The sequence below is a fragment of the Miniopterus natalensis genome, chromosome 9, assembly GCF_054644295.1.
Source record: "Miniopterus natalensis isolate mMinNat1 chromosome 9, mMinNat1.hap1, whole genome shotgun sequence".
Taxonomy (NCBI): Eukaryota; Metazoa; Chordata; class Mammalia; order Chiroptera; family Miniopteridae; genus Miniopterus; species Miniopterus natalensis.
Window position 1 is genome coordinate 57,627,385 of NC_142089.1, and position 142,854 is coordinate 57,770,238.

Sequence of the window (142,854 nt, forward strand, 5' to 3'; positions counted from 1 at the left end):
GATCAATGCAGAAAAAAAGAAGAAAAGAAAACAATAACTTTACTGTTTGTGTAGTTTCTAAAGGGTAGAAGCCATCTACTATCATACGGAAGTACTTCAGGCAAAATGCTAATGTCAGCTGAAGGTTAATTCTTTTAAAAAATAAAAACATTTATAGCTACAATATATAATGTGTGAGTGCTGGTTTATGCACATTTTTCTAAATCACAATACTATGAGGTTTGGCTTTTGTTTTGTTTTGCTGAAGTATGTAGGGATTTTTAAGGCATATGTTAGTTTAGGGTAAGGTTTCCAAATTGAAATGTGAAAATAAGCAAAACAAAGATTGCTCTTTTGAATCATCTGCTTTTTTTATGTTAAGACAAAACTCTATAGTGTCTAAGTGCCTCTCAAGCAACATAAAAAAACAAAACAAAAACAACAGTTGATGCATGAGAATTATAAAGGTAATTTACACAGTTGGTGAAGAAAACAACTTCTACTGAAAGGCAATTAAACAAGAGCTGTATCACCATATTATATTTAAAAAGGAAAATATATGTGCATAAAACCAAGTAATCATCATTACTCTTATAGTTGTCTTCCAGAATGGATTGTCTTAAAATTCTGATACTGCCCCCTCCTCCCCTCCCCTCCCCTCCCCTCCCCTCCCCTCCCCTCCCCTCCCCTCCCCTCCCCTCCCCTCCCCTCCCCTCCCCTCCCCTCCCCTCCCCTCCCCTCCCCTCCCCTTTCCTTTCCACTGTAAACAAGGCTTCTTGCACTTGAATGTGCACAGTGACCTGGAATCTTGTTAAAATTCCAGTTCTGACTCAGAAGGTCTAGAGTGAGGCCTGAGACCTAACCAACTCCCAGGAGTTTCCCATGTTATTGGTATTTGTTACTGGTATTTGAATCAGACTTGATTAGCAAGGAGCCAGAAGTTGAAATGTCAAGGAGCAAGAAGTGTCAGTGTTTTCCTGTTTGTCCCAGTAACTAACCAAAACCCACACTGAAATTCTTAGCTTACTTACTTAGCTTAATTCTAAGCTTAGTTTACTTCCCTTTGCCCTAACTTCCTCTTCACTGTGACTTCTCTATTTCTGCAAAAGCAAAGGTTCTTACATACAGACACAAGTTATTATCTAGGATGCCATGGGCAAATGTTACCCATGTAAGGCCTGGGGTCCTCAAAGACTGGTTCCCTGCTGTGCCTGATGGAGAGGCGGGGTGTTTCCCAGCACTGGGGTCATGATAAAGAGACCCTCTGCCTGACTCTACTATGGTATAAATTGTGCTAAAACCTGCGTGAATAATTCAGCAGACATTTCTATTTGGCTTTAGAGTATCTTATAATAGAATTTGCAGAAGATTTATTTTCTAATTACATTTTATTTAAGGTAATATTAAAATAGATTTGTATGCTCTGACCATAAACCAACTAAGAATGTTGGTGAGGAGAGGAAGGGGATGAGGGCATCCATCTGGAAGCATGATGCAGGAGAAAGGTCTAAGATAAAAATTTGAAAGTCAACAGTTCATTTGTCAAGTCCTATGAAACTTAGTGCAACTCAAACATGACAAATAACTATTGTATTACTTCATCACTAATGCCTTAAAGTGCTGTCAAGAACACTTTTTTTTAATTACAAAAAACTACCAGTTATTGAGCACATACTATACATCAGCCCCTAAACTAAGAGAGCTTCCTATGCAGTGGCTTATTAAATTCTCACTCCATACCTATGAGGTAGATGCCATTATGCTAACATTGCTAACATTGCAGGTGAGAAAAATACAGCCTATTAAGGATCTTTTTAATTGAAAAAGACTTTTGAAAAAATTTAACCCTACCAATATTTTTGTAAAAATCTCTCTTGTATGGTTCATTTTATATGAATAAATAAATCCAATATATTTAAAACATAACTTACAAAATAGGAGGCCTTAGACTTATTCTTAGCCTCATCAAAAGAATGCTCCTTTAACCCTGGCCAATTTTTCTCAGTGGTTAGAGCGTCGGTCTGTGGACTGAAGGGTCACAGGTTCGATACCTTGGTTGCAGATTCAATCCCTGGCTTTGGTTGGGGCTCCTGTGGGAGGCATCAACATTTCTTTCTCTCCTTCCCTTCCACTCTCTCTAAAAATCAATGGAAAAAATATCCTAGGGTGGGGATTTAATAAAAAAGAAAACTCCTTTAGGTCATCAGTATATAAAGCAGGGTTCTCAGTTACATATATTTAATATACACATAACTTCCCAGGTAGACATGTGCACAAAGTAGGGTACGTCTATTATAGCACTGTCAATTTGCCATTTATTTTGGTTACTTAGGAAGTGAACCCATTATCTACAGAAGTGTTTCCAAAATCGGCCTGATCATAATGACCTGGAGTGTTTGCTAACCTATAGAATTGCCAGTCCTCTCCACTTGGAATTTCCGAATCAGTAGCTCTGAGGTGAGGTCTAGGAATTTGCATAGTTAATATTTTATCCATATATTTCTTATGATCGGGCAAGTTTGGGAAACATTAATCTGCTGAGTAAAGCTCGGGGTTTTACCTTAGCATCTAAAATCCTCCACAGCCTGGCCTTAAGGTAGATTTCAAACATCTCCTACAACATTAACCTGTGTTTAAATGATCTGTTATTCACTGTTGCCCAAACAGATACTTTTCTCCCTTAGAGCTTTGCTCAAACTGTTCCCTCTGCCTACAATGTCCTTGACTCATATATTTGTCCATCAAAATCTTTCTTATTCATCCTTCAAGGCTCACCTCAAATTTGAACTTCTCTATAACGGCTTTCCTGACCCCAGGGTAAGGATTACATTCTCTCTCCTATGAGCTCCCACAGCTCTTCAAACCTCTATTGCAGTGATTCCCAAAATGTGATCCCTGGACCAGCAGTACCAGCATCACCTGGGGACTTGTTAGAAAGGCAAATTTGGGGCTCCCCTCCAGACATACTGAGTCAGAAACTCTGGATATGGTGCCCAACAGTCTGCCCTCTATGATTCCAATGTACCCTGCAGCTTGAGAACCACCTCTCTAATGTATTCTATATTTCATTATTGCTTTATTATATGTCTAGTTTCTCTACCAGAATGTGAAGCTCCATAAGAGCAAACACCATGCTTTCATCATCTGCATCCTTTGCAGGCCCAAGCACAGTGCTTTCACTTAGCAGATCACAGTAAGTCTGTTTAATTAAATGGCTATTTCTTTAGTGTCAAAATCTATGTATGCAAGATGAGCAGACTGTAGTGCCCCAATTTTTCATTTTAATGGTGTTTAATAACCTTTAAAGGTTGTAGCATGACTGATTCAGATGCAGAAACATACCAATTGTAAAGATGACTAAAATAAAGGAACTAGTTGCCCTTATTTTTCAACACAGAGACAAGACCTCTTAGTTCTAAGTTCTTCTCTATGCTTAGTACATATGCTGCCTAATAAATGTTTAATAATAGTAACAATAACAATCTCTCTTGTCTCTCGGGCTTTTATGCTTAAAGAAAATTTTCTAAAATTTCTTAACTGGGCTTCAACTTCACACTGTATCTATAAATAAATTAGATAATAACTATTGCTTAGTGTGCCTATCAACTACTTATCAATACATAAAATTGAAATATAATTCATTGGAAAATAATGAGAAGTAGCTTTTGCTATAGTAAAGGACAACAAAGTTTTATGGTTCACTAATTGAAAAACAAGCTAAAAGACAATTATCTATATTGACTAATGTTTCATTTATTCCTTGAAGTTATATAAATAACAACAGGTTCAGACAACCAGTGGATTCTTAAAAATCTTTAGTAAGACAAAACACTATTGGTGAATAATTCATACAACAGAGTCACTAACTAGCATTATTTTGCTTTAACAGAATGCCTTTCTTCTTGAGAAAATATAAAAATAAAATTTTAAACTGGTTCTTGTCAAAATCCAAAATATCCAATTAATAACCAAATAATTATCTGTAAGTACAATTTAATTATCAGCTTACTAAAACAATGCCACTGTAAAAGTACTTTTCACAAAGTTACAATGTAAAAGGAAAATAAATAAGTCCAGATCTTTTTTGTGTGAAAATGTCAACAAAACTGATCCAATGCAATAGAAATAAACCTGAACAATTATTACATACTTTTAAAAATATAAAAGCATGCTTTGTAATTAGGTGTCTTTGTAATTTGTCTTATTAATATAAGGAGCACTTTTTTGTTTTTGTTTTTAGAAAATACCATCAAATATTCCCAGAAACGACTTTATTTCATCAGCTTCATCATCAGGATGGTACCTGCTGAGGGAAAAAAAAGCAAATGTAAATATAACTATTATTGTAACACAATTTACTTTCAAATACACAATAATGTAATAAATATAAAGTGGATAAACTTGAAGATTGCTGAGAGGCTAATATATCAAATAAACTTCAATATGCATAACCTTGTGGGAAGTCTGTGGGGGAAAATTAAACTTTATAAATTATACGGTAGGGACCAAGTCTCTGAGATATATCTTTAAATTTATTGGATGTCATTTAATCAATATGTCTATGAACTTGACCATTCAAGAGGTGGGGGAAACTGCTACAGAGTTACTCATTAAAAATGACCAGAGGTGGGGCATTTATTATCGACTTAATCTAGTTCATGTAGAATTCTGAAAGAACTGGTTGGCTAAAATAGAACTTGAACTTTTGAAATATTAGCTGATCTCATTTGGATTCCTTTTTATGTATTTATTTTAGTCACAATATTATTGATCATATTCCCTATGCTGGACTTTGCATCGATCTGCACAACTATTCTATAATTACCAATTTGTACTTCTTAATCCCTTCACCTCTTTCACCCATCCCCCCAACCCCCGCCCATCTGGCAACCATCAAAATGTTTTCTGTATCAATGAGTCTGTTTCTGTTCTGCTTGTTTATTTTGTTTTTTGGATTCAATTGTTGATAGATATGTATTTATTGCCATTTTATTATTCATATTTTTTATCTTTTTTTTCCTTCTTTTTCTTAAAGAAGACTCTTTACCATTCCTTGAAATGCTAGTTTGGTGGTGATGAACTCCTTTAGCTTGTCTGGCAAGCTCTTTATCTGTCCCCTTCGATTCTAAATGATGGCTTTGCTGGGTAATCTTGGTTGTAGGTCCTTGCTTTTCATTACTTTGAATATTTCTTGCCAATTCCTTCTGGCCTGAAAGTTTCTGTTGAGAAATCAGCTGACAGTCTTATGGGAGCTCCCTTGTAGGTAGCTAACTGCTTTTCTTTTATTAAAAATGTATCTTTATTGTTAAAAGTATTACAGGTGTCCCCATTTTTTCCCCCACTGACCTCCTCCACCCCACTCCCGCCACCTCCTCAGGACTTCCCTGCACTACTGTCTGTCCATGGGCTATGCATATATGTATATAAGTTCACTGGTTAATCTCTTCCCACCCCCAACCCCCGAAATACATCAGTCACTAACTGCTTTTCCCTTGCTGCTTTTAAGAGTCTCTCTTTGTCTTTAATCTCTGGAATTTTAATTATGATGTGTCTTGGTGTGGGTCTCTTTGGGTTCATCTTGTTTGGGAATCTCTAGGATTCCTGGACTTGTATGTCTATTTCCTTCACCAGGTTAGGAAAGTTTTCTGTCATTATTTTTCACATAGGTTTTCAATTCCTTGCTGTCTCTCTTTTCCTTCTTGCACCCCCATGATGTGAAGGCTGGTATGCTTGAAAATATCCCAGAGGCTCCTTATACTAATCTCATTTTTTAAAAATTCATTTTTTCTTTTTGCTGTTTTGATTGGGTATTTTCTGCTTCCTTATCTTCCAAGTCCCTGATTTGGTCCTCTGTTTCATCTACTCCACTGTTGATTCCCTATAATGGATTCTTCATTTCAGTTAATGTATTCTTCATTTCTGACTGGTTCTTTTTTATGTCTTCTAGTTTTGCTTTATGTTTCCTATCTTTTTGTTTAAGTTCTCATTAAATTCATCTACTCTTCCTCTAAGTTCATTGAGCACCCTTATAACCAGTGTTTTGAACTCTGCATTTGGTAGATTGCTTGTCTTCATTTTATATGGTTCTTTTTCTGGAGTTTTGTTCTGTTCTTTCATTTGGGACATGTTTCTTTGTCTCTTCATTTTGGCAGCCTTCCTGTGCTTGTTTCTATGCATTCAGTAGAGCTGCCATGTCTCCCAGGCTTGGTAGAATTCCATTATGCAGTAGGTGTTCTATAGGGTCCAACAGCACAGTCTCCCTGTTCACCCAAGCTGGGCACTCCAGGTCTGCCCTCTGCCCCCCATATGGGCTGTGTACACCCTCCTGTTGTAGTTGAGTCCTGATTGCTGTTGGCACATCAACTGGAGGGACTGAGCCCCAGCTCTCCCCTCCCCCCCCAATTGATCAACAACAAGGACTGGCTGTGACCACCATGGAGAATCAGCTGTATATGGGTCCACCCGACAGAACAAGACTTACTTCAGTCACAGTCTGGTATCCAGTGAGTTTGCCCCTTGAGTGTTTCACTTGTGGAGGTTGTTGGCTGGTGCTTTGATGTGGTCTAAAGCTACCCACTGGGTGCCCTGGCTCTGGGGCCTCCTGGGAGGTGCAGGCCAAGATCAGCCACCACCTGTATTCTGCCCAAGGCCACCTGGCATAAGCTACAAAGTGATATGCAAATGGCTGCTACCTGTGCTGGGCTTGGAGGTGCCAGGAGAGGCCAAGCTGCAAACCAAGGCCAGTTGCTGCTAGTGCCAGACCTGCGTCCACTTAGTGAGAGGTACGGAGCATGCTGAGGCCAGATGCTGCTTGGCTGAGAGATTTTAGGGAAGTGTGAAACAGGAGCCAAGACAGGTGTTTTGAATGGAAAAGCCACTGGAAATGGCTTGGGTGGGCCCACAAGTTGGGTGGGGTGGGATCTCAGGGAGTCACTAGGGTGGGTCTAATAGTGTTAGCCAGGTTGATGGAGACACCAATATGGTGCCAGACTACCAGCTCAGAAAAGGAACAGTGGCCTCTGCCAGCATTTCTGTCTGAGAGAAAGTTGACCTTCCAGCTCTTGCCCTGATGCCAGACACTTCAGTTCCTTCCTGTATGTCCCTGGTGCCTTTCAAGCTGCTGCCCCAACACTGGAGTTCAGAGGTAGTGAGTCAGAGTAGATACATGCATGGGTCCTTTAAGAGGAAGACCTGGGACTCCAGCAGCCCTCTGTCTCACTCAGCCACAGTCTCCACTGGTTTTCACAGCCAGAAGTTATGGGAACTTCTCTTTCAGGCACTGGAACACTGGGCTAGGGAGCCTGGTGTTGGGGACATCCACAGTGGAGATATCCCTCCCAATTTTTATCTGCCACACATGGGTACTGGACTGGCTAGTGTGTGTCTCCACCCCTTCTACCAGTCTCAATGTGGCTTCTTCTTTACATCCTTGGTTGTAGGACTTCTGTTCAGCTAGATTTCAGGTGGTTCTGAATGATGGTTCTTCTGTGACTTAGTTGTAATTCTGATGTGGTTGTGGGAGGATGCAAGTACCATTATTTACCTAACCCATCATCTTGACTGAAACTATTTTTTTCCTTATTTGGGTTTCTTAAATGACTGTACATATTATATTATCAACATACTGCATTCAAATCAGTAAAAAAGTTTATCATCACAATATAATGTTTTAATTAATAGTATCAAACATGTTCTCAAAAATTGAGATACCTGCTATCATAAATTATCATGAGGAGGTCAGCTCACCAGGGGTCTACAATTTCAATGTTTTATGTAAATAAAATGTTTAGGTTCTGATCTTTAAAATAACCAAGGGAAAAGAATGCTGAATTTCTCTGTAAAAAACTGTTATTGGTATTTCTTGAAATGTCTTTAAAGTGTTCTTACCTGAAATCAATTTTGTTTTCACATTCACTGTTTCTAACAAAGAAATCCACTTTCTTGACAAAATTTGAAGAATTTGATCTTTTTTCAGAGTGAGGAAAGCATAGCCTTTCAATCACTGGTGACAGACTTTGTTGTTTTCCTTTTTGTAAATGGGCCTATATTTTCAGTTAAAAACAAAAAAAGCAGCCATCATTGACCGTTTAACTATTTGAGCAGAATTTAAAAGAAAAAAATAGTGCTTCTTACAATATTTGTATTTTCATCTTGTTCAGGAAATGTTGTCATGGAGGATGCACCAAACTTGGACATAGCAGAATTTGATAAATAAATATCTGGCTCCTCGTGCGACGAAACAAAACTAAAAATCAAAAGCAATTATTTGTAAATATGGCAAATAAGATAAACCATTCTAATTTAGATCAACAGTGATTCTTTAGGGAATATGATTGAAGTTTACCATATTTGTCACCATAAAAACTGATGCTGTTTCTTAGACTCATGGAGAACTTGGTTTATCTCCTTTCCTTTGGACAAAACAACAACTTCTATATACCAAATTAGATAAGAATACTATTTTAAAGGGCCTACAGAAATAATCACTCAACAGTTTTCTTTCAAATTGGGTCTTATGCTTAATTGTCTTTCATCTAGCAGTCTGTAAATCTTTTGTAGATCTCATTTTTAATTCCTTTCCCTATTCTGGTCTCAGTGTAGACAGACATCTCTAGTTATCTTCCTATGTATAACTTTACACTAGAATTCACCTTTAATCTTCTGTATTAAATTCATTCATTATAAAACATTTATATTCCCTTCCATATGTCATATATTGTACTAGGATCTGGGTATAAAGTGATAAATCCTCAGGGAGTTACAGTCTAGTAGTGGAGCAGGCAATAAGTAAAAAATAAATATACATAATTATAGACCTTAAAGTGATATGAAGAAAATTAACTGAGTAATATTATAGGAAATAACAGTGCAGAGGTATAAACCCACTTTAAAATTATGGTCATCAATGCCTCTCTGAGGAGGTGACAATTCAAACGGAACATTATAAGCTACAATGTGACAGCCATGCACGGAGCAAAAGCAGTGGGTAGGAGAGTGGGGGAATCACATATATTGACAGGATTATATCTTTTTGTCTTTGGTTAATGGCAAGGAATTAAAATAGTAAAAAGGATATAAAAGGAAAACCATGTCTCCTTTCCACCCACATCCTTAGGCCTGCAGGCCTTTTTCCTAGCAACTTCTGGCACCAGTTTCTCAGGGACTTCTCAATAGGACTCCTTAAACCCACTAATCTCCTGTTGGTCACTTTTAAACTCTCCCCAAATTATCTGTAGTTTTCTAAAAGTGTGGCACACAAAACTGTTTATGTGCGTTGTTATCTTCCTACCTGTATGCTCCTAATTCCTACCTATTCTTTGCTTCTCTACATCTGCAGCTTTGTTCCACTTTGATGCTTCTAATCTGTTTATTTGATATGAATCAGAGTGAGAACCAATGAATAAATAATAAATATTTTAGGCAAATATTTTAAAAGCTTTTGAATGGTATAGGAGATCCAAACATGGAATAAGCATTTGGGAGTGAATGAGCTCCTGTTCACTGGAGTGGTCCTGATGGAGATGGCATGATTACTTGTCAGTGATACTGGAAGGTGATTCAAGGACCCAGTGGTGGGGAAATTAAATAACACTTATATTAAGCCTCCTTCAGCGCTAGAATTCTCTGATATCTATAATTCTTTGATGTTGAAGATCAATAAAATAATAGCAAATAAATAATAGCAAACATACCAAAAGGTACCACAAATTTAATACTTTTAACAAAGGAGAAATAAACAATCCTTAAGTAAACTGGCCCCTGAATAAAAAGTTGCTAGTATTACTTCTCTTTGGAAAAATTTTGGCTGTGGCTATTTCTCTCCCTTGACTTCTAATTAAATCCAATATCCAAATGCACTTTGCATTTTGTAAAAATGTCAAGTTGAACATTTCTAAAATTATTTTCTTTTCCAAATGTTTATATATCTTATATTCTGATAACATCTCTATCTACCCACTTGCCATTTATTCTTCCTTCTTCCTCAGTTATGTTACGCTATCACTTGCTAAATCTAATTTGTGTTATCTATAAAATATTTCAAAAAATCCAAATCTATCTCTCAGTTTCTATCACCTCTGCCCTAGTTTAGGCCTCCTCCTCATAGGCTGCCTTTCTCAAATAGGCCACCATGTCTCTGGTGGTCCCACCCTCTATAATTCATTCTAATTATCATATCATATCACTACATATCATTCTGAAAATCACTAGAATGATTTTTTTCTGACCAAACTGTTTATCTTGGGCTAATAATCTTGGACGATTCCTCACTGCCTACCCTGGAGGTAAAAAACTAGAGGCCCCTTAAGCGACATCTAGCCTACAGACATTATAAGTATTATTTTTGGAGGAGGGCACTATAGATTGTCACATTTTAAAAAATTAGTTGTCAAAATTTAAAAGTCAGGAGATATCACATAAAATTTTAGATTCCTAACTTTAAAAAAAAAAAAAAATAGAATATTTGACAACACTAAACACTCATTTCCTGCACAGCAACAACTCGTTGCAGCTGAGTAGTGGTTTCTCTCTTTAGATGGGACACTATAGTTGGCTTTGGCTCACTAAGCCCTGAAGTCAGGTTGAGTCTGTGACCTACTGGATATAGTACAAGTGTAAAAAGATGGCATTTAAGGTTCTTTACAATCAGACCTTAGCGATCTCAGCCTTAATGCTGTGGCCACACACTTTACTGACCCTTGGAGAAGCCTTACCCTTTTACATATGCTGCTTCTACTTGGAATGCCCTACTGAACTCCTATTCAGCTTTCAAGTCTTGTGAAAAATGAAGATTCCTGGGGCCCAGCCACAGAGACCATGATTCAGTAAGTTCAGTGTGGGGCCCAGAAATGTGCATTTTAAATATATTACCCTGTAGGTGATTCTGATGCAGGTGGTCTGACAACAGCACTTTGAAAAACACAGCTCTAAGATTAAGAGGGTTTAGTTTGGCTAATACCTTACATCTTCTCTGACATCTTAAGACTTGATGCCTATCTCCAATTACATGTCAGGAGAATATAAAGTTGTAAAAGTTGTATAAAGTTGTATTCCAAACCCAAGTTCTAAAACTTGCCTGTTTGACAGTTCTCTTTGGAATTTGCTCTTTGACTCTTGGAAGGATAGTTTACTTCCCCTGGTAGCTGAACTCAAAGTGCTTCCAAATCCTATATAAAGAGATAACATTTTGAAATAAAATGCCAGGAAACAGCTGAATGGAGCTTTTCACAAGATCTATAAGGGCTCACTTTATCCAACAGATATAGCCTGGTTAAGGAAGGAATGGGTAATTCTTCTCAATAACCAAATTTCATTTGCATAGAGAAATAATGGCACAAAGGTAAGAGAGAAAAACCAAAAATTACGTAGGTTAGCTTATTAGTCACTGTCTTAAAAGGTCCCCAAATCACTATTATCTATTTACTTATTTTTAATTCATGTAAATGAACAAATTAAATTTCATTTAATATTTTCAATGGTCTACAAGTAATTAAGTTCATTAAATGTGCTCTATACTTGCGGGGACATTTATTGTGATTGATTTTTCCAGTGTCATGCCCTCACAGGATTAGGCTACCTTGAAGGATCAGTATAAATTGTCTCTTAACTTGCAATACACAATGACTTTTAATTTTGAGGCAGGCACCAGTTGTTGCCCAGTAATATAGGAAATTGTGCCTACTGATCCCATGTTGGAGATTTTTCTGGCCTATTTTGTGAAGGTGGTCAAATCCTATTCCTTCTAGAAGGAGTATTAGCTCTTTAGGTAATTCTTAGAACCCTGAAATAATATTTCAACTTCTACTTGCTACCTTTAGAAAGCCTTTTTAAAAAGAGGACTGGAGTGGATACATTAAGAGGCAACTATAATTCTAAGGGAATAATTTCCTTCTCACAGCTGTCATGGGAGAGAATACCTCCATCTCGCTATCAAGTCATACACAAGATTTTCGCTTCTCTGTCTTAGTGAATAGGAGTAAATCTACCAGTAACTCAAAGAACTAAGTCTCATTACTTTTGGACAGTATATAATATAAATACAATATCTAATACAGGAGAAACGAATCCTTTCCTATTTACTTATACCTGAAAGTTAATATTTCTACTAGAAATAAAAGTTATCTTTTATTTTCTTTGCTAGTAAATGAATACTTTTAGAAAGGAAATATTTTTGTCCTTCACAAACATTAGCAGACCATATATGATCTTAGAATGCAGAGCTGGATAATCTGTTTTATGAGAAAAAATTGAATAAATAATCTGAATTTGAATAAGGTCTTTGACAAGATAGGGGGACAACAGAATAGAAAAAGCTCATATGGTATACTATCCTCATGGAATGATCTTGACTTCTGTCCTTGGGAGAAGGAAATGCTATCTGTGGAAGGGTCAAATTTTCAGTTTTGCTCAAAATTATAATCTTAACAAACCAAAGCTAATTAAGCAAGCACATAAAACAAAACAAAAAAATTAGTCCCAGAAGCTGAACTGAAAAATATTCAAAAAATTTCTCATAAAATTATTTCATGCTAACATACAATTTTACCTGATGCTTTTGTCTTCTTATTATCAGCTGAAAAGCTAGGAACTTCTATTAAGTCTTCATCATCAAAATCATCCCAAACTTCATTTCCCAATTCTGAAAATGGAGAGTTGTTTTTATCCACATCTGTCAAATTCTGGTTTCCAGATGCATTAAGATTTCTGTTAAACAGCACTGCTTGAGGGGCTTTCTCATTTGAAGTTGCAGAATAGATCCAGCTAGAAAAATCTGTCATGAGTATGTACAAGAGAGTATAGGTACTTTTTAAACCATAAGCATTATTATCTATTGATATATCAACACATCTTTCAACTACTAAACAGAGGTCTTGAATAGTAGTTTTTAAGCATTGGGTCAAGCATTGTTGAATACTGTGTTCAACCAATTCTAATCACCGAATTACATATACTGATAGTTGAACTAAATTTAATTTTCAATGGATTCTTTTAGACTGAATAAATTTTCCAACTTAATTCCTATATGAGAATAACCCTACTCCAAGGTTAGCTTGGAAAATGGTCTTTCTCCCTCCAGCTATTCTCCCTACAAGTTAATTTTGAGTATTTTTACAAATATATCTGTCCAAAATATATCTTAATTTTATTCTTGCTAAAAAATCCTTAGTGTTATACATTGTTTTAAGCCTGGGCTTAGAATCAGACTGCCTGGGTGAAAATTCCACCTCCCTCATTTACTAGTTGCATGATCTTAGACAAGAAATTTAAACTCTCTGAGCCTAGTTTTCTCCTCTGTGAAATGGAATGATAGTAATACCTACAAGGTAAGATTGTTATGGGGACTGACTTCTCATGTGCAGTTTTCCATAAAGGTGTGCTAATAAATATTTAGGAACTGCTTCTCAAAAATAGTATGCATGTATATACATACATATTTTTATTATATGTATTATATGTATTTATTATAAGTAAAGGATATGAAGCACACAATTACAAATAATAAAATATACAGCATGACTTATAATAAGTTCCATATATCTGATTCTCACTGTTTTTATCTCAATGTTTTTATTGAATTTTGCCAAACCCTTACATCTATGGTTGCAACTGACAAGCGAATGTAGTTCTCACATGAATGATGTTTTATATTTTTGTTGACTTTAACCAGTAGGATGAAAGTTAAATAACAAAGACATATGTTGGGACTTCACCCATTCATCCACTGACTTGCGCTACTTCTTTGCTGAATTAGGTAACAGCTCTCAAATACTAGAACAGTCCCTCAGGTTTTTATGTGTGCGAGTCACAATATGATGGCCACAGACATGATACACTGTTAAATTTAATCTGTACTATTAACATTTTCTTCATCACCTTTTACAGTCTAAACAAACAAAAAATAAGTAAAGCCTTGATTTGCAGTGTTTACTGGTTTCCATGGTATAAATACTTCCAACTAGGGTTGATTTTAAGCTATCAGCATGACATCACTGAATGCAAAGTTGAGAAGAAATGCATAATAGCACCCCACTGTATAGTATTTCCACTACATAAATGCAAATATAGATGCAAATAATCTCAAGAACACACATAATAAATGTAGCAGAATAAATAGGAAGTGATTCATTTTGAACATTTATAGCCTTTTTCATATTTTATTTAATTGAAAGTTTATATAATTAAACTTTTAATAATAGTTGAAAGATTCCCAAAATTTAATAATAATCTCTCATGAGCCAGTACAAGCTTGCTCCAATCGTTGCTAAGTTTCCTTCACTTTAAGTATCCTTTATCCTCTTCTTCACCTGTCCAAGTCTTACTTTATCCTTCAATTGCACCTACACCCACAGTTCGCATTATTCTACTTTTGCACAATGATATACATCCACAACATAATGTGTACTAAAAATAGAAGGTACAAAGTATAAAGGGAATACAAGGGAACAGGACCTAAACCTACAACAGAAGTCAGAGTAAAACACCTTTCAGATGGTAACGTGGTAAGATGTTAACACTGGAATTTGAGCTTAATAGAACTGTGTGATTGTGGAGCAGGGCAAGAAAGGTCAAGATACTCCCCGAAGGGAGAAGAACATGTGAAAGGCACAGCAGTATGAAGGACGAGAGAATGTTTGGAGAACTGTAGGTTTTCAGGATTTCTGGAACACAAAGTAGAAGGAGAAGGCAGGGCCCACTGAGACTGCACATGAAGTTAAGTGCGGATTGTGTTGAAGTTTGTTTGACATGTTAAGAAATTCATGCTATTAAAGGTAATGAATAACTATTAAAAAGATTTTAATAAGAGGCTTACCTGAACAGGTATGCCTGTTAGATCACTTGGAATAATTATGTATTAGAGGATAATGAGACTGGAAGCAAAAAAAAAAACAAAGTAAGAAAGCCACTGCAATAAGTGAGACAATGAATGCCTAAGCTACAGTATCAGCAGAAGAAATAGAGAGGAAAGAATAGATATAGAGATGTTTAGGTGGTAAAATACATAGGACTTGGTGATTAATTACATGTGAAGTAAGATAGTTAGGCTGACTCTTTTCTGCCTTTAGCAGCTTGGAAAAAAAAAGAGTTCTGTCACTTACCTAAGGGAAACAAAAAGAAGCAGAGTGAGGCAGAGAGAAAACAGAAAGAAAGAGCTGAGATGCTGACATGTTAACTTTTAGGTGGATATGTCCAGAGAGGTAATTGTATAGATGGGTCAGGGGTAGACAGAAAGATCTAGATAGGAGTATAGACTTAGAAACCATCCAAATATAGTCAGGAATTGAAGGCATGGACTTAGGTGACATTGTTTAAGAAAAGTGTGAAAAGTGAAAAGAATAAAGAAACAAAAAAAGAATTCTTTTGCAACATCAACAGGAAGAAAAGCCCAAACAGTTCAACAAGTAGTAGGAGACCCAACTGAGGAGTTTAATTGAAACCAACAGTATGGAAGGACCTGGAGAATATTATGCTAAGAGAAATAAGCCAGGCAGCGAAAGACAAACATCACATGATCTCACTAATATGTAGAATCTAAAGAACTTAATAAACTGATGAACAGAAATGATTCAATGATATGGAAACATGGATCAGACCGACGAATCTCAGATGGATGGAAGGGGGGAGTGGAGAGGGAGAGATTAACCAAAGAACTTATATGCATATATGCACAACCCAAGTACACGGACAATGGTGTGGGGAGGGACTGGGGAGGGGGTAGGAAGGGAAGGAATGGGTCACTGGGGAGAAAAAGGGACATCTGTAATATTTTGAACAAACAAAAAAAGAAAGAAACCAAAGGAGAGATTTCCAAAAGGAAGGACAAGACAGGTGTGTCAAATACCACAAAGCTGAAAGAAAATAAAAGTTGAAAGTTCACTGAATTCAGCACCTGGGGGGTCACTAAATGCTCTGAGCAAAAGCAGTTTCAAAGGAATGATGGAGAACCCAAGTTTTAGTAAATGAAGAGATGAGAAGGTAAGGAAGTGAACACAGTGAGTATAAATTGCTCTTTTAAGAACTTTTGTTTCAATGGGAAAGCAAGAGATAGAGTGTATAAAGACTAGTGACTATTTTTTATCTGCCTGGTATGCTTTTCCTTCTTTTAGTGGGAGTATATTTCTTGTCCTTTGAGTAAACTGCCACCCACATTCCACGTGATCCTGGTGAGGACGTCATTCACAGTACTGGGGTTTCCCCAGAGCACAGGTGGAACACATGACTCAGTCCCCAGGGTACAGGGATTGCTAAGGAGGTCAGTCAGAATGAACTCACGTCTGCCAAAGCTAACAGGGAAGACTGCATTTTTCTAGTGAAGCTGTTAAACTGGGAAAATGTGAGTTGGAGGCATACTGCCATGTAAGAAATCCTGTTTAAAAAAGAAAGCCTATTAGTAACTAGGATATCTAAATAAATGAGAGAAAATCAGGGACATGGCAAGATCATCTGAATGCCTGGATCTAGCAAGATTAAAGCCAGATACCTGTCTGGACTTTTCAGCTTACATGAGACAATCGGTTTCCCTTTTTTGTGCTTAAGTCACTTTGAGTAGAATTTCTGTCACTTACAATAAAAAAGGCCATAACTAGTTAGAGGGCACATGGAGCTGAAGAAGAAAGAGACTTAAGCATATTTATATGCTGAAGAAAAAGAGACAATGGGGAGGAGAGCTTGAAAAAAAATGGGGAAAAGGAGAGGGATAAATGGTCTCTAAGTGCCAGGGAAGACAGGGTTGGAAAGATTAAGATTGCAGGTGGAGAGAGAAACCTTGAGTAGAAGAAAAGATCATTCTTTTAAGACAAATATAAAGTTCATGACGAGTGCAGAGACAGAGGAATATAGACTTGTGGGATGGAAAGTTGAAAGAGTTCATATATTATTGGTTCAATTTTCAATTCTCCACTGATAACTAAAAGTCAATTTCATTTTATAGAAATGGCATTGGACTGGGAATCAAGAGATATGTACTCTATTTCTGGTTCTGCCATTAATTAGATATGTGATTTTGGGCAAGTCATTTAATCTCTCAAAGTCTTGGCTTCTTTCACGGTAAAATGAGAAATTGAACAAAGGTCCCTTACAATTAAAATTTTATGATTCAACATACTTTGTCATATAATTTCTGACATTTTCCTTCTTCCCTTCTTGAAATTAGAATACAGATCATAAAACTTGCTATGTTTTTCTAAAAACATTCTCAAGAGTAGTATCTGAATACATTATAGTATGTTTTTTCACCAAAAATAAAACTATAAGATACACAATTACTACTACTAATAGTACCAAATACTATGCTAAGAGTTTTACATACATTATCTCATTTAATCCCTAAGATCCCTAAAATCCTAAGATCCCTAAAATATAACCAGATGAGGGTATCAAGACAAAATGGGAAGTATACTATGAAAGGTTACACAACTACTAAATGGCAGCGCTAGAATATACTATACAGATCCTTCTTTCCAAAAAGCGGGGGGTGGGGGAATTAAACAAAACAGGGATACCATTATCATTGGGGGTTAAAGGATCATGATGAGACTTTTATAACATAAATAAATTGGATTTCAAATATTGGTTAGAAAAGAATAAAAGTAGAAAAACTCTGTCAAAACACCATGAAAGTAAATAGAGGGAAGGATAAACTCGGGTATGCAGAGGGGCAGTGTAGAGCCAGCAGCACAAGAAATAAGTTAGAGGGCTGTAGATTGAAGGGAGATAAAAATAAGAGGGTTGACAATCTTATACCTTCTATGTAGGTTGTAACGACATTCAGGCTTTGAACAAGTTGGATAAACGTTCTGATCTCCTAGGTGAGATTAGAGGACTTTTCGTGATCTTATATTGTGTCTAATGTCTACCATGGTGACTAAGAAGTGGTGGGTACTCCAGCCTTTACCTACTTAAGATCTTAAATTACGGCTAGGAGAAGCATAAAGTGACAGCTTAAAGAGTGGCAATAGATGCCAAGTCCACACACATGAAATTACTTTCAGAAAACCCCAAGCTTACCATTTCTACATACAGCTAATTGAACAAACAACTCTATGGCCAGTATTATTTCTCACACATTTTAACAGACTGCTTATTAATAACGTGACCCAGAGGAATGATGCTATCAATGACAGGATCCAGGCCAATGATGAACCAGGCACAATGTTGAAAAATGTATATGCATTATCTCATTAATTTAATGACAGACACAGATAAAAGACAAAACTAGGTTACACACCAGCTATAACTACAAACTAGGTTATATTCTTATGTATCATAGAAATTATAAGAATCACCGGTTTTAAAGATCACCCAATTTAATCCCTTAATTTTAAAGGTAGGGCCCAAAGAAATTTTTAAAAATTTCCCAAGGTCACATGGAAGTTTTGTAAAATTGGACTAATTTTATAAACACAAAATTATTTTAAATAATTCTGAAGATATGTAAAAGTAATGGTTTAGCATTTTAGTACATTTTGTACCCAATGATCCTTTATTTTCTCAGCTTTTCCTCATATTATCTTTAAATAAAAATAGTCAACACTATATAGGGAAGATATATATTTTTAAAATCTACGACATAGTAAAACATCTGAAATAAAAGACTCAAAGAATTTGAAATTGGTTTAATAACCCAAGAGAAAAATGCTGCCAAATTTATAATCATAATGATTTCAGATGTTGATTTTTCCAATAACATTATTTGTCAATCCAAAATCATGATAAATCATAATCTCTCTCAAGTCAGTATCAATGGTAATTTACCTTTGTCTTGATATTCAGATGGTTCTTGTTGAACATTTGCACAGATTTCATACTGATCCCTCTGCTCCATTATAGATAATTCCGCTATATTTAAATATTCTGACCTTTATAAAGATAAATAAAACCATAAAAATTCTAAAGAAAATAATAAAGTTAATCTGACTTTGAAAACTACTTACTTATATAAATTTACAAAAAAGGTATGGTTCATTCACTCAACACTTCTATGATAAACTGTACCAGCCTGGGTAGTAAAGGGTAAAAAATAGGTTTTAACAGAAGCAACAGATACTTAGTCATCTTTACGTGCCCCCAATATGTAGATATCTGCTATCTGTGCATAGCCTTAAAAATCTATTGTTAATGCTACTTTCCATTAGATAACAAAAACTAGGTTCTCTTGAAGTAGTGTTGGAATCTGTTCTGATTGGTCAGTGGCTGTTCTGTATGAGTTAAGTATATTAAATGTAACCCCTGCATATAAAATTCCCTTATCTGGAAGGGAAATGACATATACTATCATCTTCTAGGCAGCATAATATATATGTAAAGTATGCTGACTTATTATAACTAGAAATATGAGCTTCACTTATTTCATCTATAAAGTGGGATAAAAATACCTCAGGTTGTTAAGGGCAAAACACATAATATATAAAAGTAAAAAAAATTTAATTATAAAGTATTTTATAAATCTGAGGTATTATTAACATAGAGTGGGCCTCTAAATGGAAAAGATTCGACTTTGTACATCAACATGAATTCTCTTTCTAAAGTATACTCTTGTTACCTGTTAAGTTTAGAAGGCAAAGAGAGCCTGATGAAATGACATACAGGATGGGTCGTTTCCCAGGGAAGAGGTTATTCAATGAATGTTAAAGTATTCTCTAACTATAGAGTCAGTTCTAGGTAAGTTTAGGGTATGAAAGATAATGAAACTCTTATGATGTCATTACCTCATTATGGAACCAAATGATTTGAAGGTAGCTAGTGACCACCTTTCTCTGAATAAATGACTATTTGGAGGAACAGAGAGTTTATGATGAAAATTTTACCTTAGATATTAACATTATATCTGTACCTTGATATACTAGGAAGAGAAGCTTTTGGAGTAAAACCAAACTCCTTAAGGTCCACACTTTGAGATTTATTCATTTGCATCTATTAATGAAAAAAAAAACCAAAAACAAGTTCAGCTACCAATTTCACATCAATACCTTTTAACAAATGAGCCAAACAGCAAAATTCCTGCTGGTACATAAAGTCCAAAAACCAATGAATTATGAAAAACTCAGGCTAGTTCTCAACTCAAATTTCCTCCTCAGGCTCTTCTTAAATGTAGATATTCTTCAAGGCTCTTTACTAGGCCTTCTTCTCACTCTACACATTCTCAATCAAAGATTTCATCTACTCCCATAGCTTCAGTGATCACCTCCTCCTGATTTTCAAGCAATTATATCCAGCTGTCTGTAAAACAACTTCAGCTAGACAACTTGCAGGCCTCTAAATTCAGTATTTCCCAAAGTGAACTTATTATCTTTCTACACCTCCACGCTTGCTTTTCCTTTAGAGTTCCTACCCCAGTGAGGCCCTACATTTTCCCCAGTTGCTTGAGTCAGAAAGCTGGGCATCATCTTTAACTACTCCTTCTCTGTCACCCCTCATTACCATTTAAGTACCAAGCTAGTTGATTCTATCTATGGAAAATATTTTAAACTTCTCTCCATTGCTACTGGCACTATACTAGACTAGGCCATCATTTTGCTTGCATTACTGCAAAACCCACCTAATAAGTCCTTGCGTTCCTTTTGTATCATTCTCTACATTGCATACATAATGCATTTTACCAAATGAAATTTTGATCTGTCACTGATTAAAGCCCTTCAGTGACTTCTCAATATTTTCAGAATAAAGTGCCAATCCTTAAAACAGCAAACAGATGTTCATGATCTAGCTTCTACTTATTTTTCCAGCTTCATCCCTCTCCACTCCCCTGCACTTGTAACTGAAGTCCAGAAATACTGTATTACTTCAGCTTTTTAACTGAAGAGATCTCTATCTCTTTCTCAACTCTGGAACACTGCATATTCTCTATGTCCAGAATACTTTCCTATCCCTCTCTACTACCACTCTGGCGCCTACCTCTTCATAGCTGGCTTATGCCTATATATTCTTTAAGTCTCAATTATGTTTATTAGGAATCTTTTCCTGGCATATCAAATGTGGAGTATACTTTCTATCTAAGTTCAAGTTATCTTACACTCTGTCACAGAATCACTCATCACATGGAAAAGCCTATTTGCTTACTTGGAACCTTTACTCAACTATAATCTCTATGAGAATTGGGACTAAAACTGTCTATTCATCACTGTATTTTAGCACCTTTTATAGTGCTTGGCATACTCTTGGTGCTCAATGACTATGGAAAGAAAAAGAACTAATATGGAATAAATATGGAAGAAAGGAAGGAAAAACTTGAGTAGCTAAAAAATAATCTCAGATGGTAGTCATTTCACACTGCATGCCTCTCCCTGTTTCCCAATATTCCTCTTGTTTTAGCCTCATGACTTAGAATCATCATTCTTATACAAGCCCTAGAAAAGAAATAGCCATTCTCCCATTTTCTGGACATTGTTCTGTGGCCTGACCCATTATTTTACCCTGGATATGATAAGCTTAGAATACGTCTCTTAGTGAGTAGCCTATCAAACAGTAGGAACTCCCATTTCTTCATTTCTTGGAAAGGAGGTTCTTGCTCAGTACTCATCTAGGTGCATGAATCAAAATCAACTTCAGACTTCCCAGCCCAGTTCAGCACAGACTGAGCAAGAAAAGGGCAAGAGTGACTAGTTTCAATTGCTGAACCAAGCCAACCTAAATATCCCTCACCATTTCCCTCTTTTCTTGGGGGGAAGGGAAGCAAATGAGGGAAGGAGCTGTAAATATGTCCCAAAAGTGGATTTACAGATTGATTATTAAGAACTATAATACCTTTTCCTTAAGAAACAATGTTATGAACAATGGTCATACTCCTATGTACACTAGGTAGCACTCAAGTACACTGTGGCTACCTACCTAATTGAAACACAGAGTAAGGGAATATTCATGTACATTTAATTACAGAACAAGGGATAAATGTTATTAAAACTAACCTTGAGACGTTTAGCTGGAGGAAGAGATGAAACAGCATTTCTGTTTCTTAAATCAGATAAATATGAAGAAATTGTTGACTCTTTCATTTCTGACTTCTGTGCAACTCCAGTTTTACCTATGAAAAGAAATTGTACAGTTTTTTAGGTTAAACTTTAGGTACTGTTACTATAAAGCCAAACTTTTTAAAATTTCTAATCTAATGTTTACTTTTTTCATATTTCCCACAAGAGAAAGAAAAGTATATGTGTTACAAACTGCATAATATAACTATCACACATAGATAATTAGCATGTAATTACTATTTATCAAAGACCTTTCAATTTTTAAAACCTAAAATAAACTTGGTTTATGGAACTCACAACAGTCATGTCCACAAGTCTGTTTATTTTTACAGTGATGATTACATTCTCGGTTCCCAGGTTTTTTGCAGGTAGTCATTCCTAAATTAATGTAAGATAAACAAACCTATTTTTACTACATCTATTATAATAAATTTAATATAATACATTTATATCCAGTCTCTTTCCTTTCAGACAGTACAAAAAGATTATGATTTTTCAGATTTCCACCAATATTAACCAATTTAATGTGCAATTTTTTAAAAAGATAGTTCTGATAACAGGTAGTCCCTGCCCCACTATTAGCTGCAACTCAGCTTTTCCCAAGGAGCACTGAGCCACTTTTGTTAACATCCCTGATATAAACAGAATAACTCAGTACTTCTTGTTCTGAAGAAGGTAAGAATAAGGGTGGAGTTTTGAAACTTTATACTTAAGCCTGAAGAATCAGGAAAGAAGCAAACCTCATAGCATTTTGATGGCATCACTGATAGCTGTCTGGAGATAGGACACAGCACATATTTAATAAATGTTAGAAATAGGTGCTTTAGGGGTATAAGAAATCTATATAAATTCATAGAAAGGAGAGATTGCTCCCAACTTGATCCCCAAAACTAGAATTAATATATTTGAATATGTAATTTATTCATTTATAATACTTTAAATAGGTTTTTTCTTGATCTTGGCTCTCACTAGTAACAAGGATGAAGGGAGAAACACTTGAACTGGTCCTTGAAGGACAGACAGGATCTGGACATGAGAGGGACCAGGGGAAAATGTTCCAGGTTAAGGACATATTATTTAAAAGCAGCAAACTACAGACGGTAGGAATGAAAATCAGTTTATTTTTACTGGAGCATAAATTTTAAGTGAACTAGAAATGTAGATACTGAACAGCTTTGAAAACCTTTATGGCCTTTCTTGGTTTTTACTCTTCATTTTCAGTGCTGTTGCTCCATCAGCCTTTTTCAAGGCACAGCACATCTAGACAATAATAACGCTGTTTACATATAGCACCCTGGGGTAAATGGATAATCTGCTCACCATATGAGGAAACTGGCTAAATGCCTTGAGGGCTAAGCAGATCAATGTATTGGGTACTAATTAAGTAATAAAACATCCCTGGCAACTGGAAGCTAACAGCTGAAGAATAGTATTCCCAACTGAACATAAACAATACTCAGATAAGGCCACTCTGTGACTAGAGAAGACAAAGATAAGACTACGTTGCCATTATTTCTGAAACTAGAGATAAGGTCACTCAGGAACCACAAAAATAACTAAACATCCCCCTCTTCTGGCTAACGCAAATGACTACTATTTCTTTAATCCATCTCTAAGATAAAATATATCAAAATATCTAACACTCCACTTTCTGAGAACAACCAATGCAGAACTGACCTCTGCTTTCTCTAAACCCTCCTAAGAATCACCCAGCAAGAGCTGAAATCCTCAAACAAGATCCTCCTAACTCTCTGAGATGACTCACAATGCTGCCAGTGCTGTGCTCTCCAACACCCAACTTGCCTCAAATATAAGTGTGCTCCCAGCAGTCTTTGGCTGAAAGGTTTTGACATTATACTTTACAAGGTGGGCCAGGACTTGCAAAGTTTTGCCCCAGTTCATGACCTCATCTCTCACTTAGTTATCTGATTTCCTTGAATCCAGCCCTACAATGCTACAATTTATTCTATAATCTGTTGCTTAATGAATCCTCCTAAAGTTCAACTCTAATCAGATCATTTGCCCTCTTAGAAACATTACTTCCTGCTGCTAACAACATTAATTCCTATGGAAGGTCCTCCATAATATAACTCTAGCCTCCCTTTCCAGCACCCATACTAACCTTACATTCATCAAAACACATTCACTTGCCATTATTGAAACAGTCCCAAGACTTTCTAGGATTGTACTTACCTCATCTTAGAAGACCTTCACTTCTTTGTCTATCAGAACCCTACCAACTTTCAAGGCCAACTCAAATGGCACCTATATCATGAAGATTACCCATCTGGAAGTGATTTCTCCTTCCTTTGAGCTCCTATGGCATTTTCTTTATCCCTCTCTGGTTACTGTATGCTGCCTTATATTTAATGTATTTACATGAATAACAGAGTGGAAAAGTATAGGGCACCCTAAATTACAGTAAGAGAACATGAGTTCTAATATGGGCTTTTATCTGTAAAAAGCAGAGATTAAAATACCTTTTTTGTTTACCTCACAGGGATGAAAAGATAAAATTAAGTATGTGAAAGCATTTTAAAATTAAATGATAAACTACCCTGGCCAGTGTAGTTCAGTTGGTTGGGTGTTGTCCCATGCACAGAAAAGTTGCCAGTTCAATCCCTGGTCAGGGCACATACCTGGGTTGCAAGCTCAGCCCCCAGTAGGGAGTGTGCAGGAGGCAGCTGATCGATGTTATGCTCTCACACGTTGATGTTTCTCTCTCTCCCTCTCCCTTCCTCTCTCTCTAAAAAACCAATAAAATTCTTTTAAAAATATTAAGTGACAAACTAATATATTAGTGTATACATTATCACTACTATTACATTAATTAAAGATTATATGGTAATTGTAAAATTAAAATTGTTCTGTGTGCTATGAAGGAGAAGGGTACAATGCTATTTGGTAACAAGGGGACCTGTCCTGGTCAGTTCCCTAAGGAAGTGACATTTGGGTTGAGGAGTAAGAATGGGAGTTAAGGCAAAGAGATAGGAGAAAGTATTTCCGGCAGAGGGAATAACATATGCAAAAGCTCTATGAGAAGGGAAAGCATGAGAAACTGAAAGAAAGTCAGTGTGGCTGACGCTCAGCAAGTAAGAGAGTGCATGAGATGAGACTGTAGTGGTAGAAAGGTCAGCCAGTGTTTGTAGGGAAATAGCTCCACCATGGCACCCTGGCAATTGCATGTCTCCACATAGGCCACATAGGCAAGGCTCAACTATTTACAGAATGCCCTCTGATTCTGCCTGGAACAGGTCAAGATACTCGGTCTTGGGAGGAGAAGTTAAAGGCCATTTCTCATCTGACTTGCAGGAGGCTCCCTATCTTGCACGTGGCTGCCATGAGACAGTTTCTCATCTGCCTCTTGGTTCCAGTAAGGCATAGGACTTTTCACCTTGCCCCTTTCTGGTACAGCTGCAGTCTATAAAACCTGCTCAGCTGCAACCTGGAGTTGACTCCTCAAAAACAAAGCAACCTACCATTCTTATCATCTGGCCCCTCGGGCAAGCAGTTGAGACCATGCTGATCTTGTTTTGCTGTCTGTGTAAGTAATAAACTATCTAAATCCATTTGGGTCTCTTGTGCCCTTAAATGGCAACTCTATGGAGGTGAGGCAAGACTACATAGCAGCTGCCACCCCACTGCTACTTAGGGACTGACTGACCACGTGGCAGTATGGGACCTGTTAAGGATTTGGATCTCCTATTCTAAAAGCTATGGGGAGCCATTGTGAAGTGTTTTAACTAAAGAAGGAACATACTTGTAATTGAATCTGCGTTTTGAAAGAAAAGAAAAAAATCAATCTATAGAGTATAAGGAGAATGGATTTGAGAGAGAACAGAATGGATGCAAGAAAACTGGTTAACGTATATGTGGAATCTAAAGAACAAAATAAACAAAATAGAAATAGATTCATAAATACAGAGAATAGGCTGATGGTTGACAGAAGGGAGGGTTGGGGGGCTGAGTGAAAAAGATGAAGGGATTAAGAAGTGCAAATTGGTAGTTACAGAACAGTCATAGAGATGTGAATTACAGCATAGGGAATATAGTCAGTATCGTAATAACTATAGATGGAGACAGGTGGGTACTTGAAATATCAGAGGGACTACTCTGTAAAGTACATAACTGTCTAACTACTATACTGTACATCTGAAACTAATATAGAATAAAATTTAACATAAACTGTAATTTAAAATATAATAAATAAATAAATACAAGAAAACTGGTTAAGAAGCTACTGCAGTCATTGAAGCAAGAAAATGAAAGTAACTCAGTGTAGGTGGTGAGAGTAGAGTTAAAGAGAATGGACTGATTTGAGAGAGATATAGAAGGTACAACTGTATTTTATGGCAAATCAAGTGGAGTGCTTTTCTTTCTTGAGCACCATATTGTTGTCCCATAAGTTTTATTGCCTTCCTTTTAGTCCAGCAATATCTACCTTAAGTTTAAACTCATTTGATATTTCAAAGATAAAAACAAATATATGGAAACACTGTACCCATTCACTCTCCCTTCAGAGATACTTCCTATCTAGAGCCCGCCATCTTTCTCCTAGTGCAATCTAGGCCTGTCCTATAGTTGTTATCCTGGAACTTCCTTTCATTAAGCCCCTGCGATGAATCCACTATTCCTGGATTCTTTGACTTTTCTTGGTTAACAGCTTTCTTTTGTTGTGCTCATCCCCAAACTGTCTGTGAAAGGATATGTGACAGTTAAACTTTCTGAATCCTTGAATGTATTAAGTTGTCTCTATTTTACTTTCACACTTAATTAATAGTTTTGCTGGGTATAGAACACAGGGTTGAAAATCATTTCCCCCTGGATTTTTAAATCCATTGTCTTCTAGCATCCAGTGTCGCTGATAAAAAAAACTAACACAATTTTGATTTTTGTAACTTGGAAACATTTATGATTTTCTCTTTATCCATGATGTTCTGAAATGTTACAATTTAGCCTTCTTTGTATATCTTCTTTCATTCATTCTAACTAGCACTAAGTCTTTTTGATGTGCAGATTTGTTTTACTTCAAGTCTACAAAATTTTCACAAATTATGTCTTCTGATTGGTTTCTTCCCTCTCTATGGAAAATTTATTAGTCAACTATCAGACTACTAGATTGCACCTTTGTCTTTTATTTTCTGTCTCCTTGTCTTTTTGCTTTCATTTATATTGTACTGACTTTATCTTCTCATCCTCCAGCTACTTTTTTTCAATCACAGTTTTTATTTCCTTGTATTCACTCTTGTTAATTGCTTTTTTTCATGGTATCCTATTCTGTTTTATGGTTGCAATTTAATCTTTAATTTCTCAGAGGTTACTAATTAGTTTATGTTACATTTTATTGCATTCCTGAAATATCCTGTTGCTCTTTAATCCAATTTTTGTTTCCTTATTTTGGGCTTTCTTTCATATGTTCCAGGTTTTCCTCAAATGTCTGTCTCTTCATCCTTGGATGTCTGTCTATAAGACAGTTCTATTCTAGCTCCATTTTACATATGAGGAAATTAATTCATACAGAGGTTAAGTAACACATTGAAGACTATGCAGATAATAAATAGCAAATTTGAGATTCTAATTCAGGTAGTTTAATTCCAGAGCCTTATTGCTCAACCACCCTGCTTCCCTAGCTATATTGCTGCCTTAGTTCTCCACAGGAAATGCATTTAACTTATTTAGGAAAAGAATCTACTGTCTTGGGGGTGGGAAGACTAGGAGGGAATGCCTTGCAGGTTATTTTACACTAAAGGATAAGGATTTGCTTCATCCCTTAATCCAAGGACTCCTAATAGGTGTATTTCTAAACATTACCACAAGATGGTGCACAATGACTACACACGTTTGTTCCCAGTGGTGAAAACTAACTAGGACCTGAGAATCGAATTCTAAAGTCTGGGGACTCCTAAAAATTTCAAGGCAGAGTTAGCAAGTCTTGTTGGGAATTAAGACTATATACAAGTGTTTTTATAGAACACTAGCATATGGATATTACAAGTGACAAAAACATTTTACTATATAGGGTGTCCTAAAAATATGTATACGCACTTTGAATAATTAATTCCAATGGGTTAAATCTGAAAAGAAACATCAATTGAGCTATCAAAAAATGTATGTATATACATTTGGGGGGACACTCTATATTGGTTAGAAATGGCAGTTAGGAAATATAAGTGCTCCTCTGCCTGCACCACACTCCCTATATCCCGCAAATTGTCTGGATTTGTCTTAATAACAAACAAAAGCTTACAGAGATTGATAATTGGAAAAATAAGGTTCTCAAAAATAACTGACCTAAGCTGTACTTTTAGGTATACTGTAAAGAGAGTGCATATTCCATCACTATCATAATCTGAAATTCATACATTTTTATAGTTTTGTCATATATTATATAAATTTACATATAATTAATGTATGTTCTTAAAGCCCCCAGTTCCAAGTACTTAAAGTAAAATAAATTTATTAACGTCAACTAGAAATGTATTTAAGGAAAATATTTAAAATTACTTTAACATGGTCAATTATGGCTGCTGGAGCAAGGGTGAGTTGCTTAAAAAAAATTCAGAAAAAGAAATAGAAAATAGTGGGCATCCATGACACACTTAGCCTCACATTCTAATTTTAAATTCAAATAATGTGGTCTGTGCATAGGCTACTGGAGTTAATATTGCTGAGTTTCAACTAGATTTTTGCAGTTACTGATTTATGTTAAACTCTTTGCTGGCCAGTCATGAGATAACTCGTGTCTGCACTTATATTAATTTAAGTAATTTTAAACACCTTGCTGACTGGTCACAACGGAAAAGTAGCTGGCTGCTCAAAATAGCTGGTCAGCAAGATGTTTTAATCATAGATTTATGCACGGTATCATTTTACTTTTTAAATGAGAACACCTCCTTTTACTATTTTTTGTCAAATATTATACTATAATTTTGTTATTTATTTATCAAGAAAAAGATCACATTATTGAATTGGAATTCTTAATTTTGCACATATACACTAAAGAGTATAAAGAAAAGCTGACTACTTTTTGACTAGTATTTAAATTGCACACTTCCAAAGTGCCTGAGCACTGTTTTCATCCTTGCATTCTTCAAGGACATTAAATTTTCATACTCCAAATGGCATAGGAAATACAAATGAATTTATTAATGTCAAATCAATTTTCTTCAAGTTAAACAAAGCCCATACTTCTTATTGAGAATGCATTTAAAGAATAAGAAGGTTAAATGCCTAAAGTTCACATATTAAGAAATGGCCTGAAAAAAATATTAAAAATTTTTACAACTAAAAAACTATTTTTTACATTGCCAAAATATTTGCAAAAATATTTTTCTAAATTCTACAAAAATTTTTATCTCTTGAACTATTACTATATATGAAGAACTACTGCTGAAAGAATATTTTCGAAGGGTTGTAGAAAGCATAAAAAAACTTTTAATTATATTATGTACACTTAGGTGCATACTTTTGTTTTTATATATGGTCCTGTAATTTGATAACATATATTAAGATATTTGTTGAACTTGCAAGCACATTTGGAAATAACCACTTAGCAATTATATTCTCTGAGCTAAGTATCAGTTTGTATCACTTAATAATATGGTCTGACAAGAAGTCAGAAAAACTGAAATTTGGTTTTGAGAAAGCCCAAATTTTGTTTTCACAACTTAAGTAGGGTAAATTTGACCCTTCATTGTGCCAGTTATTGAGAAAGACAATGCAGATTGTGTACGTATGTTATGCTTAAAGGTATAAACTGTGTTTCTTTATTTGGGGATATATTAATTTGCATAAAAGAACTGAATTATACAATCAGGATGTTCACAAGATTTGGGATGGTTGTATATATGAAGGGTGTGTGTGTGCGTGCGTGTGTGTGCGTGTAATAAAACAGTCGTCTGACAGGAAGTATCTTTTATCTGTTTTCCACAGGTATGTGCTGAATATGTGGGGAACTTTTGCCCTTATAAAAGGTCCATGCTACTAGCAAGCATAATAAATTGTCATACTTTTTACTACAGTAGCAAGTAACAGAAACTATTCACACTATTTTTAAAAACAGGTGGTAGGTGAGGTTTTGGAATGTATTACACGAACACAGATATCTCACAGAATTCAGAAGCAATGTAACTAAGCATCAGGAGGGACTGAAACCAAGAAGGGGAAAGTCATCAGAACCCTGGCTGTGGCCTTCTCACCTTTGCTTCTCTCTGTACCTCTGCTTTACTCTGCTCATCCATAGTCTAGTTATCTAGGATTCTTTCTGCACGTGGTAAAGGATGGCTATCTCACAGTTCTGAGTTTACATTATCTTAAGCAATCCTAATTCTAAATTGTCTTGCTTAAACTGAAGTACCTTCTTCCTTCTGGGAATTTGAACTTGGGACAGATTAAAAGCAGCTCACTTTGGTTCCTGATATTTTTGCTGTCAGGAAAATAGTGGCCAGAATGGAGATCTGAGGAAAATGTAGTATAAATACGGCAAACATGACTGACTTCTGTGATGTTGTAAGTTCTAAGAAAAAGGGGGTCAATGAAAGGTAGGAAGAAATCCTTCTTCCTTTTTTATTTCCAAACATATACCCCATGAGTTTTTTCCCTTCAGGAAAAAAAAAGGGGAAAGTACTTCCTTCTAAAAGACAGTGTAACATCAACAATGGTAACATTTAGGAAACACTTCATTAGTTTATAAAACATTTTCATCTACACTTTTTTCATCTGCTTATTAACATAACCATGTAGATAGGTATTCCTCCAATTTCATTCAACAGATACTTATTGAGAACATATAATGTACCACTTTCAAGATATATTTTGAAGACAATGCTATAATATGCTGGCATACTGGATATGGGACAAGAGAAAGAAAATAATCAAGAATGATTCCTAGGTTACAGTCTTGAGCAACTTGGTAGATGAACAGGTGGTAGAACCACTAACTGAAATAAAGACTGGGAGAGGAGTAGGTACAGAAGATGTAGGATGGAAAAGGGAGAGGAGATCACAAGTTCAGATCTGTTCAGTTTTACTGGTCAGCTGCTGAACACTGCTAAGAGATACTGTTATTCTCATTTTAAAGATTTGGAAGCAAAAGATCAGAGAAGTTATAATTTGCAAAGACCGCAACAGGCAGTATATATCAGAGCCAAGATCAGAACCCACATTTCTAACTCAGATTTTTTTGTCGTAAATTTTTATTTAACTATACATAAAAAACTAACTTCTGCTTTTTGTCTAACTTTTTATTTAAGTATAGGTAAATATGGAAAAGTACCTATGTAGTAAATGTACAGCACAATGAATTCTCGCATACTGAACAGTCCCGTGTAACCAACACCTAGGTTATGCAACAGAGTACTATCAGCACCCCTAAAAGCCAATCTTATGCCCCTTTTCAGTCACCTCTGCCAAGTGTATCCTTTATCCTGACTTTTAATAGCATAGATTAGTATGTTGGATTTCCAGGGCTGCCATAACGAAGTACCACAAACTGGGTGGTTTAAAACAACAGAAATAACAATATTACCTGTTTTTGTAACTTATATAAGTGGAATCACACAATATTACCCATTTTTGTGTCTGGCTCCTTAGGCTCCTTATGTTAGAGAAATCCATTCATATTTTTGTGTAGTTGTAGATCATTTATACCCATTTGCCAGTGTATTAATTTGCTTAGGCTGCTGTAACAAAGTACCACAAAGTGGCTTAAACAACATAAATTTCTCACAATTCTGGAGGCTACAATTCCAAGATCCAGGTGTCAACAGGGTTGGTTTCTTCTGAGGCACCTTTCCTTGGCTTACAGATAGTTATCTCTCCCTGTGTCTTCACATGGTCTTCCCTCTGTATGTGTTTGTGTCCTAATTTCCTCTTCTTAAAGGATACCAGTCATATTGGATTAGGGCCCACCTAATTATCTCATTTTAACTTGATTACCTCTTTATAGACTCTCTATTCAAATAAGGTCAAATTCTGAGGTACTGGAGGTTAGGGCTTCAACATACAAATTTTGGGTTGACACATTCAGCCCATAACAGCTAGGTATATATAGTGCGTCCTTTCTCCACTGCATGATAGTCCCTTCTGTCATGATACTGATTTTGTTATAAATCAGTAACTGTATATCTGTAGGTCCATTTCTGGACTCTAATCTATTCCATTGGTTAATGTATCTATCCTATGCCTATGTTACACTCTCTTATTATCTATTGTTTAATAACAGGTCCTGCTATCTAGTAAATTAAGTTGTCCAGTTATGTTTTTTTCTTCAAGTTTATGTGGACTATTCTTGTTCTTTTGAATTTTTGTATGAATTTTATAATGAGTGTGTTGTTTCAGGAAAAACCTGCTGGTGTTGGGACTGTACTGAACCCAATGATGAATTTGGAGACAACTGACATCTTTATAATATTGAATCTTTTAATCCTTAAAATGGTATAGCAGTCAATTACATTTTCCTTAATTTCTTTACAATAATTTTTGTTTTCATGTAGTGGTCTTGAATATATTTTGCTACTGTATTACTAGGAATTTGAGATTTCTGATGCAATTTTTAATGGTAGTTTTTAAATTATGATTTCTATCTCTCTTTTGTCCAGCTGGTATATAATAATAATATAAGTGATTTTTAAATTGAAATATAATTCATACCATAAAATCCATCCCTTTAAGTATACAATTCAGTGTGTTTCAGTATACTCCCAAGGTTGTGCAACTATCACCACACTTTTAATTCCAGAACACAGCCATCACCACAAAAAGAAATCATGCACCTATTAGTAGCGGCTCATTTTTTCCTATCCCTGGTCCCTACTAATCTACACACACATTCCTCTGTAGCCATATCTTTGCTTTAACGCAAAACAGGAACATATATATAGCTATTTACCTTTTTTGGGTTCCACTACAGTAGATCTATCTGAATGTTTAGAATCAGAAATCTCTATTTCTGATTTTTTTCGTATAATTATTTGATTTCCAAACCTCTTGGGTCCTAAGTAAAAGGCTTTAAATTTCTGCTGAATATCAAGTCCAACTGCAAAAAGGAAAAAAGCATATAAATGCTTATTTAAATCATAGAAATCCATAAATGAGACCACTTATTTGTTTTTATATCTCTTATACTTTTATACCTTTTGAACTAAAATGGCTAATAAGCCCAGGAAATAAAAATGCAAAGAAAAAAGTTTAAAAATGAAAATATATGCATCAGCATAAAAATAAAAACAATGTTCCCACAATAATTGATATTTACCTATCTTGGAAAATAAAATGTGTATAAAATAAAGAGATAAAATTTTAATTTTGTTATCTTAGCCCATGCCATCCTTTACATATCTAAATACATAAAATTTCCTTTAAAATGACATATTGTTTAAATCAATTATTTTTATACAATATCATTTATGCATTTTGTTTTGTTTCAGCATAAAGGAAATAATTTTTAAATGATAGCGTATTCTTTACATTCATGTCTTCATTACTTCAATGAACTTACCATATTCAGAACTAATTAGATTTATGCTAAGCTCTTCAGATTCAAGAGCTCTCTTCACATCAATCTTTTTAGTCCAATTTCCAGCTTTTAGCAAAACAGAATCCCTGAAAAAGAGTAATTTAATTAATGCATCATTTAATGAATGATCTGACCACTAAATGAAATAATAGGTTAATCTTCAAGAGCTGATTGATCCTAAGATACCTCCTATCTGGTGGTAAACTGAAGTCAGAACTGAAAGTTACTTTCCCCAGAATCTTGGAAGATGAAATGAAGTGTCAATGGAACTACCATGACATAATACTCTTAACTACACATTGACCCAACAGCTAATTCCAAGTTTCATTGACTCATTCCAGGCCCACCTAAATATATATAGTTGCTATCAATAACCCATGAGTTTGCCCCTTAGTCACTATCACTTTAAAATAGCTATACATAAATTACATGACTTTGCGAGAACTTCTATAGTGAAACTGATATAAAATAGTTTGTATCTAATAACATCACAAACAAATCAACAATCAATTTTGTGAATGAACTTATTTTAGTCTCATATAATGAAGGCTGTCATTAGATTTCATCGTCACAGAGAATAAAGATTTGTATAATGATATATTCTCTATAAGTGTGCCATGGCTAGTTGCAGGAAAGTAGTTCCCAGTGAAAGGGATATCCTATCAGTTACTGCAGTCCTTTTAGGAACCTTACATGGGACATTTTAGGAAGGTATCTTGCAGTATACTGGCAACAATTAGGAGATTCCGATTTCAGAATCACTGCCATTCCTGAACTTACGAGTACATAGAATAATATGATGAGGAGCATAGACTCTGGAGTCAGAATGCTTGGGTTCAAATGTAAACTTTAAACTACCTGTATGACCTTGAACAAATTAATTAAACTCTCTTGGTCTCAATTTCCTCTATAAAATGTAAATAACAATAGCACTTATCTACTACAAAGATTAAAAATTAAATACCTGGAACCTACTAAGTGCTCAAAAAATAATAGCTATCGCTGTAACTGATATCCTTAGAGTTTGTTTATGACATCTTGGAAAAAAATAATAGTATTAGAAAAAATGGCTCAAGTAAAAATTATAGAATGGCATGCTAGAAAACTAGGCATAAGGGAAGTACCTCCTTTGCATATAGGATCTGGTTGAATGGATCCTACAATGGATCTACAGTAGTTTGTTAGACTCAAATTTGGAAACAGAAGATATATTTTGAAGTGAGTAGTAAGGTCATGAATAGAGAAAAGCAACAAAATAAGAAAGTTCAGCAACAGTGGACTACAGATACTCCTAACGGTTATCTATTCACTTGTTTCAAACCATGGTAATAGATTTTATACTTTGTTCATTAGAGTACTAAATATAATAATCTAAAACAACAGACCCAGTGTTCATATCTTCTTTAATAGACAAAAAGAGAACCTACCCCATATAGCGTCAGGAAAATATAATTTAATCACATAGTGATTGTATTACTTTTTCTACTCAAAGGAATTTTTCTTTTATACTATATGCTTAGAAAGAAAACCAAAAAGAAATTTTTACACTTACATAATTTTGTGCTTAAAAACCAGTTGATTATCTGCATCACCTATGATTAAGGTAACATAGTGAAAATCTGGTGCTGTTCTTTTTGTTTGTAGCTGTTCAAAGTTTCTTAATATAATGGTCACTAATATTTCCGCCATGGTATCACTGTATCTTGCAATCTTTAAAAAAGGACAGGCATAAAAAATGTTAAAATAACCTTACTACTCACACTCACTCCAAGTCAACTCTGGGTAGCATTATTTCTGATAAGACTATCAAAATATCTAGAAAACAAAATATACCTGTTCCACTTCAAGTTCATATTTTGGAAGATACATCACTGTTTCTTTTATCTGAGTTCCAAAAGGGGGATGCCTATTTAAAATCTAAAAACATTTATATAATTATATTCTTACCACAACACTAAAAATTCTTTTAGTAAAATACTTTATATAGCCAATAGGTTTTTTTTGTTTCTTTGTTTCTTGTTAATCCTTACCTGAGGATATTTTTTCCATTGATTTTAGAGAGAGTGGAAGGGAGGGAGGGAGGGAGGGAGGGAGGGAGGGAGGGAGGGAGGGAAGGAGGGAGGGAGAGGGAGAGAGAGAGAGAGAGAGAGAGAGAGAGAGAAACATCTCTCAGGTATGTGCCCTTGATTGGAAATCGAACCTGAGACCTTTCAGTACATGGGCCAACTCTCTAACCACTGACTCACACTGGCCAGGGCTAGCCGATAGTTTTAGTAATGCTTATTACTTAAAACCTTAAGTTAAAATACTTATGACTATAAGAAGGAAAATCATTTTTAATAGAAATAAATATACAGTATAAAAATAAAGAGTTAGAATTCACACAGAATAAAGGTAACATTAGGAATAAGTGAATATTAAATACCAGTTCAAGTTTCCTTGCATCTGTTTCTTCTATTTTTTTAAAGGAAGTCAAACCTGCATTAACCATTGCATTTGACAATGTTATACCTGTGGAAAATTAATCAAATAGCAGTTTTAAACAATCCATTTTAAACTAAATCTGTATTTAAATATTTAACTACATTAGTAAAAAAATTATTACAGATCCAAACTAATAACTAATTTTTTAAAGTTTTAAAAAAATTAGTTGGGCAGTGACATTATTTAGTTGCTCATATTTTCTTTTTCAAACTGAAATAAAACATACATTTGCTTGCTTTACAAAAGAAAGAGGAACTTTTTGGTTCACATGATGACTCAGCCCTTAGTTTTATCATGTCATCCATAGAGCAAGTACCAAGAGACACCTATTAGTATATTCATGTTTGAAAAAGGCAACATGGTTCAGGGATAAGAATATCGCTTTATGAAACTATGGCATTCTGAGCATTTCTGTCTTAGAGTTCTCTGTCTGTATCTAAGTAATGTAATTTTACTCTTCTACCTAAAATTTCCAGTTCCTTTCCATTGCATTTAGAACAAAGTGACAATTTCCTTACTATGGCCAAACTCCCTTCCTATATGACTTGACCACAGCCTACCTCTCCCATCTAATTTTCTACCATTCTCTTGCTGAATATTGTCTAGCCACAGTACTTTACTTTTTGTTCCTTAAGTATGTATCAAGTTCACTTCCATCTTTGGACCTTTTCTTTTTCTTTATGCTTTAAGAAACTAAAATTTAAAATTCTTACACTCATGAATGAATTTAACCAAATCCCCCGATAGAAGATACTGTCAAAAATATAAAACTCCAAAATATTACCACTCTGTCTAAGGCACATATATTACTTGTGATGGTATGACACTCATATTTCCTTATTCACATCTTTATTCTGTCTAGGGAATTTAAGGCACAACTCCTAGTATTCATAATTCCTTAATGTTCATTTCCATTTTCCCTCAAAACTTCTAATTTTAGTTTAGTTTATAAACACTGCTGAAAATCAATGTATATTCTTTATTTCTTTCCTGATATTCTATTAAGAACTTAGATTTGCTTTTTTGTTTGGACTCTCTTTTCTATGATTAAATGTGAAAAAATGTCAGTGTTTGACAATTTGGAAGGTACAGAATTCAACCAATACCAAGGGACAATATTCTAAAGTCAGAAAGGATGGCTTTTTCAAGTACAATAAAACTTTTATTAGTAATCATATAATCTAATTTCAAATTTTTCTGTAAATTGCTACTTCCTAAATGTTGTATGAAACCTCCTTCACAATTTGGAACTCTTGTCTTTGTGGGATGGGTGTGGCATTTGGCTTGCGAGGACTTCTGTAGGAAGGTGACCCTTTACATCAGGAATGTCTCCTCGAATTTGACCTTACTTTCCCAAGCCAATCCCCACCTTCACCCCAGCTCCCACTTCCAGGACTGGTCAGCCCTCTGCCACCAACTGATTTCAAACTTCAAGGAAATAAAAAGTAGGAGGATCTTTGTTCTAAGGAATAATAAAAGGATCCCTAATCACCCCTTACATGATTTTTAATGTCCCCAAGATACATATAAAATTATAAAGCTAACTAGACTCTCAATCATGGGCTAACAACTCTCCTTCTAAGGAAGAGTAGGGTCACAAAGCCAAACTGGAAAACTCCAGAGTGCGTTAGTCATATCCCAGTCTTTGTAAATGGCACCCTCTAGAGTTCTACAGTTCACACCCTGAACTAGATTCCAATAGACAGGAAATAATCAGGCATAATCCTCTGCCTGCAGAATCTCTATAAAAATCAGTACTAATATCATACTATTATTAAAAAAATAAAGTTAAGATATCACTAAGTGGCATAATTTTCTGTAATGAATTAGGAATGGCCTGGACTGTTAGCTCTGCACTTTGTCACTGAGATCAAAACAAAATAGTCATAAAAGTGGAAGAGAGAGCAACACATAGTTACCTAGTTACTAAAACAAAATTTCACTCTTGGTTTGAAAACAAATTAAAAAATAAGAGCAGTAATTTTTATTAGGTTTCCCAATTGATTTCAAATGGAATCCTTTAAGCCCAAGTAAATAAAAATCAGATTTTCAAGACAAGTACAGTACCTCATTTAGGCCTACAAATACGGTCTTTCCTTTATAGGTCTATAATCATCATAGAATAATTTTCCTAATAGCAAAAAACAAAATAAATTGCAGACACTGGCAAACTGCCTGCCTTTATTCGGTACCTACCAATTTTTTCCAGCTGTTTGGATACATGCAGTGAATTTTCCCAAAGTTTACATCTAAAACATTTAGCTAAAATCAAACTGTTCAACAGTACAGCATACTTCTTTTCTTGAAGAGCCACAAACTCTGACAACCCTAAAAAAAAGTTTCCAATATTAAATCTAGTGTACCAGTTAACTGAAAAAAATATTGAAAATACATTAATCCTGTAACATACATCTTGTAATTCGTGAGCCACTTCTGAAAATCTTCGAAGTATCTTGTGTCAATGCAAAGTCTTGTATGGGAATGCATCCTAACTGAGCCTGAATAAGACTAGGGGGCGGGGAGGAGAGATTTCATTATTTCCTTTTAAAAATTATTATCTCAAAGTATTTGACATCACTGACTGGAGTATCTCTTCTTAAAGTTCCTCTCTGTCTTGATTTTTGTGACACTACATGATCTATATCTTATATCATTATTGTTGCAAGCATTGTTGACTTCCTTTTCCTAATCTCTAAAAGTTCAGTTCTCACTTCCCTACTCTTCTTTATTCACCTCTTTCTCTCAAAAATCTCATTTCTTCTCAAGACTTTCATCGTCATCTCTAGATTGATACATTCCCAGTGTTACAGGGTACTCTCTCACTTAGACTGTTTCTTTAATCTCAACACATCTAAACCTTTTGTCATTTCTCCTCCAATACAGTTCTGTCTTTGGGTTTTATTATATGTAAGTATTATAGAAAAAATATACAATCTGTATAATGAACAAACATTTATTAAATGCCTATGAGTAACAAGCATAATGTTAGGTGCTGAGGATACTGTTCAATATATGAATGTTGGTAGCATATTAGTTAAATATTAGAAATCAGCAGCTGCTTGGCAACAAAATTTGAGGGCTGTGTATTAAAAGGGGAGAAAAAGAGCTACTATCCACTTTGCCTACTATATCCCAAGTTCTTTGCTACCTGTTTCACCTGTTTACTTATCTAACCAGACATTGATATACAAATAACTCTATGGATCAACTAAAATTATTAGACTCCCTTAGGAGATACTTCCTAGAAAATAAGAAAAAATAAATGGAGCAAATATACAATTAAAAAGAGGAAAGTAGAAGGAAGAAAATAAAGACAAAATCAGAAATTAATTACATAGAAAATAAAAGAAAGCAAAAGATAAAAAACCTAAAATGAATAGAGCTATTAAATATGGTCAATACATAAAAATAAATGGTTTTAAAAGATTACAATATAGAAAACCTCCTGCAGGCCTGATTAAGAAAAAGAAAAGATGAGACAAATAATATTGGAAACTAGAAAGGAGACATTATATATTTAATTATTTTTACCAATTTACTTTCATTTCTCTTGTTTTAATTCTTCCCTCCATTGGAAATCTGTAAATAAAAATGCAAGGCAAAACTTTTATTATTATTATTTAACTAAAAAAAAACCTTTAACAATTATTTTAAATATATTTAATTTCTGTACCTGATAGTTATTCGATTTGGACTTTTGTTCAAAGTATTCAAAGTTTTCTTTTCATTTATCCTTAATTGTACATCTAGAAATTCCTTGCAGCTGGCTATCATTGTGACCTATAAAATTTCAGCATTTGTCCATTTAATTATGTCCATTCTTTACTTCTTTTCTGTCATCTACTTTCTCTGTATTTATTTTTCATGTTGCCTTGGGACATCACAATTTTATCATTTGCATAATAGAGTTAAAAACTTGCTTTATATATTTTGCTTCTTTAAGGATTCATTCATTCACCCACTCATTCAACTAACAAATGTTTACAAACACTTGTTATATATCAGACATTGTGCTAGACACTGGAACTAAGGCTTTAAAGATTAACAAGATAAAATTTAAAATATTCAGCCTAGTACCTACCACATAGTAAGCCTTCAGTAAATGTAGCTCTTGATAGTACTACTACTATTATTATAATATTATTATTCATCCTTCTATAGTTTGCTAAGTATTATCTCTATTAAGGTTAACTTTGTAATGGAAAGAATGCTTTAGATAATATAGTTCTGCCAAATGACTTTGAGCAAAGCACTCTCTGCTTTGGTTTCTCGCATCTGTAAAATGAAACTAACACCTATTCTAATTGTCTTACACAGGTACTGAACTCAAAATCAGATGAATTAATGTTGACATTAGGGATTTTTCTACTCTTGATTTCTTCTTAGTTAAAAATAATTTTACATGTAAATAAAGCCTACTTTTCACCAATTTTTGTGCAATTTTTTGTATATTAATCTTACCAATAGTCAACTTAGATATTTTAAATTAAAATGAATGGTTTAAATGTAAGACTAAATATAAATGCCTTGTTTCATAGTCATGTCCTCAATAAAGAGAGAAAGCACCAATACAGTTACCAGGTACCAATATAACTATGGTTCTATTCATTGCTATAGCTGCCACTGTTGATATCTTAGTATAACCTTTATTTCCCTCCCACTTTCTCCACAATCAGTTCTTTTTTTCTGGTCTATCATCAATACTATTCTATCTCTACTATTACTCTTATTCTGTTGCAAAACGTTTAGGAAAAAGTTGTAAGTATGTAGCACATGTCCCTCACAGTCCCTCACTCATGGCAGACTATCCTAATATATCGTACCACATCATTTGGGATCTTTCTCAACATATTACACTTGCCACTACCAATGTAATTGGCATTACTATGTAAATTGAAAGGTAGCTGCCAGCCCTATTTTGGTATATATATAAATTTCCTTAGCTCTGATAGAGAGATACAACTGAAAATATATTCTAAATGTATATAAGGAGGGAGGAGACATAAACATTATTAGAAATGCTTTCTTTTCTGCTCATTCATTCTTAAATTACAAGAAATATAAAAATTAGTTGTTTCCCCAATATTACTTTATACTATAGATTTATTTTCCAGTGAAAATTAACTTACCAGATCCAATAAAGTTTCTTTTCCATTGATTGTACAAAATTTTTTCACTGTTTCAAATGTAATATAATACCAAGCCATCAACCTTCCTGTCTCTGTGGGAAAAGATGGAAAAATAAACATTTACTCCATCAGCTAAAACAACCTGCTTTTTCATGAGTTTAATAAACATTTCTTTAACATCTATTCTGTGCCTGTAATGACATCAGGGACAAAAGACACACCAAAAAAATCTAGAAGACACAGTCTCTTAACTTATAGGCTGGCTAGGGAGATAACCAGATGCAAAATAACTGGAGTAGAGAACAAAGTTCAGTTAATGATAACATGTACATATACAAACTTAAGTACAGAGGAAATTAAACATAAGAGAATGGTCAGTGTGGGATGGCCTAATAGAGATAATGGGTCTTGAGCAGGATTTAAAAGTAACTAATACACCTTGGCAGAAAGGAAATAAAGTCATTATGACGTCAGGAAAAATCAAGACTTGCTTATCAAAAGAGTAAAGTTAAAAAGATCATTATTAGAATACTGTTATGAGAGAGATGGCCTGATAAACATATGGCTTGATTATATGCATGTCACTTTATGTAACATGGAAATAACAGAAGTGTGTATCACATATGTTTATTGTAAAGATTAAATGTGCCAGTACATATAGAGTATTTAGCACAGTGTCTAACATTAAATGTTGTCTACTTTTCATTATCAAAACATGATGAATGATAGACTACAGAGGCCCTGAAAGAGACTAGAAATGCTATTAAAAGAGTTTAGATTTTGGATTTGATTTGTAAAAAAAGAGAATCACTTAAAATTTAATTCAATTGGAGTTTGAATATAAATTATTTTAGAAACAGAATATTGGGTTGGTTAGGGTACAGGGGTAGGTAGAGTGGGGGTAAGTAATTGATGAAATGGAATTCATTTAAAAGGCTACTGGTTTTGCCTGGCTCAGCATGGCTCAGTGGATGAGCATCGACCTAGGACCCAGGAGATCGAGGTTTGATTCCTGGTCAGAGCACATGCCTGGGTTGCGGGCTCAATCCCCAGTGAGGGGTGTGCAGGAGGCAGTTGATCAGTGACTCTCTCATCATCAATGTTTCTATCTCTCTCTCTTCCTCTCCCTTCCTCTCTCTGAAATCAATAAAGATATTTAAAAAAACAAAAAACGGCTACTGGTTTCAATTATAAGTTGTCAAAAACATTACAAAGAATTTCAAGCCTCGTGAAACAGAAAACAGCTCGGAAGAGGAAAATGACATACTGCTTCCCAAGGAAAGAGTTAACATTTATGTGCATACTTCAGGTTTTGCTGAAGAAGGGAAGAATCTGACATTCCATCAGACATAAGAGATACTCCATGGTACAGAAGAAAAAACTAAGAATCAGGAACAAAGAAGTAGTAAGGCCAGCTTAAAAGCCACTTTCTCAGTTAGGAGCCTGGTGAATATATTCAGCCAAAATGTGAGTAATTCAGTGGTTCATAAAATAGAGCTTCTGAGAGCACTGTGTGAGATATCAAGAATATCGTTATCGAGGGAACTAACATATTAAACTTTAGGGTATATTTAAAGATGCTCTTCTTATCCTAAGTGTTATAAATTAATAAGGCTATCTCCCTGCTAGAGAAAATGAAAGGTTTTGGCAAAAGACTTGATACTTGCTGGCTTTTTAGTAAGGATAAAGGTTTCCTAGGTAAGGTATAAAAATAACCTAGAAAGGAAGCCATGAAGAAAGTGAGTCAAAGTAGAGGGAATGGAAAGAATTAAAAAAGATATGCAAGTGAAGAGAAGAAATAAGGAGGCAACTTGCTATCAATATAGCTACTGAGTGATAAATAATCTCATAGTAGCAAATTCGGGATATTTCAAAGTAAAAGTTATACACTGGGGGTTTGGGGTGGAGTTAGAGGCCATTAGCATGCACCTCTCACATCTCCTACTGGAAGAAGTGTCTCTGACTGATGGCCCCAGCTTTATGTTCTGAATCTATCACCCTGTTCACACTGAGATCATACTTCTTAAAGATGCTTCAAACCAATGACTGAGCATGGCAGGAATATTAAAGTAGGCCTATAAGACAGGGGACTCCTGATGGGCAATTTTGACCTGAAGATTCCTCATCAGCTTTGCCAAATAATTTTAGGACTGCAGATTCTCTTTCTTTCTTTCCTTCCTTCCCTTCCTCCCTCCTACAGAGGTTCAATCTGCAAGCCAGTTTGTTAACTTTTCAAACCTCTTGCCATTACACACCATTTTAAGAAGGTTAATCCTTCTTAAACTCACACAGACTAAGACTTGGCCTTTTGAGCCCTTTTTTCATACACATTACCAAGCAGAATGACTAAAAAGCTCAACAAGAACATAAGCATACAAACAAAAATACATAGACACTAATGACAAATTTAAAACGCAAAAACTGTATGAAGCAGAATTAAAACATAGAGGCTAAGAATTTAAATTCAAAAAGTAAATACCAAAAAAGATAAAAGAAAATATTAGTAATATGTAGGAACAAGAAGTCATAGAAAAGAATTAGTTAAAAATACTATGTAAGGCTAAGTAATTATGAACCAACTTTCCTGCTAAAGGCAACTAAAATAGCTAAATGAAATACAAGAAGTATCTTTTATAAAACATCAAAGAACTAATAAGATATTTATTTAGAAGAGGGCTTAAAACTAAAGGGATACACATACATAAAATATTTATAAAAACTGATCACATACTGGGCCATAAACCAAGTCCCAACAAATTTCAAAAGATCATAATCATACAGAAAATGTTATCTGATCACAAAGCAACTGTAATCAAGTATCAAGATCAAGAACAACAACAATAAAACTAGAAAAGAAAGATAACTATCATATGTATAGAAATTAAGAACTGTAGTTGCAAATAATCCTTAGGTCAAAGAAGAAATAATAATGGCAATTAGAAAATATAACAAACTGATTGATAATAAAAATACTACAAATCACAGGTAATAAAAATTGTTAGCCTTAAATAAATATATAGTATTCCTGAACACATGCATACATATTTATTTCCTGAAAATATACAGTATACGCATTCCTATAAATTCTTGCAGTCTGTAAAACTGCATACTAAACATAACAGTACTTATGGAAAAAAGTATTGAAGCAAACAACTAAAAAAATCCATGCAACCTTATAATAAGAACACTAACCTAAATAATAATCCTAATAAAAGTATGACTACAATAAAAAAGACATGTTAAATTTCTCATAAAATTGTACATACATGTAACACATGGTTTATTTTTTTTAAGTAGCTTGATGACATAGGGTATAACAAGAGGCTGCTGAGTTATAAACATAAAGGACAAAATGTCCAAAGATTGGGCACTGCATAATAGATACTTTCATGGCAAAAAACTGGAAAAAAGGGAGACATCTGTAATACTTTCAACAATAAAGATAAATTAAAAAAAAACAAAAAAGTGGGCCCAGAGTAGGACTGGGTAAAAGGGCATCATGTACAGTACTGTATTCCTCTGAGAATTCAGCTACATTCAGCTAGATTTGTGTATTTTATGTTAAACGGCTATAATAATGAACTCAATATTATGCCCCAAGAAACTTCTAATCATGAATGCTTAAAACTATAAAACATTCTTTCTCTCTTTCCTTATGAGACAGAAACATCAATGATGAGAGAGTCATTGATTGGCTGCCTCCTGCACGCCCCCAACTGGGGATCGAGCCCACAACCCAGGCATGGGCCCTGACCGGGAATCGAACCCCGATCGCCTGGATCCTAGGTCGACACTCAACCGCTGAGCCATGCCCGGCCGGGCGATAATCAATGTTTGAATAATTTAGAATTGGCAAAGGGTATCTACAAAGTTATAACAGGTTTGAAACAACCCAAAGATTTGAGCATTTCATTCCTCTGCTAAAAGTCACCAGCATCAGTGAGACAAATTCTATGCCTGTCAAAATAAGTGCTATAATTTTATAAATAGGATTCTTGTATAAATTTATCATGTTAATGATGATATCCTATTGAGAACTGAGATCACAATTTAATTTTACCATCACCTAAATTTAGTAAAACAAAATTTCTTTAGTCTTAAGTAAGCAACTGTTAAATTTACTAGTGATGAAAAAATTACCAGTTGGTTTGAAATTAACATCTTCATCCATCGTTATCAAGTCCAGAGATGATAAATCATTCAGATTCTTCAAACATAAATCTGTTCAATTGTAGAAAACACATTTTTATTTTAGCAAAATAAAGAAGCAGCACAAAATAGAATTTATTATTAAATATGCTAAAGTTGTGTTTCTGTATAATTGTTCTGGAAGGAACTGTAATCCCTAGTTAAGTGGTAAGAAAAAGCTCATTTAAATAAAAGAGTTGAGTAATATGCTAAAAAGATTTTCTAATAGTACCAATAATACAAATAATAAAAATAACAAGTGATAAAATAGCATTTACAACTTGGAGATTTTAAAATAATACGTTTGTATTACTTCATTTAATCCTCAGAGTAAAACAATAAGGTAGGCAGCATTACTATTATTTCCTGTACATGTTAGGAAACTAGAGAAATAGAGAAGCTAAGTAACTTGCTGTAGGTCTAAGTAACCACTTTGTCATATGACTTTCAATAAGGCAGTGGTTTCGTTTTGTAACTTTTATCAAAGATATATACACACAAAGTATAAAGAGTCAAATAGTTCTAAAAGATTGTTCCAAAAAACACCAGTCTTTCCCCTCCTCTGAGTCTACCACTCTTTTGAGACAATCACTTATGACTATTTTTGCTGATGCTTTTAGTATTTACTGCAGCATATCTGAATATGCCACTATTGGTACTTGGGAGAAACCTCTGATAGAAAGGAATGCAAGTCACTCTCACTGATGGGTGGGGATAAGAGCAATTAAAGTAGCCTGCTGCTTTGAATGCTCTCTCTGTCCCATGCTATAAAGGCCAGGAGACTGGAAATAGTTCAGAGTAGAGAGTGGGATTACCACAACCTGTTCAAGCTTAAGTAGAGTAGCAGCTCACAAAAAACGCTACCCTGAGAAGGCAAGGTTCTTTGGGAAATACTTTAGTTTAAGAACATTGCTTAGGCATCTTGATTGTTTTAATTGTTTTGTTAAGTAAGGCTTTTGAAGGTTTTGCTAATTTTCTTAATTACCCACTATTAAGTTAACATTCAGAAAATTAATCAGCTAAAGAAGAATGCTTACTATATGCTGAGCATTATTCTAAGGTTTATGTTTATAGTAGTGGGCAAGACAAGGTTCCTTCTCTATATAACTTCCTCCTGAAGAAAGCAATCAATATACAATAATAAATCATACAGTTTTGGGTATTGAAAGGTAGTATTAAGGAAAATAAAGCTGAAAAAGGACCTAGCGAATTAAAGGTTATGTGTTTTTCTGATATAAAGCTATATAATTTCTGATATAAAGTAAGGATACAGTCACCCTAATTTTCATCATACATAAACACATCAGCTTTCCTAAGAACATGAAAACAGGAGTAACAACATGGAAATCATTTTGCCTTCCTCTCTGTAAAAGTGGGTTTAACTAAAGTAGTCCAGGAGAGCCTCTTTGAGGAGCTATTTGAACAAAGACCTGAATGAAATGAAGGTTCAGGTCATGTAAAAATATGTGAGAAGTATTCCAAGAATAAGGAACAGATAGTGCAAAAACCTGAAGTGAAAAAACAAGCTTGGTGTGTTTAAGGAACAGCAAGAGAGCCAACTGAGAGAGAGTAGAATAAAACAGAAGAAGTGACAAGAGATGAAGTCAGAGAAATAGGCAGCCAGGTATCAAGGACAACTTTGTGAACTCTTGTGAAAGTTTGTATTTTATTCTAAGAGTGATGGGGAACTACCGGAAGATAATGAGCAAGAAAGCATAACCAAATTCAGAAACAGTACATTCAATGCTAAGGAACCTTCCTAAGAGATTTAAGGCAGACCTCCAAGGATACCAAAACACTATATTCAGTTCAGTTATATAATAAATTGGGCTATTATTTATAGGCAGAACTTAGCTACCCTATAATGACTGAAGATAAGGCAAATATAAATTGTGATTCTGCCAATTTAACAAAAGTTAAATCATTACAGTTATCGGAATATAGTAAGCTATCTCTTGGACTGTCTGATTTCTTGTGTGTATTTGATCATTATGATCATGATATATGCTTTAAAAATTCCATTACAAAATTGGTCAATAAATAAAGGATAATATAACTATTTTATGGATCTGTTTCTCAACAGCAGTGTTATGGATATATGTTATTGCTTATCACCATCTTTCAACAATACATTTATTCTTTAAGCAATACAATTTTACTGTTTCATCTTTATCTCTGCATTTTTCTTTGCCATATATGCATATCAAAGTAGAGAATAAATTAAAATTGACTAAATATTTTTAATGGATCTAACAGTTTTCCTTTCACTGGAAGAGTCACAATACAGTGAAGAGGTTGCCATTTCTAATCCTAATAAATGTTCAACAATCTTTTCATATTTTAGAAGACAGTTAATGAAATACTAAGTGACTGAAAAATAAAGCTGGGGTTTGAGAGGAACACATCATTATCACAAATTAGGATAAGAAGCCCATAACCAAGCTAGGCTTAATTTCAATCAAAATTAAACTAGAGAAGAAAGATAAAGATTTGTGTCTATATGAAACATTTTCAAACACCAGAGTCATTTTAAAAATAGAAACAAATAACCAGGTTAACATATTATACAAAGGAAGATATTCTGATAGAATTAATAAATAGATTAATTCAGAAAAATATACATGTGCCAAGCTTTATTTTGGTGTGAAAAATAGTTCACATATTTTTCTCTTCAAACAGATTACTTTAAAAAAATAATTCCCAAAGAGTATTCTTACTTTCACAATAACTGAACTTTTTCATTAAAATTTATAAAATATAATTTTTTAGGAGGAAATATATCTAACCTTGTAATTTTGCTTCAATTCCATCTTTGTTCAAACCAGATGCAAAACCTATATAAGTTATGAAAATTTATGAAAAATAAAATAGAATGGACTGAATTCATCTTTATAGGCTCAGTTTATACCCTAGTTAGCTAGAAAAGTGTAGTCCAATTAAATATTAAATAGAAAACAGCTTATGAGTTAAAACAAGGCTTAAACATCTGTAGACAATAACCAGTGGTGAAATGTTTTCAATATCAAATGGCTTATCTTTTGCTTATTTGATTGTATAACAGTGACTGGGAATACTCTACATACTATTTTTCCTTAGAGATCTGAATATTTTGAACCCGTGTCCATTAGAATGGTACTACAACAAGTTAGGTTTTAATTTGATACTCAGCAATCTCAAGTATTTTTATTTTATAACCTGTACCACATGAAAGAACCCTCTAGAAGTAACATAACCAGATGTGTGTTAGTTTTAAAAACTGACTGAAAATTCCAGCAGCAATAGTAGCCCTATACATGTTGATTTGAACACCAGTTCAAATAAAATTCAAGACTTTTTTTTTTTTTTTACTTTATTTTAAATAATTTTGGGCACTTTTGCTATTTTTATTTGAGTTAACTTTTTCTTAAAATGTCTAGTTTTAGTGGTGATTTCAAACCTTATTGAAAGATTAGAAGTGAAACAAAGATTTTTCACATTTGTCTATCCTTGCCTCTAAATGTATTTATGACTTATTACTTCTGTTTCTGCTACCTATCAGCTTCTGTAATCTATTTTGTGACCTATTAAAATAAATATAGATCCAACTGGCTTGAAAAATTCTACTTTTCCAAATGAAAGTAACAAACCATAATGAGATGGATTTTTCAAGGCTCTGATATAAAGCAAAGTTGATCGTATCCATTCCAAAGCAATATTTACATCTGTGATGGTATGTAATACTATCTCTGCATTCAAATGCTCAATAAGATGTCTGTGCAAACTAGCAGAGAAAAAGATTTTGCATTAGTAATAGGTATTTCAAAGCCATACTCTTACTGTTTTAAACTTCAAAATATTTTGAATAGTTCAACAATATAATTGAATAATATACTCATTACTACCTTACTAATTCATTAAGATAACTTAACTTTCAAAAATATAAGAGAAAACCATTATGTCATTTCAACTTTTAGAAATATAGATCTCTCTCTATTCCATGGCTCTAGAAGACACTATTGCTTTAAAAAGAAGTAGGGAATGACAACAAATAACAAGTATTGACAAGGATGTGGAGAAAAGGAACCCTCTGTGCACTGTTGGTGGGATTGTAAATTAGTGCAGCCACACCCTGCAAAACAGTATGGAGAGTCCTCAAAAAATTAAAAATAGAACTAAAATTAAAAATAGAAATGACCCAGCAATTCCACTTCTGGGTATTTACCTGAGAAAAACAAAAACACTAATTTGAAAAGATATATGCACCCCTATGTTTACAATAGCCAACATATGGAAGCAACCTAAGTGTCCATTGACAGATGAATGGATATATACAATGGAATATTACTCGGCCATAAGAAAGAACGAAATCTTGCCATTTGTGATAACATAGATGAAACTAGACAGTATTATATTAAGTGAAATAAGCCAGAGAAAAACAAATATTTTTTTATTTCACTTATATGTGGAATCTAAAAAACAAAACATACATACTGAAACAAAAACTCATAGATACAGAGAACAAACTGATGGTTGCCAGAGGGGAAGGAGTTGGGAGGTTAGGCAGAAAAGGGAAAGGGGATTAAGAAGTACAAACTTCCAGTTATAAAATAAGTCACATGGATGTAATGTACAGCATACATAAGAGAGGCAATAATAATGGTAATAACTATGTATGTTGACAGATGGTTACTAGGCTTATTGTGGTGATCACTTTGGAAGGTATATAAATGTTGAATCACTGTTGTAGGCCTAAAACTAATATAATATTGTATGTTGTATGGCAACTATAATTAAAAGTAAATTTAAAAAATAAATAAAATCTGCCCTGGCTGAGTAGCTCAGCTGCTTAGAGCATTATTCTGATACCCAAAGGTTGTGGGTTTGATTGGTCAGAGCACATATAAGAATCAGCCAATGAATTGCATAAATGAGTAGAAAAACAAATCGATGTTTCTCTCTTTCTCCACCACCCTCTCTCTTCTTTTAAAATCAATAAATTTAAATAAATAAATAAATAAATAAATAAATAAAATAAAACCTAAAAAAAGGGATAGGGAGTGAATGATATCCTATTTCCTCCAAGAATATTATAATAAAATAGTTTACTGAAGGGGCTCAGTTTACTTATCTATCGTTAAACAAATTTTAAACATGTAAAGAGATGTGAAAATTATATTCCTCTTCTTATGACTAATTTGGACTTTTATAACATGGACACATGATACTGCGTGCTAAGAAACACTGCTGAATAAAAATATTGTGTTGTTTTTTAACTATTAAATTTCCTAAGAGGACATAAACTTTCTAGTTAAGATTACTGAAAAGTCTCAAGCAAACAGCCTTAGAAAAGCTCCTTGCCAAATTTCCTTTTAATGTATTTTTAAAATATTGGCTATATTAACAATATATTTTTGGAGTATTTTCTTTATTACCTGCTTTCTACAGTGTCACTACAAGCTAACATCTGGATATACTTCTCTTTCGTACTTAACCGAGTCATAATAACTGCAGTAGCTGTAGTGTCAAACTGGGGAAAAACACACACACACACACACACGGAGAAAGTTAGTAAACATGAGCACATGCTGATACCAGTCCTCTTCAATAACTCAAGACTTTGATTTTATATTAAACAGTCCCCTGTCTTAAATAACAGGTCAAAAGGCCTTAAAAATGGTTCTGAATTTGAATGTTAACTGAAAATTTAATTTAAAAATCTAAGAGTATGGATATAAAAATACCACTTTGGTTTAAATATAACAAAATTTTGGCAGTGGTGAAATCAAAACAATCTTAGGTAACTGTATAAAAGTTGTAATATTTGGTGTAGTTCATGTATAATCTAATTTATCCTATAAAAATTACAGATTTATTTAACATAATTTTTTGACATCTTTGAAAACATAGTCTTCCTAAATATTCCCTTAGTAGCTATATGGATGACTTCTTTATTCAAGTATTTGTCAGAGTAGGTCATGTTTGGTAATGTGTATGAGCTGATTTTTAATTTACACAATACCTGGGGACCACTACTGGCATTGTGTAGGAATGCTATATGTTCTGCAAGGCATGACAGTCCTACACAATGAAAAACTGTCCCATAAAAAATGCCAATAGCATCTCCATTCAGAGTAAAAAACAAAACAAACAAAACTCAAAACCAAAAAACCTTTAACAACATACACATTCATAAGCCCAACCATTCAACACCCAATGATAGATGGAGTGGAGGGAGTATGTCTTTTTTAGTGAGACTTATTTTACTTCTATTCTTCCATTAAAATAGATTTTCTTAGTTACATTTATTTTGAAACCTAAGCCAAAGTTCAAATATAAAATCTTAATCTTTTGTTTAATAAAAAATACACAAAAAGGATTTGCTTTTTACTTATCTTTAAAATGTTACAAAAAGTGAAGGAGATCAAAGATGTCGGCAGATTGAGTGGAAGCTACACTGACCCTCTCCCAGGACCAAACTAGAATTACAGCTCAAATATAGAAAAGCCATCCTGAATAATCAACTGCAACTGAAGACTAGCTGGAGAGCACCCTCATAACCAGGGATCTAAAGTGGAGACCGCATAGAAACTGGTAGGAAGTATGGAGGCATGAGAGGACCGGCTGGGCTCCCACAGGCAGCAGCTGAAGGTTTGGAGAGATATCTCAGCTGTTGGGGGTTCCTATTGAGAACCCTTGGGTCTGAACCCCAAGTTAGGCTCCCCAGCCCAGAGCACCAGAACTGAGAAAGGTACCCACATAACATCTGGATGTGAAAATCAGCAGGGTTTCTGTCTGCCAGGGAGAGATGGCTGGAAATGCAGGCACCCTCTTGAAGAACCAACACACAGTTTCATGTGCAGCCATTCACCTTGGGCTCTGGCGGAGGGAAGGCACAGTAGACTAGAGCAGTGTGAGGAGAATCCAGGGGGCTGGTTGTGGGGACAGATCTCAGAGGGCAACCATCTGGACTCCAGTGCTGAGTCATTCCCCCATACTGCAGAGGACATCTTTCTCAGGCAGACATTTACCTTCCAAGCAGCTTTTGCCTGGGGCGGGGGGCAATTGCCCCACCCTGCTGGAAAACCTCTGGCCCCACCCCATGGAGTTTCTATAGCCTGAGGCTCATTAAGAGACTGAATAATAGTCTCTGGGTGCTTTGAGTCAGACTGACTTGCTTCTGACCCAGGGCTTGGACAAGCAGACCTTGGTGCACATCTTGGTCCTGTCCAAACACACCCAGCCCCAGCAGAGGAAACCAGAAGCTGTGGAGAGTGGAAAACTTCACAGAGGGCACTCAAGGCCAGTCACAAACAGTGTCTGACATTGGCCTGCACCAGCAACCATGCAAAAGACTGGGAGTCCTAGCAGATCTACCTAACACATAGAAACAAATCCAAACAGGCAGCCAAAATGGGGAGACAAAAAAAACAAGCCCCAAATGAAAGGACAAAAGAATTCTTCAGAAGAAGAGCTAAATAAAATGGAGATGCTCAGCAATCTATCAGATATACAGTCCAGAATACTGATCATAAAGATGTTCAACAGCATGAAAAAAGATATAGAAACAATGAAGGAAATTAAGAATGACGGAGGAGAAATTAAAAAAAACACTGGAAGGAATAAACAGCAGATTAGGGGAAGCTAAGGATGAGATCAGTGAATTAGAAAACAGGGTATAAAAAAATCACTCAATCAGAGAACCAAAAAGAAAATACAATTTAAAAAACAGGAGGACAGTTTAAGGGAGCTGTGGGACAACATGAAATATAACACTATTTGCATCATAGGAGTGCAAGAAGAGGTTGAAAGTAAGCAAGGGTTAGAGAACCTGTTTGAAGAAATAATGGCAGAAAACTGCCCTAACCTGGTGAAGGAAAAGTCACACAAGTTAGGAGGCACAGAGAGTCCCAAGCAAGAAGAGCCCAAAGAAGCCCATGCCCAGACACATCATAATTAAAATGCCAAAAATCCAAGACAAAGAGAGAATCTTAAAGGCAGCAAGAGAAAAGCAAGCTGTTACCTACAAAGGAGCTCCCATAAGGCTGTCAGCTGATTTCTCATCAGAAACTCTACAGGCCAGAAGGGAATGGCATAAAGTATTCAAGGTAATGCAAAACAAGGATCTGAAATCAAGACTACTCTATCCAGCAAGGCTATCATTCAAAATAGATGGTGAAATAAAGAGCTTTCCAAACAAAGAAAGGCTAAAGGAATTTATCACCACAAAACCAGCATTGCAAGAAATGTTAAAGGGACTGCTGTAATAAGTTGAAATAGAATGAGAAACACAGGCATAAAGAAATAAAATGGCAATAGACAGGTACCTATCAATAATAACCTTAAATAGAAATGGATTAAATGTCCCAATCAAAAGACATAGGGTAGCTGAAAACAAGACCCAAATATATGCTGTCTATAAGAGACCCACCTCAGAATAAAAGACTCACACAGGCTGGAAAACAACAAAAACAAAACTTCTGGAGGTCTTTAAAGGAGAGATTGATAGCAATACAGTCATAGGAGGAAACTTTAACACCCCACTGACTTCACTGGATAGATCTTCCAGGCAAAAAATCAACAAGGAAACAGTGACTCTAAATGACACTCTAGATGAGGTGGATTTAATTGGCATTTACAAAACATTCCACTCCAAAGCTGCAGAATAGACATTCTCCTCAAGTGCACATGGGACATTCCTGATAGACCACACATTAGGACACAAAACAAGTCTCTACAAGTTCAAGAAGACTAAAATCATATCAAGCATCTTCTCAGACATTTACACAATGGAATACTATGCAGCTGTAAAAACAAAGGATTCCTTACCCTTTGAGAAAGCATGGTGGGACCTGGAGAGTATTATGCTAAGCTAAATAAGTCAGTCAGAGAAAGACAAGTATCACATGATCTTACTCACAGGTGGACTCTAATGAACAAAATAAACCGATGAACCCGATGAACAAAACAGATCCAGAGACATAGAAGCATGGAACAGACTGATGAATCTCAGAGGGAAGGTGGAGGGGGAGAGATTAACACAAGAATTTATATGCATATATGCATAACCCATGGATACAAATAATAGTGGGGTGAAGGCCTGGAAAGAGGGGTATGGGGGGAAGGGATCAATGGGGAAAAAGGGGAACATTTGTAATACTTTCAACAGTACAGATAAATTTTTTTAAAAAAAGTAAAATACTGTCACTTACTTGAGGTCGACCAGCTCTACCAATCATCTGTAGAATATCTGTTTCACTGTACTCTTCGAACATTCCTCCAACATAATGCATTGTAGATTTTACAACTACTAGATGAGCAGGCAAATTTACTCCCATAGCTAAAGTACTGGTAGTAACTGGATCAGATTAAGAAATATTACTTTCAAGCCAGATAAGGACTTATATATAATTTATTTAAAAATGAAGAAAATACTACAATGTACAATAACACATCTTTAAAAATTATTAAATTCTCACTTTTCAAATTGCACTATACTCAGTAACATGACAAAGAACTAAAACTGGCAACAAGTTTACTTAGCATGTGTATGCATGAATAGTTACATAATTTTGGGGTTGGAAAAAAAGCATAAATAAGTCAGAATACTTTAGCTTTTTCTTTTATCCTCTTAAAAATAATTTTCCAAAATATCTTATAATACCCACAAGAATATATTTTACTTACAAAGAGCTGGTAGATCTCCAACAGTAAAAGCTCCTTCAATTACTTTTCTATCTGACAGCTCCATACCAGCATGATGATAAGCAACACCATGTATTAAGGTATCTGTAACAGAAATATATCATCTGTTATATACTATTAATATTTAATCAATAAATGATTCTTTTTAACTATAGCTGAAATACTATTCAAAAATTACTCTAAACCTACCTCTCAGTTTTGAATCTTTGATGGAATATGCATACTTCTGTAACCTATTTAAAAATACCATAAAGTTATTGAGAATTATTTCCATGAATATCAAAAATCTCTTAAATAGCTTATTATTTTGAGGCTAACAGATATAAAAATACTTTCACAATATCACTATTTGAAAACCATCTTTAAGAAGTAGAGAATATCTAACTTTCACTGTCAAAAAATCCCTAATTTTACAACTTTTTTTTGCAAAAAAGTTGAATAGTCTAATTTAAAAATGGGCAATGGACCTGAATAGAAATTATTCCAAAGAAGACATGCAATGGTCAACAGTACATAAAAAAGTGCTCAATATCACTAATAATCAAAGAAATGCAAATCAAAACCACAATTAGATTGCACCTCATACTTGTTAGAATGGCTATCATAAAAAGGACAAGGTAATAAGTGGTGGCGAGTATGTGGAGAAATGGGAGCCCTGTACATTGTTGGTGGGAATATAAACTGGTACAGCCACTATGAAATACAGTATGGAGGTTCCTCAAAAACTTAAAAATAGACCCAGCAATCCCACTTCTGAGTTATATCCAAAAGATACAAAATCAGTATCTCAAAGAGGTATCTGTACTCCCATGTTCATTACAGCATTATTTCACAATAGTCAAGAATGGAAATAACCCTAAGTGTCCATTGACAGATGAATGGATAAAGAACATGATATATATATCTCACATGGAATATTATTCAGCCTTAGCAAAGAAGGAAATTCTACTTTTTTCAACAACATGGATGGACCTGGAGGGCATTATGCTATTTGAAATTGGTCAGATAAAGAAAGAAAAATACCGCATGGTATGTGGAATCTAGAAGAAGAAAAAAAGTCGACCAATATAAACAGAGTAGAAAAGTGGATGCCAGGGGCTGGGGGTGGAAGAAAATAGGGAGAGGTTGGTAAAAGGGTACAAACTTTAAAAAAAAAAAAAAAGAAGTCCCTAATTTATCAGCTGTAACACTGAAGCTCACTTTTAAATCAGGAATTTGAAGAACTCACTTTCTACAGCAATAATCATTATAAATGATTATGTTCATGGGTCAAAATATAAGCCTACTTTTATAATTTGCCTGAAAAATATTTGTAGGAAATAACATTTTTAAACTTCTACTATATCACTAGTAAGTAAAACAAAAAAGATGGAAGAAATAGTTGTTTACTGTGGTCTGAGATATGGCCCTTAACATTAGGTTAGAAGAGAAAAGGAAGAGAGTTTCTGGGCAACTTGAAAAGAATTCTGGATACTTTTGAAGATTTTGTAGGTTAGTAGGGTTGGTTCTTAATTATGTCTAAGAACCTCCATATTTGTGTATGTCTATTTCCTGGTTGCAAATATGACACTAGTAGGCATTATTTTAAATATAACATTCCCAACTTTTTAAAGGGTTCATAATGTGATGGAAGAGAGGGAGCGGGGAAAGAACATGTTAGTATTAAGCACAAACTGTATGTGACATACTGTTAGGTGTCTTAGGTGTTTTATTTAATTCTCACATTAATATGGTGAGATAGATAGTTGATTCCCATGTATCCAACCCTGATTAAGCAATTGAAGCTGAGAGAAGTTAAGTCATGTGCCCAGTGGTACATAGCTAGTAAAAGTAGCAGCACTGCCATTCAAATCTGGGTTTCTAACTTCATGCTGTTTCTAATACCATCATTTTATTCCTGAAAATTAAAAACAGAAATATAAAAGGGGAATGGAGAAAGGAAGAAGGGGACAAAGAGTGAAGAAAGAAGAACACTGAAGGAGAAATTTTCCTAGGTAAAAGTGAAAAATGAGAAAAGGAATTATGATACATTTCTGAGTTTAAAAAAAATGGTTATCTGAAATAAAGTGAGCTAATTTGCAGTAGAGAACAAGGTAAAAGGGAAAGGGTGAAATGGATATTAGTTTTTGGGGTTTTTTATACAAATGCTTTTTTTAAAATTTTTATTTTTAATATATCTTTATTGATTTCAGAGAGAGTAAGGGAGAGGGAGAAGAAGAGATAGAAACCATCAATGATGAGAAAATCATTGATTGGCTGCCTCCTGCATGCCCCTGACTAGGGATCAAGCCCGCAACCTGGGCATGTGCCCTGACCGGGAACTCGAACCACGATCTCCTGGATCCTAGGTCTATGCTCAATCTCTGAGCCACGTCCGGCCATGCTGGAAATTAGTTTTAAGGGTACTTAACTGTTAACTATTTCAGTTCCTTTCTCATATAAATAGGTTTGGCTAAAAAATGCTAATTAATTATTAAGTATTCACCTTGGGAAGCCATATCGTTATCTATGTGAATGATGCCACCATTGTACAAGAATCCCATAAGTTTTTAAAAATTGACTTCCAAGTTAGTTATGAGCAAGAAAATAAGTCTCATTATTTGATAGCTACATGTTTCTGACTAAATATCACATAACCCAACTTAATCGTCACTCACCCAACAAACAGAAGGCTCCTAACTCATAGCTACTTATAGCCTTTTTACTCTATAACATACTTTTAAAAAAATTCAGTTTTACCTTTATTACTTGTTTTATAATGAATTGATAAACTTGTTTTTGAAACCCCATCTTTGTTAAAAACATTTAGAAAGTTAATAATCAAGAATGTTATAAAACCAAGCACAGCTGGTATGAAAAGTATCAATCATGACTTGATTATAGAAAAGGTTTTGCCAGCATAATGACCTAATTGATGCATACATTCTCCCAATATGCTTGATCTAAGGCCATAAATAGCCAAGGAGTATTCTGATTAAAACCAAAGGCTCAGGAGACATTCTCACTATGAGAAAACTAACAATTAGCTTCCTGAAGTTAACCAACAAATTTCAACATACAGAAATATTGTATTATTTAAATGCATAATACAACAGAAAATTATTTAATAAAAAGCTAAAGAGACAAGAGTCCCCCAAAGTGAGGCATGTTAGACAGGTTTAGAAACCTTAGTAACAAAATCTGGGACTTGATGGGAGTCTTATGGGAGTTGCTAGAATGTCACTGGTTAAAGGGAAATTGATTAAGCACTAGTCTCTTTCCCTAGTCTATACCAATTCAAAATCCCATCCCATCCCATCCTATCCATCCCATCCTATCCATCCCATCCTATCCATCCCATCCCATCCCATCCCATCCCATCCCATCCCATCCCATCCCATCCCATCCCATCTATGCTTTCCTCAGGGAATGAAGCAAAAGAAGAACATACTAATGAGATTCTCTTCAACTGTTTATTGTTCCTAGTAAAAGACTGACTTGATATATGATAATACTCTGGAGTATAAAACAAAGAGGTGGGTAGAAAGAAATCTATGCTATTATTATGTGGTTAACATTAATTTCACTTTCTCCCTTTCTGTCTACCTCTCAGACATCACCTACTTTTTGGCAATAAGGTCTTTGTTGGTTCCTCTCACTCAGTCTGGGTCTTTTCTGTATCTTATTGCTTTATCAAGCTTTGATGATATTTGTACTAAAAGCAATAATCTACATGCTTCAACTCTAGAGATATTTTTTCATATGGCAGTAACTAAAGGTATCAAGTTAAATCCTTGAAGTGGAAGTAAAATTATAAAAATAATATATAAAGTATGGATAGGAGGCTACATAGGTAATTCTTTAATGGACTAAATGGCCAGAGATCCAACTTTTTAGTGAATAGAAAGACAAAGAATGTCAGAAAACTACAGTGGTATCCTCTAGGCTTGGTACACATCTTTGGTTGACAAAGTGACCAGAAGTGTGGTAGCTGCAGTATAGACTGGTAAATGGAAAGCTGACCTGACCTGAAGTAGAAAAAAGTACATCCCCCCCATACAAAATTAGTTAGAAAAATCAATCTCTGCTCATATATACATGTAATTATCCAATCCAATTTTAGTCTGAAGTCTATCACTAAACATGTTTACTGATTCCCAAAAGTTGTTATTAATAATAACTTAAGCTAATATTCATTAAGTAGTAATCATATGCTGGTGCTTTCCTGAGAACCGCTAAGTGCTAAGAATGAGTGGTGCCCAACCAAGGTGGCTCAGAGGTTGAGCATCAACCTAGGATCCAGGAGATTGCGGTTCAGTTCCCGGTCAGGGCACATGCCCGGGTTGCAGGCTCAATGCCCAGTGGGGATCATGCAGGACGCAGCAGATCAATGACTCTCTCATCATTGATGTTTCTATCTCTCTCTCTCCCTCTCCTTCTCCTCTCTCTGAAATCAATAAAGATATATTAAAAAAAAAAAAAGAGTGGTAAATAAGATGACCATAAGTCCTCCTTTCCTCAATAAGTTTATAATCTAATGAATAGAACAGGTATTAAAATAACAATTAAACAATTATAACCAGTGCTGTGAAATAAAAGCATAAGGTAGCCATAAAAGTAAGTAAAGGGAAACTGAAGATCATGAGACACTTCCTGAAAAACTGACATTAAAGGTAAAACTTGAAGGATGAATTAACAGCTAGGTAAAAAAAACATTTCAGGCAAAGAACACACAATGCAGGAAAGCCCTGTTTAGGGTAACAGTTTGGTGTATGGTATTTACAGAAGAGAGTCCAGTATAGTTTTAGTATAATGAGTAGTGGGGGAGCATGTTCATGATGAGTCTGGAGAATTAGCTAGATATCACATTATACAGGGTATTGCAGGCCATATTAAGGATTTAAGATTTTATCCTAAAGACAATAAGAAATTATTAAAGAGTTTAAAGCAGGAAACTGACATATTTAGATTTGCAATTTTAAACAATCACTGCTATGTAGATAATAGACTAAAGTGGGAAGAGTGTATGTGTGGTCAACAGATAAAAGGCAAGAGATCAATAGTGACTTGAACTAGGGAGTGACAGTGCTGATGGAGACAAAGTAATATATTTGAGATATATTTAGAAGTAAGAATAAATAGGATTTAGTAACTGGCTGCCTATGGGAAGAAAAGTGAGGGAGATGCCAATGATAGGTTTCTGCTGTAAGACACAGGAAGATGATGTATAATTAAGATGGGGAACACTGGAAGAGAGGCTGGTTTGAGAGAAAGGACCAAGGTTCTATTTTGGACATGTTGAGCTTGAGAAGCCTAAAGATATACAAGTGGAGGTGTCAGTTAGGCAGATAGACTGTAGACATGGAACTCAGAATGGAGGTCTGGGTTGGAGCTAAAAATTTGGGAATTCATAGACATACATAAATATATGTGTACATATATACTTTGAATCCATGTGATAGATACAAATATCTAGTTGTGTGGAATTAGAGAGAATAAACCTTGGCTAGAACCCTTATAATGTTAACATTTAAAAAGTTAAAATGTTGAGAGTTGGGTAAAAGAGGTGAAAGAGGGACTAAGAATCAGCTGCCAACAAAGTAGGAGGAAACTTGGTAGAGAAGGATCATGGAAGCACAGAGTCCAGAGTTTTTTAAATAAGGTGGGAATGGTCAAATGTGTTAGAGGCTCCTGAGAGATGAATTAGCAAGATCCCCTTTGGTGAAAGATTACAACAGGTATTGGATTGAATGTAGGCAAAAAAATAAAAATAAATAAAAACAGTAATATGAATAATCTTTCAAGAAATCTGGCTATGAAATAAATACAGGATCATAGTTGCACTAATTTCATTACCTCACTTAATCCTCTAAATCACTATTATCCTTATTTTACAGATGAGGAAACTGAGGCTTGACGAGGTCAAGTAACTTGAAAAGGTTACAAAAGGAGCCCACTTTTCCCATTTCATCTACATAATCCCTAAGTCTTTCTATCTCCAAGAAAAAAATGAAAAAATATACCTCTGTTTCTGTTCCACAGTCATAATAAATTTAGCATTTTTCACAAGAATAGAAGCAGCCTGTTGCACACCTTTCCTTGTTGCACAAAACTAAAAATGAATGAGTAATTTTTGTATTAATCACATTAAAAGCTGAGTATTATACTAAAAAATAAAGAACCAACAATCCATACCACAAGTGTGGGTTTCTGATCAGAGTACTCTTGTATAACAGTGGCGATTTTGTAGTTGAGGGTTAAATCAAACTTAAATTCAGTTTGGTTACTATAGCAGGGAAATCCAAGGACCACTTTCCGAAGTTTCACAGGTCTATGGCTCTCATCCATTTTCAGACATATAGCAGGTCTTTTACCATTTGAAAGCCATTCTGCAATCTTCAAATAATAGAAATATATACATTAACTTTTTTCTAATAATGTTTTACGGCTAAAAATAACCCAATTATAGACCACTTTAAAGTCAAAGTATAAAAATATTTAATCAAATAGTCTTTTTCAATATTACATATTTCATTGACACTATTCTACTGATATATTGGTAAATATCACCAATAGCAGTATTTCAAGATTATACCCACTTTTCACCATGGTAAACTTTCAATTAATTATTATTATTTCATTTTCTTTTCCTTCTTAAGAGTCCAAAGTAAAATTAAGTTGATTTTGGCAGAGAAATTGAATTTCTCACTATCACTGTAACTTCTTTGCTATTTTTCAGAACTATGTCTAGATACAGCTGACACTTTTGTGTTGTTCTAAGTACCAGCTGAAGAATAGCAAAGTAATGGTTGGCTTACACTGGTAAGGGTTGACACGTTTTAAACAAAGAATAAATAAATACTTGAGAGATGGGACTGTCAAAGCACATCAGATTCAATCCTAGAGCGACTAGTTGGAACTGAGGTGAGCAATGGTGAGCAGTGGTGAGCAATCTTTTATCTTCATACAGCCTGGTAAGTAATCAGATTTTTTACCCTGCTATGAACCTGACCACTGCTTTGAAAAGAAGATGGATTAATGAGTTGCTAGTTGTGTAAGAAGAAATTAAAACACTTTCAAGCTACCATGGTTAGGAATGAGATTACATAAGATTACTTAACAGTTTGAGAGTGGCAGAGGCCAATGATACAGATCTTAAGTTAGGGGAAAATTGAGAAAGGGAACTAGTAGAAAGGGACAGGGAAACAGCTTTCACAGAAGTAGTGATTGTCACAACAAGAGAGTTTCAAGAACCACATAATATTTACAATCTTGCTCCCTGGCATATGTCATCAGTTTGTCTCAAATTAACTCTTGTAAAAATTTTCTAAAATAAAAATTACACGATATTGATATTTAATAATTGCTTACAAATCAGTAAGAAAAATTTAGTATCCCAATGTGAAAAAATAGTAAAGGACATAACCCGGCAAGTTGCAAAAAACAGAACTTAAAGTAGTTGAGAATATATGAAAATATTTACTAAGGTAGAAATCAAAGCAGCACAAAATTTTCAAATAAGGTACCATTTTAAACAAGTTTAAAGAAATTTAACAACTATTTAAAAGTAATAATAACAATAATAATTTCATTATTATATTCTCCAGTGTTAGAATACAGAGAAATGGCTTAAGGTAGAAGTGTAAATGAATATAACATTTATTGAAAACACTCTGTCTTTAACAATTTTATAAATCCTTGGATTCATTTATTCTACTTTAGAAGTTAACTCTAAGGAAATAATCATGATGTTTTCAAAGATAAATTAATTTCAACACTATTTATAATAGCAAAAAATGAAAATAATCTTCCATCATTAAAAAATTAAATTATAATAAAACTACAAAATTGTATTGAAGAAAATATTAATGACATGGAAACATTTGTAGGTGACATGCAAATCAAAAGGAGTATGTACATTATTATTCTATCTATACATCTGGAAAGACAAACACTGAGTTTTTATTGTTTATATATACTTTATAACTTTTTCTATTATTCTTGAATATGAACAAGTCAGATTAAGAAAAAAAATGATGAATTGTGCCCAATTAAAGATAAAAGCAAAATTTTCCATTGTATTAGGCAATATAGCAGCTATTTGTGAAAACAATTTCTAAGAAGTAGCAGGAGGAAAATCATATTACAGTAGGCTGAGAAGTAAATAGTGAGAAAGTAGAATGAGACTAAACTATATTTCAAGTTTGCAAAATAATGGAAGAAAAAAATAGGACATACATACATTATAGAAAGTACAAAACTGCATATAATTATTTATTTTCATGTCCGTGTGCCCCATTAACTATGAAATTCTTCAAGGACAGGGTCTATATGTTTTCACTTCTGCATCTATCATTAGTGCTTATCACAATGCTAGGCACACGGCTAGAGATTCAAATATGGCACCTGCCTGCCAGCTGTGTGCGGGGAGGGCTCGCCAAAGGACAATGGCCTCCGCCAGCTCTTCTGCCTGGGGGAAAGCCACTTCTCCACCTCTCACCCCAGTTTCAGGCAGGAGACTTCTGGTTTACAGTTGGACATAGAAAGAGTTTGAAAGCTTGTCACTCTGTCCTCAATAAGAAAAAATGCTGAACAAACTGAAAAATCAACAGCTCTTCTTAGATGATCAGAGAATGAGGTCACAGGGCAAACTGCTGCCTCTGAAACTAGATAAACAGGCAATACAGAGAATCACAGCTCATTAGGAGCAGAACCCACAACAGGAGTCAATATGCAACCCACACCTAGAGCCAGACTTGGTAGGATGCTTCAAGCTTCAAGCTATTGTTGAGGAATTGCTGGAGGCTCAGTGTAGATTAGCTTGAGGGTTAAAAACTCAAAGGGGGCCAGTGGTGAGAAATGGGGAGAGGTTCTCACACCTTCATAAGTTTTATCTCTTGGAACATCACAAGGTTTCTCACTGTGACCACCAGAGAAAAATTCTCTAGCACTTCCCACAGAGGGAAAAGTAGCTGTTTTGGAATGTGCCTAAAGATCTCTGTTACCCTTAATGAGGCCTGTCCTCCAGTGAAACTGTTTTATAAGAGCCTAATGTACTAGAGTTTTACCAAAGCCTAATCTTCATGGCGGGAGGGAAATATCCACCTCCAGCACCCTCTATCATTCCTGCCTCACCTAAGATGCAGGAGGGGAACTGAGAAGCACAGTGAAGTTTACAGCCTTGAGAAACAGGTTCACTGAAAGATGGACCTAATCCCAGGACTATAGAATGCTTCCCTTCCCCCCACACCTCACCATCATCAATAGGGCATCTGTAAAAAATCAGGGGATTATACCTGAAAGAACAGCAAACCTCAGACTCCATTTAAGGAGTCTCTAGCAAAACATAAAGACAAGGGAAACAAAAGCAAGGCCTGGAGGAAATTTCAGCCTCTGACATCACAGCTGCAGTCAATAGTAAACCCAGCTTCACTCCCAGGCAAATAAACATAAATCTCAGGTGAAAGCCTGTTTATGTACATCTACAACAAATCACCATGGTGTACACTTTAAATATCTTACCATTTTATTTGTCCACTACACCTCAGTAAAACTGAAATGTTTTTAAAGGCCTATTTAACTCAGTTTCTTCTACCTGATGTATCATGTTCAGCTTTCAAAAAAAAAAAAAAAAATTGCAAGGCATGCCAAAAGGCAAAACATACAGTCTAAAATGACAAAACAAGTATTAGAACCAGACTCAGATTTGGCAGACATTTGGGAATTATCAGAGCAAGAATTTTAAATAACCATGATTAAGATGTTAAGGATTCTAATAAAAATGTGGACAACATGCAAAAAAAGATGGGTTTTATAAGCAGAGAGATGGGGACTCAAAAAAAGGTTCTAAAGGAATACTAGAAATAAAAGATAACAGCAGAAATGAAGAAAACTTTAACAGGCTCATCAATAGAATGGACACAGGCAAGGAAAGACTCAACAAGTTTTAAGACATGTCAACAGAAAAAAAAGAAAGAGAAATGTCAACAGAATTTTTATAACTGAATCTAAAAAGAAAAAGATATGAAAAAGAAAACCGAATACACTTGGACTGTGGGATAATTACAAAAGATGCAACATACACAAAATGGGAACATCAAAAAAAGAAGAAAGAGAGAAACCAACAGAAGAAATCATTGAAGTTAACGGCTGACAATTTTCCAGAATAAATGACTCCAAACCACAACAAAACAAACAAACAAAAAAACAGTGCTAGGCACACAGAATTGGGGGAGGTGGATGGTAATCATCTAACCAACTGGAGTCAGCTGGTTACAACAACCATTAGCCAAGTTATTACAAGGTATCTGAAACCCATGAAACTAAGACTTTTATATACTAGTAAACAACAGACTTGCACCAAAAATGTGTCATTAAAAATAATCATCCAAATGTTATGGCCTTAATACTACCTTCTCTATGAAATCTAACCATTATTTTCTACAACACACTTTCCTATTGAATTGGTTAAGTGGTTAACAACAACAAAACCCCTCACTTTTCCCTAAGATTAAAATGACTAAATATTTCACTAGACATAAAAAATTTCATAGATTAAAATTCTAACTTACATCCTCAGCATTTGGAATTGTTGCAGACACAGCTACAAATCTCATTGGAATAATAGTGTTGGTATTTTCTAAAGTATGAGACAAAGACTCCACAGTTTTCATTCTGCTGACTACAACTTCAAGAGTTGGTCCACGAGTTTCATCTTTTACAACATGTACCTAAGAAAGAAATCAAGGGAAAAATCATTAGCTATAAAAATGTAATCAATTAAAATGTGCAAGAATATTAACATTGTTCTTTAAGAAAATAAGCATTTTCCAATTAAAGGGATAAAACAAACACAGTTTGGTTGAAATGTCTTGCTCTGTCTATCCATTCTAGTCATCTTTTTGTTTATGTTGGAAACTGAATAATGTGTTCACTACCTCATCAATGAGAAACAGTCGAACCAGTTGGACCAAAGAGTTGTCTCTCCACTTCCTAGTCATGCTATCCCATTTCTCCTAGAGAAAGAAATATGAGTGGTTTAATGTAAGGAATTATAATAAATATTAAGATAAACCCATAAAATTTTGAACCTGACATGTTACAAATAATGGGCAATATTTTAGTTAACATCTTAAAAGTATCCTGAAAAAGATTTTAAAAACTTACAAAGATTCTGAAAGTCATACAAGTGTTTAAAAAATTGAACCCCCATTTATTTTTAAGTGTAACCAAAAATACTCAAAATTATAGTCTATATACTTCTTTTAAGCTCTATCAAGATCCTTCCTCTGCAAAACATAATACTTGAGTAGAAAAATACAAGCAATGCTTATGGTTACAAATTATCTACAATAACAAATAGCCTATTCATATTTTTGTCTATTTTTTCCATTTGGTTGTTTGTCTTTTGCTTATTAATTTGTAAATATTCCTTATATACCCTGAATACTATTATCTTTTGTTTGTTTGTTTTTACAATACAGATATATTCTTCTACTTTGTATTTTCTTTTAACTTTTTTTCTTGGTGAAGCGAAACAGATATTTTCTAATAAATCAAAGAAATAATAAAGTATAAATAACACCTACTGGAGTTGTCATAATAATGTGGGCATGCTGAATCTCAAATAGGTCATCCATTAGTGTATCTCCAGTGAGTTCTTTACAATTCAATCCTATTGGCCCAAATTTTTCTTTCCAGTCATCAAAACGCTGACTACACAGGGCTTTTATTGGTGCCACTATTATAATATAAGATACTTATTTTAAATGTCAGTGAAATTTTAAATTTATTTTCACAAAAACATTAACTAATAAAGTTACAATAAAAATACATATCTAGCCCTGGCCAGTTGTTAGAGCAGTGGCCCACACTGAAGGGTCTTGGGTTCAATTCCCAGTCATGGGCATGTACCTAGGTTGCAGGCTGGATTTCTGGCCCCAGTCAGGGTGCATGCAGGAGGCAATCAATGTGTCTCTCTCACATCAATGTTTCTCTCTCTCTCCCTTCCCCTCCCACCCTTCCACTCTCTCTAAAAATCAATGCAAAAATATCCTCAGGTGAGGGTTAACAAAACAAATAAAACACAACAAAAAACATATCTAGGTGCTACCTAACATTTATAAATTAAAAGTTAACAATAGAAGCATATTATTTAGAGTTATAACATAATCACCAAACAGAACTAAAAATAGAAAAAGAAGTGATTGCTCAGGGAATTGTAACTAAGAGTGAAGAGAGGTAGGACAAGAGATATTGTTGTTCATTATAATCCTCTTTGTGATAATTGATTTTTTTTTCAGCCATGTACAAAAATTACTTTGATGAAAAATTTAAATACATATATATAAGAAAGGAGAGTTCATGTGGAAATTTCTAGAATTACAAAATGTTTTATTTTATTTGGTCATATTGCCTGTGCTTTTAAAAATAGACATATAAAGGCCAAATTCTCAATTCAAAAATTATTTTTATTTATAACTCTGAGAAAAAGTGTTTTGAATTTAATGTAACAGACAAAAGCAAAGTGGCATGTCTTTATAAAAAAAATATGGAAAACCAAATATTAAATCCTATGAGTTGAATCTGAATTTTTTTCTTACTTTAGCCTTCATGGTTTTTAATTATTAAAATTATTACTCTTAAAATATATAAATACTTACTGTAAACAATTTTAATGTTTGACCATGGCAATGGTACTTCCATTAACAATCTTGTTATAGCAAGTTCAAACAGTACAGTTTTCCCAGAACCAGTTGGAGCACAAATCACAAAATTCCTATCTGTGTAAAGAAGCTAAAATATAAAATTTAATCAATCATGGAATATATAGAATTTTTCATTCACATTTTCAATTTGTTAGAAAATATGCCTTAGGAAGACTCTAAGGAATACTAAATAGCTCAAACATTTTCATCTTTAAACTCATTAAAATTGTGACCTTGCTCGAGATCCACCACCCTCAAAAAATACCTATTAAAAATTTACTATCTTGTTTAATTTGTCAAAGTAATATGCTGCTAGACTTAGAAGAAAATAATTTTAGCTTCCAGAGAAATTTTTATAAATCTAATAAATACAACCAACCCACCTATAAAAATCACACGCATTCATTTTAACAAATATTTTTTGAGCTCCTATAATATACCAGTCACTGAATGTGGCACTGGGGCCATAAAGATGAATGCCTCTAGTCCCTGCCCCTAGAGGGCAAACAATCTAGTGAGAAAAAGCAGATAAGTAAATAATTATAATAAAATACTTACATCATCAAAGGCTTTGGACTGTATATAGTTGAAGTATGGGAATTCTTTGAAAATACTTCTAAATTTTGCCGCTTAGAATAACATTAAGGAGTCAAATATTTTGGAATTTTAAAAACTGGTTACTTTTCATTTAAAAATTAAGTTAAATTAATACTGACTGATAATATTTAATGACGAGGCATTAATAGTTACTATTTTGACATCATAAGAGGGGAAGGAACCAAGATGGTAACACAGGATGCTCCTAAATTTCCCCCTACCACGAATCCACCAAATATACACCTACAAGCAGTAAGAATGATTACACCTACACACAGAACAATTCCCTCTCAGAGAAGTCCAGAAACTTCAAGATGAGTGGCTCCTATACATTGGACAATGAGAAAATATGACACTGAAATAGGTAGGGAAGGCTGAGACAACTCTCGCCACAAATCCCACCCCTAGCACAGCACCATACAATTGGGAAGGAACTCCCAATTCCCACCTTTTCCCTGAAGAGCAAAGGGTTTAAACCACACATCTAGTGACCAACTTTTAAGACTCCCACCTGAAGGACAGGGCCCCAAAACACCCAGCTCTGCAAGCCAATAGGGCTTGTATTCATATACAAGTTCCACACAACTATAGCAAAGAAGTCCTTAAATGAACATAAGAACATGCCCACACACACCACTATACACATGCAGGTACACATCCAAGCTCAGCAGAGGGGACAGGCCCGTCTCCAGTTTCTCCCTGGGAGGAATACAACTGCATACTTCCTCAGCTGCTGCCTGAGGTTCTAGCTTCTAATCAGAACACCAATACACAGTTAAACAACTATATTTTTATGAAGATATACAAAAATTGCTGGATTGTGATAAGTGTTCCTGTTAAAAGTTAAATCAGAATATATTATCTCCTCAAATTCCCCCCTTTCTCTCAAAGTACATGGCTACAAGGCCCTACATTATCTTGCCCCCTCACCCCCACCTTTGTGTTTCTGATCTCATGTCCGGCTACTCCTGCCTGACTAATCTCTACCTACACTGAATTCTTTTCTGTTCTTCAAAAACACCAGCCAGGCTGTTGTCCAAACTGTTCTTCCTTTCTTTGGCTCTTTTACTTCCTTCAATTGCTTACATCTCACCTTCTCAAAAAGACTGACCCTAATTACCCTATATAATTCTAATCTTGATTCCCTGATCCCAGCATTCCTGTTAATCATCTGTACTCTGCTCCACTTTTTTCTTTCTCCCTACTATTCATCACCTTTTAAAATACTATATGACTTATTTATACACTTAAAATTGTTCAGACCTGTCCTCTCTCCCAAGAATGTTAACTCCTCAAGGACAAGGATTCATTGTCTGTTTTCTTAACTGACATATCCCAAATGCCTGAACAGTGCCTGGAAAACAGTAAGTACCTAATTAATATAGGTTTGCTTTTTACTGAGTCAAGCAAATAATTTATAAATTCTCATTTTACTTTCAGTTTTGCAGCGTGTCAGAATATTTGTACCAAAACAAAATGTAATTTTCAGTTTGTCAATCCATCAGCTTTTGAAGGAATCTCATTTTTCCTCCAAAATATGTCTCCTCTTATAAAATATTTATTTGTAACAAAGCCCACATGTGGGCCATCATGCTGGTTTTTCTCTCATTAGGTAGTTCCACATCCGTTTACCTTCACAAAAATGAATCTCTAATTCAGAGTAAATAGTGAATCAGTTTTCTACTCACAGGAAAATCAGCTACTAGCCCTGTTTATCATCATTATCAACACTTGATATCAAATTTTTCCTTTTGTTCAACAAACTCTCAGCAGTGTCATTGCAATTATATGTTATTACAGATGGGGAAATGTCTGCAGGACTGAAAATGACAAGACTATTGTGGCAGTATCAATCTGACCAAACTTCTATTGTCCTGAGGATTCAAACACAATAAAATATTGGAAAAGAAAATAAATTGTATCCCCAAACTCTGAAATTATCATCAATAGCATTCAATCTTCCACTTTATTTTAGGTATAATCTTGGAAACAATAAAGTGTAGCAGTTCAATGAGTTTGACAGCAAATGAACTTTTTGAACAATACAATGGACACAATAGCAGGCAGTAGTCTTAATCAACAAGGAGACCTAAACAATAGAATCACTTCGGCTGTGTTAATATAGCATGAAAATCTTCAAAACTCTTCAAAAGTTACTGTCATATTATGGCAAGTTCCAGTAAGGGATCAGAAGAAGTTCCCATCATATAGATAATGAAACTGTAAGTGTTTACTGCTAACCTATTTCCTATGTTCCCACTCTATTTAATCACCAGAGAGAAGCACAGCAGGAATGAGGCCACCTGCTGAACAGAAGCACTAAAGGTTGGCTGTGTATGAGGTTATTACATCATCATATATACTGTAATCCTCTTATTGTTCCCTCCCCCCATTCTAACTCAGTTATCTGCATTGGATGCAACTTTTCACAAGGGATCAGGTAAGTATTTTCTAACCATGGTTCAGAATTATCTCAGTCTGCAGAGTACCCAGGAGTGGAATCACTCTCCCCTAGATTTCTCTAGCTCAACCACCCAATATCCGGAATTCAGTTTCTGTTTTGCCAACTAGATCAAAACTTTTTGTGGATTCTAAATGCCTTTCCCTAGTTTATGAGTCACTAATTCTGTAATCCTAACACACAATTTTGATGATGTAACTTGACCTGCTTAAAAATTCTTCATGGTTTCTCCTCATTGCTTAATAAATTTAATAAAAATAAAACCAAAAACTCTTGACCCTGGTATTCATAGCATTAAATTATGTGATCCTAAGATACCTATCCAACATTATTTCCTATGACTCATTTAATAGTAACTTCCATTTCAGCCAAACTGGAATGCCTGTTTTTTCCAAACATATTCCATCCACACTTTTACCCTCACCCTTACTCATGGATACACTTTTGCAAGAATCTCTTTGTTACCTAATCTGGCTTTCAATGTATTTGGAGATAGGAAGATTAATAAGGCATGGTCCTTGCCTTCATGGAGTCCAGAGGTTATAGGGAAATGGTCATAAAAACAGCTAATAAGTTATAACAAAATAGAATAAGAACACTGTTATAGACATAACACTGGGTATCAAAGAAGCAAAGAGGATGCTACCTCCAGACCACACATATGTACTCTAAATATGTAAATCAGAGTATATGTGTAAACTGCAAATTAGGTTCTTTCAAAAAATACTAGATTTGTAAAAATGTCCCCAATCCACTGTATGCCCCATTCTCATTCATTTCTCTTACCCATGTTTATCCCAATGTATTTCCCTTCCCAAAGTATAAGAAATTGTATTAATTTGTAAGTAAATATGCTCAGAGTTCACCCAATAATACAAACTCATTTCTGTATTTATCTTATCCCAGACTGGTAAGAAACAGTTTACAAACTGGCACCAGACTACAGAGCACACTTTGAGTAGTGCTATCACACACATTGGGTCTCTTACATGACCCAAAATATTCACTCTTACCTCTTTTTCTTTTGTCAACCAAAATAAAGAGAGACACAATGAAACAGAATGTTTAAAAATTATGATTTCAAATAAAAGCTGCTATACTAAAATAAAGGATACGAATTTCTGTGACAGCCTTCAAGGAATCTAAACCATTTTCTGTTACTCCTAAAAAAAAATTCTACATGTGTATATGGGTATTTTTTAAACTTTTTCCATAAAAACTGCTTCAGTAAAATTTGCGTAACTTTTTATTGACAACAGTTAAAACATATCAGTTTAAAATATAATGCAGCCCGGCCGGGCATGGCTCAGCAGTTGAGCGTCGACCTAGGATTCAGGCGATCGGGGTTCGATTCTCGGTCAGGGCACATGCCCGGGTTGTGGGCTCGATCCCCAGTCAGGGGCATGCAGGAGGCAGCCGATCAATGACTCTCTCATCATTGATGTTTCTATCTCTCTCCCTCTCCTTTCCTCTCTCTGAAATCAATAAAGATATATTAAAAAATAAAATATAATGCAAAATAATCAGAAAATGCATAAATGGCACATAGAGAGTTAATCTATTCAAATTTACAATATTTTTGTATTCTTCCCTATGCTAGAAATATAGACTAGTTTGTACTTTTATAAACCAAATGAAAAAGCAAGGAATTACCTTGAACTTCATGAGGCTGGGATGCAACTGAAAAAGATGGTGCTTTGAATAGGCCTTCTCTTATTTCAGAAGCAGAAAAAGCATTACTTGTAAACATGTTAATAGCTGAATATTGAGGTTTCTGCTTATTATTGCTACATTTCCAGGATTTCCCTTTGTTCATTTCTGTTTGGGCAATTTTTCCTGAGCCATCATGAGGATCCAAGTTTGCACTGTCTTTAGAATAAGCACTCCCATGTATATTGTCAGATATTTTAAATAATCTGCAAAAAAAGGGAGGGAGGAGGGAGGCAGGGAAGGAAGGAAGGAAGGAAGGAAGGAAGGAAGGAAGGAAGGAAGGAAGGAAGGAAGGAAGGAAGGAAGGAAGGGAGGGAGGGAGGGAGGGAGGGAGGGAGGGAGGGAGGGAGGGAGGGAGGGAGGGAGGGAGGGAGGGAGGGAGGGAGGGAGGGAGGAAGGAAGGAAGGAAGGAAGGAAGGGAGAAAAGGAAAAGTAGAAACACATTTGCATGTGAAAAACTAACAAAAAATTGGTGCCTTTAAAAATATCTGTAGATCATGGTTTATTGAAACACAAAAACTAATCACTCTCCTGAAATATAACTTGTTAAGTTTGCCACTGAATTATGTCTTTTCACTTTCCTATAACTCAGATAAGTCCATTTGTGGTAGCCAGTCTCTGAGATGGCCCCAGTGATCCCTGTCTCGGTATTCACACCTCTCCGTGGTCTCCTACTTCAAATCAGGACCAGCCTATGTGGCTAGTAGAGTACAATGGAAGTACAAGTGCGTGGCCTCCAAGGTAGATCATAAGACACTGTTCCTTCCACATGATCTCATGGGTTACTCACTCTGAAGGGAGCTAGCCACTAGTGTATTACGAGAAGACTCAAGCTACCCTTAGAAAGGCCCATGTGGACAGCTACTGAAGCCTCTTGTCAGTAACCAGCACATACTTCCCAAACACTACTCAGTAATCATTTTAGGATAAGAATGCCTCTTTATAAAGTTCTTTTAAAAAACACAGAAAGGCCATCTTTATCATTATAATTGACTGATCAAAAGACAATCTATCAAAGTAATTTGTTCACAATAGCCCTAAGGGATAAAATGACCATTCAGGTTCCTAAAACAACACATTTTATAAGTAATAGGAATAACTGCAGATATCGGTGTTACAGAATTCTGTAAGGAATGACACCCATATAAGTACTATAAAAATACAGAATATGTTCTAAATTATTTTTATTATTAATTTTTTAAGTACATTATTTAGTTTTTATTTTTAAAGGTATCTATTACAAGGACAATAATGATTATTAGGGTAAAATAGTGAATTCTAAAGAAATTAAGTAAACAACAAAGTCCTTCCACTAAGGAGTGCCCTAACAGGTGGTGTTCACTTTTCTAGTCATTTCCCTTTGTGTGCATGTGTGTGTGCCTGTGTTCCCATGCAGATGTGTGTATGTGTGGGTGCTGGTGCATGTACAAATGCGTGCATGTACACACATGTGTTTGAGCATGTGTAGGTACCAGTGTGCATGTGTGTGCATGTGTACTTGTGGATGCTGGCGGGGAGGATTCTGAAACCTGATTTTTCCCCAGGGATGAATAGTGCTAATTAATCCCATTCCTTCTTCCCATTTTCTATGGATGCACATAAGAATTTCTGAAGAAACCCTGCTGTGGAACATGGATCATTTTCTATTTTTCACTCCTATCACCATGCTGAAGGGAACGAACATCTGCGTCCATAAATCTTTATTTAGAACAGATCCCTAGAAGTAGAGATTCTGGGTCATAATGTAAACATGATTTTGAAGTGTTGGTCTTACATCCATGTCCACTTTGAACCTTGTTTGGGAAAGGAGGTGTGCAGAGACAAGGGCTGAGACCTCAGGGAGAGTGGGAGGGGAAGCTGGGAGCAGGGGAGACTTACTATTAATCTTTATAGCATGGTTCATATAAGAAAGAACCAGTCATTCAGAAAACGAGAAAGAAATGTATTTTAAAACTGTAGAATTGCATCCTCCAATGCCAGCAGTTCTATCTTTAAAGATAGAAAATTCAAAAGCAGAAAGTTAGTCTTAGATAATATAATAGAATCCCATCATGAAATGGTATTGACGGCAAAGAAAACACTTATGCCACAGGATGACTCCTCACTATATGTTGTGACATAGGCTAAAAGCATGGTCTTTGGAATCAGACAAACCTGGGTACAAATCCAAAGCTCCTCTACCTTCTAGCTGTGTGACTTTAGAGTCTTAAATAAGTTTTCCAAACTGCAAAAACTGTATCTATTTGCTAGTTACCTAAATTCTCTGGACCTCAGATTCTTCCTCTGAATTCCCACTCCACCAATTCCCCCATGTCCTCAGCTTCTTCACCGATTGTTATATCTTGGTCTTAATAAAAATTCTGCTTTGCCATGGAAAACTCTTGCTCCTTAAAAAACTGCTAATTCTCCCACATCCAATGTGCCCGGGGGGGGGGGGGGGCGTTTAACAGTGTGTGTCTTCTCCCCAAATCTATATCATTATTTTTCCATTCTCTCATAAAAGTATCTGTCCTATCTAGCTATACCACCTTATAATCCTACTCATGACATGTATCATATATTAACCTCTGGTAACTTTAGAAACTTTTCCTCTCAATCCCAAATTCTGCCATCATTGGAGTTACTTCAACATTCATGTAAACAAGCCATTCAAAATTCTACTCTCTCAGTTTCTTAGGCATCCATCTCCAGTGGCTTTCTTCCTCACACAATCTGAATCACCTACTCTCTCACCTTAGACACTGTCATTATCCAGAACCGCTCCTACTCTCAAATTAATAATTTTGATATATCATTTTCTGACTACAAGCTCCTATCCTTTTAGCTTGTTTGCTCGAGGTACCAATTAACTTAAAGAACATTTTACTGTAATTAACCTCTTTACTTTCTTCAAAACCATCTTCTCTTCTCTTTCTCATCCACCTTTAATGAACTTAGAATCCATGACCTATCTTTCAACCACTCTCTTATAAATATTCTAAATTCTGCTTCTCCTTATCCTTTTATCATATTATCTTGCAAAATCTCAATTCTAGATGAATCTAACTCCTTACTTTTTTTGTAATAATTTCAACCAAACAGTGGAAACTACTAGAAAAAGCACAACTATCAGATAGATGAATAATATTAAAATTCAGAGTCATCATCAGCAAAAGTGCAGATATAAGATCAATATACAAAAATCAGTTGTATTTCTATATACTTTCAATGGTCAGTCTGAAAAATAATTTTTAAAATCTCATTTATAAAAGCATCAAAAAAAGAATAAAATACTTAGGAATAAATTTAACAAAATAAGTATAAGACTTACCTCCTTAAAACCACAAAACATCATTTTAAAAAAATAAAGAAAACTTAAATAAATGGAAAGATATCCCATGCTCATAGATTGAAAGACCTACTGTTTTGGGGGTTTTGGGGGGGGGGGTTATTTTTAAAAAAACATATCTTTATTGATTTCAGAGAGAAGAAAGGAAAGGGAGAGAGAGATAGAAACATCAATGATGAGAGAGTCATTGATTGAGCCCACAACCAGGGCATGTGACCTGACGGGGAATCAAACCCAGATTACCTGGATCCTAGGTCAACACTCAACCACTGAGCCACACCCGGCCGGGCAAGACTTACTGTTTTATTAAGATAGCAATACTCCTCAAGTTGATCTTCAGATTCAACACAATACCTATCAAAATCCCAGCTGGCTTTTTTGCAGAAATAGACCAGCTTATCTTAAAATTCATATGAAAATACAAAGAACCAAGAATAGCCAAAAAAAATCTTGGAAAAAAGAACAAAGTTGGAGGACTCACATTTTCCGTTTTGAAATCTTGCTACAAAGCTATAGCAATTAAGACATGTGGGATATGCCAGTGTGGGATATATCCTTATGCCAGGCATAAGGACAGACATATTGACCAATGGTACAGAATTGAAAGTCCAGATATAAACCTTTATTGGTTTAATAGGAAATATAAATTTTGGTCTTTGTTTCCAGTTCCTGGGCACAGAGCTCCTAAAACCCTTGGCATTTCCTGAGTCACAGGAGTGATAGAAGCATCTTTCATTATTCATAACAAGCCCCTTTCAATAATACCTGAGTTTATGCTAATGATGTGACTCTTGTACATCATTAGATAGCTTCAGGATGGGGACTGATAGCAGAAAGACAAAACCTTGATTACAGGTTTGAGACTTTCAGCCCCGCCACTGACATGCAAGGAGGGGAGAGGGGCTGGAGATTGAGTTCAATCACCAATGGGCAATGATTTAATCAATCATGTCTTTGTAATGAAACCTCCATGAATTTAAAAAAAACAAAAACCTAAATAACAGGGGGTTCTGAGAGCTTCTGGATTGATGGACACATCAAGGTCCTGAGAAGGTAACACATTTGGAAAGGGCATGGGAGCTCAGTGCACCCTTCCTCTCCATACCTTACCCTATGCATCTTTTCCATTTGGCTGTTCCTCGGTTGTATCCTTTATAATGAACTGGTAAACATAAGTAAAGTGTTTCCCTGAGTTCTGTGAGTCATTCCAGCAAATCATCAAACCTAATGTACGGTCATTGCAACTCCCAAATTTGTAGTATGCAAGGCAGAATTGTGGGTAACCTGGCACCCTATTTGTTGCTGGAATCTGAAGTGAGGAAGTCTTGTGGGACTAAGCCCTTAACCTGTGGGGTCTGGCACTAACTCTGGAAACTAGTGTGAAAATTGAATTATTGGTCACCCATTGGTATTGGACAATCAGAGAATTAGTTGGTGTCACAAAACCTCCCAGACCTTACATTCATGGTCAGTTGATTGCCAATGAGGGTGCCATTACATTCAATGGGGAAAAATAGGTTTTTGTCAACAAATGGTGCTGGAGTAACTGAATATCTATATGCAAAAGAATGAAGTTGGACTCTTACCTTGCACCATATAAAAAAATTAACTCAAAATGGATCAAAGACCTAAATGTAAGACCTAAAACTATAAAACTCTTAGAAGAAAATATAGGAGAAATTTCACAACCCTGGATTAGGCAATGGTTTCTTAGATATTATACCAAAAGCCCAAGCAACAACAACAAAAAATTAGGTAAATTGGGCTTCATAAAAATGAGAACTTTTGTACAGCTAAGGACACCACTGAAAAAGTGAAAAAGCCCCAGTCAGTGTTGCTCAGTGGTTAGAGCATCGGCTCACAAACAGAAGGGTCTCAGGTTTGATTCTCGGTCAAGGGCACATACCTGTGTCACAGGTTAGATCCCCAATCCCAGTTGGCGTGCGTGCGGGAGGCAACCAATCTATGTGTCTCTCTCACATCAATGTTTCTCTCTCTCCCCCCCACTCCTTCCCTTCCACTCTATCTAAAAATAAAAATAAATAAAGAAATCATTGGAAAAAATATCCTTGGGTGAAGTTTAACCCCCCAAAAAGGTGAAAAATAACATTCACAATGGGAGAAAATATTTAAAAATCATAATTGCTGTTAAGGGACTTTTATACAGAATACATAAAGAACTTTTAAAACACAACAGTAAAAAGACCAAAAAAAAACCATGAAAAAATAGGCAAAGGATTTGAATAGACATTACTCCAAAAAAGATACACAAATAGTCAATAATCACATAAAAAGATGCCCAATATCATTAGTCATTAGGCAAATGCAAATCAAAACCACAATGAGATACCACTTCACACCCACTACAATAAAAAAGCCAGACAATAACAAGGGCTAGCAAGGATGTAGAGAAATGGAAACCCTTATATATTGCTAATGGAATTGTAAAGTAGTACAGTTACTTTGGAAAACAATTTAGCAGTTTCTCAAATTGTTTAGAGTTACCATATGACCCAGCAATTCCACTTCTAAGTATAAACCTAAAAGATTTAAAACACATATTCACAAAAACTTGTACCTGAATATTCTTAGCAACATTATTCATAATAGCCAAAAAGTGATAACCCAAATGTCTGTCAACTAATAGATGGATAAACAAATACGGTATATCCATTTGATAGAATATTATTTGGCCATAAAAGGAATAAAGTTATGATACACAACAAAACACAGATGAAATCTTGAAAATGTTATGCCAAGAGAAAGAAGCCAAACACAAAAGACCAGATATTTTATGATTCCACTTATATGAAATGTCTAGAGTAAGTAAATCAATAGAAACAGAAAGTAAATTAGTGGTTGCAGGGGCTGGGGAGGGGGTAGGAATGGAGAGTAACTGTTAACGAGTATAGAGTTCCTTTGGGGGAAATAAAAATGTTTTAAAATTAGATAGTAGTGATGGTTCCATAACTCTGAATATTCTAAAAACCATAAACTGTACACTTCAAACGAGTGAATTTTATAAGTGAATTAGATTTTAAGAAAGCTGTTCCAAAATATTCATAGACACCAATCTCATCTGGGCCCTTTACAGTGTCCAACAATCCTACCATTATTCTAATTAGATTGCTTTCCCATTCTCCATAATTTTTTCCATTCTTTTCATACCTGCTCTATACCTCCACCTTTTCCCTCATACATCAGAGGGAAAACAAAAACTACCAACTAGATCTCTTCTGAATTATAAATGTACATATCCAAGTGTCTATTTGGACAATTTTTAAGTACCTAAAATCAAATGTCCGTATCTGTACTGATCATCTTTCCCAAAACCTGTTCTTCCTTTACAGTTTTCTACATCATGAAAGGGCGCTACCATCCCTATTCACTCTGGCTCAAGCCAGAAACCTAGAAGTTGGGTCTCGTGTCCAATAATCATTCGAGTCTTGTGGGACTCTTATCTTCTAAATAACTTTCCACTCTCTCATTTCCTGCAACCACAATCCTAAGTGAGGTTACCATTTTCTTACCTAGACTAATAAAATAATCTTCTAAATGGCCCTTCAGAATGTATACTAGCTCCCTTCTAATTTGTCACACTGGGGCCAAAATGGACTTTAAGTAAAAAGAGAAATCTAATTTTCCTCCTCTGCTTAAAACCCAGGACCTTGAACAATGGTTCTCAAACTTTAGTGTGCACAACAGTCACCTAGAAAATGTGTTGATCCTTCATTTTCCCCACATCCCCACCTTCATATAGTCTGTGATGCAGTAAGTCCAAGGTAGGATCCAGGAATCCAAATTTTTAATAAGCACTCATGTGATTCTGGTGCAACAGATCCACAGGCCACAGTTTAAGAAACACTGCCTTAAGGAAAAGTACAAAATGTTTATCTTGGCCTACAAGAGTCTGAATGACTTGGCCCCTCTGTATCTAACCTCTCAGCTTTCTTTCTTACTTTAAACTGAGGAAAGTTTTTAGAATAGGACAAGCTCTGTGCTTCCTTAGGCCTTTTGCACATACTATTCCTTCCGCCTGGAATACTTTCTCCTTTATTTGCACTTAGCTTTATTCTATTCCTCCTTAAAGTTAAGCTTAAATACCACTTCTTCTGGAAAGCCTTCTGTGACAGTCCAGAGCAGATTAAGTCCCCATGCTATATGCTCTAACAGCAGTTCTCAAAGGATGGTGGAGACTATTTCAGGGAGTTCATAAGATCAAAACTATTTTCATAATACTATTAAAGCATTATTTGCCTTTTTTCTCTTATTCGCTCACTAGTTAACATGGAATTTTCCAGAGGCTCCAAGTCATGTGATATTACAACAGACTGAATGCCAAAGCAAGAGAATCCAAGTATCTCCTATTAAGCTAGAAATTAAAAACATTTGCATAAACATAAACAATACCACTAGTCTCACTAAATTATTTTTTGTTTTAGAAAATAAATTTTTAAATAAAAATACATTGTTTATATTAACAAGTAAGTGTGCTTATTATTTTTAAATGAATTAGTAGCCCTGGCCGGAGTGGTTCAGTTGGTTGGGTGTTGTCCTGTGTAATGAAAGGTTGCTGGTTCATTTCCCAGTCAGGGCACATGCTGAGGTTATGGGCTCGATCTCCAATAGGGGGTATGCAGGAGGCACCCAATCAATGTTTGGTTCTCACATCAATGTTTTTTTCTCTCTCTCTTCCCCCTCTCCCTTCCTCTCTCTCTAAAAATCAACTTAAAAATCTCAAAAAAATTTTTACATGAATTAGTAAATAAATATTTTTCAAATTTTCAGTTTTAATTTCTAATATGGTTAAGCATTAATATTTAAATATTAAAAATAACCCACATAAACAAAAGTTCCTTGGAAATCCTCAATAATTTTTAAGTGTAAAGGGGCCCTAACAACAAAAAGTTTGAGAACCTCTAATCTAGCCCTATACTTCATCAAAAACAATTGTCATACTATTATTTTTAGTTATTTACTATCAGTCTTTCCCTTATTAAATTGTAAGCTCTCCTAAGGCAAGAACCTACCACTAGAATCCCAAAGTTAACGGAGTGTCTGGTACATAATAGCCTCTATTTGTTGTTGATGTTTTTCTCATTCAGATTCTACAGTATTTCATAATTTTGGACATACACATAACTATTTAACTTTATCACTGAATAGTATTTATTTCATTTAATTACCTTTTTTGAAACGCTGATGTGCTCACTCCTTTTTCTTCTGCAAAATTAACTAATTTTGCATCATCTGGAATATTTTTCTCAGGTGCTATCTCAGTGCCAATATGATTTTTGAATTTCTGAGAAGAACCATATGTCAGCTTGCCAGAAGCATGTGATAAGCCATTGTTGCCTGCCCCTCCTAAATTTAGACTATCTTCTTCATACTTATTAGAGGAAAAGGCAAATTGGAATTTTGGGGTTGGTGAAGTATAATTTGTGTTTTCATTAGTTATCTTTAAATTTGACGTTAACATTTTTTGCCTTTTTTCCATACCTACAAAAATGGAATATATTAATTACTACATGTTCTCCATGAAAATAAATTTTTGAAATGATAGAAAATTTATAAAAATTTTCACAAGGGTTTACTAGGTAAGTATAAAAGTCAAAAGAAAAGTATTAGTACAATAAGCAAGATAACCTGAATTAACATATGAGGTTTTGAAATATAGGTGACTGTCACTTTATGGTGTATTATATCACTGAAGGGCCCTCAGAAATTAAGAATTAGTTAAATTAAATTTGAAATTTATACAAAACCTACATTATAAAATATGTTTAATTCCTGACCCATAGAAATAACCATACTTGTAATATTTAAGTATTTTATCTGCTATAAATAATTATACAAGTAATTATAAAGATTTAAAAACTTAAATACACAATTTATACATAGAAATACAATGACCAACCATATGTCACTGAATATGATTCAGTATCAAAATACATGATACAATGCTTTTAATTTTGTAAAGTTGCCTCTAAAATTGAGATTAAAAGAAAGTTTTCATTAGGGTGCCAAAATTGTAAAGGTTTCTTTACAGAGACTTTACAAACATCTTTGGGAAGTTTGGGAGGGGTTTGGAGGCCTTACTAAGGCTTATATTTGCTTAACCAGCTATGTATGTACTACAATATATATTGTATATTCTGTATATTATTCGGTATATACAAGAGTATATATAATAAATTTATATATAAATTTATAAATACAGGGTGTCCCAAAAAAATGTATACACACTTTGAATACTATTATTAATTCCAATGGGTTAAATCTGAAAACAAAGAAACATCAATTGAGCTATTAGCTTTTTAAGTGTGTATACATTTTGTGGGGACACCCTGTATGTATAAATTATGAAGTTTAATACTAAAATGTACACGGCATGAACCTGCCACCTAATTTAAAAATCAAAATTTTGCCAACAATATTACATTAGATAACATATACTATTTGAGTGTGCTTGTTTTTTAGCTTTATAAAATGATGGTATCAGACCACATATGATCACCTGCATCTTTTTTTCACTCAATATATTTCAGAAATCTGGTTCCTTAAACCAAAGGATACTACCTTTAGTAAAGGGCAAGGGAAAAGCTAAATAGCAGTGATAGTTTTAACGGTAAGAGGAAACAAAATTACAGAATAGAATGAGTATATGTGATAGTATACTGTGTACATATACATACATAGAGAAGGAAAATGTTTTAGATTTTCAGATTTGCTAAACACTATTCTGAATAAGTCTCTTTCATTTTATTCCATTAAAAATTAAAGGAATTCTTTTTAAAGTGTTACTAGATTTTTTTTACATTGGCATGAGCTACATGGGTTTGACTTCACAACAAATATGTGATAATTTACCTAACAGTTTACGATTTTCTATTTCTTCTTCTAATGCCTGAGTATCTGGAATTTCTGAAACCAATGGAGCAGGTGGGAGAAACCAATCCAATGATTTTCTGTTGCCGAGAGAGCTATATAAAATATAAAAATGTAAATACATATGTTAATAAGATATAACATCAGAAATTATGTATTTATCCATTAAGCACCACTCAGTCAGACTCTTAAACATCCTGTAAACTAACTTCTATGGTAACTTTGATTTATCTCTATATAGCAGTGTTCTTGATCTTTTTTGCCTTGTGTTTCATAGGATTAGTGACATTGTTACATGAGATATGCTACCTAAATAATAGCTGTAACTACATCTCTTTTTCTCTAATTCAAATGCCTGTGACAGGAAGTTTAAATATGTTCCAATATTTTTTGAAAACTAGTAAATCATTCTGAAACTTTAGCATCTTAACTATTTCAAGTGACAAATTACTTTGATACACCCCATAACTAACTAATCATGGGTAATCAGTGTAAATGGCACCATTACTGGCACTCTAGAGTATACCTAAAGCATTATTAATTAAAGCAAATTAATGTCCTAAACCAAATAATCTTGGTCCAGAACCATCTAAAAACCACAGAAAATCCCAGAAACCAGTTGAAACTGACAATCACTTTGTAAACCTACAGTAATTGATGAGATTATTGCCACCCTGTTAGCACTGATAACTAACCACCTCCTTATCTTTCAGCTGTGACTCTATAAACAGTTAATGTTTTAATGTTTTCTTTCCAATAAAAGTTGCCTTTCATTAGAACAAAAAGATAAAAGTGTTAGGTGACAGGAAATAAAGTTGAGAAAAGCACCATATATACTTCCTATGCCAACTACCAAGGATTTATGATTTGCTTCTTATCTCTTCATTTAAGATGTCAAACTCTTGGAAGTAAGAGACTCAGTCTTTTACTTTTCTGCATCTCACAGCACCTAACACATAGCTACTATGGCTATATTTTCCAAATAAAAAATCTACAACACATTATCTGACATTGCCTGACAGAAGGCCAAAGCATTTGCTGCAAATCAAAACAACAATGAGATACCACATCACACTTGTCAGAATGGCTACCATCAACAAATCAGCAAATGACAAGTGCTGGAGAGGAAAAGGGAACCCTTGCACACTGCTGGTGGGAATGCAGACTGGTGCAACCACTAAGGAAAACAGTGTAGAGGGTCTTCAAAAAATTAAAAATGGAACTGCCTTATGACCCAGCAATTCTACTTCTGGGTATATATTTGAAGAAACTCAAAACACTAATTTGAAAGGATATCTGTAGCCCCATGTTCATTGCAGCACTCTTTACAATAGCCAAGATACAAAAGCAACCTAAGTTTCCATCAATAAACGAGTGAATAGAAAAGTTGTGGTACATATAAACAACAGAATACTACTCGGCCAAAAAAAGAAAGAAATCTTACCTTTTGCAACAACACAGATAAACCTAGAGTATTATGCTAATGAAATAAGTCAGACAAAGACAAATACCACATGATTTCACTTATATGTGGAATCTAAAGAACAAAATAAACACACAAACAAAATAGAAACAGACTCACACAGAGAACTCATAACTATGGGATGAAGTTCTGGGGAAACCAGGCACAAGCTTCCAGAGGTGCTCTCCCAGTGAGTAACGCAGGATATGCTTAATTCCCGCTGAGTTGTGACAGCACAGGTTAAATGATGCCAATGAGGGAAGTTCATTAGAAACTCAATGACTAGGATTTTTCTTGGAACTAATCATGTGGCCATCCCCTCTATGGCACATTCCAGATTCCCAGAAGCAAAGCAGATGTTCAGCATAAACCATATTACTTGTATAAACAGTTTATGCACTGTGAGCCACTCTTATCAGTTAATGGTGGGAAACTTCCTAAAATCTAAGTTGTCAGACTCCAGCTAAAGGCCAACATTGCAAGCGTTTTCAAGGATAGCAGTTTAGGCCTAATATATTAACTCTTTTCTGCACAAAGACTATTCCAGAAAATCCAACAAAGATGTTAACAAGATACAAAAACCACACATCTAGCTCTATCGTTCAGCCTTCCCATAAAGTCAAATCTTCCTTATGATTTCCCTATTTTCAGAGGTGCCATCATTTTCCCAGTCACCCAGAATCTAAACCACAGTACAATCTTTTACCCAGTATACCCAGACACCTACCAGGTCTTATTGCATCTTATAAATTTTCTTGAATTCATTTCCTTGCATTTCTACTGTCATTCTAATCAAGGCTCTAATCAACTTATGATTGGTTAAGAAGAATGGTGTCTTAATTGGCCTCACCACCTCCAAGCTTTCTCTTTCTAATATAATTTATACACTCCTATCGAATTAACTTGGAATTGTTTTAATCATATTATTCCATTTAAAATCCTTCAGAGGTATCCGAATAATGCCAAATTTCCAAGTGGCCAGAGACCACCTTACAGTTTTAACTCTACTACATGTACCTTATAGTCCAGACCAAAGTGAACTTGTGTATACAAATAGATAATGTATCATGTCCCTTCCCATCTCCTTCATACAGCTTGCCCCTGTACCTGACCCTACCACCATATCTACCTATAGAAGTTCTACTGTTTTACTCACTCATTAATCCACTCAACAATAATTTACTGAGAACTATGTGCCAGGCACTGTTCTAGGCTCTAGAGCTTCTATTCATTCAAAATCCAGCTCAAATCCTACATTCATGAAACCTTCCAGTTCCCTAAGATATTTTCTCCTCCTTTCCATCCTTAAAAGTACTATTTGAACCTATCATACGAGTCCTCATATTGATAATAGAAAGATGACATATAGATAGATCTGCCACCCCCTCAAGATTATAAACACCTAAGAGCTTTGTTTTTATTTCCATTTACATCAATAGTGTTGAGCACAGTGCTTTGCATAATTAGGCATATTCTACAACAAATGTTTGTTGATTCAGCCCAGCCGGGCGTGGCTCAGCGGTTGAGCATCAACCTAGGATCCAGGTGATCGGGGTTCGATTCCCGGTCAGGGCACATGCCCGGGTTGCAGGCTAGGCAGCTGATCAATGACTCTCTCATCATTGATGTTTCTATCTCTCTCTCTCCCTCTCCCTTCCTCTCTCTGAAATCAATAAAGATATATTTAAAAAAAAAAAAAAAAAGTTTGTTGATTCAATCCCATGGCTTTTAACACATATCATATCCAAGATCCTCATTCTGGCATTTAACCTCCACCACAATCCATCCTCAGCTTACTCTTCTAATGCTATATCCCTTTAGGAATCTTCTAGTCCAGGAAACTTCTCTATGCACTATCCCTAAAAAATACAGTGAATCATCCCATCTCCAGTCTTTTTCTCTTGCTGTTACACTCTGCCTTCAAATGCCCATTTCCTCTATCAGAATTATCAAATCCTTCAAAGCCTCCTAAAGTCTCCCACTACTACTACAAAATGTGACTTGATCAGTTTGGCCCAAGTCTCCTTCCAAATCTGAAGTTTCATTGCCTAAATATATATATCAATGCTTATCATATGCTTTGCACTCTTTTTTTGACTTTGTATTGTTAGAAGGTCAAACATATGTTCCAATTTGCCCAGGCCAGTCCTGATTAACACCTGTTGTCCCAGTTGGATGCAGCTCTTTCACTCTCAAAGCTTATCATTTGCTTTGCCTCTTTTTTTGACTTTGTATTGTTAAAAGGTCAAACATATGTTCCAATTTGTCCAGGCGAGTCCTGATTAACACCTGTTGTCGCAGTTGGGTGCAACTCTTTCATCCCAATCTAAATGATGAATACATGGTCACATTATTTATTAATGAACTTTTCATATTTGTGTTTCATTTCCTCAAGTAAATTTTAAGGTTTTTTTTTAAGTAAAAGTCTCTTTCAACCTTTTTATATCCTTTTCGGCATTCAGTCAATACTTTAATATTTGAATGAATGAAAGAATAAAGGAAGCATGCAATTTACTCAATACTTCATTTAAAAAGGATAATACAATAGAACAAATATATGGAAATATTAGAATTACGAGCAATACACCTGAAAATCCATAAAAGCTAGTATTTAACAGACAACCTATTCTCCTTTTTTCCCCCTTTATTTCTGAAGGTATTACAGATGTCCCCCTTTTTCCCCATTGATCCCTTCTATCCTGCACCCACTCCCTGCCCCAGGCTTTCACCACACTATTGTCTGTGTCCATGGGCTATGCATATATGCATATAAATTCTTTGGTTAATCTCTCCCCACCCACCCACTCCACCTTCCCTTTGAGATTCATCAGTCTGTTCCATGCTTCTATGTCACTGAGAATATTTTGTTCACCAGTTTATTATTTTCTTTAGATTCCACATAAAAGTGAGATCATGTGATGTTTGTATTTCTCTGCCTGGCTATTCTCTATTCTTATTTCCTTTGGTGCCACATCTTTATTTTCACTTGTACTTTCTGCCTGCACTAAATTTGCCTATTTTGGTTTTTGGCACTTTGCCCTTTCTGTTTCCAAAAGGTGTCATTAGTACTCCTTGTTCTGAGCTATTCTTTGACCATTACTTCCAAAAATAATGTGAACATAAATACAAATAAGTAAAAGCCAAATAGGCAAAAGTCTCTATTTTTAAAATTATAACATGTAAAATTTTATCTGAATTCCATATTTACCAAATATATACCTAAAACATCAGTTTATCCTTCACTTTTTTACTTATATATTTACCAGAGAGAAAATTAAAGCTCCTTAAAAATCAAAAAAGCCTAAAGCAATACACTAAGTTATCATTCTTTACGGCAGACTTACTTTTCAGCTTCATCTGGTTTTTCAAAAAACAAATTATCCAAAGAAAATAAGGAGTCATTTGATTTCGACATGTTAAAAACTGGATTTTGTCATAAATCTAAAAAATATAGAAAAAGCAGTTTATATTTTATTTATAAATATGTAAAAAATATTTCTGGATACATAAACTATAATAGTAAATTTCCCAGAACAACAGACTACCTTCCCAGCTGCATCTCCTGCAACTTCCTCCAAAATGCCTCAATATTCCAATATATTACCTGTTCTCCACTCATTCATGCATTTCACACTTGTATCCCTCTCTTCCTACTGCACCAATGCTTAAAATGTGTTTTATTTCATTCTCCACCTGGCAAATTTCTATCTATAATTCATGGTGAAGTCAAATGTCATTTATCCTTCAATGGCTTCTCTGAATTTGTCCTCTTACCCAAGACAGAATTAATCACTCCTTCTGGGCTTTTATAATACTCTATTCATACCATTTTACTTAGGAGAGTGCATTTTATTGTGAATGTTTGTGTTTCTAACAATATACTATGTACATATGCAGGGATTTGTTTCAAAATATAGGTGGAGAGGTAGAGGGGTATTGACGAAACAAGATTGGCAATGATTTGATAATTGCTAAAACTGTGTAACAGGTATATGGAGTTCATTAGAATGTTCTGCCTATTACGTATGTTTGAATTTTTCCAAAATAAAATAATTTACAAGTTTAACAGATGTATGTTTACATTCATATTACACAACATGTATAAATATTTACACTCCTCTTTTAAAAGGTAATTTTTACTTTCAGAGATGTTATCTAAAGGCTAAAAACATTCAGTATTGGTTCCTGGGAATATAATAAAAATGTAGGGCACAATAAAGCCTCAAATTTGATAGGAAACAGTAAAACCATTTCTACACACATATATTGCTTCCTTCACATTGCAATTCTTACTCTTGCACAGGAATATTATATCCCAATTTTTTTCTAAATTCTGAAACATGATAGAAAATTCTACATAACAAAACATGAATCAGATTCACAAATCATAAAACATAAATCACAATTCTATTTATTCTGTGATAGTTAATACACTGCAAATCTTTCCTTAGGACAGAAACTAAAATAAAAGAAATTATATGAGCGCCATCTTGTGGAGAAATCCAAATTACCAAATCAGATTATGTCCCTCCAATTTTCAGTTCTCCCTCATGTGGGACGAGAAACGCGGGAATATATAGATGGAGGAATGTTTCCATTTGCACCTTTTGACAAAATGCTACCAAGAGGCCTACATTTGTGTATATCTTATGTTGTGAGGTTTTTCATTGTTTTAGTTACTGTATTTTTCCCCTTTCCATCTGTTTAATTGCCCTCTTCATTTTTCTCAATGTATTAATCACATAGTCACCAACAAAAAGAAATAGTAAAATAGAAACAAATTAGTATGGATCTTTAAATGTCAAACAATTTTTGACTATATGAATCATAGAAGCCTAGAATAACAGGGTGGGTGACAGAAGGGAGTCACTCAGAAATATGCTAACGGTGTCTTGAACACTTAACAATTTCAGAACCTGAAAACAAGTTCTGATAAAGTATAAATGAAAATGCTAATCATGTTTCTATATTATCCAAATGCTAATCATGTTTCTATATTATCCAAAAAGTAACAAATCAAATGTTGCCTTTCTAGTCTTAGAAGAACTATATAATTTTAAATAACAACAAAAAGTTTGCAAAATTAAAACTCACCAGACCACTTTTATATGGCTTTGCTACCTAATAATTTAAGTAGAAATCTTAAGGCTACCATGTCTGTTTGAATTCTTTATTCTAAAAGAAAGTGCAAAACAATGATAAAACTACAAATTAAAAATATTTGTTTCAGCCCTAGCTGGCTTGGCTCAGTGGTTAGAGCATCAGCCACTAGGACTGAAGGGTCCCAGGTTCAATTCTGGCCAAGGGTATGTACCTCCGTTGCAGGCTCAGTCCCTGGCCCTGGTCGGGGTGCATGCAGGAGGCAACCAATTGGTGTGTCTCTCTTACATCGATGTTTCGCTACCTCTCTCTCTCTCAAAAGCAATGGAAAAAATACCAAGGATTAAAAAAAAAATTGTTTCAGAAATTACTTCATAAACTAACTGAAAAATCTCCTATATAAAGAGGGGAAGGGAGAGGGGAAAAGAGATAGAAATATCAATGATTCGAGTCATTGAGGGGCTACCTCCTGCACACCCCCTGCTGAGGATCAAGACCAAAACCAGAGCATGTGCCCTGACTGGGAACTGAACTACAATCTTCTGGATCATAGGTCAATGCTCAACCACTGAGCAATGCCAGCCATGCAACAGTAAATATTTTTTTAAAAACTTCTGATTTGATTTCTAGTTCTGGCATAAAAGAAAATATAACTTGTTTGAGTTCAGAATAAAAACATTATGCATTATTTTAGCTCTGATACATTCCTATTAAAGAAAACACCCCTAATCTAAAATTCTCCATCCCCATAGTGTACATTATTTTTTTATAGCAATAATTGATAACTGGAATTATATTACATGTTTAATTGTTTATCTAGCTCCCTCTAGATTGAGCAGGGACTTTTTGCCCACAAATGTATTTCAATAACCCAGGACAGTGCCTGGCTCATAGTAGGTGGTCCATAAGAATTTATTGTGGAATAAATGCATTTGCAATGATCAGTTTATAAAAATAATTTTAAATAAAAACAATTTCCATCAACTCTGATATTTAAAATTCTACCCCCAAACCTTAAAGTTCAGTTTTAAAATGTGAATTTTTTTCTAGGTCAGTATTCATGTAATCAAATCATGAACGTTCTAAAAGACCATGAATTTGAAACTTTCATTATGTAAATAAATATTTTTTGAAAACACAGGCCCTACAAGGGACCTTGCCTCATTTCTATATGAGTTTGTGACTGTAGGAGATGCTAGATTTTTAATTCATTAGAGTTTTAGGTTATGAGTCAGATCTTGAGTAAATTTCCACTTGGATTATTTTTTACAAAGTTTTCATTTAAGCATGTGGTATAAAATTACATTGCAACAATTATTTTATGCTTATGTGTTTGCTTTGGCTCTGATCACTCTTAAAATACTGAAACTCCCTGTGACTACATAATTTGTTGTCTGGTGAGATGACCCGCATCTTATCTAATTATCTTAGTGACAATTCAGAATTTTCTTACATTTTATAATCTGTACTACATAAAATGTTCAGATCCATTAGTTACCTTTACAATGTTTATTCTCAGAAACATACTCCTTATTTCAAGAATGCAGAAACCCTCCTATAAAATACTGACTTGCCAGAAATCGGTTACTCTGAAGAAATCGAGACCAACATCCATTGGAAAAACCAACCATCACAAATGAATCTGATGACTGGGAATTTGACAAAGTAAGAGAATAAACATGGGAACAAATCACCCGAGTCTCTGAGTCTCGGGCCGGGAGTCCACCCAGTTGGGGCCTCTGGTCCCCACCACCTCTCCCGGGGCACCCAGAGGGCCGGAAGGCTCCAGCTGGGAACCGAATCAGGACCTGAAGCAAAACTACCCCTCTGGATTTCCTGAGGAGTATCCCACATCCAAGCAAGCCCATTCCAGACTCGCGGCCACAAGGCAGGAGCCTTCTGGGCCCTGCGTGCGGCCCAACACCCGGCGGTCGCTCGGGTCACCGCGCCGAGGCCTCGGTTCCCACCGCTGTCAAACGAAACGGCTCCCGCACACGCGCAGGCCCCACCAGCCCTCGCTCAGGGGCAGCACGCCGGGAGTAAACACAAGGGGCTCCGGGAGCCACCAGAAAGGGGTCAGCAGGCTCTGGGGCGCCCCGCGGCCTGCAGTCCAGGCGAGCGCGAGCCGCGGCTCAGGCCTCGCCAGCTTCTGACAGGAATGCGGCCGAGGGGCGGCGCCAGGGGCGGGAAGTCCGCTGTTGACAACTCACCGCCCGGTCTGCTCTCGCCCAGGAGCCCGCTTCAAAGAGCTACTGCCTGAAAGGCTGCCCTGTCTCCACCTCCCCGCAGGTCCGGTTCTCGGGTCCTGACCTACCTAGACGTCCAGGCCCCAGTTCCCACCTTCCCCAGGGGACTTCCGGATCCTGGGTGTCACTTCCTGCGGGAGGTCAGAGAGGAGCGCCCGGTCACCGGCCCCTGGGGAACCCCAGCCTCGCTAAGCCCAGTTCCAAACAATGGATCCTTCAGGATCCCCCGAGGTTTCCCTTCCCACCTCTCCTTTTTTCTCCGAAAGTTTATAATTAGCCTTTAATGCGGCGTTGGCAGTATATGGGCAGTCTATTAAATATGAATTTTGGTAACCTCTATTAGGACAAGAGTCTCAAGGTCTGGGTGGCTCTTATTAAATGTTTTTGCTAAATGTTGAAATGTAGCACAGCATTTTGCAGAGGCAGCTGCAAACAGGATGAGCTGGGCCAGAACTGCAACCCAACTGGATAAGTGTAGCCAATTGCAAAGAAGAAATCAACATGCGATGAACCAAATAGTGTGTATAAGTAATGGCTAAGCCTCTCTTCCTGGAGACAGAGCTTTGTATGTGACTCCCCCATCTTTTTACTTGCAAGTAAATAAATAAAACTACCTAGACAACCACCTCTCTAGACCAGTGATTTTCAACCTTTTTCATCTCCTGACACATAAACTAATTACTAAAATTCTGCGGCACATATTTTTTTACTGATCTGACAAAAACAGGTATAATTTTGATTCATTCAGTGGTGTTGGCTGTCGTTCTTTTGTCATTTTTTTATTTGACAATCTAAGGGGTAAAAAGGTCAGTGCCCCTGATCAAATAGTCAGGTATTGGCATATTTTAAAAATTCTTGCGGTGCACTGGTTGAAAATTGCTGCTGTAGACAACCACATCTGGTTCTTGAATGAAACACCCCAAGGGGTAAACCCCTTGAGTTCTGTAATGCCTCTATTCTACTTTCCCTCTCTACAAATTTGCCTGTCCTAGGTACCTCATAAGTAGAGTCATACATTATTTGTCCTCCAGTGTCTGGCTAATATCAGTTAGCGTAATGTTTTCAAAGTTCATCCATGCTGGAGCATGGATGAGAATATCCTTTTTAAGACTGAATATTCTATTATATGTATATACCACATTTTGTTTTTTAAACATTTTTTTTTAATCCTCACCCAAGGACATGCTCATTGAATTTTAGAGAGAGGAGAAGGGGGGGCAGAGAGAGAGAGAGAGAGAGATGTCAATTGGTTGCCTCCCACACTCCACCCAACCAGGCAGGGTATTGAACCCACAACCTGGGTATGTGCCCTGACTGCGAATCACACCCACAACCTTTCGGTACAGGATGACACTCCAAAAAACTGAGCCACACCAAACAGGGCCACATTTTGTTTGTCCAATCATCTATGGATGGACATTAGTGTTGTTTCCAGTCTTTTGGCTATTGTGACTAATGCTGCTATAAACATTGGTATACAAATATCTGCTGTGTTGGAGTCCTTACTTTCAGTTCTGTACATCTATACCTAAGAGTGGAATTTTGAGTCATATGGTAACTCTAAGTTTAATTTTCTAAAAAAAGACCAAACTGTTTTCCACAGTTACTGTATGACTTTATATTCTCACTAGTAGTATAGGAGGGCTCCAATTTATTTACATCCTTGTCAACACTTATTATCTTCCTTTTTTTATTTTATTTTATTTTTTTACAAATTATAGCCATCCTGTAGGAGTAGATGTGAAGTGCTATCTCATTGTGATTTTGATTTGAGCATTTTTTGACTGAAAGGAATTTACAATGAGTGACTAATGTTGAGCATCTTTTCATGTTCTTAATGGTCATTTGAATATCTTCTTTGAAGAAATGTCTGTTCAAGTCCTTTGACAGTTTTTTGTGTTATTTATCTTTTTTACTGAACCATAGTTTTAAAATATCCTCAATATTAATCACTTGTCAGATATACAATTTGAAAATATTTTCTCCCATTAAATATGTTGCCTTTTTGCTTTCTTTTTAAAAAAAAAATCCTCACCCAAGGATATGCTTATTGATTTTAGAGAGAGGGGAAGAGGGAAAGAACGAGAACACCTATGTGAGAGAGACATAGATTGGTTGCCTTCCATACATGCCCTGACCAGGGATTGAACCTGCAACCTGGGTATGTGTCCTGACAGGGAATGAGACCCTCAACTGTTATCAGTGGGGTGTCCTTTGTGTCTCCACCTGTTGCTGGTGGAAGTGGAGTTTCACCACTTGGAGTGCTGCGGGAACAAGGATTTCCTGAATCTCCCCCACCCCCCGTGGGAGGATGAGGTACTGTGGAAAGCTTTCCCTCAAGGTCCTATCTCCCTCCAATCCATCATGGAAAAAGTCCCATTTTTATTCAGCAGAGATAGGATTAAAGCCACTGCCCAGGGTTTCTGTTCCATGTTAAAGCACAGTCCAGTCCAACATCTGGCTAGCTTAGCTTATGTTCCCAGCTGCAGTCCATTGCATGTAGGGACCGCATGGCTATGGGCCATACAGCTTCCAGGGTCACACGGCATGGGTGATTGCATGTCACAGAGGAAGTAAGAAACAGGAGCACAAGCAGCAAGAATAAGAGAGAATTCTTTGTCTCTGGGGGTTTTAACTAGGAGCTTTTATCCAATTAATCCTTCAGGATTTTACACGCTTGCAGTAGCTCCACCCCCACTAGTCAATGATTTTGTTTCCGGGTTAGAATGAAAGGCAAGCACCTTCTCTATATCACCCCACTTTATTGTGCATGCACCCCATCTTCCCCTTTATTAGACCCCTTCCCCCAGTGATTTGCAGGGAATGGATCTGTGGTTCCCTGGGGAGTGTCAAGTTGCAGCTTCCTGGTGAAGTTGCCCTGATGACCATGATTATAATGTTTGGCCCCTTTTTTGCTCCCTTTCTATTATTAATATTAGCTAGCAAATTACAACAGTAACACAACCATTCAGTATACAGGATGATGCTCCAACCAACTGAACCACACCAGCAAGGGACTTTTTGCTTGCTTTCTTTTTTTATTTGTTAATCCTTCCCTGAGGATATTTTTTCCATTGATTATTAGACAGAGAGAAAGGGAAGGATAGAAGGGGAGGTGGAGGGAGTTCAGGAGAGGTAATACATAATATGGAGAAAAGACTAAGAAGAACATGCTGTCTCTTTTCAAATATTTGAGGGACACTTCTAGTGGAACAAATAATTTATGCATGCATTTATTGGCATGGTTTCAGAGTGCAGAACCAGGACCACAAAATTAGGGTCATTACTGACTGAGAAATAGATTTCAGCTATGAAGAACAATATGAAAAGGTCTTCACAATTTTTCTTGTCAAATGTATTGATAAATAATTTATGTACAATAAACTGCATCCATTTATCATACACAATTCAATGGGTTATGATAGTTGGATATATCTGTAAAAACACCATCTTAAAAAAGTGGAGAATATTTCTGGCATTCCTAAAATTCTTCCTTCCCTTTACAGTCAATCCCTCCCTCTGCTCTTGGCCACAGGCAACCACTGCTTTTTGTCACTGTAGTTTGCGTATTATATAAATGGAATCATACATCATACACTTTTTTGTATCTGGTTTCTTTTACTCAGACTAATGATTTTCAGGTTCCTTTCTATTGTTTTGTTTTTTGGTGGTTTATTACCTTTATATGCAGAGTAGTATCCTATTGTGTGGATATACCACATTCTGTTTAGCCATTCAACAGTTTATGAACATCTGAGTTGTTTATAATTTTAGATCATTGTGAAGAAAGCTGCTGTGAACATTTGTATAAAAGTTTTTATGTGTACATGGTTCATTTTTCTTGGGTATATGCCTAGGAGTAGAATTAATAGATTGTATGTTAGATGTTTAACTTTTTAAGGAAGTTCCATATTGTTTTCCAAAATGGTTGTACCATTTTACACTCCCTCTAGCAGTGTTCCATCCTCACCAACACTTGTTAATGTCAGTCTTTTTCATTTTACCCTTTCTAATGGGTATAATGATATCTTGTTATGGTTTCAATTTGTATTTCACTAATGACTAATAAAGTTGAGCATCTTTTCATGTACACGAATTAGACATATTTTGTGAGATGAGATGTTACTGAGTTGTCTTGTTGTTGAGTTGAAGAAATCTTTATCTATTCTGAATACGTCAGTCCTTTGTCAGATATACGATAGAGAATATTTTCTTCCATTCCGTGGTTTGCCTTTTTCTTTTCTTTTGATCCTCACCCAAGTATATGTTTTTATTGATTTTAGAGAGAAAGGAAGGGAGGGAGAGAGAGAGAAAACATTGATCTGTAGCCTCCTTTACCCACCCCAACTCACCTGGGATGAAACATGCAACCTGGGTATGTGTCCTGACCGAGATCTTGGATGAAGCTCCAACCAAGCCACATCAGCCAGGGCACCTTTTTATTTTTTTAATGGTGCTTTTCAAAAAGAAACTATTTCATTTTGATAAAGTCTAAATTTTAAATTTTCTTTTATGATCATGAGTCTTGTGTCCTAAGAAATCTTTGTCGACTTGGAGTCTATTTTATTTTCTAATAGTTTTACAGTTTTAGCTTTTACCTTTAGGTCTACAATGCATTTGAGTAAATTTTGATATTGTGTGAAGTATGGGTTGTTTGTTTTTGTCCATATGGATATCCAGTTTCTAGCCGAGCTTGTTGATTTTTTCTTTCCCATTAAATAGTCTTGGGCACTTTGCTGAAAAACAATTGGACATGTATGCATAATTCTATTTATAGACTTTCTAATTCCATTAATGTATATCTATTTTTATCTTATATGCATATTTATATTTTAACTGCATCTTTATATTTATTATTATTATTTTTTAAATATACCTTTTTATTGATTTCAGAGAGAGGAAGGGAGAGGGAGAGAGAGAGATAAACATCAATGATGAGAGAGTCACTGATCAGCTGCCTCCTGCGTGCCCCCGACTGGGAATCGAGCTGCAACCTGGGCATGTGCCCTAACTGGGAATCCAACCGTGATCTCCTGGATCCTAGGTCAGTGCTCAACTGCTGAGCCATGCCCGGCCGGGCGCATCTTTATATTTAAAGTACATCTCTAGTAGTCAGCAGATGGTTAGTTCTGCTTTTTAATCCATTCTAATAATTTTTGTTTTTTCATTGGATTGCTTAGTCTATTTACACTTAATGTAATTGTTGATATGGTTATATTTAGGTCTACTATTTTATTAATATTTTGCGTCTCATCTCATTTTTTTGTTTCTCTCAGTTCCTTTTCCTGTCTTCTTTCAGATTATTTAAATATTTTTTAGATATTTATTTTAATGTCTCTGTTTTATAACTCTTAACATCTTAACATTTTTTAAGTGGTAGCTTTAGGTATTACTGTATACCTTCTCTATGCCACCTCCCTCCACTGTGACTGTGTGGGCCTTGGAACAAAACACCCAAAAAAAAAAAAAAAAATGAGGAAGTTTATTCCAGTTATAAAATTAACAAGGTCTGAGGATCTAATGTACTGCATGGTGATTATAGCTAATAATACTGTATCATATACTTAAATGTTTCTAAAAGAGTAGATTTTAAATGTTTTCACCACAAAAAGGAAATGGCAGTTACGTGACAGGATGGAGATATTAGCTAATGCTATGGTGGTAATCATTTTGCAGTATATCAATGTATCAAAACGTGTTGTACACCTTAAACTTATGCAATATTATTTGTCAATTATATATAATAAAGCTGGGAATAAGTAAATAAGGAAGTTTGTTCTAGTCACAAGGTCCAAGTTTTGCCTTAAAAATTCATCTGCCTTTGCTCAGTCTCCAGAATCCTTAGGTAGTCAGGTTTTTCTGTATTTTGTCCAGAGTATTACTATTGTTATTCATGAGAGTATTTTTGTAAAAGTATTCTCACAATACTGTTGTTAATTTATATTTTAATCTTCTTTGTTTTATGAATTGGGATATTAGCTCCATGCACGCAGGCGTTACCCATTTTGTTTGCTGTTCCATCCCAGAGCCCAGCACACTGTAGGCTCTCAGTGAAAATGTTGAACTGGTTAGTTAGTGACCCACGGAGATGTTTTTTTCCTTCATCTCCTCCTTTTCTTGGTCAATTCAAGTCATATGCCATTTTCTCCAGGGCACCTTTTCCTGCTCTCCTGATGGGCCAGGCTCTCCTTTTGTCTGTCCCCTGTTATGACACCCTGTACTTCTCTTTCTTCGTACACTTACCTACATACTATTTTACAATAATAATAGTTATTATACAATGTAATTATTTGATATCAATCTCCCAGGTAGAATGTAACCTCTGCAAGTGCAAGGACCAAGTCTGTCTTAACTTTTTATTCTCTGCTATAATTCTAGTAGTTGGCCTGCTATTGTGCACAGGCAAGTGTCCAAAAAATTATTTTCTAAACGAGGCCTAGATTCCCTCTGCTGTTTATTAAAAATAGAAGTTATTATAGGCCAACAGTTTGATATCCTAACATCAAAAATCTCTCTAGATGTTTTCTGCTGCTTTCATCCTCTGGATTATTCGGTGAACATTCTCTACCAGATAGCCTGGCATAGAAAGGGCTCCTTCATGACCCTTACCCAGACTGGCTGAATCAGAAGACTCTCCTCAATTGGAACTCAGGAGGCTATGCTGCGAAGAAATTCCGCGAGTGACTGGTGCGGTGCTGAGTTTGGCACACTTCTTTGGACCACATTCACGACGTTGCTGCTTCTTTCTCTCTCTGCACTCTGTAATTTTTGTAACACTGCTCTGGGTCCAGTTTCTCTCATCATCCTGCCATGTTATGTTCTGCTTCTGCTCTCTCTCATTTTCTCTCTGCATTTTCTCTCTGGCCATCTGCCCTCCAAGGACAGCTGGAAGGCCACCCTGACTGACTAGTTAAGAACCTCATTAATCTCATCGTTATCTTTCTGGTCATGCTGACCACCCCAGCTACAGGGGCCACACACTGTCACAGCTCTTTGCTCCAACTTCAGAGACAGTGAAAAGGAAATAGCCTAAGATTTAGAGAATTTTGAACCAGGAAAACAGAATTTGCTGTCTATGTGACCTTCAAAATGTCACCTAACTGCTCTTTACTCCAGGTACAATACTACCTGTCATCCCTGTCTCAGAAGTGTAAATAATATCATGTATCACTTCAGAACTTTATAAACTATAAGTGGATGTGTAAATATTAATTATAATTAATAACCTCAACCATTCGACTATTTGCATGATGGGGACTATTTACACACCGTGATCTTTAATGAGAAAGGGCATCCTCTCTAACACTGCTTTGTTCCTTCTAAGAAATAAACCAACTGGCTAACCACTGTCTTCTCTGACTTCAAAATGTCCCATACCCTGTAGTTATGCTGCACAGTAAAATCTCTTGAACATTTTTGTGTCTTTCTGTTTTTCACTACCCTGTGGGTTACATAAACTTACCTTGGTAAAACTAATATTTTTCCAAGTAATGAAAGTAGAAAAATCTCAGGTTGTTCTTTTGAAAAGTGAAAAGTATTAATCTATTAGGTGAAATAATGACTTTTACCTCTGTTGCCATCGTCCTGCTCCATTTCCTCCTGACTTAACTGCTTTCATTTGCTGCCTTCCAATTCTTCCTTCACACTGCTATCAGGGGTCAGCAAACTATGGTTCATGGGCCAAAGCTGGCCCATAACATTTTACTGGAACGCAGCCACACTCCTTCATTTCCATGTTGTCCGTGGCTGCTTTGGTGTTACAACTCCAGGACTGAGTAGTTTTGAAAGAGATCACATGGCCTGTGTAATGGGTTGAATGATGGGCCCCAAAAAGATATATTCACCTCCAAATCCCTGGAATCTGAAAATGTTACCTTTTTGGGGAAAAGAATCTTTGCAGATGTGATTGGTTAAACAAAGGATCTTGAGATGAGATCACCCTGGATTATCCAGGTGGGCCCTAAATTCAATGTTAACTGTTGTTATTAAAGATACACCAAAAAGAAAAAACAGAGGAGAAGGTAATGTGAGGATGGAGGCAGAGATTGGAATAATGTGGCCACAGGCCAAGGAAGGCAAGGAATGCCTGGAGCCACCAAAAGCTGGAAGACTCAAAGAACAGAATCTGCCCCCTAGAGCCACTGGAGGGAACATGGCCCTACTAATATCTTGATTTTGGTCTTCAGGCCTTCAGAACTGTGAGAAAATTAATTTCTGATATTTTAAGCCACCAAGGTTGTGGGAATTTTTTACAATAGTGTTAAGGAAATTAATGCAGCACACAGTTCTAAAATATTGACTATCTGGTTCTTAAGGACAGTTTGCTGAGACTTCAGGTTTTTTACTTATTTTCTGTCCCAGGACCTCATTCAGGATACCATATTACATTTAGTCATCATGTCTCTTTTCATCTCTTTCCTTTTTTTTTTCTTTTTTCCTTCTTCCCTTATTGTTTCTGGGCATATAAACAAGCACAGCTTTTCCTTCAAAAGCCTAGAGAGGAAAACTGAAAATGAAAATTAACAAATTAAAAAACTAGATAATTAATGATAGCCCTAGCCAGTTTTGATCAGTAGTTATAGTGTCGGCCCTCAGACTGAAGGATCCTGGGTTCGATTCCAGCCAAGGGCACGTGTCTCGGTTGTGGGTTAGATCCCCAGCCCTGGTGGGGGGGGGGAGGGGAGGTGCAGGAGGCAACCAATCAATGCGTCTCTCACATCGATGATTCTCTCTCTCTCTCTTCCACTCTCTGAAAAGCAATGGAAAAAAATCCTTGGGTGAGGATTTTAAAAAAATAAAAATATTGTTATGATAAATCCTAAGAAGAGCATGAACAGTGGGCAGACAGAAGCCACGTTAAAGAGAGCCGTAGTAAGAAGTAACTAACTCCATCTGAGGTGATTTTTGTTCGTTTGTTTTTTAAAGGTTATTCTTAGTGGGGGTAAAAATGGCAGCAGAAGTACCAGTAAAGGAAACAATTGCAGTAGTTCAGGTTAGAGATGATGGTGGTTTGGATTGAGCTGGTGCAGAAAAGATTTTGGAATTAGAGATATTAACCATATCCCAGATATATTTTGAGGTATTAACAAGGGGAATGTTGATAAATGTAGATGTGGAAAATGAGGAACAAAGTACAGTTAATCACTGACTTCTCAGTATAGATCTTCCATACCCAAGCCATATAGTCACTTGTCACTCTTCCTATTTGCCATGAGAGCCAAGGTCTCAAGCTCTTACATGTTTTGAACCCTCTCGCTAAATGCCCTCTTCTCCCCCAGTCATCTCACTGGTAAATAATTCCTCCTCAATATTCTGTTCTCTTTAATATTCCTCACTGCCTCTGGGAAGCCTTCCACTCCTTTGCCTTCGTATTCCTCCCTCCACTGTACCTCCCTGCGTTAGGGGCTTCCACCCCTTCTCTTCCCACAGAGCTTGTACATCCTTCAGTGCCAGCTTGCAGCACTCTGTATTGTGCTGTTATGATTTACTTAATATCTGTCCCTCGAAGGCATTGTGTCATATTCATAGTATAGTCCCTGGCAGAGAGGAGTAAATTAATGTTTAATTGATCAAGTCTATAATTTCTCAAAAACAGAAAAAAACATTACTTATAATTTTCATATAAGAAAGCCATTTGCAAAGTAATCACTGGCAAATCTAAAATATAACTAATGTCACCCACAGTGTAATTACAACTTCTGATCTTTTGCAAACACATTCCCTTTCAATCTAAAATATATTTCATAGAACTCTCTATTGAGAGACATATGTAGCAAAGCCATGTTATTTGTAGTTTCAGCTTTCATTTTTTAATTCCATTATTCTTTTATTTTTAAGTAAGAACCATAGTCTCCATTTCTTTTTTTTAAATTTTTATTTATGTTTTTTTGAGAGAGAAAGAGACACTGGTTTGTTGTTCCACTTATTTATGCGTTCTTCGGTTGATTCTTGAATGTACCCTGACTGGAGATTGAACCCCCAGCTTTGGCGTATCAGGATGATGCTCTAACCAACTGAGCTCCCTGGCCAGGGCCATACTCTCCGTTTCTAAAAGCATCACTAATGTAAGTCAAAGAACTAAAGCCCTAAACTTTTTTTAATTGAAAGTTTATGTGGATGTTCTTAAACATATTGTGTGTATGTGTGTTTCCATTCCTTTTCTTTCTGAATACTCTCTTCTATTTCATTTCAACAAAATTAGGTTATGGTTATATAACTTAATCAGCTTGATTTATAAATTTAATCAGCTCACACTGATTATGGAGATGTTTCCTTCTTATAAAGATACTAGCCTTGTATTTATTTTCATATTAGAAACATGTTCACAAGTTGGTTATATTTTTATAAATAATAGACACTGCATTTCTTAAGATCAAGAGCAACTTTTAACAACTATGCCTTGTTCAACTTTTTACAGGTTCCTTTCAAGAGCTTCTCAGGAAAAAAAAAAAAATGATGTTCTGCTTGGTCTTGTCTTTTTATCTACTGTAGCATATTGTAGTATAAAGCACTTCAAAAATCTGAAGTTTAGGTTTTACAAATGTAGCTATTTTCCAAAACTTTTCATCTTAAAATGCCAGCTAATTCTCTATAAAGAGGCACTCTAGAAATCTTAACTCCAGAGTGGGAGTCAGGAAATTATGGCTTATTTCCAGACCACAAAGACTCAGAGTTGGTTACTAGACTTACGCACTATAAATAGCTTACTATTTATTCCTGTTATATGTAGGATACTATTGCTTAAATTTACTTGTTAACTTGCGTCAATAATACCAGTTTTGACATATAAACTCCTAGAAGTCAGGATCTAATTCTGTTGAAAATATCCTTTTTTATATTTTGGATACTGATATGTGTATCTGTGGATGTTTTAAAAGTAATATTTAATGACAATATGGCAGCTTCCAAAAGTTCCTTCTGGGAAAATTCTTTCCCCCCTAATATCATCAAACATAGATAAGATAGTTCGATGAGCCATATTCAATTAAAAGTAGTCTTTTAAATAGTCTTTCACTACTAGAGAATTCTGACCTCTGACCTTGCTTTATTTTTAAGGAGAAAATTTGACCTTTATCTATGAGGGAGGTCTGTTTTTCTAAAAAATATATATATGTATATATATCTTGTTCTCATTAGCTAAACAGTCAGCTGTAGTCTGGATGCCTCTTTGGACATGGTTTCCCTGCCTCCACCATCTCCAGAGCTTAGATGGGAGGTCTTTTATTTGCATTCCATACTGGCCTTGTTCATATTTAGACTAAATCAACTATGTCTAAGCCTACTCAATTAAAATGCTGTTAAGCTGTTATTAAATATCTTCAGGGCAGGAGATCACTCACAACATCTATAGTGATAACGTCAGTGTGGGAAGAAAAAGAAGGAAAGGAGAAGGAGAGAGGAGGGGCAGGGAAGGGGTAGGGGGAAGAAAAACCATTAGAGGAGCCTTGGAAACACTGGCTTTTCTTATTAAATCATTCCCAGTCTCATCAAGATTTGAGCAGCTGGGAACAGGAAAATGTCTAGATATGCTCCAACAGCCCCTTGAGTTTCCTTAGTGCCACCACCGCGCCCAGATTTCATGCCCTTAGACACTTGGCTCTTTTTTAAAAGGTTGATATGCCATTTGAGGACTGGCGACAGCATACTGAAATTGTTAAAAGTTTGAAAAATATCAAATAATATTTAAAAGCTTAGCAAAAATGTCAGAAGAAATCAAACGATCTTATCACAGACAAAATGTTACATTTTAGCTTTAAACAAGGAGCAATCAGTATTCATTCGGGGTTGATAACAGTTTACAGAAAGATTTGACATCCTTCTGTTCAAACTAGAGGAAAGAAAATGAGGATGTCTGGGAAATATTACTAATTTGAACTGTATGTTTAATATCTCAAATAATATACTTTCTTTTATCCATAAGAATGTATATGAAAAGTGTGAGGGAAGGACCTAAAAAATAAAATGATGAACAATCTTAAAATCCTAAAGGATGAGCAAAGTGAGAAATAAGAGAATAATAGTAAGTTTGACTATTGATTTTTAGAAAGGAACTAAGTTTGAAAATTCTATTGAGAAATTGGTGAGAGAATCCTACAGACTCTAAGTATTGGTAAAACAGAAATGTCATTGAAAAATCTTGAAAAGTAATTAGTATTAGTTTTTAAAAACAACAAGTATTCTTCATATGATAGAAAGAGGATGAGTGGGCGCAGATATAGATACGGGTGGAGGCTCTGGGAATGAGGACCGGTCTGAGAGGTAAATTCAACTTCAGATGAACTTTGCCCCTGATTGGGAATGAGGGCAAAGGTGACCAGATTGCTCACATTTTACTCTTCTCCTTCAGCTCATAGTGGAAAGTTTTTCAGATTGTTTCCAAGCTTTTGTTTAAATGATGCTAATCAGTTTCCAAAGATAATCCCATGTAAAAAGCCCAAAGTAAGAAGCAAGCAGAGTGGCTCTGCCTGAGGCTAAGGCAGACGCTATTGCCAGAGCCCAGGACTGCAGCTGCCCAGATATTTGCCTTTTCTTTACTCCCTTCCCATGCTCCCCAGGATAATTCAGGGAAAGGGATTCCTGGGAGTCAGAGGTTCCATGAAGACTCATTTCAATGCTATATTTATACCATTACCGATTTGCTGCCCCTATCAGTGATACTATTAATATCTGTTTGCCTACATAAAAAATATTTGTTTCCTAGTGGAAGGAAATGGTAATCCCTTTTGACCCATATTTAAGTGTCCTTCATTTTGGTAAATATCTATTTAAATTAGGTGCTGTTTTGTCATGGTAGGTGGATTCATAGCCAGGAATTATTTATTTCCCTTTCCTGAATGCAGATGTAGAATTTCCTCTCCTTACCTCTTCCATATGAGAAGTATGTAACAACAAATATTTGGTTGGATTCTGAATGAGTTGTTAAACCTTTTAGTTCTGGATTTAAGTCAAGCACAAAAAGTCCTGGACATCTTCCTAACTTTTAGCATTTTCTTTTTTTAACTAAGGTGTCTCTTTTTCTTGCTCACTTTAAAAAAAAAAAAAGATTGAGTATCTGTAGAAGGCTAGGTTCTGAGTCACACTACATATTCAACCACTCAGTCTGAGCTATCGCTGGTATCTTGGGTTTTGTCCTCTGAGGACCATTTTAAAGATGAAACTGAACCCTGAGTTTTGAACAGTCTGCTACTTCTGGCCAGACCCAGAGCCACAGGGTATATTACAATGCAGGACTTACTAGAAATGGAGGGAAAAATACAGTGCCTTTCTAAATCTGTGTTTATTGATTACTGGTAGAAAACAATAACTTCTTTAATATGAAAAGTATGCATGTCTTCTTTATAATTTTTATAACCCAAAATAAATATAAAATCTTATCATTAGGAAAAAAGAGTAAATATAATTTCCATGCCAAGTAATGGAAAAGAAAAACATGCTAGATCATACAAGTCGACTAAATGTTTTATAACAATGTGCTGGTAAATTACTAGCATTATATAGTAAAATTAAGAATTCTATGATACCACTTATCTAGTTTATTCAATCCAATATTAAAAACCACCAAAATTGGCATCATTAAGACAGAAAAAGGTGCTTTTGGGGGGTGGGGGGGTGCCTGGCTCTTATACTATGCTGTTCCCTGGAAATAGAACTTCAAGGGTGAGGAGGAATAAACAAGGTCCAAAGTTTCTGTGATTCTGTAGCCCTTTAATCAGACTGTTCCTAGAACAGGAGGAGAGTGGGGATAGACTAAAACAGCTTCAGGGAACTAGTTACTTTGGAACGAACACTAAACCACAGTCCCCGAGCAAATTCCATTTTAACAATAGCCATGGAGTCCTTTCTAAAGTGTTGCTTCATCTTTAATATTTTAAAGCCAATGCCTTAAGTGATGCACTGGTTCTTTTCTCTCTCTAGATTATTCCTACTTTGATGCGTTGCTTTATGTCTCAGGGTTTCAGCACGTGGTCTGCTGGGTATGGCAAAAACAGTTCACGTTTGCCTGCTGAGATTCCAGTAAGCTGTTGGATTTAGGTGTAAAGCAAGATTTTCTCTGAATGTGTTTCTTTGTTCTATCTTGGGGTTTAAAATAATTTTCTTATAAATCCTCAACTTTTTTTCTTATGGAAAGTGAATGAAAAACAAGCAGAACTTTACAATAGCTTACTTTTCACCTAAGTAGTACAAGAGAAGATATTTTAAAATCTATAGTTTCTGTGACTGAAAAGTTTATAGATTTTGGTTCCTTACTAAGTAAAGTTAACTACTAGACCAAGTTATATTATGTAATAACTATAATTTGAAACAGTATCTTCTAAGCTTTGTGCATAGTACATGCTTAACAGATCCATGGTAATTGTTTTCCTTTGAAGCCATCAGGGGGTTCTTCCTTTTTCTACCCGCAAAATTATTATGTCAAAATAATTCCTGAAACCCTCACAGAACAGTTATGCTTAGTGAGCATCTGATTTCTTTACTTACTATATTCTGAAATGGGACTTTCAAAGTCATCATTGTATTTATTATTGGGAGAGAGGCGGTGGTAGCCCTATAGGGTATGGTGAGGAGTATGGACTTTGGCATTATCCAGCCTGTGTTGGAATGAGTACACCTGAATGAGTCAATGACCCTCTCTGTGCCTCTGTTTCCTCGTCTATAAAATGAAAGAAGTAATACCCACCTCAAAATATGTTGGTGAAGAAATGAGATTATGCACGTAGAGCCGGGCCCAGTAACTTTTATTGTGAAACCTCAGTAAGTGAGCATTATTATCAAATGTCTGAAGAATCAGAGGAGGAAAACAAACAGCATAAGTTTTAATATATGTATAAAGGTATGTCTTCTGTATCTATACTAAATTAGCACTTTCTACATGTGATATGAAGAACAAGAGAAACCTGTCACTTTTTAGAGAATATACTGATGCATCAGATTTCATCATTAAATTATCAAAAATTATTTATTATATATTTACATGTATAGTGAATCATGATAAGCATTGGAGGGAAGTGCAAAAACAAAAAAATCCTGAACTCTTATGTAATATTCACTCAATCCTTCTAAGGTTTCAGATTAAGCAACAGTAATTTAACTTTTCCTCTGCCTTTTAAAATTATATTCCCTGTAATACATTTTCACTGTCCACCAGAGGTAATAAATTATCCTTTGAAAGAGCCAAATAAAGGTCATATTACACTTTCTAATACTCTTTATTTTAATGATATTCTATAAATTTGATAATTAAATGAATCAGCTTAACAAGGTTATGAAAACCAGAGTAAAGTGACAAACAAGTTCAAAAAAGTCTTCCTAAAACATGCATATCAATGATAACCATGACCCCAGTTTAACCTTATCTAATGTTATCTAGAGATATACTGATTATTGATTTATTCTTACTTGTAATTAAACTTACCCCACCCCAAAGTATCTTTTTTAGAAAAAAGTTAACCATTACTCTTTCTCCTTCTTCTTTTACCATTTTGTTGCTTTCTTACTTCTAACTTTTGCAATGTTTGCTCTGGAGCTCCTTGTCTAACACCAACCCAGCTCATCAATGCCTTAAAATCTTGCCTGGTTTTCTTCCTCACTTAGATAGGCTGGCATAATTCAAATTTTCCTTCATTTTTCCTCACAAAATATATTTTTATCATTAACTATATTATTAAAATTTTGTCATAACAAGAAATTAAAATACAATTATTATATGACAAGGTTTAAATTTATCATCTTGCTATTTGTTTTCTATTTTTCCATCTATTTTTGTTCCCTTTTTTCTCCTTTTGTGCCTTCTGTTGTGTTAATTGAACATTTTATATTATTATAATTTATCTCTTTTGTTAGCTTTATCTTTATTCTTGTTATTTTAAGGAGTTTATACTTTAGGGTTTATAGTATACATTTTTAACATCTCACAATCTACCTTCAAGTGATAATTTGCCATTTCACATATAGTATAAGAAACTTACAAAATTATATATCCATTTCTCCCTTCACAGTCTTTGCGCTTTTGACGTCATCAATTTACTTCTATATATTTTATAATCACCACATTACATTATTATTTTTGTATAAACAGTTTATTATATAGATATATATTTTAAAAGACTGGAGAGTGCCCTTAGGTCTCGAGCCATCCTTGCAAGCAAGATTTGTCAACAAGCAAACTGGGTTGACTCGAAGAAACTGCTGAGCTAATGCCAGCCCAACAGTCAATTATATTTTAAAGATATATAATGTTAAGGAAAAACTTATTTTCCTATGTAGATAGTATTTCTACTGCTCTTCATTCTTTTGTGCAGATTCATATTTCCCATCTGGTGTCATTTTTCTTCTATCTAAAGGATTTCCTTTAACATTTCTTGCAGTGAAGATTTGCTGGTGATGAATTCTTTTGGCTTTTGTATGTCTGAAAAATATTTTGTCTTTGTTTTTAAAAGATATTTTCACTGAGTATAAAATTCTGGTTGACATTTTTTTCTCCTTTGGTACTTTATTGATATTGCCCTACCATCTTCTCATTTGCATTGTTTCCAGTGAGAAATCTGCTGTAATATTTACCTTTGTTCCTGTGTTCATAAGATGTCCTTTATTTTTTTCCTTTGACAGCTTTTATGATTTTCCTCTTCATCACTGAGGTTAAGCATTTTGAATATGATGTGTCTTTGTGTAATTATCTTTATTTCTTCTGCTTTGGCATCATTGAGCTTCTTGGTTGTGGGGGTTTATTTTTTTCATCAAATTTTTGGCTATTATTTTTTAAATATTTTTTCTATACCTCTCTCTGCCCTCTCCAATTACAGTATATTAGATTGCTTGACTGCCTCTCTATTTTTTTAAAATTCTCTTTTTTTCTTTGTTTTATTTTAGATTGTTTCTATTAATAGCTTCAAGTTCACTAATTTTTTCTTCTACATATCTAATGTTATTATTTCCATCTAGTATGTTTTTATCTCACATATTGCTTCATCTTTGGCAGTTAGATTTGGGTCTTTTTTATATCTTCATTGTCTCTTTTTCACTTTCTGATGATATGGAATACAATTATAACAGTTGTTTTAGTCTCCTTGTCTGCTAATTTTAACTCTGTGTCAGTTCTGGGTCAATTTCAATTGATGATTCTTCTCCCCGTTGAAGATTATATTTTCCTGTTTCTCTGTATAGCTAGTAATTTTTGATTGGGTACATTGCTAATTTTAACTTATTAGGTCCTAGATATTTTTGTATTTCTACAAACATTGTTGGACTATGCTAAAGTATATAGAAACAAGTTGATCCTTTTGTGTCTTGCTTATAAGACTGTTAGAGGGAAGCAGAGCAGTGCTCAGTCTAGAGCTAAATATTTCCCACTATTGAAGAAAGTAGCTTTATATACTCTACCTAGTGTCCCATAAGCCTTGAGGTTTTACTGTCTGGTGGGGAATGGGCATTACTCCTGGCCCTATTACTTCTAATCCATTTGAGTAGTTCTTTCCCAGCCAAAGGCACATGTTTCCTGACCAAAGGTAAAATTCTTTCCTTGCATGGTCGTGCTTATAAATACTCAGCTGAATACTTGAGAAAACCCTCTTCAGATCTATGGAGTTCTCACTTTGTGTATCTCTCTTCTCTGTGATAGCCTTTCCTGTGAACTCCAGCTGCCTTGGTCTTCCTGTACTCTCAGCTCTATTTCCTCAACCCAGGGATTATTCCATATTCCATCTGGGTTCACCTTCCTGTATTATAACCTAGAAACTCTCAGAGCATGCTCTACCCCCAAGTCATGAACAGAACACACACACACACACACCTATTTTGGAGTTATTAACTTGTAAACTCTATTACTTATAGAGACTGAGGTGCTTATAATACAGGGAGACTGGAATCTCATTCTCCAGGTGAGCATCTTCCTAGACAGTGGTCTTTTTTATTTTCCTGCAGTGATTTAAGCGAGGAAATAACAATTTGAGGCTGGTATAAAGAAGGGGTTTGGGGGAGTAGGCATAGCAAGAATGTAAGATTTCCCCATGGGTCAAATCAGGAGAGTAGGAGGGTATTAGTCATCTTGCTGATGCCCCAGGTAGATGGGAATTCTGCTGGTCTAAGTGACCCCAGCAACAAGAGACAAGGGGGTGCACCATCCTTGAGGGTGTCAAGGAAGTGGTTCCTCTAAGAATCCCAGAGTGCCCCCACCAGTACCAGCAGTTGGAACCTGCCACACAGAGGTACAATTGCCCAGTCAGTATTAACCAGAGAAGCAGCAATACACAGTAATTTCAGTAATGGGCTCAACTAAGGAAAAGAATGGTGTTCTATCCCTTTCATCTTTTCTCCTGTCCTCAATCCAAGAGAGTTTGAAGGGGGGGGGGGGGGTGTGTGTGAAAAAGCATTTTGTGTCCCTCTGTCCTTGTCTCTTGAGCCACAATCAAACCAGGGCTGGGAGGAGAGAAGAGGAGATAAGAGTTTGAATCTAACGAGACTGATTGTTTAATAACTGAAGGTGACTGGAAAGTTATACATTTGTCTAAAATTCTGTTGAGAGAGAGCAATGAAAGAAAAATAAAACCACTTCATATTTATTCCTTAATTAGTTCAAGCTGCTAGATAAATTTGTTACATTTCTACCCCCTGCACATAAAAACTATTGAACTATTTGCTAAATTAATCAATTAATAAACCTTATTTGGAACTGTAATTTTTAGTTAAGTAAATAATGCAAATAAAAATCTGCCAGGACTAAATCTTAGCCATTAGGCAGCCACCTGGATGCTCCAACATTTAGTTTGATCAAAGAAATTGAATCACATGAAGCTGATTCTTGAATATAAACTAATTATTTAAAAATTTTCTTTCTACTTTCAAATCAGATATTTCCTTTGTGTTGTTTTTCAATATTTCTGATTAATTTCTCCCTTTCTCTACATTAGAAAAAACAATATGCTTTTACAAAATGTTGTCTGTGGCAACGGTGATATTTGTGTGACAGTTCTTGTTGTAAAAAGATAAGAGACCCACTCAAAATAATCCCCATCCTCATTTAGCATTAAATGTAAACCACAGTGCCCATGTAATGGATAGGTTTCCTTACCACTAGATGGCCTGATCCTCTCAAATTTAATATTGGAGATTGTGCCATTAATTGCTCTGTAAATAATGAGAACAAAGTTCAAGTAAGTGTTTGGGACTGAAATATTTTCATTGCAATAAATAACATTTAATTGACTTCTCTCTCTATATATATTTTTTTAAAGATTATTTCCACTTCTACTAATATACTTTAATTAATAGTTCTCCATTTTATCTTTTTCCCATATGGTATATGCTATTATTATGGTATATTCTTATTACCTTTTAAAATTCTTCAGAATATCTTGTTATGGTAATGATTAGGAATAAGCTGTCTAATTCCCATTATCACACACCTTTCCAAACCACATGGTTATAGTTTTATCATCAGAAAAATACTCATTGTCTTTGATGACTTTCGTTCAGGGAGGGAAAAAATGAGGAGGCTTCATGGTAAAAAAATGAATAAATAAAAGACAATTTGCCTTTCATAAAAATCCTTTGGCATTCATAAAGCATTAAAATTTTAAAATAAATACTTTTAATATAATTTTCTTTCCTTTTACATTGATAAAACTTGCAATTATTTGGGACCTGAGCATTAGTTCTGTACCTAATTTGGAGTCCTCATATTCCTATTCCTGGTTCTTAAGTGCAACTTGCCTTTAGGTTATTTCCTGCTCATTAGCACCTCGGCCACAAGATGAACACGGAAAACAAAAGCTCTGTTCTTTTCCATAGCACTCCTAGAATATAAATGACTTGTGCTGCAATAACTCATGTCTTTTATTTAGAAAGGAAGTAGATAGAAAAGAATTAAAGATGAGATATGTCAGGCACAGCTTTCTGTACCAAGCCCCACAGGCATAGCAAGGTTGAGACAAGTTTTGCTTTTAAAAAGCACAAGTTTAAGATCTCTTGTCCAGGTTCTTGGAATTTTCCTCCATTCATATTTGTGAGCATGGTTAGAACTGCCTGGCCTTTGGTGCTTCCTGTGATCATTCTGTTTTGTGAGCCCAGAAAGGTGGCACCACATGTATCCAGGCAATGTATATGTTTCTATAAAACCTCCACTTATTATATATTTGTGTGTTTTCATTACTTCATAAAAAAGGACATGGAAAGTTAAGACTAACCTGGCTGCATTCACAAAATAAAGTTCAGACTTACTGAAATAGTTCCATTCAATCTGTGAACCATAAATACATAGATGATATAATAGCAATTGCCTTACAGAGTTATTAGAGGATATTATTATTTGAGGATTACAGATGTGGATAATGTACTTAACACAATATTTGGTGCATTAATACATGCTCAATAAACACTATTGTCATTAAATTGGACTATACTAAAATATATTCAGCTATGACAATAATCTTAATTATTTAATTATAGTACTTACTAACAAATTTATATCGGTATTAGATGACTTAGAAGGTACCTCGGAACCTGGCAGTATTTCAGGGTCCTTGCCCCATATCCAATCAGTCACCATTACCCACTGCAGCTCTGAATGCACCCAGCAGTCCTATATAAGCCAACACAAATGTGCTTCAAAACCCCATCGAAGGACTGTTAGAATTTCTACCAAACTCATTCTGCCCTCTTTCTGCCTTCCATATCTTTTTATTTCTCTTGTGCAACCACTTAGAAACTTTATTTCTTTAATACGATCTTTTCTCCTTTCTTTCCTTTTGATTCAAACTGACCTCATCCAGCACTGACTCACCAGCCTCCTCCCTTGCAGGACTGCTCCCTTAATTATTAAGCCCTCCGGACACTGAGGTTCTGATCAGTATCAAATAATCTTAGAACAAAGACTCAGGCCTGTTGACCACAGAGACAGAGTTTAGGTCAAACTAGAGATAACATCTACTCCTCCGCTATGTTTCAGCTCCAGGCCCAGAAAATAGGGGAAACCAGAGGAAGCAACCCCATGGCTGACATCAAGACCAGATGCACTGATCAACAACTACTGCAACCCTAGCGCCGACCAATCAGTAGAGACCATGACCCTGACCCTAACTCCCTTAGTCACCATGATTAATGATTTTCCCCCAATATAACCCATCCCCTAAAAGCCATCTGGGAGCCAGGTTTTTGAGCATTAGCTCACCTGTGTCTCTGGGTGTGGGCCACTTTCTGAAAATGAGCCCTTACTTTCTTTGCTGCTAACTGCTGTTGGTGTCTGATTGGGCTCTGATGTGCGTAGGCAAACGGATCCCTTTAGTCCCGTAACATTTGCATGTCTTGATTCCACACCCCCCCAACCCCATGGATTAGTAACCCCAATTTTGGTCATTTGCCCTAGCTCTAACTTGGCATCCTTTAAGAGCACAATTTCTGGAATCTCAGCAAAGATAAGAAGTACACAACCTGCCACCTCCATCTTTGCTGGAGCCTTGTCTGATGGTGAAGGATGTTTGGACAACTAGACTCTACTAAGTCTGATGCAAGCAACACATTTCAAATTAGCTTCAGCAAAAGGAATTTATTGGTAATGATTCTGACTTCAGTTTCAGTGTCTGTGTGTGGGAGGGCCCCCACACCACCAAGCAATGCTCTTCCACCTGCTGGGTGTCCTACAATTCAACTCAGTTTGGACACTATCTACCTGGAAATACCACAGGTTAAGGGCTCAGTCACAGAGGACTGATCCTCACTCCCAACAGACACACATTTCAGACAGCAGCAAGCCCAAGTTATCACCTGTGCTTCTGACCCACTGGCTATAAACTGGAGGATCTCACAGCTTTCTCTTTGGGCTCGGTTAATTTGCTAGAGTTGCTAACAGAACTCAGAGAAATAATTTGCTTGTCAGGTTAATGGTTTATTATCAAAGGATATAACTCAGGAACAGCCAGGTGGAAGAAATGCATACATAGAGCAGCGATGGGAGAAGGGAGTGGAGCTTCCATGACCTCAAGTGAGTGGGTTACAAACCTCCACATGTTCATGAACCCAGAAGTTCATCAAACCCTCTCCTTTGGGGTTTTATGGAGGCTTCATTATATAGGCATTATTAAGTAGGGTCATTGGTGATTGAGTTAACCTCTAGCCCCTCTCCCCTTCTTGGATGTGGGGGTAGGGGTTGGAGTGGGACTGAAAGTTCCAAGCCTTTAATCAGACAGTTAGTTCTCCTGGCTTCCAGCCCTGGTCCTTAAGTGTGGTCCAAAAGTCATGCATTAACATAACAAAAGGCACCTTTATGGTTCTCATCACTTAGGAAATTCCAAGGGTTTTAGGAGCTCTGGGCTAGAAATGAAGAGGAAGACCAAATATTTATTTCTTATTATAAATCACACTATCACAATTGGAAATTGTGATTGTTTTACAGACTCAAAAGGCAAGAACTGAAAAGGGGCTTCAAGCAAGACCAGGGACCAAGGACCAGAAAGTCATCAAGAAATTGGGCATCACCCCTGTCGACCTCTATCTTTGTCCCAAAGCTGTCCTATGGTTTTTATTTTTTTATGTCGCCAACATATCTTCTAAATTAACATCATCTTCATTCATGGGAAAATTTCAAACTTAATAGGCATCTCACTCCAAATTCCAAATTCTCAGGAGAGGATAGTTGGCCCACTTTTGGTCAGATGACCACCTTGGTCAATCAGCTACGGACAGGGAAGAGACTTGTGTAATACAAACCCAGCAGCCCGGGGTCCACTCTTAGATTCTCAGATTAGAACTGAGGCATTAGACACTCTGAATGGCGTCTCCTACATGCTATTCCTCCCATTTCCTCCTCCTGTTTTATTCCCACTGCCACCATTCCTGGCCGTCAAGCCCAATAGACCTACCCATTCGCTTCTCCCCAACACTTTCCTCTTCCTTTCTCTCCCACCTCTGACTTCTTCCTTTCACTTTCACCTCCCTGGTTTTAACATCTTGGTCCATACCCCAGCTTCTATTTCTGCTCCTGGTCTCTTCCTAATTACGTATCCCTTGCACATTGAACTTCAACTTTTCTCTGTGACTTGTCATTCACATTACTTCTTTTGGCCCAGCAAATCCACTGACCATCTCAGATGAAGACTCCTGCTGTGGTCATTAACCCCTCAGACCTGCTCCTCTGCCCATTTCAGCAATGGTCCCATGAAAGGGAAGAGGGAGAACCCAAGCCTGCAAACTGCTTCCAAATGAGCACAATATTCCTAAAACACTCCTTTGATTATAAAATTTCATGCCTCAAAAATTCTCCCATGATTCTTTAGCCTGATCCTAAAAGGTCTTTCAGAGTCAGGCTCCAAACTACTTTCCCAGCCTCTTCCTTTCACTACTTCCTTACACAAAGGTTCTAATCCACGCACATTCCTTGACTGCTTTGCACAGAATGCAACTGTGGGTCTATCACATACCTAGCACATGGAGATCAATACGTACTTGTTGCCTGCATGAATAAATAAATGCACAGTAAATGTTCTGGTATGACTTGATTTATTTGGCTCTGAACAGTTTTTACTGTATGGCTATATGGAAGATGTGAGAAATTACACTGAACCTGTACTGACACTATGCCATACACTGATTTTGGTTTTTAAACCAAAATTCTGGCAACAGCATATTTCCTATTTGCCTTTTTTCATAAAAATAGAGAGCAGAATAGGAAGGGAAAGCATCCTAGCTATTTGCACATGCTAGTTGTTTGAACTCCAAGATAAACAAAAATTTACTGTATTTCTACATCCACCCTTTTCTAGATTCCAGTAACTTGGGCTGTATTGTGAAGCCATCTGTACTTTTTGCCTCTAGGATCTTTTGGCCTCTGGACAATACTGTTGCTTATCCTCTTTAGCACCCTTAGCCAAGTAGAATGAGACAAAGCCTGTTTTGTGTGCTATAAGAGCAACCACTTCAAGTTAAATTCTTTAGAGTCTGTTCTCACATTATTTTGTATCACAGATACAAAATACCTTGACCTTCATTCTCTAACATTTGCCTTTTGGAAGGCCATTATGAATCACAAATAATAAAAAAGATTTAAGCATAAACATTTTTTTGCCAATTTATGAAGTACTCTATTGTCAAAGAGAGATTTTACTATTAAACAGACTGTGTCTGTGTTAGCTCACCACATAAACCAAGCTTTACTGTGGTTATCAATAAATATTTGTTAAATGAATGAATGAATGAAAAGCAAAAGAATTGTGCATTTCTAGTCAATAACAGCTACATTAAATGGAGTTTGACATGGCTCAATTAATTTTAAAAGTAATTAAAAATAAAATATCACTAAATTGATTCTATTTTATTTATTCCATAACTATCTTTTCAACCTTTTTCCCTCCTTAAAAATGAAAATTCTATTTGAAAAATTTTGGCCTTAAGAATTTTCAACACTTACAGTACATATAAATTTACAATGCATATTTACTGTTTCTGTACTAGATTTTAAAATGTCTTTTATCATCGCAAATTGATCTTTATATTATTTTATTGAATTTTATAACCATCATGCATGCAAAGTGGAGTTGGGACATGGGAGGTATGGTGTCTTAATCTGAGTTTCTAAAATTGATGCTCTGACAATTTTTGGTTGAAGCTTTGTCAGACTAGTTTTGTAGTGGCAAAGGGCTATCTTATTAAAGGACCACTCAATCTTTGCCTTCTTAAAAATCATAAAGCCTCCATAACGATCCCATAAATTTTAGAAGGGTTTTATTACATATGAGGCTCATTCATGAAAGTTATGATTCCAATACCTTTTCACTTATAACATTGGAAATCTTATTGTCAATTGTGTTAAGTTTATCATAATATTTTTGCGCTCTTTTAATATATCTAATAAGACAAATAGCTAACATTTATTCAGGGCTCTTACTCTATGTCAGATACTATGTTGGGGCTTTTACACGAATTATCCCACCTAATCCTCACAGTAACTCTATTTATGCCCATTATACAGATAAGAAAACAGGAACTGAGAAGCAAAACATTGTTGCTCAAGATCACACAGCTTGTGAATGGCAGGACTAGAATTTGAAATCAGAGGTGTCTGATGTCACCAAAGCTTCTGGTCTTCAAATTTACAGCATCATGGTGAGGCCCCACTAGTAACATAGTCCCTTTGGAGGCATTTCAGAAAGGTAAAACATTGAGGCTGATTGATTCCTTTGATCTACCTTCCAGGTCTTCAGTATAGATTAGTATTTACCTGCTTGCCAAGGCAAATGAAATTGTACAAAAGAAAAATGAGTTAGTAGTTATTGCATTTCCAGGGTTAGTGCACTGTAGTAGTTGCCACATTTTGGTACTGGACTCATGTCCTTTGGAAAATGGGTTATAAACACTTGTGCTTAATTATGAGGTTTAAATTTTAAAAATAATGTGAAGTCTGAAGAGCTTTTTTAAATTGGGGAGTTTAGGGGATGACTGTTTAAGAAGAACCCCTCTTACTTCCCCAACCCTCTCTACCCCAAGAGAAGAAAATATCTGGATTTTCTTCCTTACCTAGTCCTGAGCAAATCAGACATCTCTGGGAATTTTTCAAAGTTAATTTGTTCCCAAAGGGAGAGCAAAGGAATGACATGCTTTTATGTCCATTTGCTGATTTAAACCAAGAATGATGCTTCTAGATAGCAGTGGGAGTTGCGTATGTGGCTGGGTGCAGCATGTGGTCCCTTAATTTTATTAGAGCTCCATCCTGCAGACCATGGTTGTTAGATGTCATCCTAAATGTGTGTTTAATACTTCTCAGTTTTGAACTTTGACCTTAATTTAATCTAGACAGGCCATTTGGGGCTACTTGCTTTTAAGCAGTGACACCAGCATTCATTCCTCTTTTGTTAGTGTTTCAAGTCATGCTCTTTGGGCATCAGATATTCCCAGAAACAGTCTAGTATTTCCAGGTTTAATTTTTATAAGTCATCACTGATGGTTCTTGGAAAGAAAGATCAAACTAGCATACTAAAGTGAAATGTCTAAGGCTGATTATGACTGTTAAAAAGGTATTTTGCAATACTCTGATCCAGTTCTTCCTCTCATGTTAAATAATATATATTTCTTCTCTCTTTCTCTCTCTCCCTTTCTCTCTCCCTCTCTCTTTCTCTCTCTCTCTCTCTTTCTCTCTCTCCTTTTTCTAGGGGCAAGCCTTTGATTCCTCAGCCACTCTCATTATTCCAACTCCAGCACTATGCTGAAACTGCTTTGTTAAAGTCACCAGAAATTTTATATTGCTAAATACCAAGATTTTTGTCTTCGATGTTAATCCAATTAAATTTCTCATCCCCTTATTTATAAAGCAAAAGATACAGAAATTTAGGCTAAATGAAGTGGCCCCTGCCATGGCAGGACAGATGCAGCATGAGGCACAGGATATTTCCAAGACTCCTCAAAGTCCCTGTCACAGAGTATTGATGCCAGCAAGCATCTCTGCACCAAGTGGATTCTTGCTAAATTCGAGACATTTAACTCTGTGCAGTGTCAAGCCATTTTATACTTGGAGCTTACATCACCATTCAGCAAGCACCTATAGGCCTTTCTTTAAACTGTTTCTGTTTTTTGTTTCTGTGTCAAAACACTTCTGATATTCTTTCTACTTTTGGGGCTATTCTTTGTTGGTCTCTTATGTTAGCTTCTCATCCTCTACTCAACAATTTAATGTTGGTCTTTCTTGGAATTCTGCCCTAAGTCTGCACTCTTTGCTTTCTATACTTTCCCCTGAGAAAATATCATCAATTCCCATGACTTCAATTAATTATCTATACACTGAAAAATTCCAAATTTGTATTTCTGGTGCAGATCATGCTTCTGAGTAACAGATCAAATCTGAATAGGGAACTGCTTATAGGACATTTCACTTGGATGTCTCAAAGGCATCCCCAAACCATTTAATATGTGTGAGACTGAACTCATGATCTGGTTCCTTATGTCAGTATCTGGTTCCATTATTTATCTAGTTACTCAAGTCATAAACCTGGGACTTGTCCTTGACTCCTACTTCTCCCTCATTCCTCACATCCAATCAAAAACTCAATCAAGCAATCAAGCCATCAAATTCTTAGGTATAATTTACCATTGTCCTAATCCAGTGGAGAGAGTGGGCTTGGCCACAGATGCAAACATTCTAGTCCCTGGGATGAGAATACCTCCCTGTGGATCATCTATTACCAAGCACTGAACTGAAGAAAGACCATCACATCTGTGACCAATACCCACCCAGTGATGATAGTTAACTGACAGCTGACCCAGCAATAATGTCAGTTGCAAGTTGTGTGCAATTCCTGGCACTAACACCAACTCCATCCTTTTCCCTCTCACAGATGTATGACACATGGAACTCTCTTTACTCAAATTCTTACTCAGATTTCATAGTCTAAGCAAGTATTCCTGTCCTTGGGACAGTAACTAATGTATAGTTTTTTCCATCGGCTTTTGTGGGCTGGTTAATGTGAAGCACTAATGACAAATAGATCTGTGTTGTAAGTGTTGATAAACTCCAGTTTCTAAATCTACAAGGCTCAGAGCCAGATCATAGGCTGTGGTAAATTCACCAAGATAATCCATCCTGTGGGGCCTCTTGAAAGATAGCCAATTGATCTTGCCTGGAGATACCCATGTGCTTTCCATTTGAAATGTCTCTGAGGTCTTCTTGGGAAGATGCCTAAAGCTCTTGAAACATCAGTTTAAAAAAATACAAAACTGCTTGATTTAGTATAAGACATGCACAGACTTCCTTAAGTAATGGGGTTTATTTGCAAAAATATGCTGGAATCTCTGGTAACAGAGGGAGTTGCTTCACGAGCCGTTCAGAGCACCTGGACCTGGTGTCCCTACACTGGTACATGTCGTGACTACACAGGGAGTTAAAAATGTGGTTTTCCTAATACGAGAAACCTGAATACAAATGCCTTTGCTCATTCCTCCCCCTAAAGAGGACTAACCCCCAAAGGAAACATGCCTTTGGGGTCAGGTTTACAGCAAGTCACCTCAGAGATGACTTGGCCCAGATACAGTTGACTCTGGTACACGCGGTGCCCATTCAGTCCAGTCCACCATGGCTAGAACACCAAGTTGGGCTCACTGAGAGCAACCTGTTACAATCACTGCAGCTTGCACAGCAAACAACTGACCATTCCCTGCATGTGGCAGGCATTTTAAGGCTTCAGGGACTCTCCTGTGGCCCATCCAGTAGAGACCACAAATGCTTTAGGACCTTAGATAAGAAGTAATGAGGCAAAAATAGACAGAGGACTTTGAGGAGGAAGCCGCATTCCCTGAGTGTGAGGGGAGAAGGCGGGGCATTCCAGAAAGAGACAAGCATTAAAAGCAAAAATGAACTTTAAAGAGATCAGATGCAAAGAGCAGAGAATACAAATCAGGCCATGGTTGGGAATTTTCCAATGGAGGGTTGGTGACAGATTGTGGAAGGCCTTAAAAGCCAGGAAAAGGGGTTTAACCTTGATGTGGTTGGAAAGAGGTAGCATCTGGAGGACGGAGACCAAGAATCAGGAAGACCAGCCAGGTGACTGTTGTGATAACCAGAGCCTAAGAATGTGAACTAAATTGGTTGCTGTAACAGAGAGAGGCATTCTGAAAGGAAAATGGCTCAGTGGAAAATAACCCAATCCACAGTTATTACCAGCATCATGCAAAAGAGAGTATAGGGCTCCGTACCATGAATCTCTCAGTGGAATCTATAAAACACTCATAGGTACTCACCCGGGGTTTCATTTCATCACACAGCCTTGATTCACAATTCTGGAATATTTTTCTATTTCCTATCTGAGCTGCAGAACTTTTTGCAAAAGGAGAAAGATTTCTGGACTTCTAGAAAATTATTGACCAACAGGACTAAGAAATTATCCTGGCTCTTCCCCTCTCTTTATCTTTCACATTTCATTGTTCCACTTATTTTCGAATTCATTGGTTGATTCTTGTATGTGCTCTGACTGGGGATCAAACCTGGCAACCTTGCTATAGCGGGATGACGCTCTAACCAACTGAGCTACTGGGCCAGGGCTCATTGCTACATTTGGGTTCCTACCATTGGTATCTTTCTTCTAGTCTTTCCCCTTTCCAATCCATCCTCCATACTTCTATCAATGAACTGATAGTTTTTGTAAAACGTAAGTCTGATTATATCAATCCCAACTTTAAAACAGTTAGTGATTTCCCAGGAAATGCATTTAGGAGGAAGTTCAATCTCTTTATCTTAACATACAAAGGTTATCATGATTTGGCCCAGATATTGCAGGCAGATGTAGCTTGTTTAGCCACATGGCGTTTTAATACATTTGGGAAAATTCACATAAAAATCTGTATATCAGGCTTCTTTTGAAAAATAAAAAAAAATATTCACAGTGGCAATATTAGGCTGGAGTGAGTAGTGCGTTGCTCATTTGGACATGGTATGTCCTCCTAGTTTGTCACAGTCTCCACCCTCCCTATTGTATTTTACTCAGCATGCTTCATTCACTAATCTTATCTGCTTAGCCTCTGTAAGCAGTTTTGTTTGTGGCCTGTGGATACCCTCGTATAATTTCCTATTACTTCTTCCCACACACCCTTAATTTACTGAACCACTTACAGTTCCTTCAATAGGTAATGTAGCTTCAAAACTGTGTGGCTTTGTAAATATTGCTTCCTCTATTTAGAACAGTCTGCCTTTATCCCAACCCATCTTTTACCTATCTAACACCAATTTTTCCTTCAAGACTCAGTAGATGGGCTCCTTCTCTAACTTTCCCTCAATTCCCACACTTTTTTTTTTTTTTTTTTTGCCCATTTCTCTGTAGTTTTCTACTCTTATACTCTTACTTTTATTACCCCACCACACCCTAGGCCTGACCTTTCACAGTACCTATCATACTGTGCTGTAGTTAATTAGTATATTTTCTACACAAGACTATAAATTCCTTGATAGATTTGCATTTCCATTGTTTAGCACAGTGTGTGGCATATAATAAGAGGTGAATAAATACTTGTTAAGTGAATGTTGTTAAAAAAGTTTGTTTAGAGGTAATAGGCAAAGCTAGACAGTATAAGAAGAGTGTAAAGAAAAATGGGAAAAGGGTGAATGCAGAACAGTTAACAGGTGAAAAGAGAACCTGGGAAAGGAAACCGAAAGAAACAATTTGGAGGAGAATTTGGGGTATACACTGTCTTAGAGGCAAAGGGAAGAAAGAATTTCAAGTTCCAAAGATGAGATACTGAGCCATCAAATGCCTGAGAAATACCAAGGATTGAGGAGCAGCATGGGGTATTGAGAAAGTCCAATCTTTAAACAAACTGAAGTCCAACCCTCAGTTTCACCACTTACTAGCTGTGTGAATTCTAGAAATTTACGTAACTCAAGTTACTTAACTTCTTTGAGACTCAGTTTCTTAATTTGTCAAATGGGGCTTACTGTGGCAGGGAGGGAGTAGAGACAGGAAGTCAAAACCAAAAACTATTTGCATTAAAAACTCTGTAATACATTGGTACTCCTTTATCAGTGTGTAGCAGATGCATTATCTCCGACTTCTCCACAGAACATCATGTAACTTTGAAACCCTCAAGGCTTCAGGCCACCGACAGTGGCAGCCAATGGAACTGACAGTGATGCCCAGCAGAAACAATGGTACCCGTTAGAAGTGGCAGTGGAGGACAATGACACCCACCAAAGCCCAGAGGAAGCAGTACTAGTGAAGCGGTACTAGTGCCTGGCAATCTGCAGCGGCGTGGGCACGGCCGACACAGAGGAACTCGGCAAAGATGGTCAGTGGTTGAAGTTGTCTTGAAAGCATATGAAGCCCCATCTGAGGACTCCCAGAAATATTAAGGACAAAAAGGGAGTTTTTAAGATCATTAGTTGGTAAGAGAAAGAGTCAGCAAAATGCAGGTTATATTACCATGGACGGTTGCGAGGACTCAAGGTAATGCGTGGAAAAGCACCTAGCAGAGCACCTGGCACTTTGCAGGCACTTTATAGGGACTCAGAAAAGACGATGCGCATTGCTGCTATCATTATGAGAAGAGCTTATCATCACAAAGAACTTGCCGCATAATCTGCTTTCTACTTGCTTCTCAGAAGCACTGTTTTACCTTTTTTGTGCCTATGTTTACTTTATTTTAAACAATTCAACGAAAAAGCAGGTTTCTTCTGCATGCCTGCTTATCTGTTTACTCCATCTACTCCCTATTCTTTCCCCCATTCCAGATTTCAACGTTGCAAAGTGCCAGCAATGTCCAATGGAAAGATTTCACTTCTCTTAGCCAATAAAACCTATTTTCTGGTCTTATCTGCACTGCAAAATATGCAGAATCTGCTCTGTCCTGAAAATTTTCCCCAAATCTTTGAAATATTGGCAATAGACATTTAATGAGGGGCAAGCAGGGTCTTCAGTTTTCCTGTCTCTTCACTAGGAACTGGAGGTTTGTGGGGTTTTTTAAATGTCTTTATTGATTTCAGAGAGAGGAAAGGGATAGGGAGAGAGAGAGACAGAAACATCAATGATGAGAGAGTCGTCACTGATCGGCTGCCTCCTGCACGCCCCCTACTGGGGATCGAGCCCGCAACCCGGGCAGGTGCCTGACAGGGAATCGAACCCCGATCTCCTGGATCCTAGGTCGATGCTCAACCTCTGAGCCATGCCCGGCTGAGCGGAACTGGAGTATTTTATCTACTCCACATAGAACCTGAAGAAATAATTAAGTTCCTTCATGTTTCTAATGGTCTCTAATGATAAATTTCTCACTCAATAACCAAAAGATAACAAATTATAGGAATATGCATCATTTAATTAAAAAACAACTACTCATATCATCTTTATTTGTTTGTCTTGATAACAATTTGATTATAAATTACATTATCCAGTTTTAATGTAAATATTGTTCACAATTTTAAAATGTCAATGTTACCATATTCTACAAGTTTCTCAGAGCAAAGAATAATTAAATTTTATTTTGAAACATTGAAGATTATTTTTAAAAAGTTATTTTATAATGCCTATGGGATCTCTTAAAAATTTCTCTCCATAAATTTGCAGTCAATATATTTTTTCTTCAAATATGACCTTTAAATATATTATAAGGGTAGAGTGAGATATTTAAAAGAGGAGCTGTAATGCATATACATAAAAATTCTTATTTAAATTAACAAAAATAATAAAACATTTTTAAATAACATCTGAAAAACAGTATGGCCTCCATAAAACTAAAGGTTTCCAATGAGGACAACCAATGAAATCCTCTAGTAACAAAAAGGAATGAAAGAAGGGGGGAGCGTTGTTCTAAACTTCAGTTAGTTCACTGGGTTCTAGATGCCTAGTTGGCCGGCTGACATTCCTCTGACCATTCTTGACAACCTGCTCTCCTAACTCCTAAGAAAGCAAGAGGAATGTTTCAGAGACCAGGGTAGTGGACTGTAGCAGGGAATTTGTACTTATAAAAATTATAATGGCTTCAGATTTCTTATTTTTGGTTTTCAGAATCTAATCAATTTCTCAAGACACCAAAAACACATACATATATGCTGTCTATGGCTAACATACACAAATTTGATTATTTTGCTAGAAACTGTCCTAATGAAACATCACATCAGTGGTTGAAAAACAGGATTTTATCTAGGTGGCATGTATTTTTATTTTACTCATGGATAATTAGGAAGTCTAAAAATGTTGGTATGAAACACAGAACATCGGGTGATTTGAGATTATCTTTGCCGTTCCAAATTGAATGGGCAGCCCTGGTTGGTTTGGCTCAGTGGTTAGAGTGTCAGCCCACAGACTGAAGGGTCCTGGGTTCGATTCTGACCAAGGGCATGTGCCTCAGTTGCAGGCTCATCCCCGGCCCCAGGTCAGGGTGAGTGTGGGAGGCAACCAATCAATGTGTCTGTCTCACAGTGATGTTTCTCTCTCTCTTTCTCCCTCCCACTCTCTCTGAAAAGCAATGGGAAAAATATCCTCAGGTGAGGATTAAAAAACAAAATTGAATGGGCAAAGGTTCCTGAAACCACATGACAGGTGTGGATAATGAAAAAAAGGAGAAATGGCTAAACAGTATATACCCTTAATATTTATATTGAAATTATTATTTTTATATTTGTATAATGCTGTCAATTTATGTAGTCTTAGAATTATAAACAAAGACACTCTTCAATTCCAGACTCCTGGGTGATTTCATGGGTTGCATTACATTAGGAAAAATCTTGATATTAAGGCTTTTGGTGTCTCTAGCTTAGCTCCAAATGGGAACACTTTAACAGACTTACATACAAGCTGGAAATAGGGTGACCACATAATTTATTGTCCAAGCCATGACAGTTTGGAGAGAGAAAGGGAGCACTACCCAGATAGTACATGAGGAAAGGAGGCATAAAGTAGGACCGTCTCAGGCAAGCCAGTGTGTGCTCCTTCAAGTTTCACTAGAGACAAATCCCTTCTCCCATCTCAGCTTTCCATAGACATTTCCCAATTTCAGCCCTGTCCCACACCCATGGCACTAAAGCAGTACTGAGGGAGAAGCCCATCTTTTATTCCTACCCTAATTTTCCCCCTAATTCAAAGAGGCTGGCTTCACCTTCTCTTTGAGATTTCTGCATTGGTAACATTCAGCAGTGGCTACATGTCCAACATCAATAAATCATCTGACTATCAAAATTACATACAACATATCCCTCAACTAGGGAAAAGATGAAAGACTTTCAAAGACTAAAGACAAAGGAGATTGTAGGTTATTGCTTGATGACTCTGTTTAAAATGTGGTGGGATGATATCTATGGAGTATTAATAGAATATTTTTATTTGACACTTTCCCTCCTTTTTTGCCCCAGGGAAGGGGTGTTACAGAAGTAGATTTTAAAAGAACCTCTTTTTAGCTTTTGAGTTTCAAATTCTAGGCCCTGAGGCGAACTGAACAGATTCAGGGCAGTTTTTTTAAAAAGAAAAAGAAAAGAAACAAAGATAAGAACCTGACTTCAGGCCTAGAGGGTGGAAGGAGATGGAAGGAGACAAGAATCCAGGGATGCAATAAGAGCTTAGAAGCTTGGGATCCTTGAAAAAAGGGTGTCTGACCATCCTCACCCCAGCCCTCAGGGGGAACTGAGCCCTGTGGTCATCTATTACAGAAACTGTGGGTAGCTTCAGGAGAGTCAAAAACATAAATAAGGTCCTGAGGTGGCAAGACCCTGGAGAACTAGTACCTTAGATAGCCTCACCCACCTGCATGCCCCAAGGCAGCAGAAATCATGAAATGCCTTCTATGTGCCCCAGAGGACACAGAGTGATGAAAGACCCTAACAGCTTATAAGGTTTTCCACTGCCCAGTATGTCTTGGGGGCACCTGACTAAACAGCAGAACGATTGCTGCTGCCCAAGAAGAGGGACCCAAACCCAGAGAGGGCTTTAGGAATGAGCTTCAGAGGTGACTTGATGACAGCCACATAGAGCATAGACTGATGAGGTGATGGTGGCCCCAGAGGACGTCAGCTTGGCCAGATGACACCAAGAATCTAAAGTTCAACTCCAATCTCATACCGTGGCACTCCAAGAACATAGGTGCAACCTTGGGAAAAGAGGGAAAAAACCCTGGTTTAACTGAAATTGTGTTTATGCTGTCTAAGCAGAAGGCTCAAAATAAAACTTAATTTGAGCTAGAGAAAAAGATAGACATTTGAATTTCCTGTACATCTGTGTTTGTGGGTAAGATTTGAACCCAGTACCTAGAGATAAGGACATGCAAGAACTAAATCATAGTGCAATCAACTCAAAAAGAACAATGGAAGAATATAAACCAGTACAGCTTTGAATCCAGACCTCCTCCACTCAGTGAATTCAAGTAGCTCCCCTGTCCTTCCATTCCTTCTAAAGCCAGCTTGATACATATACTCCATTAATGAGTCCTTTCAATTCCACTTCCTCAACACCATCCCCTCCTTTCTCCATTGTCACTGCCTTAGCCTAGGCCCTCATCATTTCTCTTTTTTACTAATATATAATAATAATAATTAACAACAACAACAACCACCTAATATTTATTTGGGCCTCATTATGTGGCAGGCATTGTACTGTTTGCTGTATATTTATCAACTCTTTTTACTGTAACTTCAATCCTATGAGGTAGGTACCATCTTTATCCCCATTTCATAGATAAGAAAACTAGGGCACAAAGAGGTTTAAAAAATCATCCATGGCCATACACCTAGCAAATGGTGAAGCCAGAAGATCTGTGCCCAGGAATCTGTCTCCAGAGTCATATTATTTATGACTTAATTGATTTTTTAGTGTGAGAGAGAGAGAGAAACATTGATGGGAGAGAGAAACATCCATCTGTTGCTTCTTGTAAGCACCCTAACCGGAGATGGAAACTGTAACCTAGGTATGTGCCTCTCCCAGGAATTGAACCCACAACCTTTTGGTCTACGGGATGATGCTTCAACCAACTGAGTCACCAGGCCAGGGCCAGAGCTCATCATATTTTTAAACCACTACACTGTACTGACTCTTCTTAGTTTCCTAACTCTCCCTGCATCTAATATTGTGCCTTTCCTCTCCATACTATTACCCAATCTTTGTAAACATAAATCTGAACAGAATATATCTTTTACAAAATCCGTCAATGGCTCTGCCCTGGCCGGGTACTCAGGTGGTTAGAGCATCATCCCCGTACCCTAAGGTTTTGGGTTGGATCCCTGGTCAGGGCACATACCAGACTCAACCAATGAATGCATAAATAGGTGGAGCAACAAATCAATGTTTCTCTCCTTCCCTGCCCCTTCCTCTCTCTCTGAAATCAATAATAAAAATATACATATGCTGTATATTTTAAAAAAAGAGCTGACATGATTCAACTCCTGCCTACTTGTTCAATACCATTACATAGGCATATTTCCCTGGCAGTATAAAATTAGTGGCAGTTATTCTTACCCCAAATGAATGAAAAGGACAACACACACACACACACACAATTTCTACTTGCTCCTTTTAAAAGTCCACTTATGTGCTTCCTGGTCTGGGAAACACTTTTTTTTTTTTTTTTTTTTTTTTTTTTTTTAGCAACCTGTCCTAAAATATACAGTATTAAATTTTAATCAGTAACTTTTTTGTCTAATCAGTGATTTTTTTTTTCTCTCTTCCCCATTACACTGTAAGCATCCTAAAGTCAAAGCTATATTTCGATTCTGTTTGTATTGGGGCAGAATGTAGCAGGCCCCAATTCAATTGTCAAATAAAATAATCAATCAAAATATCTTTCATATCTTCATCTTTTAAGTCTGATTCAACAATAATTTCACAAATATAAATTGGGGGCCTGCTAAATGCCAGGCACTTTGATATATACCTTTAAATTCAATTCTCCCAGCAATATTGTAAGACAGATGTTGCTCCAGTTTTAAAGATAAAGAAAACTGAAGCTTGAGAAGTGCATAAACAAGATAATAATATATTGTTTTGCAGGATTTTTGGGAATTAAATATAACATAAATAAGTACAGAGCACCAAATCCTGAACATAAAAGTAAGTAAGTAACTGGCATCTTTACAATTATTGATCAGTGGTTAAGTGCCAGGGCTTATTGTCTCCTAACAATTTATCAGTGATGGTCCAGATACACCACAGCTGCTCATAATTTAAAAGTAATGGCTCATCTTTTCTTAAGATAATTACTTCCTTTCTTCAGTGCTCATCCTAATCCTTGGTACTATCCCTTAAGTTCCCACAAGGTCTACATTTTTAATTTCTAGACATCATTTTACAAAATGAGACACAGCTCCCTCTCCTCTTGGGACTTCCTGACCCCACTTTGGGGAATACATTCTTACATTTTCCCAGCATTGTAAAAGAATTTCCTTCCTGGCTCTAAGAAAACGGAATGCTGCCCGCTTGTTGTCATTTTTAGAGTTGATGAGTTGCAGCCTTGCGTGAGCACGGTCAAGCTAGAACGGCTATGGAGGGTTGCAGAGCACCAGCTGGCTCTGCTCAGACGAACTAAGCAAGGCTCCCTCAAACTTCAACTTCACTTTCCAGACCCTCTCAACTGGCACCTGGAAATGCTCATGCTCTCAATGCTAATGCAATACCATAAAATATTTACTTCCCACTGTGGGGTGTGGGGTTGGCACTGCCCAGCACAAATGAGCAGCCCCTTTTAGGATGCCAATCCCAACTGTGCCCCAACCCTGACTGCATGCCCCCCCCCAGACATTTGTGTGAATCCCCAGGGATTTTGGGGAGAAGGGAGAGGAAGAAAGGAAAAGAGTGGGAAGAGAGGGGGGAAAAAAAGCCAGGACGGGGTCCCAGGTGAGTCCACACTCATTCAGAAAAGATTACCTAAATTTAAAGACCCTGGTGTTAGTGAAATATAAAATAGGAATGGACCTTAAAGCCAACTAGTTCAATAATGAGTAAACTTCTTTGCATGTGGACCAATTCAGGAAAAATGAAAATGTTTACAGGTTGGCAGGAATGGGTCTTTGCAATTTAACAGACATATTTTACTCCACATTTTCTCATAACCTCATAAGCCTCCTCTTTCCTCAGGTAACAGATAGAATATGAAATATGCCTTGCCTCAAAGATAAGGTGACACAGCAGGCTTCAGATAATACTTCTCAGCTTTTGAATTTCAAAAGCCTAGACCTAGGCTTAATACTGCATCAAACTAAGCATTTTCCACGTATTCTCTTGTTTAACCTCCACAATAATCCTATTATGTGGTGTGTTAGAATAATGGTTCCCTCAAAGATCTCTACTTCCTAATCCCTGAAACCTGTGAATATGTTACCTTCCATAGCAAAAGAAATGTTGCAGGTGTAATTAAGGGTCTGCAGATAGGAAAATGTATCCAGGTGGGTTCAATGTAAGCACAGGGTTTTTATGAGAGGAAGGCAGAAGGGTCAGAGAAGACGGGAGAATGGAAGCAGAGGTGAGGAGGGGGCGAGGAATGGGAAAGGAAGGGGAGGGGAAGGAGGGGAGTTGAAGCAGTCACTCATATTAGCCGGCATCAGGGAATGTTTGGTTATTTTTATGACCTGGACAAGGTTCATATTTTGTTCTCACGTAAATATGGAGTGGTCTTCTTCTGCCTTGATCCATCCCAGTTGCAGAGTGCCCTTGTCTGATGTTGCTATTTTGTGAAATTGTTTATGTTCAACAGAGAACAATAGACCTAGCCAATAGTACCAGGCCAGATATCTGATATCAGGGGCTTTTTTCTTTCTCACTTTTTATATAGTTTGTATAACCACCCATTTAATGTTTCACTCTTTATTTAACTATTCTCTTTCTATTAAACATATAGGTTGTGTCTAGATTCTAAATATTACAAATAAGCATGTAAACTTGGGTTTTAAACTGTCTTAAACACTAAAGGAGATTTAAGGGCTCCTGTAACATGTATGTCAAGAAAATGAAAAGACCAGTCACAGACTGGAGAAAATATTTGCAAATTAGATATCTAATAAAGGCCTTTTTTGGGGGGTCTAAAAAGGTTAAGTATACACCTATTGTGTTACCCAGCCATTCTACTGCTAGGTATTTATCCAAGGGAAAGGGAATATATGCTCATACAAAGACTTGGATACAAATGATCACAGCAGTTTTATTTGTAATAGCCCCAAGCTAGAAACAACCCAAATATTCATCAACAGGTAAATGGAAAAACAAATGGTGGCACATCCATTCAATGGCATACTACTCAACAATAAAAAGGAATACACTTTTGATATCCACACCAAGAAAAGATTTAAAAAATAACTATGCGCAGTGAAAGAAGCCTGACCAAGAAAAGTACATTTGTATGATTCTATTTATATAAAATTCAGAAAATGCAACTAATCTGTAGTGAAAGAAAACACATCAGATGTTGCCTGGGGAATGAGAAGGGGCAGGAGGAAACTTCTGGAAGTGAATTGGTTCACTATCTTGTTTGTGGTGATGGTTTTACGGGATATACATTTGCCAATACTCATCCAATTATATCCTTCAAATATGCATATATATGTATATGTTTATTGTATATCACTATACCTCAATAAAGCTGTTGGGCATGGGCTTCAATGAAGCCAGTGACTGTCGTTGGAGATCCAATTTTTTCCCCTTTCTCCACTATGCCTCCAGGTCTGGAAGACAGAGAGCTTCCCCTCACTGACAGGGCATTGCCAAGCAAGAAACCTGAGGCCTGGAATTCAGCATGATTGCATATGCTGAAGTCATGTGGTTACTTCTGATACAATCACTATGGCCGGTTCAGACAATATAGTGAATTGGGCCCACCTCTAGAAATGAAGTTGCGAATCTTTGTAGCTCTGATTATTTTCTTGTGAGACTCTTAGAGGTAGAATTACAGAGAAAAGAAAAAGTACCAAAATTTTTCAGGCCTAATGTCCTGGGGGGGTGTGGGGGGGGAGATAAAAGAAAAGCACACTTGAAAGGGTATTTGGGGAAAGTTTAATGAAGGACTATTTACAACGGCATGAAGAGAATTAAGGGCTAATGAAACTGTTGGGTGACTAACAACAGCAGGAGGGATGGGGTTGAGGGGACAGGGAACCTTTTCTATTTTCTAGACCAGAAGGGTGAATGGAGGAGCTGTTCTTGGAACATGGTAAAATGAAAACTGTGAAAGAGGAAGTATTTGAGAGAACCGTGGCCTCAGGAGCACAACCCAGACAATTAGGGGCCCAGCAGGGAGGGACCTGGGGATATAAAACTCCAGCCTCTCTCTCCTCCTCCTCCTCACCTCTCCCCTGCCAGGTAACCAACCTTGCCCAGAGCCAGAGGGTCAGGGAGTCCCTCTGTGATGTGGTCCAGTCAGCAGAGATCAGCCTTCCAGGGCACAGAGCAGAGGTGAGAAGGGTGGACAGTGGACGTGGAAGGAAGGGAATATCTGGTACACTTCTTGCTCAGCTTTCTTCCACAGAGCTACTGTTTAAAATTTGTATTTTCCTTTCTTAAAATACTGCTGGGAAGTGATTAATGAGGGACTGCCATACCCTGCTGAGAACAAGCCTCCTGTCCTAACCTGCCCCCACCTTGTTTGCCAAATATGTTTGAGGTTGTCTTACAACAACTGCAGTTCTCTGAAAGGCAGGACAACTGAGCATCTGGCAGCACAAATGCGGAATGGCTTTTTAAAGGAGTGTCTTGCCGGCACCAAAGGCTCAAACCGCCTTAAGTCCAAAGAAAGTCCAGATGACCTCCTTCTCTAGGTTTCTTCCCTCTCCCCAGATTTATAAGCAGGACAGTTCTAATTGGATAATATAAAGTAGCACTCCTCTCAATTTGTCATAAAAATGTAAACATTGGGAGGTGCCACTGAATGAAAAGGTGATGAGCTGCATTAGGAAATAGGAAAGCAACTGAGAAAAGATAGTGACTTCCTTTCTATTGTAAAACAGAAATTTCTGTCTTTAGTTTCCAAGGTTTGGTATCATAAAGTTATGTTTTTGTTTTTCATTTTATTTTTTTCATCAAAGCAAGAGTAAAACATTGATTGGCCGACCTCCTGGGGGTTTGAGCTGCAACCCGGACATGTGCCCTGACCAGGAATGGAACCAGCAACCCCTCAGTGCACAGGACAATGCCCAACCTACTGAGCCACACCAGCCAGGGCTGTTTTTCTTTTTTAATTGGAGTACCAGAGAGCACAGCCTAAGCAGTGGCCCCCTCTGCAGATCAGACTTGTCTGGGTGTGTCTGCAAGTCACTTGGGCCAGATTCTATTAAATGAGGGCCATGAAGGCAGGGTTTCTCAAACCTCAATGTGCACAGGAATCATCTTTTAAAAAGGCAGATCCTGATTCAGTAAGCCTGGGGTGGGGCCTGATATCCTGCCTTTCTAACCAGTTCCTGTGTGATGCTGCTGCTGGTGTTCCCCAGAGCACATATTGAAGAGCAAGGCTATAAAACCAGACTTCAAACTCTGAGTCCAAGCTGATAGCAGATGTGTAATGTAGGATGTAGAAAGAAGAGAACCAGGGGCACTGATGTCCAAGGGCAGAAGGAGATGGATGTCTCACCTCAAGCAGAGAGTGCAAATTCACCCTTTTCCCTCTTTTCATTCTATTCGCCTTTTGTTCAATGAATTAAATCATGCCCACCTAATTTGGCGAGGGTGATCTTTACTCAGTCCTTACTCAGCCTACTGATTCAAATGCTAGTCTTTTCTGGAAGCACCTTCATAGACATACTAGAAATAATGTTTTACCAGCTGTCTGGCCATCCCTTAGCTCAGTCAAGTTGACACACAAAATTAACCAGCACACTGTGTTTGAAAAGAGAAAACCTACTTTACTACCTGTCTAACAGAATTATTGCACTATTACACTAAAAACATTTATGTGAAAAAAAGCACAATGCCTGATTCACAATAGACAAGTTCTTTCTTCTTTCTTATACTATCTGCTTCTCCACTCAATGCCCCTTTGTACATTCATAAGAAGTTGTTTTTAATTATTCTTTAGTTTTCCCTGCTGTTGCAACTTGTTCCAAGCAGACCTCAACTAATTTTTCGCTGAATTTTTTAAATCCTCACCCGAGGGTATGTTTATTGGTTTTTAGAGAAAGGAAAGGAAGGGGGGGAACATCAATGTAAGAGAGAACTATCAATGAGCTGCCCCCCAACTCCATATGCGTCCTGACAAGGGAATCGAACCCGCAACCCTTTGGTGTACAGGAGCGTGCTCCAACCAACTGAGCCACCCAGCCAGGGCACGTGCTGGGGAAATTTGATAGTACCTTTGCTTCAGCCTGTGACGTGGCCCTAAGCATCTGCTCCAGTGAATCTCTGACACCTGCATGGGGAACACCCATAAGACCCCACTCAGCACTCTGATGGGTGCCACCTGGAAGGCTACTGGGAGGTGACCAATGGGGAACAGTATTCAGCAATGGACAAATACTTGCTGCTGCTTTTCAACCCAGGCGGAAAGTTCTATAACAACTTTGAAAAGCACCCTCAGAAGATCCTACAGGATCATGAGTCAGTTGCCCATAGCGTGGCCGGGCCCTAACACCTCCTTGTCTTGGCTTCTCCTCCTTCCTGCCTCGTATGCCTGTTGCCCTGGAGTCAAACTGTTTAATAAATGTTACTGGCCTTAAGGAGAGCCCAGACAAAGACACCCTTTTATATGTCTTGGCTTTGGCAAATGTTATTTTCCTCTAAGTTAATGTATAGAATATTTGAAGAGTTATTATTGCCTCAGTGTTGGGACTAAGCTGTTTAGTGCAAATAGTCTGGGATCTGGGTGCCAACACTGTTTGTCAGACTCCTTAAGTAGAATGTTTAGTCTCTATTAATTTCTTTCATCGGACCTCCTAACCTCATATTGAAAGAGAGCAAATGTAAAAGGATAACCACAAAACGTCATGGAAGAGGCAAGTGGGCGTGTCCCATGAAACACATTCACTTCTGTAATTGCCTACTCAAGATGTACTGAAAACAAAGAAAAATAAAAAGAAAATTGGAATGCTGGTTTTAGATCAATTTTACAACAAAGTGCTCACTTTGTTCAAGCAAAACATAAAGTTTGAGGGGACATAGTCTTCGTTTTCAGCATTTGTGCTGACTGCCCACGGGGAAACTGCAGCAGCAGTGTGGTGGAAAGAACGCGCTGGCCAGCGGCCTCGCTGCACGGAGCTATCCTGTAAAGTTAACTTACTTTGACAAGTCCCAGATGTGCTTCATGTGACCAGAAATATTGAGATAGTGGAGGCTAGCATAGATCACACAGATGTGGTTTCTTGCTATACAGGAGTGTCTATAGAATCAATTGTTTTCTACGTACAGGATCTGAAATTAGAACTTATTGGTTTTCTACTTTAATATTTGTGGGGAATGCTGCTATTTCTTGGGGATGTTAGCACATGTAAGAAGGCGCCCATCAGCCCTGTTCCTCATTCCTGGGCCTCTGTTTTCCCCTCTCTCGCGTGTTTTCGTTGTCACCCTCAGCCATTTTCATAGCTGTGTGATGGCTGAAAGAGATGGTGGCTCTACATTCTTAAAGCACGTAGCTCGCCTTCTTCAGGGATGGCTAGTGGGTAAGAGATGCTCTTTAGCTCCCTACCACATACTCTGAAATCAGAGGTACCTGACTCTGAGGGGAGACTCCAGGGCGTGTTGTAGGCAGTGAGGATATAACCTTGGTGTCAGAATACCCAGAGGAGCTTCCAGCTTTCTAAAGAGGTGTCATAAAATTCTTTTTAAAAGTTTATGATGTAGACCTAGCCGGTGTGGCTCAGTGTTTAGAGCATTGGCCTGTGCACTGAAGGGCCTCGGGTTTGATTCCTGGTCAAGGGCACATACCTGGGTTGCAGGTTCGATCCCCTGTCCCGGTCGGGGCGTGTGAGGGAGGCGACCAATCAATGTGTCTCTCACATCGATGTCTCTCTCTCTCCCTCCCTCCCTTCTACGCTCTCTAAAAATCAGTGGGAAAATATCCTCGCGTGAGGATTAACAACAACAACAAAAGCTTATGATGTAACTTTTTAAAATTTGCTGCAAATTGTAAGACACATGTGCTATTTTATTCTTTTCATGTGGCTAGTGAGAATGTTTTAGAATGTATAACACATAAGGGGGGCTTAAACTGTTAAGAAGGATTCAAATCGTTGTTATTGAAGAATGTCAAAATAATTTTACTGGCTTTACCACAACCCATTCCCAGTAATACAAGCACAGGAAGGAAACACTCGCTGGATCTTTGCTTTCCCTTTGAAGAGGCACCGAGTACTTGCTGGCTTCTCCCTCCTCATGTCAAAATTAAACACCAAAGTCACTGTCCATCTATTGTCAATGCTGTTAAAGATTTCAGCATGTGATTCCTGCCTTAGTCCCTCCATCCCTGCCTTCTGTAGTTTCTCACATGGAGAGGGTGAAGCTCTCCTGTGAACAAAAAAAAACACCCTAACATTAGAAAGCACTAGTCACAATTCTTTACTGTTATAATTAACAAAGCTAAAGTAAGTATTTGTGTGCTTCCCCCCTCCCCCATTTTAAATAGCTGATTTAAAGTATGGTAGAAATTTCTTCTGCACTCCTTAGTGACGTTTGTTTACTTTGTATGATCATGCCGCAGTGCAAGCTGCTTTAGTGATGCTCCAGGAGTTCACAAGCTTTTTCCATAAAGGGACAGATACTAAATATTTTAGACTTTGGAGCCACACATCTCTATGACAACCACTCAACCCTGCTATTGTAGGGCAAAAGCACCCACAGACAGTACATAAACAAGTGAGCATAGATGTGTTCCAATAAAACTTTCTTAGTGGACACTGAAATTTGGTTTTCATATAGTTTTCATGTGTCACAGAATATTATTCTTAAATTTTTTTTCAATAATTTCAAAATGTAAAATTTATTCTTAGTTTGTTGTGTATACAAAAACAGGCAGCAAGGTAGATTAGGCTCTTAGACCTAGAGGCTCCAATATCAAATTTTGGAGAGTTAAGTTTACCATTGTATTTAAAACTTCAGAGTAAATTGTGCCTGTACTTCCATTTTAAATTATGTTTTAGTATGTGGGGGAAGGGCAGGGATTTGCAACCTAACTATAAAATTCTTCTTTAAGATAAAATTTGGTATTTAAAACCTAAAACAGAGAAGACAATTGTTCTAAGTATGAAAAATCACTAGCACTGAACACCAATTAACATTGCTATATTAAACTATATTTTGATAAATTGTCTTTAAAATAACGGACTTTTACATTTTTAACTTTTTAAAATAAAATATGACTAATTATAATCTTATTCTGGAATTTTGAAACATACAGGAATATTCAAAGTGTTATACAATATTGATATGTCATTTAAAAAATTTACTCTCCAGCATTCTTCTTTTCCAGCAAAAGGGCACTAAGACAAAGGTCCCAAACTTAAAATTTCTAGGGATTTTTCAAAACTTTAAATCATCTTCTTTAAAGATAACAAGCAATTGAAAGTCAAATCATTATGACTTCATTGTGATGGATATTTTCCCACTAATGGCTGAATTGAAATTGTCAGCCCATTTCAGAGTGATACCAGATGCTAGCAAGTTTCAGTCCCTGGAGTTAACACTTGACACATCACAGTACTTGCTCCTTGAACTCCCAGTCTAATAGTATTTTACTTTATATTGGAGCCCAGTTATTATAAAGAATATCTCAGCTTTCATAAGTTTGGGTTTAAAATGTAAAAATATGAATTTGGTTCTATGAGTGTCTCTAAATTTTAGTAATAATAACAGGATTTATTCCAGAGTGTTTGAAATCTGTATGCATTAGGGAGAAAATATGTTATTTGTTTTCTTTGTATGCTGCAATCACTTTCAATTATAGCATGTTTATTTCATCCCGTAAATACTTTTCTCCCTTGGTAGATTTCCATATATTTCTTACAGAGCTTCCCATTCTTCATGTTTTTAATTATGAAACTGGGTTACAATTACCTATAGGTACCACAAAATGGATAGATGAACAATTAGATAAGACACAAGATAGCTAGATAATTATTATACTAAATAGCTTGGCTTCCTTTTTTTGTTTGTTTGTTTTTACCTAATCCTGTGAGACTTTTATCTCTTAAACTAAGCTACAAAACAATAACACAAAAATCAGTACCTTTTTTCCAATAAAAGAGCATACAATTACTTAAATTTCAAATTGAGTTTCAAGTTTAATGTAATCTGAGAGATTTATTTGCTAGCTATGTTGAGCAAAACTTTTTAAAAAATATAGTTGAGGTCGCGCAGCTGGTGTGGTTCATAAGTTGAGCGTTGACCCATGAACCAAGAGGGCAGGGCACATGCCCAGGTTTCAGGCTCGATCCCCAGTAGAGGGCGTGCAAGAGGGAGCCGATCGATGATTCTCTCATCATTGATGTTTCTACCTCTCCCTTCCTCTCTCGAAAATCAATAAAAAATATATAAAAATGTATATATATATAGTTGAGGTCTACTGGAAAAGCTGGATTTCCACATGCAAAAGAGTGAAGTTGGATGCTTACCTAATATCATATACAAAAATTAACTCAAAATGGATCAAAAACCTAAACATATGAGCTAAAACTATATATGTATCTCTTAAAAGAAAAGCAAAGGGTGGCAAAGTTTCACCACATTAGATTTGGCAATAATCTCTTAGATATGACACCAAAGGCACAAACAACAAAAGAAAAAATAGACAAACTGAATTTCATGAAAATGAAAAACTTTAGTTCATCAAAAGACACTCTCAGCACAGAAAAAAGACAGCCTACAGAATAGAAGAAAATATTTGCAAATCATATATCTGATAAGGGATTGATATCCACAATATATAGAGAACTCCTAAAATTCAACAATGGTCAAAGCACTTGAATAGATATTTCTCAAAAGCAGACATACAAATGACCAACAAGCACTAGTAATGATCAACATTACTAATCAATAGGGAAATACAAATGGAAACCACAATGAGATACAACTTCACACTTATTATGATGGCTTCTGTCCAAACAAACAAACAAATAAACAGAAAATAAATGTTGGCAAGGATGTGGAGAAATTAGAACACTTGTGTACTGTTGATGGGAATGTAAAATGGTACAGCTTCTGTGGAAAACCGTATAGTGATTCCTCAAAAAATCAAAAATAGAATTACACTATGATCTGGCATTTCCACTTCTGAGTATATACCCCCAAAGAACCGAAAGCGGGTTCTTGAAGAGATATTTGTACACCCGTGTTCATAGCAGCATTATTCAAAATAGCTAACATGTGAAAAGCAACCTAAGGGTCCATGATGGATGAATGGAATATGCAAATGTGGTATATGCATACAATGAAATATGTCCCCCCTTATCCGCAGTTTCGGTTTCCATGGTTTCAGTAACCCTTGGTCAATAGCAGCCTGGAAATATTGAATGGAAAATTTCAGAAATAAACAATTACAGATTTTAAAGCATGTGCCTTTCTAGCCCTGGCCTGGTAGCTCAGTTGGTTAGTGTTGTCCGCATATGTCAAGGTTGCAGGTTCGATCCCCTGTTAGGGCCCATACAAGAATCAACCAATGAATGCATAAGTAAGTGGGACAACAGATCAATGTTTCTCTCTCTCTTTCTCTTTCTCCCTTCCTCTTTCTCTCAAATCAATCAATAAAAATTAAATAAATAAATACATGAGTGTGTGCCTCTCTGAGCAGCATGATGAAATCTCATGCCATCCTGCTGCATCCCCTCCAGGATGTGAATCATCCCTTTGTCCAGCATCTCCACAGTGTACATGCGACCTGCCTATTAGTCACTTTTTAGTCGCCTAGGTGATCTGATCAACTGTCATGGTGTAACAGTGCTTGTGTTCAAGTAACACTTATATTTCTTAATAATGGCCCCAAAGTGCAAGAGTAGTGATGCTGCCAATTTGAATGGGCCAAATACAAGCTGTAAAGTATATATATGTATAGAAAAAAACCATAGTATTCATGTATATAGGGTTCGGTACTATATGCGGTTTCAGGCACCCACTGGGGGTCTTGGAATGCATCCCCCATGAATAAGAGTGACTACTTTATTATTTAGCCTCAAATAGGAAGGAAATTCTGATATATGTGCAACATGAATGAACCTTGAGGTCATTATGTGAATATAATAAAGTAGGCACACAAAAAATACTGCATGGTTCCATTTATACATGGTACCTAAAGTCAAATTCATAGAGACAGAAAATAGAATGGTGGTAGCAAGGCGTTGGGAGAAACAGGGAAGGGGGGAGTTATTGTTTAATGAGTGTAGAGTTTCAGTTTTGCAAGATGAAAAGAGTTCTGGAGATGGATGATGGTGACTGCTACATGACAATATGAATATACTTAATACTACTGAAATGCACACTTAAGAATGGTTAAGATAGTTAATTTTATGTGTATTTTACCACAATGGAAAAAAAATTATAGCTCAGGTCTAATATAAATCAAGACCTTTGTAATCAAAGAGTCCTGGATTTAAATGTTGTCAGCAATTTATTTCCCCTTTTCTACAGCTCATTTTCCTGGTCCATAAAATAGGTCCAATAATTAAAAGAATTAATGAGATAACACATATGAGCCAATGCCTATGACAGTGCCCATTAAATACAGCCCCTTCCCTTCCTCTCATTATACCAATAATTCAAATATACATCAAATGGGATTGAGAGGGAATTCTTGGAGGCTTTCCCTTTAAGCACTGTTACTGAACTTTCCTAATTTCTCTTCAGGATGCTAGGATAGGAAAGAAGTCCTCTAGTTTAGTTGCTAGAATTTACGCCCCTTAATGCCAGTGGTATGCTCTTTTACTTATAAATGCCCATTTCCCCCACTATTCTAATGCAAGACTAAGCTTAAATATTATCTACCTACCTCAACTACAGCTGGCCCCTGAGAAAAGTGGTGGGAGTTGGAACCACTTATCCCAATTCTGTCTCAACTGTCCTCTGCATTCTTAAAAATAAACAGGGCTATTTATTCGAGGAGCAGCAAGTGAAAAAAAAAGTAGTGCCCCCAGCTGTCAGACTCCTGTTGTGAGCCCACACCTTATATACAGAGAGTGTCTGTTCTGTTTGTTCGTGTTCTCCCACCACTGACCCAGAGCAGTGTACTCTCTTGTGTTGGAATGTGTCTGGGGCAAAGTGCCATGTTAGTGACCCTTCTTGGACCCCACTTTGACTGCTACTGACTCTCATCTTAAAGGGAAGTCAAAAAAGGCAGAATCAAGTCTCAGTTCATCACCCAGACAAGCAAGATACACACAGGAAGCTCCTGTGTCCAGGGTTCAGGCTATTCTTTCCCATCCCCTACCTCTAATAGGGACCCCACTGCTCACTAGCACCTCTCCCCAAAATGGCTACATCAGACAGGATGCATTTTCCATTGGCTAATTTGTTCCTACAGCCACTCTTTAAGATCACTGACCTAGTTATTATTGCTTCAACTGTTTTCTCTTGCAAAGGAGACCACATTTGGCAACACTAGAAACAACATTCTTGTGGTCACATCAGCAATGATGAGAACAGGGTTGCTACTTTTGCTTTCTTGTAAACCTTTTAGTTCACAAACAAACTAGATGCTTGCTCTCCTTTCAACATCTCTCAAAGAGAAACACAAACAAAAAAGAAATGCTTTGCATGCAGTGTGTGAAGCCTCATGTAAGAGTAAACAAAAAAATTGAAGCTTTTCCAAAGAGACCATTTCAGGTTATCTATTTCAAGTTCTCGCTCTTGCTCTCTCTCTAAACATTTATTGAATAGCTCACCCAGTTTATAGCCTCTTCCTCCTACAGTTTATTTTCTACACTCTCCCCAAAGTGATCGTAATAAAACACAAGTTTATTTCTCTCTCCCCACCATTTAATACCCTTTATTAGCTCTCTATCACCTTCATTTTAGAATAACACACAATAAGGTTGATGATGAGGTCCTGTCTACTCCCTAGCTCAGTTCTTGCCAATCTTTCTCTATGTTTGCTGAAATAATACTAAACAACTTATAGCTCCCTGAACACATTTGTCTGTTTCAGTCCTCATAGAATGCCTAAGACAATGTCTCTTCCTTCCCCTATTTACCTGGTGAATTTCTATTAATTTTTCAAAACCCAGCTTGGAGTTCAATTTCTCCAGAAAAAGTTCCTCAACTCAGAGTTAACACCCTCCTCTGTGCACTTATTCCCATTTTACTCATTCATTTACTTGACAAATTCAATAACATCCGACACATATTTACTGACCTACTTAATACATGTCAAGTGCTGTGCTAGGGAATCTTATCACTGTTGTCATCCTGGCTAATACTCCCAGGTGCCAGGCACTGTTCTAAACAATATACATTTATTTTATTTTTATTTTTATTTTTTAATCCTCAATCTAAGAGTGATATTTTTTCCATTGATTTTCAGAGAGAGTTGAAGGAAGGGGAGAAGGAGAGAGAGAGAGAGAGATGGGGGGATCTAACTTGCAACCCAGGTACGTGCCTGTGGCCAGGAATTGAACCCAAGACCCTCTGGTGCACAGGTCCACACTCTAAGCACTGAACCACACTGGCCAGGGCAATAATATACATTTATTAATTCACTGACCTGAGCAACAACTCTATAGAGTAGATACTCTTACTATCGCCCTTATATAAATGAAGCAACTAAGTCCAGAGAGATTAAGTAGCTTGCCCATGGTCATCCTGGCAGTGGAGCTTTAAAGTGCATGTTCAATACAGACCTTATTCATATCATAATAGATAATAATTCTGATAAGGAAGATGGACATTAATAAAACACCCAGCTCTCTATCTACATCTTTGCTTAGATCATCTTACCTAGTCCCAAGGTTTTAAGTTTCATGTTTAAATTCATAACTGCCAAATTTGTATCTCCAGCCTAAACTCCATTACAGACCAATATATTCATCTGTTTATTTGACATTGTCACTTGTATATGTAATAGGCATCTTGGATTTAATTGTCAATGCTCTCCAGCCAGACCACTACGAAAACAACTATAGTTGAACAAGTCGGGCTTGCTACTTGTCTCAGTAGGAATGCACACGATGGAGAACCATGGGGCACCTCAGTAAGAGGGTGTTAGAAATTTGGGTTTGTGTTAGATGATTTAGGGAAGGTTCAAGGAAGAGGGATTTTGCTCTGGATTAGAAGCTGTAGGGAGACAGGGGTAATCCTGTAATTTGTTCTGTTGTTGTTGTTTTTTAATGTTTCTTAAGTGATTTTTTTAGAGAGAGAGGAAGGGAAAGGGAGAGAGAGAAACATCATTATGAGAGAGAAACATCCATCGGTTTGCCTTCCCCGCCAGGGACCCAACCTGAGACCTTTTGATGCACAAATGAGCCATACTGGCCAGGACTATAATTTGGTATTTTAATAAGTATTATCTAGAAGGACCGAGGCTAAAACTGTAGTTGATGAAACAGCAGCAGTCACGCCTATTAGCCAGGATTAGGGAAACGTTTGCTCATTTTGGGGGGCTTGGACAATATTTGTTTTGTCTATGTTCATACATGATTACAGTGACCTGATTTCTGCCTTGATCTGTCATGGTCACAGAGTGGCCTCGCCTGATGTTTATGTTCTGTGAACCCCCCCCCCCCCCCCGCCAATGTACCAAGCTCGTCGCTGACTCTGCCCTTCCCCTGTCCCTGGTGATCTCTCCCTGCAGGCTCCCGTCCAGGAGCCTCCTCCCTCCTCACCGTCACAGCCCTCCTCTGGAGCACTAATCGGTATCTGAAAGAGTGTTGCTCACTCATTCGTTTATTGTCACCGTCTCACTGGAATTTAGTTTCCGACAGTATTTTTTCCTGTCCCGTTCACGCTGTAACCCCAGCGTCTAGAAACCCGCCTGAGCCAAAGGCTCGGTCAAGGCACTGACTGAATGCCACTGGGCTCATTTCTGCGAATATAACCATAAACAACCAGCAGTTGCCTTTGAGAGGTAGGACATTCAACAGAAAGAAGTAAAAGCAGGGAGTCAAATGAGTCTTCCATA

At 36.3% G+C, this 142,854-nt stretch overlaps 1 protein-coding gene across 2 annotated transcripts; it reads right to left on the minus strand.

The window, feature by feature from the left end:
- Positions 1–4,215: 4,215 nt before the first annotated feature.
- Positions 4,216–87,485, minus strand: HFM1 (helicase for meiosis 1). 2 transcript variants are annotated; one of them, XM_016197223.2, is made up of 38 exons: positions 87,415–87,485; positions 82,591–82,703; positions 80,907–81,219; positions 72,336–72,598; positions 71,798–71,845; positions 68,183–68,253; positions 67,580–67,712; positions 66,506–66,657; positions 65,855–65,932; positions 65,489–65,647; positions 61,113–61,313; positions 60,941–61,029; positions 55,128–55,171; positions 54,921–55,022; positions 54,446–54,591; positions 50,669–50,763; positions 48,884–49,017; positions 48,044–48,091; positions 45,210–45,290; positions 41,070–41,161; positions 39,614–39,720; positions 39,472–39,519; positions 38,351–38,448; positions 38,137–38,268; positions 35,882–35,967; positions 35,290–35,373; positions 35,009–35,166; positions 33,439–33,542; positions 32,830–32,976; positions 22,239–22,319; positions 21,879–21,994; positions 19,808–19,887; positions 18,730–18,833; positions 12,524–12,646; positions 11,054–11,144; positions 8,113–8,224; positions 7,867–8,021; positions 4,216–4,285 (listed from the first exon to the last, which is right to left on the minus strand). In XM_016197223.2, the coding sequence occupies exons 1-38, from the start codon at positions 87,483–87,485 to the stop codon at positions 4,216–4,218; spliced, it is 4,329 nt and encodes a 1,442-aa protein (XP_016052709.2). The 2 variants fall into 2 exon arrangements, with proteins under 2 accessions (XP_016052709.2, XP_087676143.1); XM_087820017.1 differs by having other exon boundaries at positions 12,524–12,748.
- Positions 87,486–142,854: the final 55,369 nt, after the last annotated feature.

Bases quoted from the DNA above. Each gene is read 5' to 3' on its own strand.
- HFM1 (XM_087820017.1), bottom strand. From the start codon at position 87,485: ATGTCGAAATCAAATGACTCCTTATTTTCTTTGGATAATTTGTTTTTT. The intron at 82,704-87,414 runs GTAAGTCTGCCG...TATTTTATATAG, and splicing joins AAACCAGATGAAGCTGAAAA to CTCTCTCGGCAACAGAAAAT. The intron at 38,269-38,350 runs GTATGTTACAGG...ACTTTTTTTTAG, and splicing joins TGGCTCACGAATTACAAGAT to GGTTGTCAGAGTTTGTGGCT.